This window comes from Hemicordylus capensis, chromosome 1 (genome assembly GCF_027244095.1).
Source record: "Hemicordylus capensis ecotype Gifberg chromosome 1, rHemCap1.1.pri, whole genome shotgun sequence".
Lineage (NCBI taxonomy): Eukaryota > Metazoa > Chordata > Lepidosauria > Squamata > Cordylidae > Hemicordylus > Hemicordylus capensis.
In genome coordinates, this window is record NC_069657.1 from 146286379 (window position 1) to 146430557 (window position 144179).

The window sequence follows — 144179 nt, forward strand, 5'->3', positions numbered from 1 at the left end:
AAGTGTCTTCTTTATGATCCCCACCACACATTGAGGTCATCTGGAGAGGTCCATCTCTAGGACCACCAATGCGTTGGTGGCAACTCAGAACCGGGCCTTCTCTGCAGCTACTCCTGGGCACTTCCAGCAGAAATTCATACCTTGGGCTTATAGTTGGCCTTTAAGAGAGCCTTGAAAACTTATTTGTTTGGCCTGGCCTTCCAAGGTTTTTAAAATTGTTCTTAAATGTTTTTAACTGGTTTTATACTGTTTTAAAATTTCTTTTTATATTAAGCAGATTGTTTTAAATGGTTGTTTGTTTGCTTTTGCTTTTGGTAGTTGTACACTGCACAGAGCCCTTGGATGGATAGGGCGGTATAGAAATGTAATAAATAAAAGCGGCTACCAGCTGTGAGTAGTCTTTGGCTGTATTAGCTGGCTGGCTCTCTCTTGAATGTATGCATTCTGAAAAATGAACATGCGCACACTAGAGATCTCCAGCCACTGGCACAGCCAGAGAGACCCCCATCACTGATACTGGATGTCCGCTGCCTGCTATTGCACTTTCATAGCAGCCAGTCTTCCCCACATGCGCACTCTCTCTGCTACCCAGCAACTAACTTCTGTGTTTTATCTGCTCCCAAAATGGACGAGGCAAAACACTAGGGGTGAGTGAACCGCTTGGGTTGAGCCTGACTCAACTTGGCTGATCTGAGTTTGAACCAAACCAGGCCCAGTTTGAACTGAGCTGACTCAGAGCTCTACTGGTAAAGGGGAATATGGTGAGGAATCCTCTTTACCAGTAAAGGGGTAGGGGGGCTTGCCTGGATAAGGATAGAGCGGGCGGGCGGGGAATAAGTAATTACTTACAAGTGCCAGCCACTGTGGTCGCGGGGCGGGTGCAGCTCCCCGCCCCAACCCCACTGGCCTCCCCCAGAGTAGGCAAGGCTGCCGGAAGCCTAGTTTAGGCCTATATACACACATGGAGGCAATTTTAGAGACCTCTGCACATGTGCAGAGGAAATTTGTGTGGTTACGCAAATGGCCTCTGCGCAGGTGTGGAGGTCACTAAAATGGCCTCCACACATGCGTAGAGGACTGAATCATGCCGAAGAAGGCCTGAACCAGGACACTGCTGGCTCTGCCTACTCTGAGGGAGGTTGGCAGGGGTGGAGGGGAGCCGCTGCTGCCCGCCGTCCCCAAAACCACCGCCAGCACATTTAAGTACTTACTTTCTTTCCTCCCGCCCACTCTTATGACCTTAGGTATGCCCTCCTGCCCCTTTACTGGTAAAGAGGAATCTGCACTGGATTATCCTTTGCCAGTAGAGCTCTGAGCTGGTTCGAACCAGCTCGGTTCGACTGGGAACAACACTGAGCCGGGTCAGCTTGAATTTGGTCTGGATTTCAGCCAAACTGGCCAAACCAGTTTTGTGCACATCCCTACACAAAAGTTTGCCGAAGGATAGAGAGACTGACCAGCCAGTGATGCTGGATGCTGCCTGGAGAACAGAACATTGCCAGGATGAAGAGAGGTGGTGATCAGAGCAAGGCTTCCAGTCCAGCGATGAGTCCAGCAGTTGGGGGTGTGGCCAGTGCCATGGATTGGGCAGCAGCATGGTCTGGCTGATGCAGGGGGCAGGGCTTGCAAGGTACTTGACTTCAAGTGCCACGACTCCTCAAACTGTCCCTAAAGACTTGGCACACCACTTCTGAAAGGTTGCTCACCCCTGCTGAAGATATACAGCAATGACCCTGGCAATCAGATAGAGCTGCAAAGAAGTTTATCTTCACACGCATAGCAACTGTTCAATTTAATAAGCAAGAAAGTTTGAAGTAGGCAACTCTGGAGGTTTATGTAATGGAATGAAGTAGAAGAGCTTTGCTGAGCCATAAAGCCTGCCTACTTCTTTTATTTTAAAAACTATCTTACCTAGTGTCAATCACCCTCACTCCTCTTAAGGGCGATTTAAATTCCAATGGCACTTTGTCCTCTGAAACATGCAAGTGGTAGACAATATATCCCTCATATGTAGCAGTCTTTTCTGAGAAGTAATCACATTCACAGCTGACCATTAAGTATATTGTTATTTCAAATTAAATTACCTATGCTGATTTTCATCCATCAATTCATATTATGACAGAGTCTGGCATCACCTTAAACGCTAAAACAAACAATAACATTCTTTATTTGTTAAACATTAAAACAATTAAATTCATAGTGTTAATAAATCATTTATTGCTGCATATACCTCTGTGAGCCAGAGCACACTTTTAATGAAAGAGAATTATCAGCTGATAGAAGTAGTGTGTTGTGGGGGCAGAGGCACCATTATTTATTATTATAGCACTTAGCACTTACATTTTATATACCGCTCTATAGCTGAAGCTCTCTAAGCGGTTTACAATGATTTAGCATATTGCCCCCAACATTCTGGGTACTCATTTTACCGACCTCGGAAGGATGGAAGGCTGAGTCAACCTTGAGCCCCTGGTCAGGATTGAACTTGCAACCTTCTGGTTACAGGGCGGCAGTTTATTTATTTATTACATTTATAAACCGCCCCATCCAAAGGCTCTGGGTACAACAACTTTAAAAAGACATAAAAACACACAATTCAAAACACAGTGCTAAAAACAATAAAAAACAATTCACAAACAATTAAAACCATTTAAAATACTTTAAACATTTAGCCAATTAGGCATGAACCTGGGGGCCCAGGTCCATGTGCCCACTCCACTAGAGGGCCCCATAATTTTCCCCAAGGGAAAAGAGGGTCCCTTTTCCAGAATGGCTTGATATAGAGTTGTGAAATTGGGAACATATGTAGTCCAAAATGGCAAGACTGTGTATTTTTATTTCAAGGAAATTGGATGATCCTGTGATTTTTGATGATTTTCCCCCTACTGCAGTAAAGCTGCCCGAAAGAGTTATTTCTATCCATAGAGTTCTTCACATCTAGTGAAAGTGGAATTAACTTTCACATCTGAATAAACAAAACTTTTTTAAAAATCACAAATGCATTATGCTCAAGTTGGTTTGTGATCCAAAAGGACTGCATGAGAAATGTGAAGCAGGGGCATATGTTGTGGTTTTGATTCCCCCCCTCCCCACCTTACGAATGCACTACATATCGAAGTTGGTTTTGTGGGTTTGTGGTGAGTGATCAAAAAGATGTATGGATCCTTTGAGCATTGTGTAGTCCTTCTCCCCCCTCCCCCACCCCAATGCATTCTGGCCCATACCCAGAGGCGTAACTATAGGGGGGGCAGGGGGGGCATGTGCCCCGGGCGCCATCTTTCCTGGTCACGTGGGGGGCGCCGCCATGACAAAAAAATTTTTTTTGTTAATACAAATGTTTCCTGCTCAGTGCAGCAGCGCTGCAGCAGTCAAGGGAGCGCGTCGGCGCCCCCTCCCCCATGAGCAGTCCCTTCCGCGCCGCCCGCGCCCCTCCCCATTGCTTTGCTGGCGCCTGGCGGCCAGTCAGTGGCCTGGCTTGGCGGCAGCGGGCGCTTGTGAGGAAAAACCTAAGTATAATGTAGTATGGGGGGGGGGGCGTGGGGGGGGGCACCATTTCAATGCTTGCCCCGGGCGCCGTTTTCCCTAGTTACGCCTCTGCCCATACCTGTGGGTTTGTGGTGAAATGTATATATACCGAAAGGATGCTTATTTCCCAGAGGGATAGAGGCATAAGCTCATTAGGTCCAGGATCCAAAATTACCTAGCTGCACCTCTGTGTTAGTGTTATTACAAAAAGTCAGACTAAAAGGCCCAGCAATGCAAGAGATCTCCAGTCAAAAGAGACTGGGCCAATCACTGGCTGTGTCACGTCCCAATGTTACAAAAAACACTGATCCAGTCAGGGTGGCTGTGGCCCAACTGCTTATGCATTGGCAAAGAAAAGGAACAGGGTGCAGAAAAATTAAAGTGGGGAAACGATTTTCTGTAGTGAGTTCGCTGCTCCGAGGGCATCATCGTGTCTGATGATGATGTCAAATCTACAAATAAATTCCAACTCCGCAGCTATTCGGGAGTCTACTTTTGGAACCTGTCTCTACAGCATTTGTCCCTCATTTATTCAATAGCATATAATTCGGTTACATATAAGTCAATGATACTCAGGCTCTTGATTATCACTGCATACACCTCCCAGCCCAGCCCAGTCAGCCCCCCCACCCCGCAACCCCCTCCCCACCAATAAGCGTGTGTCCCTCATTCTGGAACTTGTGTCCCTCATTCTGGCAATGAAATGTTGGCAACCCTACTCCACTGGTTTCTGCGTGTTACCGCATTTAATGCATGGTTCCCATCCATTTGTTTTCTTGAGAAGATGAGACCGTTCGGTTTGGCTTACATAAGTGGCAAGAAAGTATTTTTCAACTGCTAAAAGAATAACTCAGCACGACAGCCATACTACAGGAGGGAAGCAAAGTAAAGAGCTTTAATCCCTCCTCCTCTTTCGCCTCCCGTCCACGTGTCCTCTCCTGAGACTGCTGGGAATCAGAGGCCTTCCTCTTTGCTAGGGACTGCGGCTCCCGTAATACCATGCGGCACCAGGGCGCAAGCGCAGTCTCTGTTCTCAGGAGCCCGACGCTTCCCCGAAGCCGCCGGGAATTGTAGTTCAGATCGGCGTTCTCTCGCTGCTGCCCTGCGCGGGGGAAGACTCCACCCCCCAGAATGCTTCCTCCTACGACGAGAGGGTAGACGTACGAGAGCGAGTGGACGGTGTGGGGTCAGTCGTCACGTGCAGTACGAGGTGCGTGTGCCGTTGATGCTGGAGGAGGAGACGACGAAGACGACGCCGACGGCTGGCCTGGCTGCGCGGGGGCTGTTGTTGTCGCTCTCCGCGGCTCGGCCCGCAGCAGCGCCTGCCAGGGAAGTCCCGGAGCAGCTTGGCCGGGCGGCGGCGGCGGCGGCAGCATCGGCAGCATGAGCGACAACGATGACATCGAAGTAGAGAGCGACGTGAGTCTCTCGCTGGTCCCTCCCCAGCCCCGCCATTTCCTCTCCAGCCTCCCCTCGCTCTGCCCGCCCGGCCTGGCCCGCTCGCTCGCTCGCTCTCCACCCCCCCTCCCCCGGCCTTCCCTCTTGATCCGTCGGTCAGTCGGGCGGGGCTGAGCGGCGCTGACAGTAACGCGTGTGTCTCTGTGTCTCTCTCTGTCTCTCTTGTTGCAGGAAGAGCAGCCGAGGTTTCAGTCTGCGGTACGTCTCTCTGCCTTTCGTTCGCTTAAACAACCCACCCCCACCCTGCCTGCCTGCCCTCTCCCACCCCACCCCGGCCCCTCAGGCAGAGAGAGCGGCCCAGCAGCAGCCCCAACACTAAGCAGGAGGGGGGGGGAGGCGACGAGAGGGCGGGGAGGGTCTGTCTGGTAATGGCCCCGCCTGAGTCTAGCCTGAAAGGGGAGGGAGAGAGGCGGGTGGGGGGCAGAGAGAGAGACGCTTGTTTTTTTGGGGGGGCGGGTGGAGGCCGAAGAGGGTGTTTGGAGGAAACTGCTCTAGGCCTCGCGAAACTCCCCTGGCTGGGGAGGGAGGCTCGAGGCAAGTTGCATGGGGCTGCTGGGCAAGGCTGAAGCCAAGGGGGAGGGCGGGGAGAGACGGACACTTGGTGTGCCAGGCCAGAACTTTGTATGGGGTGTGAAGGGGGGGACAGAGATGAGGACCCCCGCAGCTTCTCCTTGGAGCTCCCTCCCACAGCCCAGGTGGGTGTTGGAATCATGGTGGGCTGGGCACCAAAGAGCGGGCTGCCTACGGTGACCCGTGAGCGGTAGTTCTTGTTCACCGGGTGAAGGGAGCATACGAGGACACTACAGGCTGCGGGCCACACACTGATGGTTAGGTGGGAGGGCTGCAGTCAGGACCAGAAGCCAGATACTTGGGTTTCCTTAGGAGTGCGTAGCCACAGTTCCTGTTTTTGAGGGTTTCCTGCTTGTGGTTTTGAGGGTTTTTTTGAGGGTTTCCTGCTGAATGCTGCAGGCTGCCCCAGAGGGCTGTGGAGGACCCCCCTTCTGCTGCTGCCGCCAGAGGATTTAATGAGCAAGAAGCTGGGAATTCTCTTATTTTGGTGTTTAATCTCCTTAAGGGATTATAGTGGAAATGCTGGCCTCCGCTGAAAACTTCCACAAAGCAGCTTACTTTAGCTCTTGTTCACTCCTTTAATTTTTTTCCACTTGGATTTGCTCCCTAGCATCTCCAGCCATTTATAGTTTCAGCAAATTGAAATGTGAAGGGCCAAAGAGTACTTATTCTTGAAACTACTGTAATATATAATTTTCTTTGTGATAATGCAGAATGGCCCCTTAAACTACACGGTATCTCTCCCTCGCCCCCCCCCGCCCCTGGTGGGGTTTACCTGCTGAAAAGTTTCTTGTAATGAAACACAGAAAAGGTATTTTCTCCCTGTGGCCTTTTGTTGTGTTTATGGATGCTGCAGTGTCATAATTGTACTGCTTATCCCTAGGCATTAGTAAATGGTGGCACGTGCCCATAACCTAGATAGGCATTTTAATATGCAATTTTCCTTATTGAGAGTCTTCAGATAAAACTGAATGTAGTGATGGTTGATGGGTGGACAGCATGGATTAGAACAGGACTGCGCAACTTTGGTCCTCCAGGTATTGTTGGACTACAGCTCTCATCTTTGCTAACTGTTGGCCACTGTGGCTAGGGATTATGGGAGTTGTAGTCCAACATCTGGAGGGTCAAAGGTTGTGCAGTCCTGGTTTAGGAAATAGGGTAGATTGACTTTAAAATGTCCAGAAAAAAATAAACTTAAATTAAGTTTCCCATTTTGAAATTCACATTTTTATTGACCAAGCATGCATGTTAACTGTTTCCTATATTAACTCAAACACATATATTTGCAACTAAGAGCTTTTTGTACAACTTAGGAGCATATTCCAAAAGCTTTGGTCATGCAGCCCACATGTACTACAGAATTGTATGCATTATTTGTATCCTGCTTTTGCACTTCAAAGCTGCTTACTAATTTAATAAATAGAACAGTAGCGGGGAAATGCTTGACTAACAAGCAGAAGGTTGCCGGTTCGAATGCCCGCTGGTACTATATCGGGCAGCAGCGATATAGGAAGATGTTGAAAGGCATCATCTCATACTACGCGGGAGGAGGCAATGGTAAAATCCCTTCTGTGTTCTACCAAAAAAAACCACCACAGGGCTCTGTGGGCGCCAGGAGTCGAAATTGAATTGACAGCACACTTTACCTTTACTTTAAGATCAAATAATTTAGAATCAATACAAAACAGTAAAACAGCACTACTAAAAAAACCAGATGTGTATAACAACTGAACAGCGGATTATCAGAACAGTGGATTATTTTCTTTAAAAAGAAACTCAGAATTATAAATCAAACACTTGCTAATCACTGAGAACGGATCTCATTGGATCTCCACAGTGAAGGTGTTTCGTAATCTTTGTGCTACCACTGAAAAGGCCCTGTTGCTTGTGCCCATCCACTTGATCCCCTGAAAGGCAGGACAGAGAGCAAGGCCTTGGATGCTGACTTAAGTGCTGGGCTGTCTTATATGGGATTCTGGGACTCTTCTTCCAGACTGCTTAGGGTTTGAAAGCCAAACATCAGCACTTTAAACTGAGCCCAGAAATGAATAGGCAACTAAGACTGAAGAGCTCAGATAACTGGAAGGCATAAAAAGTGCATGTTTTCCCAAAAGAATGCTGTGTGATCCTTGTAGTACACAGGATGGCCTGCCTGAGATGATTTGCTAATCCATGGGTCCATTATGAAGACTGTAGTAATAAAAGACACAATAAGCCATGTGTTTTAATCTTTGGTCTCAGAAGTTGGATGTTTCCCCCTCTTTAACTTAGAAATAGTTTTTAGCTATGTATGTTAATACATGAATGTGATTTAGTTTTAAGACTTTATAAGCACAGACTTTAACATATTTGTATTAAATTAGGATTTCATTTTAAATGAGGCTCTCTTTAAAAGCTGACATTTAACATGATTTTATTTAAACCTGGTTTTCAAACTTATTTTTAAATCATAACTTTTTACCAACCCTAAAAAAACCCAGTCGATTGCTATTGGTATGTGCCTGTTTTGAATTTTCAAGTTATCTATCTTCATGGTCTTAAGAATATAAAAAATTAACTTGGTAGTTTAACCAATGTTAAAGGTGTATATGTTTATAAGAGGCCTTTCACTCTTATGGCATTAACCCAGGAAAACGTCCTTTAGGTAAATAAAGTTTTCCTGAAATATGCAGCCACTAAAACTGATTCTACTAGAGAGAAGCAAAGTGCAAAATGCTTTCCATTTTTCCCCTGTAGGTGATCAGTAACCATAGGCTTACAAATAGGCATGTGCCCGAAACCTTTTGGAGGCCATTCTAAAGGTCTCCGAAACGTTTCTGCACGGGGGGGGGGGTGTTTCAGCATCGGCGGGGGTAGTACTTTAAGGGCGGGGGAAGGTGTACTCACCCCTCCCGCTGCATTTCCCCCGCCGGTGCTCTGTTATTTTTAAGCCCCTCGGAGCGGCAGCGTTCCTCCCTGCCGCCCCGTTTCCCTCATTGGCTGGAAGTAGCGAGCACGTGTGTGCCCATTGTGCACGTGCACGGCAGACGGGCGCATGCACGCCTGGTACTTCCGGCCGATGGGGGAAACGGGGCGGCAGGGAGGAACGCTGCCACTCCGAGGGGCTTAAAAATAACAGAGCACCGGCGGGGGAAATGCAGCGGGAGGGGTGAGTACACCTTCCCCCGCCCTTAAAGTACTACCCCCGCCGGTGCCAAAGATATTTGTGCACATCCCTACTTACAAAGGGATTTAAACTGCTGCCATTTTCTTTAAAATATGACTGGATTCAAGTTTTCAGCCAATGGCTGGCAAAGCTGGCTGACCAAAGTTGAATGCACTAGAAAATAAACATTATGTGTTTAAAGTGGGGTGTGAGTGGCTGTCTTAAATTTTATTGATAAAAAGGAAAGAGGGTTTGGGTTTTTTTTGCAAACATACAGCATTTGCACAGCACTTTGCACTTATATATTTACAGCATTCAAAGCATTTTGCAGACATTGTGTCAGTAATCTTTACAAGAGAATATTTTCATTTGTTTACTAGTGTTACTGGCCGATATCCAGATTAATGTTTCATGTGCTAAATAATGTTTTATTATCATGGGGAGGGGTGAATGTTTTATTATCACTGTAACGGGAGGGGTGAATTTTGCTCATCCCTGTGCCTCCCAAAAATGTGACCTCAAGGGCTTAAGAGAGTAGAATTCATATTTTCTGTGAAATTCTGTTGCATAGAGAGCCTCAGAAGGAAGAGATAATTGGTGAAAACTGCCACTCCACTAGGGTTGCCATATTCTGGCTTTCCAAATCTGAGTACCTACATTTGCATATTAAATTGGCTTGAGGTAATGGCTTGAAAATTGGCTTGAAAATAGTTTTTGAGCAGAATAGTGACTGCACATTTTGCTCCATAACTCAAACAAGGACTAGAGCTTAGCTTTCATTTTTTATTTTTTAAATAAAAGCTGAAATCTGGAGTAATCTGGGTGGGCTAAGCAATCTGGGTGCGATGCTTAAAATCTGGGTGAAACCCAGTATTTCAGGGGGCATGCAACTCTACACTCCACCCTTCGCTTATATGAAACCTTATTTGGCATGTGCAACTCTAGCTTGATGTCAACCATGATCTTTCCCCCTATACATTCAGTTAATTTCCATCTTTAGTAGTGTAAAGAATTGAATCAATTTAAAAGATATTTTAAATCCTTTTAAAGTGCTTTTGGGCAGCATCTGACCTGTTGTGCTCTGTCAGCGGAAGTAAGAAGCTTCTATTAATGGAGCAATGATCCCTGAAGTTCTGGAGGACACTACTCCTTGTGTTTCTAGGATAACCATAGTTACTATGGGCTGTTCAGAGGAAAACTTCTTGCTGTTCAGCAATGGAACAAATGGAGATATCTTTGAGTGTAAGAATAGCTGCTGTAGTGGGAATATTCTCAGGATAAAGTGTCTTGTCTTGGGACTAAGGTTGATCTTACTGGGCTAAGTGGGTCCACTGCTTATTCTATTTCATACTCATTGTGTGTGTGTGTGTGTGTGTGTGAGAGAGAGAGAGAGAGAGAGAGAGAGAGAGAGAGAGAAAATGTTCAAAGAGGTGACAAGCAGTTTAAGAGGGTGTTATTCTTGTATAGCATGTGTCTAGAAACAAAAATCTTCTCAAGCTTTCATTGGTAGGAATTGATTGGTTTTTTAATTTCAAGCTTTTCCATTTTTGTGAGTGTAGGGCCTTTTGAAAAGTGAAGTGTGGCTGAACAGTATCATGGATATACCAAACGGTTTGATTTCTGTGATGAGCAAGCATTGTAACAAAATGTATTCTAATATACACACTATATTTTTAATATTGATGTTGTAATAACATTTAGAAATAACTTAAAATCAAACACTGCATATTTATTTGTGATGCCTAGTTGGATTGGGCGATGCTAGGTTCAAAGGCTTGCTTGTGTGTTGATTTGATAAATGTTAGTATGTTAAGGAAGAGTGCTTCTTATTTTAATTTTTTTAATGAGCAAGATTCAAGGATCATGTCTACCTTCTCATGTACAACTTAGGCAGTGTTATCAAAAGAATGAGCATATTTTCAGTGCCTCCGTATTTGCTTGAGTGCCATAGATTTCAAGAAAATATTGGACTACGTTTGGGGATACTGTGAAGACAGGGAGTCTTGCCTTAGGAAACTATGAAGTCTCAGCTCTGTATATATTTTTTGCATATGAGTTTTTGAATTAGTGACTGATGCATTGAGAATGTAATGGAAAGGGGAAAGTACTACAGTATATGCCTTCATTTCCACCATGATTCAAGGTATATTAGATTTGTTACACTTCATTGGATGTCTGTAAGAGTCACTTCCTTAAGAATTATGACTCTGGACCGAAAGAAACCAGAAAGCTGTGAAGTTATCAACTGCCCATTACTAGGTGATAAGTGCACCTTTTCAGCTGCCAAAGACTTAGCCATCATTAAACCTACAGAGTGCAATATTATGGCCAGATTCAAAGGGAAGGGGCCCATTGCAGTGTTCAGCCCATTATTGCTTAGCTGCTGCTAAACTGTAAAACTCCAAATCTGTCTGCCTAATTGCCTGTTTCAATTAAAGATGAGATCTCTGTTTAAATGAGATCGCACTCTACTGACTGATTTCTGGCAAGCTATAAAACCAGCATTAGATTATCAGAACTAGCTGCCATAGGTTCTCTTCTAGTTTGTATATGCCCATGTACATTACACAGGATTCTGTCTGCTGGAAGTCTCTGTTGGGGTAGAGCTATATTAATCCCCCCCTCCTTCATCCCCTTTTTCCTTGCCAGGAGCTGAGATTTTCCTGGACAGTCAAATGGTTTAGAAAGTAGCTGATGAGGTAGTAATGGAGAGTAGCATGGCAGTGGGCCACCTTGCTCTGATGAATGGAGGCCAGTGTTTTCATGCTATCCTTATTCAACATTTAGCATGGCTTGTGCCAACCAGAACTCATTGGATTAGATCTGGCAGTCTTTTCTGAATGCAATTCACTTGCTTTGAATCCTTGCCAGTAGTAAGTTACAGCAGGGCCAGGTGCTATATCCACTGCTGGCTGGGTTTGTTCTTAAAAAGCGACTGAGAGAACAGGACATTTTAACATAACTCAACCAAAGATATCTCTGTTGTCTTTGCTGTAGTGTTATAGCAGGCTGCTCTGGGTAGAAGAAGGTAACTCACCTGTGCTATGTTGGTTCATATTTTCCTCAGAATTCCCAAAGCAGCCAACAAAAGGGGATGTTCTATTCAATGGTCAAAGCTTCTTGTGGTTGGTCTTTTAATTCTGGCAGTAATAGAGTGTCTAAGTAGAGCAGTTTGTGGGTGGGTTGAGGTAAGGAAGCAGCAAAATTTCCTCATCAAATGGCACTGTGTTCCTCACTATTCTAGGGTTCAGTAAAAATGATTTGTTTCTGAATGAACATACTGTGGATATCCATTTGGAGCATTTCAGTACTTCCATCACTGGCATCAAGAAGTAGCAGCACTAATGAAAAGGCCCAAAGAACAATGGGCAACCAGACATTTCCCCTCTGTGACGGAAACCATGGGGCCTGCTGGTTTGTAATTCTGGAGGTTGAGACTTGTTGCCTTTCCAGCTAACTTGCAGCCAGTATTTTACTCCCCTTCTCTTTTTTAGGCCCCTGTGAATCTCCTCCCCGCTTGCCACTACATTGGTACCAAGTCCTGTCATAAGCACATACATGACCAAATACTGCAGGGATTATGCTTGTTGACAGATCTTAGATGACAGGGAGCCATGGCACCTAGGCTAGAGTATTCAGAGGTAGAGTTGTTTAATACAATCTTTATTTGTCCCAGGCAGCCCTATTTCTTTTCCAGGTATGTTACTTATAAAGGGGATTAAGATAAGCTTATCCCTCCCCCCTCAAATCACTGAGATCCATTATCTGGCTCCTACATTTTGGGGCTGGCTCCTAGATCCTGAGAAGTTGTCAACACTTGTATTAGCAATGGTTATAACTACTGTGATCTACGGGGAAAGTTGCTGTGGCTAGACTCTGGTGGTAAGAAAATGGTCGTTTATATACAGTTATTTGCTTACATTAGCTTTTAAAATGTTCTATAAATAAAGCCAGGGTGCTATCAAGATTATATCATTAAGTTGCATCTTCTGGCATTTTACCAGTATAGATCAGAGGTTTCCATTTTAGGCTAGTCTGTTTTTCTTGAAAGTGAAAGGAATATTAATTCCTTTCACACTACTAACAGCATTTATAGTTTCTCATTTAATGTTTTCCTTTTTGACATGGTCTTCACTCCCAGTTGTAGTAATATTGTGAGTTAGTACATGGTGAATTTTGGTGAGTTAGTACATGGTGAGTTAGTACATGGGGTTTTGTTCTTACTCAGGAAGATTTCTTCTAGGTGGGAATATGATTGGGGTTTTTTCTGAACAAGCTTCTAGACCTCTGCTGCAGGCCAATTCTTGGCTTCAGATTTTGGGTTAATATGAGTGTGAGGTCTGGAAAGCTTTGCTGTTCATTACAACTTGTGATCTCCTTTCTTGTTGCACAAGTTCTGATCTCTAGAAAATTAGTATCTCTCAAGCCCTGTTCAGGTATTGTGTTGTACAAGTGTACAGATATATAACATGCATACTTGTACACGTTTTTAAACTTGCATTCATTTAAAAAGTGAACTTGTTTTCAGGCCTCTCAAATGCATGGTACAGATGGGAATGTGCTACTGTATCTGTGTTCAAAACAACATGTGAAAACTGTACCTGTGTGTACTGTGTACAAGTGTTCAGCATAATGTCTGAATAGGGCGATTGTTTCACCTGCTTCTTTTGGTTTGTTTCTCTTTCCTCCCCAGCTCATAAGTTGGATCTGTCAGGCTTCTCCATTTGGTCTGAGGCACTCTTCCTTCACTGCCACAAAGCCCTGGAGTCTTTCAGTGGCCTGTAAAGGAGGACTGCCCTGCCAGTTTAAATGGAATAGTTACAGAAAAACTGCCTTGGATTTGGGGCTCAGCCACACCCAGAATGCTTGTTTACATCTAGTAGACAAACTCTGCAGCAGAAGTTGGGTGTGGGATCACTGCTAAACCTGTGTGACTGGAGGCTACCTTGACATATTGCAGGTGGGGTTTCATTAATCATAATTTGATTTCAGTGATGCCATCCAATTTGTCTTTAAATGGGAATGAGAGGGAAGCAATAAGTCTGGATGGCATAAGCTGTTCTAAATATATAATGTTAAACCCAAGCTTTTCCTGAGGTGCATTATCTTTATCATTCCTCATAATTAGAGAGGGATTAATGGTTAATTATAGATTTTTCTGACACCATATTTTTCTCCTAAACAAAAGTTGTGGGTAATAAATTATATATTAGATAGAATTTCATGTTCTGCACCATCTTTGGCTTTAACTGACAAGGATCTGGGTTCACATTAAATGGTCTTATGAAGAGTAGGGATGTGCACGAACTGGTTCGCAGGCCATGTTGGAGGCCTGCGAACCAGTTCACTTGTCTGGCGGTCCGATGAACTGCCGGCGGATGTGTGTGTGTTGCTTTAAGGGCGGGAGGGGGTTGTACTTACCCCTCTCACCGCTTTCCCCCCTCTGGCTCTCCAGTTTTCGGCAGAATCTTCCGGGCGGCAGCATTCTTCCCTGCCCCCTTTCTGTTGGCCAAATCCAGAAGTAACACGCACGCATGTGCCCACTGCGTGCGTCATGCACATCACTTTGACGTGCGCACGCGTGGCGGTGATGTGCTCATGTGCCTGTGTTACTTTTGTATTTGGCCAACAACAAGGGGGCAGGGGCGGCAGGGAGGAACGCTGCTGCCCGGAAGATTTTGCTGAAAACTGGAGCGCCAGAGGGGGGAAAGCGGCGGGAGGGGTAAGTACACCCCCCCCCTTAAAGCAACAACACCACCCTCGGCATCAGACTGCGCCTCCGCGGTCTGTGCACATCACTAACGAAGATACCCTTTGCATAGCAAGGATTGGTTGTTACAAAGTATTGAATATCTGAGCTGATGTGTGATAAGTGGACACGATAAGACAGAGGAATAAACTAGTTGATCTTGCATATTCCAAGGGATATGATGCTTGGAATGATTTTTCTCCCAGGAGTCCTCTTAACAATTTTTGGAACTCTTGTGTTCGTAGTCACATTCTTTGTCATTCATAAATTAAGATTAGAATTAACCATTCTGGTTATCTGTGGAGCTCCAGCCTAAAAAGAATCCAGATGTTCATCCATCAGGTCAGCTGCTTCTAGTTGAGTGACATAATTTTGGATTTAGAAATGCATCCAGTCTTAGCTGGGTGCTGTGGCTAAACAAAATACTCACAGCTTCTCTAGGATTATATGGCTAAAAGCTGTTGTGTTGAACATGACCACATTCCAAATGTGTCTTGGAATGTTTTGGTGATTTCTGTTGTGGCCCTTCTCTGTAGTACAGTCCCAGAACTCTGATATTGGGAAGGGTCCAGCTAACTCTCGGCATATTCAAAATACTAGGAGCTCTATTGAGGATGCAGACTCCATCATCCATTTGTTGATCAGATAGGCCAATGGAAATGCTGCAGGGCAAAAGCTCAGCCATCTCTTAACTAAATATTTGTTTTGCATGCTTAAATTGTTCTGGACTTAAATAACCTTGGATGCTTCTATTGCTGGTCCTTCTTGTTTCTTCTCCTCTCTTAGCAGAGGTTTGAATCTGGAGACTCTTCCTTTTCACTGTTGTATCCTCATCCAGGAATGCAGTGAACCCACATGCCCTGTTGCCCACTGTGACAGAGAGGTCTAATACTTGTTTTCTGTCTTCTCTGTCTAGGCTGACAAACGTGCTCACCACAATGCACTGGAGCGCAAACGTAGGGACCACATCAAAGACAGTTTCCACAGCCTGCGGGATTCTGTGCCGTCGCTTCAGGGAGAGAAGGTGAGTTTATTGAAAGAAGTGATGCGCTTCTACTGAATGCTGCCCACTGACTCTGAAGCAGTTGCTTCCTAGTTTCATCTTGTATTGAGTTATGGGACTAGAAAGAGGCAGTGCCAAATCCGCTTGGGGTGGGGGGGCAATTCGGCAAGGGTCCCAAATAGTCCACTGAAAGAGAGATTCCTGCTACTTCAAACATTTGGTGTTAGTCTACTGTAAAATAAAAGTTAATTATCACCCTGACAAGTAACTTCTGAGATTGGTTGTGTGTCAAAGTAAGTCTCTCTTGAGTCTTCCCAGTTCTTTCATGAGTTTGCCTCTGGTCCTTAACTGCTTGTGGGACTACTTCTGTCATGTTGCTTCAGTTAAATCTCATGTGGCCCGGCGGGTCTGATGGGAGGGTCCATTTCTTTTCATGAACAAGACCCTCTGTCACTTTATGCAGAGGTTCTGGATGTCTTTCTGTCACATACACACTGTGACATCTAGCTAGTCCTTTTTTCTTGTTAAGCTTTTTCTTTGAGTCCTGAGTTTGCCTGACCGTATACTTGCTGCCACCATTCTTACTGTGTCACAAAAACAAATGGCTCCAGATTCACTTGTAGCTTTGCGGTTGCTACTGTATCTTCCAGTGACCTTCGGTACCACTTTTTTCCAAGATTATCACTTTTGTATCTCTCTCTGTTGCAGTGTGATTTTTTGGTAGATTGGTGTGACTTAAGGCACACATTTAAAAACAAATAACCAAATTTGTATTCTTTATCACTAATAAAGATAGATTCTCTCAATAAATTGTTGAGAGTCTTTATCACGAATATGAATTTACTGTTGATATCTGTATAGACACTTGCTTATTGCTATATATTCTGAAAATTACTAAGTAATTGAGGTGACTATCATTATAGAATAAAACAGAACGGGGAGAAAACACACACACACACACACACACAGTCCTAATTTCCCAGTATTATCAAAGAGAGAAATATAAAACAATTTTTAAGTAAATCTATATTAACATACTGTTCAGAGAGCATGCATGCATGCACACTTGTGTGTGCATGTGTGCGAACACACATACACACGCCACCTCTTCTTTGTCTCTGTCCCAAAAAGTTCTGCTGTTCTCTACTTGCCCCACTCTTTTCTTTTCCTTCCTTCCTTCCTTCCTTCCTTCCTTCCTTCCTTCCTTCCTTCCTTCCTTCCTTCCTAATGGAACTGTGGTGATCACTTTGGGCCATTTCATAGGACCATTTTGCTTGTGATCAGGAGTTTTGGTTTTCTCTTTTGCCCAGTTCAAAGCATGCTCGTGATGAATGGGGGGTGGTTTTCATTATTTGCCACAAGCAGATTCTGCGAAGTCTGCGTTTGAAAGGTTTATGGTGACATGCAGAACTGTAGTTTAGGCTTTTGGCAGGAGGCAGTGAAAATGCAACCACCTGCAAGCTGCCCTAGACTTTGATTGTTTGAAGAGCAAGATATCAAATATTTAAAACAAAGTAAATAGGTTGAGTTGTTATGTGCATTAGCCCTAACTCTGTAGAGAACGTGTGACAGCTTACTTCCCCACCTTTCTTCTCTAGACTCTAATGTAATAATACAAGCAGGTAACTTGCAGCTTTCCATAGGGCTAAAGTGGCTGTTCTGAAAAGGAATGAGGAAATGGTGTCCTGCTAATCATCAGTGGTTGGAAGGCCTACAGAGTTGTCCGCAGAAGCTCAGTACAAGGTACTTAGCTTGATAGGCAGCATTTTTCATGTGTAGTCACACCTGATGACTTTGTCCTAGACATCGTAAAGCCACACCCATTTGTTACTCATGTCATGCAGGCAAAGAGTTCAGGACTAAGGCCTGACACTTAGGTAGCTAAAATATCTAGCTTGGTTTTCTGCTTTTTAGGCTTCCCTTTCTAGTGCAAGCTACTGAATATTTCACACTTTGGAAATTCAGGCCTCTTCTAGGAAGGCTCCTGGAAACATTTCTGCATGATGTAGTCCAATCCGGTGCCTCTCTGAATAATGACCTAATATTTCCCATTATGTTGAAAACTGGGAATGATATTTGATTTTGTAAACATGCCAAATTTAGTTGGAAGTGTGCACGCCTGTATGCGTGTGCACATGCACCCACGTTGTCTAACTGCTTCACAGTCTTGTCTCTATTTGCCAGGTCAACATTGGCAATCTGGAATTTAGGTCCAGATGGGTGGTGGGGCTTTTAAAACCATTTTTTCACTACACTTCTGGGCAGTTTTAATAGGAGTTGAAGTGCTGATAGTGTCCCTGGAAGTTGTCGTAGTCGTCTTAAACTTTAGAATACAGCAGGAAATTATGCTGTGTCATATTGTAGGGTCACTTCCTGCTTCATTCTAGAGCACCAAAAAAGGGAGGGGGGGGGAGATGGTGACCCACAGCAGTGAAACACTAAAAAGAGAGAAGCCTCATCACTATTAACCCACTAAAGCAAGTGAGTAAAATTATTTGTGGATGGCTACATTTGGTGAGTTTAATTTCACACTCATAGTTTGTATTAGGGTTGTCAGCTGATTTAAAAAAATCTTATTCAGTTAATTACTTGCACATGAGTAAAAATGATACATCAGAAGCTAAAAAAAAACGCTACTGCTGTATGTATCAATAGTAGGCCTAGAAAGCTGCCTTATGTCAAGTCAGACCATTGGTCCATCTATGTTAGTATTGACAGTGACTCTCCAGGACCCGAGACAAAGGTCTTTTCTAGCCCTACTTGAAGATGCCAGGGATTGAACCTGGGGCTTTGTGCATGCACAGTATGTGCTTAACATCTAAGCTGTGGCCCCTCCCCTAAAGGTTTATCTTATCAAAATCATTTACAGCCCTAGTTATTGCTGTGAGACACACCTGGATGCACACTCAGTGCACATCCACATTCTAATGCAACTAGTTGTACATAAATATTTTTCCAGAGAACTACTAGAGTGATGTTAGGAGAGTAGTAGTTTGCCAAAGTAACATTAACAGGGTGCCTTGGGAAAATAATTATTTCTCTAGCACTCTAAACTGATAGCCTGCCCTACTCCAAAGCTCTCAAAGAGGCAAGTTCTTAAAAGCAAGCAAGCAAACATGCAATTTCTTTAAAAAAAATGCAAACCTGAATATACTCAGCCATCTGCCAGATTAGATTCAATCTCCTGAATCAGTCCCCAAAACCAGTCTTAATGGTGCTGAACATTCAGCTTAAACTCTGTTTCTGGAGGGAAGGCATTTTATTACTGTGGGGCAGCTAGCTGGTAAAAATGTGTCATTGCTATAAAAGCTTGCCTCCAAGATACCAAGGATAATCAAATAAGATGGCAGAAGACTTTATCTCCTATTTTTGCATTTGTAACATTTATACTAACATTTGTGCTTTTCATGTTGGTGTATATAGCCATCAGAGTTCTAACAGTAGTTGACTAGAGAGAACATGGGGAATGAGTACAGGAAGCATGTTTTCCAAATGTGGAGAAGTAAATCATGCATTGAAATTGAAATTTGGGTTCTGTAGTACTTGCAGATCACTAAGCAGCAGCAGCATCTTTGCAAATAAAATAAGTAATTAGGATAGGCTGTAAATTGCAGACATTTCATGTTGTTGGACAATAAAGTGGTGAGGAGTACCAGCCTGATACATGTGGGCAGTGGAGGAAGTATGCTTCCTGGCTCTCATAAAGTGAGATAGCAAATTTGCTATTGATTGTTGTTGTTTGTGACTTAGGTTGGGCAAGAGGATGTCTCCTCTAACTAAACTGCATTCTGAAAAGAATGCTGCAGCTGTTATTTGGAGAAAAAGAAATAGGCACTATCCAGCCAAAATCAAGCACTTCAAGTCTGGTTGATGTCAATGGGAGTGTTAAGTGTGTGATCAGCTTTTCTATTAGAATCAGTAGTCCATATAATGTTAATTTAGGCCAGATTATACCCAGTGTCAGGATGTCATGGCATTGAGACCAGAAAACTTTCCTGACCCTTCTTCTATCCTGCAAGCTCCAGCACTTCCAAGAAACCAGTACAGTGGGATATGGGCTGCCAGTGGAGGGTGGGATAAGTGGGACACACACACCCCAGCAAAAGTGCTCTTCCACTCTGACACATACCAGTCAGTCTGGGGAGACAGGTCACTAAAAATTATGGTCCAGTTTTGGTACAGGTTCATTGGTTTTTCTTTTCTTTTTAATTATCTGCTTCATTTCCAATTCAGACAGTTTTAAAAAGTGGTTAGATGCATTTCATTTAAAATAATGCCAGATTCTTTTACTTGCAACTTAACTCTAAAAATAATATTAAATAATACAATAATTATCTAATGGGGGAATTTTTTTTTAAATTAAAGGAATTTATAAACAAAATACATACAACAGGATAAAGAACAGGAAAATAAAACATTTAATCATACATTTGGAAGCTGAGCACCTGATTATTGAACCACATTTTGAACTGATGACTACTTTTTGTGTTTAAGGGTTCTGTTAAAGTTCAAGGCAGCCAAGAAACTTTAGGTTTGGGTTCAGCCCCAGTTCACTGAAAAAGTCTCTTAAAACTATTGCTGTATTTTTCTGGTTCAGGTTTGGTTTGGCTCTGCAGAATATTTTTTTTTATGTACAGGAAAAAATTGCTGAAATAGTTGAAGGTAAACATAGACTCACATACATAACTTAATTTGTAGTTTTAATAGTATGTTTTAGAGTTTTTAAAATTGTTTTCATTGTATTAATGTTATCTGGATCGTGATCCATTGCATTCATAATGGAATGGGTTCTGCGCCTGCGCAGGGACTAACTAGCTCCTCGAGACGCCCACTCTGCCCTGCACGTGCGTCATGCAAGCGTCTATACCTCGGTATTGACTCCTCGGTTCAACTGAAATAACTAAAAGAAAGAATTTAGGATTGACCTATCGGACTATTGACCTCCGGACTTCTTTTGACTACCCTTGCTTGACAATTTAACTACTAAGAATAAAAACGGACTTTGAAGAAAGCAGTGAGGAGTTTTTGACCGGACGCTGTGGATGTTCACCCCATCCGCACCTAAAGATGGAGACTTAGACAACATTCAAGAGATATGTGGGATGCCACACTAAACTGCCATCTACAGACCATTATGACTCGTGCTTGTTGTGTCTTGGTGAACAACACAATACAGCATCTTGTAAAATCTATTTGTTCTCCAAACAAACACTGAAAAATAGAGCCCTATGCCTACGAGTGGCGCTATATGACGAGGCGCTGTGGCTGCCGACACCGAGATCAAGCCACTCTTCAGCATCAGGGGTTACCTCGATACCAAGCTCGATGTCGAGCGTCCACAGAGCTGTAAAAGAGCAGTATAAAACCGTGGTGTCGGAGCCTGTCTTCAGAAAGCTGAAAGAGGTATCGTTGAAGACTCACAGGCATAAGGAGAAAAAGCAGAGACGCGACTTAGAGGAGGAGAGCACTTTGCTGCCCTCAAAGAGGCACCACAGTAAAGCAGAACATTGTTGCAGACAATGATATAGGAGTGTAGTTCGGCATAGCAGTTGGAGAACTCCTTATCAACGTCGAGTCCTGCGCAGAAGGGATCGATGCCGAAGACATCAATGTTGATGTCCACACCGAAGGGCTCGACATTGATGTTTGTTGTTTAATTATAATTTGCGAAGTAGAATAGGTAGAGAGGAACAATGTACACTTGGTGCTCAGAACTGGTCATGGTAAACAAGATTTCCTTATGTGTACAGTTGATGGTGATAGTCCATATCGCATGGTGTGAGTGAGGAGCTAGGGTTTGCATCTTCCTGGGGGAAATGTAGACTATAGCAAATATCCATTTATTTTGGGAAACGAAATATAGTTGAATTTAAAACACAGCTGTATTGATTTCTATAGAACTAGCAGTTTAGCATACAACATAATCCAGCTGAATTGGCAATATAGAACATTTTAATGTTTCTTGATAAATCCATTCACAACTGAGAAATAAGCTTCATGGTTCCTGTATAGTCTCACATGAGTTCTGTGCTTGTGTAGAACAGACACTTAGACAATCTAGAGTTCCAGCCAAGAAACTAGTGCTTATTTCTGTATTCCCCAAACGCACCCAGAGAAAAGTGTTTGCATATTTTGTATGCCTTGAGATGTAGGGTGAATGTCTTTCCCAGACTGGTACTGTACTTATCTGAATCCAAGACTATGTTCCTCCCCAGTTTTTTGATATTAGAAATCAGAGGGTCATCTTAAATTGAGTCCTCTTCCTTTTGGCTATATAGTGCTCATCTTAAATTCAGAGTCTTGTATTCAGGTAAATTTGATATTTACATTTTTGTGTTTTCTTAATGCTTTAACTAGAAATGTATTCTCAATTTTTTTCCTTTGGTTTTTATAAGAAAAACTGGAATATCTTGAAAATACACAGTGTAAATGGCCACAAATACACAGTGTAAGTGGCCATTAAGTATAAAAATGCATATTGATTTTATCCATAATTTACCTTTTTATCTACCGACCGTCAATGTAGTTTTGAATCTTCTGCCTTGGATAAGTGCCACTTGAAAATGAAACTTCCACTTAGCTCTGTGTAATCATTCCTGCTTTCTGTGTAATTGACAGTTCTGCTTATAGAAGATAACCTAATCTTGTTTGAGACTAGGGCTAATTTATTTTCTTTTCTTTTCCCAGGGATGTTTAAAAAGCAGATTTTTACAGGGGTGGGTGGGGTGTGCCTTGCCTGCCTTGCCCCTTCTGTTGAAGGAAGAACATAGCTACTAGTTCAAACAATGCAGTCAATACCTGCAGCCAGAACTGTCTCTCCATAAACTGCTTTTTCCTGCTTGTTGAGGTCTGAGCTCTGTGTACTTCAGTAAGAACTGTGGCACCTGTAACAAACATCTCCTTCAAAATAAAAACACATGTTTATTCTGCCAAGCCCAGCAAAACAAACCGTTCCAACCAGTTTGGATTCTCCTCCTCCTCCTCCTCCAGCAGGGCAGGTTTGTCTCCACTCCACCACCAGTAAGGTTATCTGCACTCCAGGACTGGCCTGGAGTCTCCAGGAATTGATCCCCAATCTCCAGGTGGCTATTGAAAGCAATCAGTATCTTAATGGTTCAGGATTGTGGGGTGGGGGTGGAGGAATCTCCAGGAATAGCTTCAGTGAGAGGCAACCCTAACCACCACATGGGGTGAAGAGCTTGTTCACAGCAATGCCTCCAGTCTGTCCACTGCCTCCTTCCTTTCCAGCTTCCCAAGCACTAATTCCAATACAAGTATTACAAAGAAATTCATGTAAACATGTAGATCACAATAGATGCAAAAACATTCCAAAAGACACTTTTCGAACAGGATTGTTTTGTAAAAACAGGTAAGCGATTGCTCTATCACACAGCTTGACACTGCTTTTAAATTCACTGAGCAGTCCTGTGTAGTCCTAGTTGAGTGAAAAATGTAAGCCTAGGGAAGCAAAGAGCTGTGATAGAAAATTGCCTCATTGATTTAGTTGTTTGCATTATTTGAGACTTTATAGTCAGGGATCATTAAGCTCAGGTGCTTATGACTTTAATGGGACTAGTTTGCATTTAGTTATATCTCTGAAGAAAATTGTTTTTCCCCCCTTGGTTGCTAAAATTTGGTTGGGAGATTCTCTGCTTTATTGAAGGCATTAATGGAAACACAAAAGGACTTTCTTGCTGAGTTGCAGGTATGGGGAATGACCAGCATACTTCCCTCTGGAAGTTTCCGCGATTTCTCTGTTAGCCACTACAGCCAAATGTCATTACTTCAGTTGTTTCTGTATGAATCAGGAACTGAGTACAGCTGCTGGAGGTAGGAAACAGTTAAAGAGCACACCCTGAATTGTATAACCCCTCAGTCTCTAGAGCGGAGCTCTTTATAGGTCTCATAGATTCTAGGTTCGGCCTTCCTTGTGTAGCAAAATCAGCTCCCTGATCCTCCTGCAGAAATTAGTATTGACCAAGCTGCCTTTGTGAACTAGGACTTTATCTGGTGTTTTTTTTCCTACTATTGCAACAGGCATCCCGGGCCCAAATCCTAGATAAAGCCACAGAGTACATCCAGTACATGCGCCGGAAAAACCATACACACCAGCAGGACATTGATGACCTAAAGCGCCAGAACGCCCTGCTGGAGCAGCAAGGTGAGTATACCTGATCTGAGGTACTCCAAATGCTGTGTCCTAGGTTTAGATGCTGTGCCACCAGGCAGCAAAGCCCTCTGCTGTATTTCTCTCTCCCTCTCAGGTGCCCAATGATCAGGGTGTGGGGGAACCTGTTCAGTTTCTTTCTACATCAACTCTCCATCAAGCTGTGGTTGAGGTGTCAGGTTGAATCTAGTTCTTCCAAACAGGCTGGGTGAGGGGCGTCTAAGATTCACGTTGGGCTGCACAGGTTCTATGATGATGATGATGATTAGAGTTCAGGGTGGCTTCCCTAAGTGTCCTGCCATCCAGACAGTCCAGCCTGTTTAATGTCAGTGGTAGGACTGCATCATGTGTCTTCAGACCATTCTCTCAACTGTGTTCAGGGTAGATACTGTCACACAGTCTTCGAAAATATTTCTGTTTCTCTCTTAATTGTGCATAATAGTTCAGACCTTTTCATTCACCCTCAGAACAGTCCTGGGACATAACTCCTATCATTATACTTGAGGGTGTGTGAGACTGAGATGGTGATTTGCAAAAAAACAGTGGTCATGACAGTGGTCAATGGACAGCCAGGATTTGAACCTCATCTCCCAAGTCAGAGTCATCCAGTCTATCTACAGAGCCCCAGTGCTGCTTGAGTTGTCTCATTACTTTTGCACATGGAGCCTAACTGGCCAGTGCCTGCTTTCTGCTACTTCCAGTAGTGCAGGGGTTCTCCAACTTGAGTCCCGATGTTGTTGGACTACAATTCCCATTTGGCCGCAATGGCCAATAACCATTGTGGCTGGAGTTGATGCGAGTTGTAATCCAACAACATCTGGGGACTGAAGCATGAGTATAAGAACCCCTGCATAGTATAGTCATAAGATTGTGTTTCCATTTGAATTCCAGTGGATCTCATGACAGCATCATCTCAGACTCTAATGTGCAGGGGTGAGGTGGGGTCTTTATTGTAGTGAGTCTGGGGGTACCTAAAGCATACCTATTTGGGTGCTTTGAAGCTATGTGGAGAAGGAGCTGGTTTTTCTTCTTCTAGGGGTTTGTCTATGCTCCAGAAAGAAAAGGAAACTTGGAAACAATGGAAATACATTGCTTATTGATTTAAGTTTGAACTTTATTTACCATTTTGAAGAACATTGTCAAAATCAACAGGTGGTAGTATTCTGTGGTTGTCATGGCCCAGTCTTGATCAGCTTGTGACCTATCTAACCATTGCCACCAGGTAGATTTCTTTACTGCTCTGGCTGAGTCTGCCATCCAGATTTTTAAACCTCTGTCTCCAAACTTACACAAGCTAGAGTGGTAAAGGCAAATGAGCAATTTTAACAAATAAAAGTAGGAAGAAACATATCCTTCTAGCCTAGCACTAAACTTAGGCCCTTACAAAAACCTCACCAGAGAGTTTCTGGATCCTTGATGTGATACCATTTTATTCGCACAACTGTGATATTTGCATGTGCAGTAGACCGATTGGGAAGATTTCTAAGTTCTGTGTGACGCTCCTGACGCCACCCACCATATGAGTGTTCTAGTTAGGAGAGGCGATTGGAGTGTTGCCTCCTTAGTTCCTTTCCAACCACCACCGAGTAAGGATGCATCAGAAGGTAGTTCGGTTATGCTTGGATTTGAAGGTTTGCTGCCTCAAATCAACTCGAAAGGGGTAAAACACTCACTTTTAACTATGGAAATACCTGTTTGATGACAGAAAAAGTCCTTTAAGAGGTGTGGGAAGTGCTAAGCCATTTTCCCCTCCTCGGGACAAATATTCACTTTGCCTCCTCTGTTTGGGAGAGGAGCACAAGACTGATCTCTGTAAGATTTGTCAGAAATTTTCCAAACAAGGAAAATAGCCTTCCAGTAGGCACCTTTCAGTCTTGTAGTAAATTTTAGATCCAGCATTAGAGATGAGAGCTACAAGCTGCCACACCTTACAGCTCTTTTATGTCTTATTTCCAGTTGGAAAATCGGGAGGAAAAAAATAAAATTACTTGAATGTTGAATCCATCAGCATTTTGTCAAGGAAAAAGAGAGGTTATCATTTATTCTTTAGGTTTAGGAAGTATACATAGACCTGAATACTATGGCACAAAAACCAGCAGGGGTGTGGGGGAGGAGAATTTTGATAGAGAGCTCGAAAACAAACTTCCCTATAATGGAAAGAACTGATCATTCAAAGGATGGATTAAATTTTTCATAATTTATTTTCCTCTAAAACTTCCAACTTCCCATATCAATTCTTGGAGAAAAACAAAGTGTTACCTACATTTTCTAGATAACCCCCCACACACACACACACACACACACTTTGGCCTTAACATCTCTAGAAGTACCATTCTCATTAGTCAAGTGTTAAAGAGCCAGCATGGTGTAGTGGTTAGAGTGCTGGACTAGGACCGGGGAGACCTGAGTTCAAATCCCCATTCGGCCATGATACTAGCTGGGTGACTCTGGGCCAGTCACTTCTCTCTCAGCCTAACCTTCTTCACAGGGTTGTTGTGGAAGAGAAACTCAAGTATGTAGTACACCGCTCTGGGCTCCTTGAAGGAAGAACGGGATATAAATGTAATAATAATAATAATAATTAAAAAATGTGGGCCTGCTTCTTATCGGTTAACCTCTGTATCATGTCTGCTTTCCCCCTGTCCATTTGCCTGCTTTTGGTTTTTCATTGTAGTTCGTGCACTGGAGAAGGCAAGATCAAGTGCTCAGCTGCAAGCCAACTATTCCTCTTCAGACAACAGCCTGTACACCAACCCCAAGGGCAGCACCATCTCCGCCTTTGATGGAGGCTCCGATTCCAGTTCAGAGTCTGAGCTGGAAGAACCTCAGAGTCGGAAGAAGCTTCGTATGGAGGCCAGCTAGAAGAGGTCTCATTCCCGCTGCGATTAGACACTTGCTGGCTGCTTAAGGACTTTCCTTTCTTCTTTAGTAGAGGCTCTCGGACTGCAGCTCCCCCTGTTCCTTGTCCCTTTCTGGCCCTTGTTGAGTTAGCCCAACCCCTGGCTTGGCGGCTTGTCCTCTGGAAGACACCAGCCATAGCATGGAGCAGGATGCATCTCTGTCTTGTCCTACCCTATGGCTGCAAGTTTCTAGTGCCAGGAATGCCCAGGTCCCCGTGACGAACTCGTGAATCTATGATTGCCTGGGCGGTGTGGGGACAATGATGGTTCCATTCTTCCACTAGAGCCACACCAGTCTCACTGTTGCATTACTCAAAACATGTCTGTGACAACAAAGCCAACTTCCCCTGAAGAATCCCGAGGGAAAGGGATGCGCAGAGGGCACGTGTGTCTCTTCTTGCCTGAAGTGATGATGCAGAATTCAGGTTAAGGCAGGGAGATGGATTTTGTTTTTGTATCTTGGCAAGTAATTAATTGGTATTTATTTCCTCCTATGGAAACTCAGTCTGGTAAGATTCCTCCTCCTCCTCCTCCTCCTGCAGATATTGGTGATGCAAAGCTACAAATGTGTACCATGCTCAGTTCTTCCCTCTTCCGAATTTTTCAGAAATAGAGCCAGCTTTTTAAAATGTAAATACACCACAAGCTTTGTTACCTGGTACTAATAACTGCATCCAAGCGTGGACCTCCTGCCCTCTGGCAAATGAGCCAGTTTTTACCCATGTGAGTTGAAGGGGCACAGGCTATATGTGAGTAAAAGCCTCTGTATGTGTGCGTGGTGCACACACGTGCATGGGCGTGCGCATATGTGTGTGTGTGCGTGTGTGTGACCTTATATTTTTGTCTTCTTCCCACTCTTGTTTGTGACGTTTTCTGAATTTAGTGTAATACAAGTGTAGCTTGGTCTCTGTCCAGGTGTGAGTCTATTCCATGGAACTGAAGTATGTTGTACATACTGCCCAAGAATTGTCTTGCAAGTTAAGGCTTCCCTTTACTATAAGACTATAAATAAAAAAAATATTTTATCCTTGTGAGTGGTACTAGTGACTTTTTGGGATTGCAGGGGATATGCTTGTTAGAAGTGACACTTGCACTTTCCATGAATTAAGGATGACAATATGTCAGGAACTTGAAAACTAAAAGGTCAATCCATAATATATTTGGGGAAATGGGCTTTGGATTCTCATCACAAGGCTATAAAAAGCATTTTCTTATTTGGACTCCAGATTTCATCTCACGTGCCTGCCCAACAAGCTTGGCTTGTATCCTTGGAGAAGGACTCCTGTTATATTAAATTGTTTTACACAGTTTTCAGAGATGGATGATGGACAATGTAAAGGGCCAGAAGTCGATGGGGGCTTGGAGAGAGAAGCCCTCAAGATGGGCTTCTCTCCTGCTTTGTGACCAAACTTGAATCTCTGGAATCTGTTGGTTGCTAACTTGGAGGGCAGCTACTCTCCTTTGGGGCTAAAGCCCACTTGGTCAAATGCATTCAGATGGGGACAGTGTTGCCATCCTCTGTAGATGCCATATCCTTGATGCCATGAACAGATCCAAAGCAGATGGACTACTTAAAAGCTGTTGTGCAGCCCTGATCAACCACCCCTGAAGCGCCATCACTGCTCCTCTTGGTATTGCTTTTGAAAGGCTATCTAGAGTAGTCGTGCTTTCTTTCTCCTGCTTTGTTACCACAGTATTCCTTGTAAGTATGGGTAATTTGCCCTGGAAATATTTTATACTGAAGCATGGTGTGTAACTATATAAAATACTGTACGTGTAAAGGCCCAAATTGTCGGTGTCTTGCATGTGTAGTTTCATGCCAGTGCTTCCTGTTGGGCTAGTGCCAGTCTGAACACCTTACTGAAAACAAGCTTTCAACTGCCAGTAGCTGAAATGTTGACAGGCAGGAAGAGCTTTAGCTAATTTTAAGAGATACTGTCCAAACTCAGCCTTATTCTAGATCTGGTATTTTGCTGCAAGGCGTAGACAGTTCTGAATCCAATGCAAAGGGTTTCTGTGTTTTCAACAGGTGGCTAATTTCTTTCTTGTGTAGTATACTATCTTTGTAAATCTACAGAGCAAGAGTGTGTAACTGGTAGTCTATAGCAGTATATAAATGTAGTAGTAGATTTTCTACTGCTCTTATATTAGACCTGCTGCTGCCTGTAATCATTGGTCCAAGCTAGTACCTAGTCTAGGTTAAAGTAAAGCTGAAATTCTAGCTCATTTAATTTCATCAGAGGTCAATTTATGCTCCTAGCCTATATTCTGTTATGTTCATGGTACCTAATCCTGCACGTACCATCATGAGCACAAAGCAGTGACTGTAGAACTGTTGATTCTGCTGTCAAGTAACTTGTTTGGGTACTTCAGAGAAAAGGGTGGGGATACTTGAGAGGTGGAGAAAGAAACACAAAGCACCTCACTGCTCCACCTGCATCAGAGAACAGCTACCTGGCCATCTAATGTATCTAAGGATTTGTGTGGATACTGCAGGGGTGACATAGATGGCTGGCTCAATGAGCTGCACAGGCTTCTCTTGACATAGAATGGGCACATGAATCTTGGTAGAGTGAGCTGTTGCATCAGTGTCCTCTGCTAAGGTGACCAGGTGGAAAGCAAACCAGGGCTTATGTACTGCTAATAGAAGAGGGAAACTTGGTAGCTGTAGTTTGCCATGTGGTTGTGAGATTTCTCTATGCAACACTTAAAGGTAAAGGAGCCTTGTCCTCAGTTGCATTTGCTCACTTTATATATTCCTGCTCCAACATGCCATGTATCTGTAGTGCTCTTCCTTGAGTAGGCACCTTGTTCATACCATAACAGTAAGGTGTTGGTTAAAACAGATGGCTAAAACTAGTGGTGTGTCACTGATGTGGCAGCTTCCTAGTTTTGATTCTGATGAGGATTGCAGCAGATGCTGGCCCTGGGCTTGCCCCCATTTCCTTCCTTGGGGTTGCAGAACTGAAAACCACAACCTCCCCATGTGCAGGATGGAGGTGATCACTCCAGTGTCTTGCTCAAGTTTGGACCAATGCAAGCTTTGCAAAAGGTACACAGGATCTTCTTAGTTAGTGCAGCTCTGAAACCACAGAACTGGCACATGTCATTACTCAAGCCTTGCAAACCAGATGGTGAAGGAATGCCACTACCTATGCACAGCCCTAATAAGAGTGCACAGAGGGAGGGGTGAGAGTGAGACATCTGTCAGAATCATAGGCAGGAAAATTGATCCAGGAAGCATTTCCTCTTGCTCGGCTCATTGGCCGATGGAAATTCTTGTGTAAGAATACAGCCGTGTGACACCAGCATGAACCTCCTGCAATCACAACAGATGAGCAAGAACAGAGTATTGCAGTCCTTTGCTGGGCTTCCGGATCCTTCACAACAATCCAGTTTTATTCCCTCCCTTGAGAAGGAAAAGTAAAACTTCACCCACCCTTAACATACATATACCACTGTGCTGTAAAACGTAGTGTTTCTTAAAGCAGCCTCATCTTCTTTTGAAGGTGAACAGAAGTGAAATGGTATTTGAGACTGAGTTGATTTAAGGAATTACATGTGTATTTAGTAGTGCAACTTTTAAACATGATTTTAAACCAAACCTAAAAATATGCTCAGCCTAAAACTTATTAAATAAGGTTCTCACACAGTAGCTTAGATTCAAGGACTGCAGAGACCAGTCTATAACTAGTAGAGGTCCATCTAAGACTGCACCACTTCCAACTGCAGGTGAGACAATCACATTTTGAAAAATGCTCCTCATATGACAAAATGTAGAAAGCTACAAGTTTTTAGGGGAAACGTGATCAGTTTGCAATCTGCAGTATTACCATCTCAGGAAAGCTCTATGATGGGATTTTGCTGAGCATATATTATTTATTTATTTAACATTTTTATATGGCCCAAAACTTACATCTCTGGGTGGTTTACAAGAAGATAAAAACAATTAAAAATTTTAAAACAATATTCTAAAAACAACATTAAAACAATTAAAACAATATCAGTTAAAAGCCTGGGTGGACAGAAGCATATCTAATGACTTTTTAAAAGCTGTCAGAGGTGGGGAGGCTCATATAGACCAGCCTAAGAGAGTGACTAGTGCAGTTTGGTCTCGCACAGGGCTCCATGTATGCCTGTTGAGGCCATCTTCTCCACCCATTCCAAACATAGCAATTCCCTTTCCCATTTTCAGTTTTGGAAACCAGACAGAAGCTAACAAGGCTCTGCTCTTGCCCCCCTTTTAACCAAAGCTATATGTGGCACCAAAGCTGTGAGCTGGGTAATCATGCATATTTTACAGCAACCCTTGAACGATGTGAGGCAGCTGTGGTTAAATAGGCCAGAAGCTCCTGCTTTCATAAGCAACCTCAAGGTGTGGTGGTAGAATTAGCCCATGAACCAGGCCCACAAAATTTGGTCACTGGTACCATCTTTGAGGACAACTTTAAAAAAAGACAGCTACCCTAGAGATGGAAAACAGGCAATAATGTTGTTGCGCTTACAGCTTTGTGTGCTGTTATCCCTACCCCAAAACTATTAGGGTCAAATTGCAGTCATTTTTGCACAGAGGAAAGGGATAGGAATAGGGTCAGGCAAACAATAAACTAATTATACTCTCTCCCTGGGGTAATCTGGAGTACATGCCTGCCCATTTCCATTCCTCTGACATGGATGAAATTGTACAGGAATTCTTGTTATGTTTTTAAAAGCTTTTAAAACACCATTGCACACTTGGTCACTGCAGGCCTAACAGTCAGGACAAGAAAAGCATGATGATACACTGAAAGCTGGAAGTACTGCAATGCTGTCACCCATTTTCCATCTCTAGGGGTACACACCTTCTCAAATACCAAAATTATTCATCCCCCCGCAAGATGGTACCAACCACCCCAGCTGGCCCATGTACCCGATGGCAGGTATTAATATACAGTGAGTTTTCTGTGCATTGTCCACTTATTGACAACTCTGACTTGACCATCCTTTCCAGCTTAGGCCAGGATAAAACCTGTGGCAGTGCTCCTGCCAGCAAGTTGTGTATAGCCTTGTAAACAAATCATTTTAACTACCAACAGCTATAAGGATCCTGAACATAACAACCAACGTTCAATAGACAACACAGCAGCCAGCTCAGTGTATCTAACGTAAACATGTATGTTGCGTATACAACTGGCTCCCATCTGCTGCCTGCCTTTAATTCCAGAAACCTCTCAATAGGCAGCATATGCTGTTCTCTGTTAGAAATTGGGGGCTCCATTCTCTAGCAGTTCTCATGGGCTCTTCAGTGTGCACTGTGCTTTTGCTACCCCATGCAAATAGTTTCTCCTACAAGGTCATGGGTTGGCAAATATAGCCCTCGTTGTTGAACTACAACTCCCATCATTCCCAGCCCCTGGGGATGATGGGAGTTGTAGTTTAACAGCTGGAGGGCTGTGCTTGCTCACTTCTGCACAGGGTACTGGTCTGCTCTTCTGCAGCGCCACCTAAAAACGTAGCAGCCCTGCTGGATCGGCCCAAGGTCTATCTAGTCCAGCACTCTCTCACACAGTGGCCTAGCAGACGCCTCTGGGAAGCCCACAGACAAGAGGTGAGGGCCTTCTCTCTCTTGTGCTGTTGCTCCCCTGCAACTAGTATTTAGAGACATCTTGCCTTTGAGGCTGGAGGTGGCCTGAAGCTATCAGACTAGTAGCCATTGGAAGACCTGTCCTCTGTGAATTTATCTAAGTCACTTTTAAAGCCATCCAAGCTAATGGCCATCAACACATCTGATGGCAGAGAATTAAAAATTTCTCTATCCACTCTCTACTCCAGGCATAATCTTATACACCTCTTATCATGTCTCCCTATAGTTGCCTCCTTTCCAAATTTAAAGCTCCACATGCTGTAGCCTTACCTCATAAGGAACGTGCTCCAAGTCCCTATCATCTTGGTTGCCCTCTTTTGCACCTTTTCCATTTCTACAATGTCTTCAAGATACAGTGACGAGAACAGATGCAGGACAGACCAAATGGTCTGCACCATAGATGTGTATAAAGGCATTATAATATTAGTATTTTTATTTAAATACATTGAACTGCATTTGCCACTTTTCACACCCACTCACCCAGTTTGGCAAGATCCTTTTTGGAGCAGGTCTCAATCTATTTTGGATTTCACTACCCTAAATGGTTTAGCATCCTTCTCTGCAAACCTGGCCACTTCACTACTTACCCCCAACTTCTAGATCATTTATGAACAAGTTAAAGAACATTGCTCTCAGGGGGACCAGGGGGATCAAAGGGGGACCATACTTCTTACTTCCCTCTATTGTGAAAAATGTCCATTTATTCCTACCCTGTCCGTCAACCAGTTACCAATTTACCCATGAACCTGTCCCCTTATCCCATGTCTACTAAGTTGACTCAAGAGCCTTTGGTGGGGAACTTTGCCAAAAAACCTTTTGGAAGTCCAAGTATATTTTGTCAGCTAAATCACCTTTATCCACATGCTTGCTGACACTCTCAAAAAACCTCCAAAAGGTTAGTGAGGCTAGACTTTCCCTTGCAGAAGTTATGCTGGCTCTCTTTTGGCAAGTTATTCGATATGTTTAACAATTTTGTCCTAAAGTATGCTTTCCATCAATTTAACTGGCAAGAAGTTAAGCTAACTGACCTGTAGTTTCCTGGATTCCTTTTTAAAAACCGGAGTTACATTAGCTACTACTATCCTGTCCTCTGGTACACAGCCTGATTGAAGGGACACAAGAACAGCCCTGCTGGATCAGGCCCAAGGCCCATCATCCTGTTTCACACAGTGGCCCACCAGATGCCACTGGAAGCCTACAGGCAGGAGTTGAGGGCATGCCATCTCTCCTGCTGTTATTCCCCTGCAACTGGTACTTAGAGGCATCCTGCCTTTGAGACTGGAGGTGGCCTATAGCCCTCAGGCTAGTAGCCGTTGATAGACCTCTCCTCCATGAAGTTATCCAAACCCCTCTTAAAGCCATCCAGGTTGTTGGCTGTCCCCACATCTTGAGGCAGAGAATTCCACCAGCTGATTATGCAGTGTGAGAAAAAATACCTCCATTTGTGGTCCTAAATTTCCTGGCGATCAATTTCATGGGATAACCCCTAGTTCTAGTGTTATGTGAGAGGGAGAAGAATTTTTCTCTATCCACTTTCTCCACACCAGTGGCGTATCCGGGGGAAACGGCGCCCAGGGCAAGCGCCCTGAAATGGTGCCCCCCGGCCCCCACATACCTGGGCCGGTGCCGGCGCCCCCCAGGCAGCAGATCACCGGTGGTGGCGGCAATTTGGTGGCGGCGTGCGGCGGTGATGTGGCGGGCCGCAGCAGCGGCGATGTGGCGGGCTGCCTGCCGAGTGGCGGCTGCAGCGGGTCGCCCACTGCGGCGGTGGCTGGTGTGGTGGCTGGCCTGGTGGCGATGGGATGGCCTCCTCAGTGTAGCAGCCGAGCGGCGGTGCGGAGTGCAGGCAGCGACACCGAGCCTGCCTTCTGGCCCGGCGTCGCTTCTGCGCAGGCGCGCCAGGCGTGCCTGCGCAGAGGCGACGCCCGGCCAGAAGGCAGGCTCAGCGTTGCTGCCTGCACTCCGTGCTGCTGCTCGGCCGCTACAGCTACACTGAGGAGGCCATCTCATCGCCACCAGGCCAGCCACCGCCGCGCTCGGCGTGGCAGGCGACCCGCCACCGCCACTCAGTGGGCGACCCGCCGCCGAATTGCCGCCCGCATGCCCGCCGCCACTCTCGGCGGGCGATCCAAGGGGGGCGGCGGTGGGGGGGAGCCACTCTTTGGCACCCCCCATGTGACCCGCTGGGGTGGCGCCCGGGGCACATGCCCCCTCTGCCCCCCCTATAGTTACACCCCTGCTCCACACCATGCATAATTTTATAGACCTCTATCAAGTCTCCCTGCAGTCATCTTTTGTCTAAACTAAATAGCCCCAGGGGTTCTACCTTGCCTCATAAGAAAGGTGCTCTAGGCCCCTGATCATCTTGGTTGCCATCTTCTGCACCTTTTCAAATTCTACAATGTCTTTTTAAGATGTGGTGACCAGAATTGTATGCAGTATTCCAGGAGTGGCTGCACCATCATTTTGTATAAGGGCATTATAATATTAGTTTTATTTTCAATCCCCTTCATAATAATCCCCAGCATGGAACTAGCCTTTTTCACAGCTGCTGCACATTGAGTCAACACTATCAACAAGCTGTCCACCACGACCCCAAGATCCCTCTCCTGGTCAGTCACCGACAGCTCAGATCCCATCAATGTATACTCGAAACTGGGGGGGTTTCATCCCAATGTGCATCACTTTACACTTGCCAACACTGAACCGCATTTGCCATTTTGTCACCCACTCACCCATTTTGGAGAGATCCTTTTTGAGCTCCTCACAATCTATTTTGGATTTCACTACCCAAAAGAGTTTGGTCTCATCTGCAAATTTGGCCACCTCGCTGCTTACCCCTACTTCTAGATCATTTATGAATCAATTAAAAAGCACCGGACCCAGTACAGATCCCTGGGGAACCCCACTTCTTACTTCCCTCCATTGTGAAAATTCTCCATTTATACCTACCCTCTGTTTCCTGTCCTTCAACCAATTAGCAATCCACACATGTATTGTCCCCTTATCCCATGATTGCTAAGTTTCCTCAGGAGTCTTTGATGAGGAACTTTGTCAAAATCTTTTTGTAAGTCCAGGTATACTATGTCAACTGAATCACTTTTATCCACACACTTGTTGACACTCTCAAATAACTCCAAAAGGTTGGTGAGGCAAGATTTACCTTCCCAGAAGCTATGCTGGTTCTCTCCCAGCAGGGCCTGTTCTTCTATGTGCTTCACGATTTTATCCTTGAGGACGCTTTCCATCAATTTGCCTGGAACAGATGTTAAGCTAATTGGCCTGTAATTTCCCAGATTGCCCCTGGATCCCTTTTTGAAAATTGGTGTTACATTGGATACTTTCCAGTCCTTTGGTACAGAGCCTGATTGCAGGAATAAGTTATATATTTTAGCAAGGAGGTCGGCAATTTCACATTTGAGTTCCTTGAGGACTCTTGGATGGATGCCATCCAGCCCTGGTGATTTGCTAGTTTTCAGTTTTTCCAGACAGTTTAGATTATCATCTCTTGTCACTTCTATCTGACTCAGTTCTTTAGCCTCCATTCCGAAAAAGCCTGTTTCAGGAACAGGTATATGCTCAGTATCCTCTGCCATGAAGACTGACACAAAGAACTCATTTAGCTTCTCTGCAACCTCCATATCCTCCTTAATAATCCTTTTCACGCCCTCATTGTCTATTGGTCCAACCACCTCCCTGGCAGGTTTCCTGCTTCTGGTGTATTTAATGAAGTTTTTGTTATTCCCCTTCATGCTTTTAGCTAAATATTCCTCAAACTCTCTTTTCGCCTCCCTTATTGTCACCTTGCATTTCTTTTGCCAGAGTTTGTGTTCCTTTCTGTTTTCTTCATTTGGACAGGCCTTCCAATTTTGGAAGGAAGTCGTCTTCCCTTTTATGGCTTTCTTGATGGTACCTGTTAGCCATGCTGGCATCCTCCTAGACTTAGTGGTACTTTTCCTCCTTTGGGGTATACAATCTAAATGGGCTTCTAGTATTGTGTTTTTGAGTAAACTCCATGCATTCTGGAGTGAAGTGACTCTCCTGATTTTCCCTTTCAGCTTTCTTTTCACCATACTCCTCATTTTGGAGAAGTTTCCTCTTCTGAAATTCAAAGTCTCTGTGTTAGACTTCCTTGGTGATTCTCTGCCTGCATGTATGCTGAATTTGATGGGTCAATGACACTGACATCACGCACCAGGTTCTGGGTGCCACTCAGGCTTAAGTCCCATGGTCACCTTCTCTCTGGTTGGTTCCGTGACTAACTGTTCTATGGCACAGTCATTCAGCGTATCTAGTAATTTGTCCTCTTTTTCATTACCTGACAGTGAATTTACCCAGTCTATGTGTGGGTTATTGAAGTCACCCATTATTACTGCCCTGCCTCTCCTTGATGCCTCCCTGATTTCCTCCTGCAACTCCCAGTCACTGTCAGCATTTTGATCCGGAGGGCGATAGCACGTCCCCAGTAGCACGTTCCCTTTCACGCCTTGTATTGTTACGCACAGGGTTTCTGTAGAGGACTCCAGTCCACCTAGGTTTTCTACCTTGTTAGATTCTATCCTTTCTTTAACATACATTGCTACTCCACCTCCAAGGTGCCCCACCATCTCCTTTCCATAGAGTTTATATCCAGTGATAAGTGTCCCACTGGTTCCCACTGTTCCACCATGTGTCTGTTATGCCCACTATATCTATTTCTGCGTAAGCAAGCAAGCACTCCAGCTCACCCTTCTTGGCTCGGAGGGTGCTGCCATTGGCATATAAACACCTGTATACTGAATCTTTTACCTGGTCTGTGGTATCTTTCTTTTGACTCTTTGACCAACTGGCACAGCCTTCTGTCTGCTCTTTATGTGATTCTGCTCTGTCCCCCTTCTGTTATCTGAATCCTTTGCACCCTTGTACTTTCAAGGATGGCATTTGCCAAACTGCATACTGCCCAGCTCCTGTCGGCTATTCCCCAGGCGTCATTTGAAAATGCAACCTTCTTTATTTCAAGCGCCAGCAGTCTGGTTCCATCCTGATTCAAGTGCAGCCAATCCCCTTTTTTACAGGCCTTGCTTGCCCCAAAATATATCCCAGTGCCTAACAAATCTAAACCCCTCCTCCTGGCACCAACGTCTCATCCACACATTGAAACCTCTCCGTCCTGCCTGTCTCACTGTACCTGCACGTGGAACAGGTAGCACTTCTGAGAATGCTACCTTGGGGTTCCTGGACTCCTGCACAACTGAGAAAGGCTGCTTAGCTTCGACCCACTGGGGAACAGTGACCATAGTGTGATCCAATTCAGCTTACATGTGAGTGGAGCATTACCAAGAGGAGTCCAACACAGATGTGTTGGACTTCAGAAGAAGAAACCTCAAACATGAGAGTTAAGAGAGCTGAAATTTTGTGGAGGCTAAATAAATGCTTGTTGCTGCAGGAAGCACACGGTGCACCCTTGGTAACGCACACTCAACCTGTATATTTACTGTCCAAATGAACAGGCAATGATAAAATCACAAGTCCCTCCTCAGAGGCACCTGTAAAACAGAAGATTAAAACAATTCATTAAGCACAATCCATTTTAATATAACTATCCCTGATGACCAAAAAATCACAACACCCCTAGGCAGCAGGAAAGTACTGGTTAAAAGCCAAAGGCAGCATCTTTAAATAAGATAAATGTGTGCCTTCAAACTGGTTGTAAAGCAGAACTGCATCTAAGTTTTTGTTTTCTTTACAACTTCTGCTTGAAGAAGAGTTTTGAGATGTATAAGGGGACATACTTGCCTCTCTGTAGCAGCTGACACTGGCAGAACATATCCCTTAGTGAGAGAGTAGTGAGCATTGTCCATCCTGTGTGGCCCTATCTTCCAGAAGAAGCAAGGAGGAGGATTTTGTCTGCTCTGGCTGGCTGGTCTCCATGCCTCTGAACAAGGGGAGGAACACAGCACACTAGAAAGCGGCCATATATAGCTCAGCAGAGCACATGCCTTGCATGCAGAGTCAATCCCTGGCATCTCCAGGTAAAGAGACTGGTAGCGGGTGATAGGAAAGACCCTGATGAGCTGCTGCTAGTCGGAGTAGATCTTAAGAGACTAGATGGACCAGTGGTGAGTCTCACCGTAAGGCAGGTTCATATGTTCACACCGAGCCAGTGCAGATAAGCAATTCTCAAGAGTGTTCTTAGGGGAGGGCCCAGGAAATTGACATTCCACCCTTGTGTCCTTATGCCACTCCTAAACAGATGTAGTACTTGGAAAAATAGGCCCCATGGTTTGATGTAGAACCTACCTGGCCAGCAAGTGTACTTAACGATTGTGGCAGGCACTGCAGCATCCCTTTCCCTGGCTATTCAAGGTGCAGGTGTGGGGAAGCAAGTGAGGCTAGCTTGTTGCTCAGCTGAATATCCCAGCCTGAGAAACAACACATGGACAGAGGCTAGAGCAGTGTGGTTGGGCAGCATCTCTCACACCGAAGCTATTCTTGTCCCCACACAGTGGTGGTCTAAGCTAGGCATGCCTATTGCAAATAATTTTTTGTGCAGAATTTCTCTGAGTGCCCAACACACAAGGGCTTGGGCAGGAAGCTACCGTTTCTCTGCTAGATTACACTGCACAGTTCAGTAGGCACAGCCTAGGTTCCAGGGCAACAGTACCAAGAAAGAGCAACTGCTTGAAAATCTAATATTAAGTTTCCAACACGAAAGCTTTACTTTGGGAAGTAAGGCTACAATTGTATTGTACAATTGCAGCAGTTTTATGGTAGGATGAAATACCAGCTGGAGAATAAGATTAGTTAATACTTCTATTCCAATCTTCCTCCAGAGTTCAGTTGACATATTGGGCAGCATCCAAAGTGCACCTATCATGGGCCCAAAGTGTGCCAACAAAAGGCATCGATTATACCCGCACCTCCCTAGTTTCTTAGTCTCATTGCCCCGCAAACTGTTGCTGTGGGTTAGCGGCCTTTGGCAACAGCACACAATGCAATGCAGAGTGCTATTAATGGTGGTGGTGGTGGTATATATAGACAGCACGAGGGGAGGCATTGCTCTTCTTCTAGTTGCCTGATCTTCCTCCAGCTGCAGCCCTCCACATCACATCCCGCACCACTGCCAAAAGTCTCCCAATCCTCAGCAACCGCTTTGTAGGAGGTCAAGGACATTCATTGGGGAAGGTGCCTTGCACTTCCCCAAGTGTATCAGTGATACACTTTAAATGCTACCCATGGTTTTCAGGCAGTGCCCGGGATTAGATCTGTTTAGCTTCAGCAGAAGAACCGTTGTGTGCCATTCAACAGGTAGACCATTGTGGCAGAGGACAATAGGAGTTGTGGTGCAACACCACCTAGGGACCCAAGGCTGGGAACTCCTGCTCTAGAAGAAGGTGCCATTAAGCTGATCTTGAGACAGCAGCAGATGGTTACTACATCCAAAGGCCAAAAGGGCCTTTCCTGGAGCTGGGGTCCATGCAGCATGTTGAAGCAGGCCAAGAAGTGTTTGGGAGTCCCAGATGTTGACTACAACTCCCATAATCCCCAAGCAAAGGCTCTTGCATCTGGGGATGCTGGAAGTTGTAGTCAACATCATCAGGGAATCCCTGTTAGAGGGAACACTGTGGGTGAACTTTCCCAGCAAGCACCTAACCAGCACTTCTGCAAATCTTCCAAAACAGACAAGGCAAAGCTGATACTGGAAGGGGCTCTGCTCCATGTGATGACAATGAGGGAGACTTGGCTGTCATGCATGCGTGACAGGGTCTTCTCAGTTATTGCCCCAGACTTTGGAATGCTCTCCCAGTGGGCATTCACTCCTCAATCTCCAAAACAGTTTTTAGAAAATAAGTGAAATCATGGCTTTTTACCCAAGCGTTTATAGGAGTGTTTTTGTTGCTGCTGCTCTGTATGTTATGGTTATATTGTGTGGATTTTAAAACGTTTTAATTAGATTTGTATTCTATATTTCAATTTAATATTTTTATTATGTAACTTTTATAGTCTTATTGTTTTAAATTGGTTTGCCTTGGGATCATTTTAATGAAAAGCGGTATATAAATTTGATAAATAAATATATGTGCAGAAAACATATAGTACATTCTCCTGGGATTCTACCACAGAGAATTATTATTATTATTTTGCATTTATATCCCGCTCTTCCTCCAAGGAGCCCAGAGCGGTGTACTACATACTTAAGTTTCTCCTCACAACAACAACCTTGTGAAGTAGACTAGGCTGAGAGAGAAGTGACTGGCCCAGAGTCACCCAGCTAGCATCATGGCTGAATGGGGATTTGAACTCGGGTCTCCCCGGTCCTAGTCCAGCACTCTAACCACTATACCACGTGAGGATCATGTGGTTGAGTTTTTCTTTATAAGGGAAAGGTTTTGTGTTTGTTTGTTTTTAAAAAACGAGTGGTGTATTCTTCCACCTGCATTATGAAGTGGTATAGTCCCAAGAGCACAGTAATTGATTTTCCAGTGTATAGAACAGACCAAGGGATCTTCCTAGCAGCCTTATGGATTAAACTTGCACTAAAGCCCATCTGAATTCAATTGTTTTATGAACAGAGTCAAGTCTAAACAAGTAATAAGAAAGGAATTAGTTTATTTTTTTTAATAAAACACACAAACATCATTACATAGTCAATCCACCCCTGGGCAGACTAGTACCAATTGGGGGGGAGGGGAAGAGAAGAGAGCTTTGCACAGGATTCTGTCTGCCTTTGCTCAATGCAGAAAGAGGGCTCCCAGCAACACTGGACATAGAGAGGAAAGAGCTTCACACAAGGGGCTGTGCAAGAACACTCCCTGTGATGTGCTCCAGCAGCCAGGACACAACAAGGAATGGACACATTATTCTCTGCTTGTCTTTTCTGACCTGTTGATTTTCAACACTCTTCGGTTTATAAGCTGGGGTCCCATCTCCTGGCTAGCAGTATTTTGAATACCTCGGGGAGTGCTTATGGACAAAACGAATATTGCCTATAAAGGATATGGGTCAGATCTTCCCCTCTGGCCAGGCCAGTATGCAGCCAATTAGGAAGCTGCCTTCTGAAGATGCTTAGCACAGTGCAAATGAAACAACAGAGCTGGTAGGCCAGATGCTAAAGATATTAACATGCTGCATCACTTTAAAACCAAAACTGCCCCTGCTTGCAGGGTGGGAGGGTTTCCCACACTAGTGAGCAGTCCAACCATACACCTCTGCACAGCCAATCTGCTGCTAGGTACTGAACACCGATCATTTTTGGTATGGCTATCAGAGCGCACTCTCTCTCTCTCGCTCGAAACACACACACACACACACACACACACACACAGCCAGCCCAGTCTGCAAAATCAAAAGTTAACTCCATAGGTGGGCTCCACAACAGTCAAGACGACTTGCAGCGTAGTGTGCCACGTGGCAGGGCAACCACACACCACTCAGAATCTCCAACAACAGCCGCCCCTTAGTTAGCAACTATCTCCTCTCTGCTCGGAACAGGTTTTTTCAGGAAGTGCATCACAGCTTGCACCACTTTGTCAGGGGAGATGTTGTAGACAGGATGTGTAGGCCGCTGTTTGAGAGAGGAGGAAACAAAAAGGGGCTTTAAAGCCAGGACAGCATAAACTCTACCCACCTTCTTTTTCTCTACAGCAAGAAAAGTCAAATCTGGCAACCCAAGTTATGCAAACCAACCTAATCTGTATACATATTTCATTCTTGATAGATGTGAGGATGTGCACACAGCTGTGCAGACCCCTGAAGCACAGCCTTCCGACTGTGAGACATCTTGCTCAACTCCACCTCCTAGTGGCCGATATTTTACTAAGCATTTATCTGCAGGTTTTCAGGCTTATGTTTGTTAACATAAGGGCTAGGAACTTGCTGCTTTGTTTTTTAAATTAAAAAGGTAAGAGTTCTTAGGACTCTCAATGATATGCTCCTTACAAAATCCCATGCGTGTGTGTCTTGTAACTGTAGAAAAGAGGAATGGATACAGTCCTGGGTAAATCAAGCAAGCTTCTTCTTGGAAATCACACACAAGTCAGGGCCAATGGCTGGGTGTGGCATCCTCAGACAGCTGCCATGACCCACCCGCCCCTCCTAGAAAGCCCCTCCACTGCTGCTCACCACCACTTGCTTGCTTGCCCGCCCGCCCGTTGGAGCAGCAGCGGCTGCCGCAGCCACTTGCTCGCTTCCCTCTCTCTGTGGCCAACCGCGAGGATTGTTGTTCCTCCTCCCACCCACCACCTGCTGCTCCCCAGCCAGGTGAGTAAGCAGAGAGTGCCAAGGAGGGAGCAACTGAGGGTAAGCCAAGCCCTCCCACCGGAAAACCTGGAGCCAGCCTTGCGCAAGCCTCTCTGAACTCTGTAGAGGAAGAGTGAAGCAGAAAGCAGCGTACCTAAAAAAACACAACTAATAAAGACCCGAGTTGGCACTGGGGCAATCTAACAGGGAAAAGCAATTTGCTCCTCTCAAAGGAAGATTTCCCTATAAGATGAATAAAGAGCACGTGAAGAAAAGGACAGTCTCTTGTACCTGGTGTACACTGCACAGTATGGGCTTCCAATGATTCACAGAAACATAAGAAGCTGCCTCATACTGAACCAGGCCATTGCGCGGACACTGACTGGCAGCAGCTCTCCCAGGTTTCAGGCACGAGTCTTTCCCAGCCCTAGCTGGAGATGCTGCCAGAGAGTCAACTAGGGACTTTCTCCATGCAAAGCAGATGCCCTGCCACTGAGCTGTGGCCCCATCTCCTAAAGGGAAGGTCTGACAGCAGAGAATGCTCACATGTGGTCACCCATCCAAATGCAAACCAAAGCAGTCCCTGCTTAGCAGAGGGGGCAATTCATGCTTGTCTTCACAAGAGCGGCTTAATCCCCAACTATGATTTCCCAAAACACGCATTTCAAGCACAGAGGATTGCAGGAAAGGGTTTGAACATGGACAGCTTCGACGGTTGGAAGTCTAGGAACCAAGCTTGGTGCTTCCAGTATCCAGAAGACAAGGCACAAAAGTTCTACCCAGATCTGGTCTGCTAGAGGGCCAGGCCTATACTGAAGGGAAAACACACGGCACCTCACACAGGCATAGCTTACCAGGCGATTCTCTGGTACTCCTAGCACGACTTCATGGAGAAGGTCTCCGCTGCCAAAATGCTGTGCTATCGAGAGCCCACTCAGGCAGTAGCAGGTATGGTAAAAGTCCCGTGACCTGGAGGCAGAAACATGGCCAGCACTGAGGCAAACCAAAAACAGTGCTCTTCCACTCAGAGATGTACTCCTCTCATGACAGGGCTGCCCACATCCCTACAAGCTGAGCATCCCTCCCCCCCGCCCCGCCCCACTATCCTGAGAATTCTCCACTTACCTGTCCATACCAGAGATGTGCAAAGTGTAACTGAGGACTGGAATTGGGAAGCTAAGAGCACCTCCAAAGCACAGTGCCACCCAGAAGGGCCCCAGCCTTCCACCCATGCTTGAAGCTGGGCAGGCTGACAGAGATCACCCCAGCACAGCAGGACTATGCTCCTGAGGTGTCCCACCTCTCCCAAGTGTGGTGCTCAAGAGCAAAGGGGTGTGTGTGTGTGTGTGTGTGTGTGTGTGTGTGTGTGTGTGTAAGTGAGGGGCGGGTGGGGAAATAATCCCAATAGTCACACAAGGTGCCCCTGCCTCCCTCCCCAGGTCAGAATGTGTAGTGGTTAGAGTGCCAGACTAAGACTGGGGAGACCTGGGTTCAACCCCCCACTCAGTCATAAAGCTCCCTGGATGACCTTGAGCCAGTCACTTTCCCCAAGCCTAACCTACCTCACAGAGGAGTTGTGATCAGATGTAGAAGAACCATCCTTGGGGGAAGGATGGGACAGCAGTGTAGTCAAGCAAGGGAGGGGGGCGGGGGCTCTTCCAAGACTGCCTGAAGTGCCATTGGAGATCATCCTCCACCAACTCAAAGCCCAGGAACAGGGCAGGGCAACTCATGCTTGCCAGAAGGGAGTGGGACATTCACTGCGGCAAAGCTATCTGGGGACCTTTGTGCGTAATGAATCGCCCACCCCAAAACAAGCAGGATATATTATGCAAACAAAGAACATAGAAGGAAATTGGCAGAGGTCACACAGAAGACCGTTTTTCTTGACACTGTATTTGGGAGACTCTCTGCTGCAGAATTTTTACTTTCCTTTCCAGCAGAGTGTACAATGACCCCCCAGTTTAGGTCCTGGTTCCAGTCCCCCAGGGTCTAGGACCCTCTTTGCCCGTTTGTGAAATTCTATAACCATAATCCTTATTACCCATTCCCAAAAACTCTCCTGACTTCCACTAATCCACTTGAACAATTATCTGCTCCCTTATGAACCTGCGCAGAACTTAAGAGAGAGGTTAGAGGTTCTTCTCCAGATGCTCCCACCTTCAGACATTAGACAAATGGCAAGCAGGAAGAGGGCCTTTTCAGTGACCGTGCCCTAATTAATGAACACCTTCCCTAGGTATACTTGGCTAGTTCTACCTTTTATTAAGACTCTTCTACTTTTCTTTTTTAAGCCTACAAGGCTTTCATGGGTGATTGGCAATTCCTGTTTCCACCATCTTGCTTTCTCTGCTTATATTATTGTAGACTGCTTTTGCTGCTGTGAGTTATTTTATTGTGCTTTTATTGTTATTTTGTGTTGAATCTCTTGAAAACAGCATTGACTCTTAGATTTTCATAGGAAAGAATTATAAACACATTTTACATAATAAAATTATTTCCATTTATACTTAATTTGGTCTGAGCACAGACTCTGGAGATTACGACAGCCTTTGCTATAGCTCCTCTGGTGTTATAGTGCTTGTAAATGTGACCCCATTCAGGGCTGTTCTTGTTGCCCACTGAGCCACCAGAAAAGGGCGCTTGGTTAGGATAACATTTGCTGCACTTCCAGAACGACCCAGCACAGTACAAGGAAGGTACTTACTTGCCCGGTTTGTCCAGCAGGCCCCCTGCAGGACACTGGCAGCATAGCAAGATGTACTCTTGCAGCGCTTGCTGGTCAAACATCCAATGTGTCATACTGAGGGCAGAGTCACCTAAGAGGAACAAAGCCCCAGTGAGTGTCTCTGAGGAAAAACAGCCAAGAATTGCACCAGCATAGGGTTTCCATATTCCAGCTTTCCAAATCCGGGTGCCTAATTTGCATATTATGTAAATTGGCTTGAAAATAGTTTTTGAGCAGAATAGTGACTGCATGTTTTGCTCCATAACCCTGCTTCTACAAAGGGCTAGAGCTTAGCTTTAAAAGAAAAGAAAAGAAAAAGAAAGCTGAAATCTGGGAGAATCTGGGTGGGCTAAGCAATCTGGGTGAGATGCTTAAAATCTGGGTGCAACCCGGAATTTCAGGGGGCATGGCAACTCTACACCAGCACAGCCTGCCAAATTGAACACACAGTGAGGAAGACTCTATCCCAACTCAGGTCTCCAGGAATCTGCTGCTAGAGCATCTCCTGCCAACCCTCCCTCACCCGCTTGCAGAAAAGAGCTGCCGCCGCCACTGCCCACTCGTCATCCGTGTCCTCTTAACCACCTTGCTCTTTCACTGTCAGGCAATCCTTCCCTTGCTCTTTAATCTAGTGGGGGGAAGCACGTTTGCTAGAACAATGATCAGCAGGCAAGCGGGCTCTCTCCTTGTGGGGCAGAGACAGAGGGCAAGCAGCAGACGCCGGGAGGCAGCATCGTCTACAGGCAAGTGGAGGTTCCTACTTGCAATACAGTCAATGAAAACCAAATAACAGCATCAGTCCAGTCCAGAATCCCATCTCTGAAACCCACTTCCTTCCAAGCACTACTTCTAAGTCTGGTTACTGGTTCCTAAGTGCCCAGTGTTAGCATGACAGGGATACATGGCCTGGTGTGCCAATGCCACATCTGTAAGAACCAGCGAGTCGTGTGCAAACCCCTGCATGGGTAAGGTTTTGCTTTTTCTTTAAACACCCACACACCCCTACCTTTAAACTGGGTCTCTGACACTGGCCAGATCCAGGAATTTTTGGAAGTTTGAGCGTCACAGGGTACCAACAAAGTATCCTGTAGTCTATAGCTAAGGAAGTTATGAGGGACATTCTTTACATTTGGATATCTGTAGCATCTCATCAAGTAACATGTGCTGTTTTTCATAGGCAAGTACTCTGGTCTAATATGAAGCTACATGGTTACTTCTGTTAGCAGAGAGAGCCACAGACCAACTGTACATTCTGCTAAGATATGTGTTTGCAAGCCATTGTTCCCACATGTGGAGAACACATCAAAAGGTGTGTGGTGCACTCCTACAATGCACACTTCTCTCTCAAATCTTTGCCTTCACATCCACTCAACTCATCGTCTCACTTGCCCAACCCTCCTCCTCCTCACTTACTCTCCTCCCACAGCTCTCCCCTCGACAAAAGAGCCTGTCAAAGTGAGGGTTGTGGATAGACTTCCCTCAGGCCCCTAGGGAATATCTTATCAGGAGCAGCACACACATGCTAGACCGAGGCCCACAGGAATCACTGGTTGAAGCCTCAGCAACCAGAAGGCCCTGCTGCTCCATGGAGCCACTGGGCAAAAAGAGTATCTGCCAAACAGCAACTGCATGTCAAGCTTTTACGATGCAACTGCTGTCCGGGTCCTCTGGCCCATTGGCTCCAGCCCAGTGGTCCCTCCAATTTTTTTCACCTGTGTGCGGAATGAGAGGCGATATGCGCCTTCTGAATGTGCCACTTGAAACGTGAGTGGGATCTAAAATAAACTGAGTGGACATCCAAAAACTTGTGAGTGTGCACGCGCACATGCTTAGAGGGAACAGTGCTCCAGCCATGTCCCAGGTTCTCAAAACACACCTGACATGTGGGCGCTCTTATTCACTAGCTCTATGGCAAGGAGTCTTTGTGAGTCAACAGCTGAAAGTGGGAGGGAAGTTGAGTGCAGATGGGGGAGGGAAGGGGGAAGCAGTGAGCGGTGATGGAGCCAGAGGCAACTGGGGAGGAGCTAAGACTTGAGGGAGGAGTGTGCATGGTAAGAGTGCAAGTGTGTGCATGCACGCATGCGCATGCACACCCCCACCCACTATGAATTTTTCATGGCTACCCCATATTCTCTTGTTCTGAAATTTACATGTTAATTTCATTGAATGCCCTCTTGTTCTGCTATACAGATGAAAGGATAATTATTATTACAACAGTTATTAATTTCCATGAGTTCAAAGTCCAAAATCTGCAATTAAAAAACACCCCTCCTGTGCCTCTACATCTTGTGTGCACACTCAGCTCCACAAGCAAGCCTGCATATCTGCCAGCACACCTGAGAAGGACAGCTTCATGCTATTCAGACTCACCCTTGGCATGCAGTGCTCGATGTACGAGAGGCAGCAAGCCAGCCTGCCAGAAGGAGTAGCAGCCATCTACCAGCTTGTTGCAGCGGCCTTGAAACCCTCCTTCAAAACGCATCTGCCGGCTTGTAACCCAGTGCTGACAGGGAGAGAAAGCAACCAGCACTAATGTTCAATGCACTCTCAGCAGCCACAACACAGTGGATTCACAGACAGGTGCAGCTTCCTGGCACATGTCCTCGAGTGTCTGGATATGCTAAATAGGGTTGCAACAGCAAAGACCAGTGTACCCAGGTTGCCATATACAGTGTGAAGGGGTTCTTAGCAATCAAACTGATGGAGGAAGCAAAACACTGGTAAAGGAGAATGAGACTGGTAAATCAAGATATGTATTAAGTGCTAATGCACTACAAAATATTCCCCTCAGAGGGTGGGGTTGCTCTAAGAAGAGCTTCTGCGTGCTTGCATGCAGAAGGTTCCAAGTTCCCTCCCTGGCATCTCCAAAATGGGCCTGAGAGACACTCCTGCCTGCAGCCTTAGAGAAGCCGCTGTCAATCTGTGTAGACAATACTGAGCTAGATGGAGCAATGGTATGACTCAGTATAAAGCTGTTTCCTATGTTCCTATGGCAGAATAGCTGATTGATAATGATTTAACAAATCAAGAATAAAAGGATGGACACCTGGAAGAATACCAGAAAATGATAGGCTTGTGCACTACCAGAAATATTGGATCAATTCCGATCCGACAACGATACACACATACCGGGGGAGGCAGATATGACCTCCCCTACAATATCAGTATCAAGTTAGCACTGACCTGATACTTTACCAATAAACCTAATTGGAAGCTGGCTTGGAGAGAAAATCTCTCCAAGCTGGATGCACAGCTGTAGAATTATGCTAGCTTTGTGATAGTAGTGATGCATAAAGTACTTGGCTAACTTGCAAGTTTATAAAGATCCAGAAATAAGAAACAATAGATTAATTTGTAACAATGAAATACTTGGCTGAATCGCAAGCTTATAATGATCTATGCACAATATACTAATTTGTAATAGCTCATTTCTGTAACCCTATAAGCCATGTGATCTTGACAAATTAAGAAACTTAGGTAGTGCTTACAAACAGTATGTATGGAGGAATGCATGAGTGAGCAACATCAAGTGTGCCCCAGCCCCACTCCCTCTCGAACACAAACAATGTTGGGAAAGACGCCAAAGGCCTGAAGAATCGGTGAAAACCGGGGAGAACTGCCAAAGACATTGTAAAGGAGAAAGAACTGGGAATAGAACAAAAAGATATGATGAGTACGTCTTGTGATCACGTAAATGGAAGTGGACTGCAGATGTACCAGCCGGAGTGGAAACATCCCTTTTATAAGTCAGGCAGGAAAGCAGAAGATCCCTGAGAAGCATCACCACCCAGAGTGAGGCCTCCACGCTTCTTCCAACACCCCTTTCAAAGACTGATCATCTTTGGAGTGGGGCTGGTAAGTATGAGAGTGAGTGAGTGAGTGAGTGAGTGAGTGTGTGTGTGTGTGAGAATTAGGAGCTAGCTTGCTGTCTAACTGACTATAATAAACATGAATCATTGATTGACTAAAACCAGCTGGTGTCTGTGTCCGTTTTCCTGGGGCTACCTTGTTGTTGGGCCGTGCAGTGCTAGAGGACTTAGAGTAAATAGAGGGTCCCACACAGCACCCCCGAAAAAAGGCGAGTGCCAAGTTAACCTCCCAGGAAGCACCCAATGGACCAGTGGATGCTTTCTAGTGGGTTACCTTGGTCCCACCCCCAATTTTGGAGGAGCAGTGATTAAAGTCCAGGCAGGAGCTAGGCTCTCCAAGCTGTTGGGCTTGTTTTGTTCTGATATTACTATCGGAAGAATTTCCGATAGGACTGCAGGGATTTTAGTTGGAATTCCAACTATCAGGGCTCCCTGCTGCTGTATCAGAAATTGTTCCTATAATGCCCAATAGTGGGCATATAGGTCCAACATTCCTATTGGACCAATACAATTGCACAGCCCTTGAATAACAACATCTTTTCTAAAAACAAAAATTTATCTTTTCCGTATTCTCAGAAATTCAATGGTCCTTACCGAATAAAATATTCTCACACAGTTATGGGCAAAGTAAGGTTTTCTAATCAATGTTCATAACTGTAAGTAACTCCACTGGATCAGAGTAATAAGGGTATGATTTTGTACATATGATGCAAATGTACAGATACAAGGTTTAGGCAATGCTAGGAGTAAAAAGGAATTTTAAAACATATGGTATAATTTATGGGCTTTTTTTTACATTTCTGTGACGGCTCATAGCCAATATGAAAATAAAACTGAACATTACTAAATAAGCGGAGGTAAAGGGCAGCAGTGGGAGATGGCAATGGCAAACCCCTCCTGTATTCTATCAAATGAGAGCTGGTCTTGTGGTAGCAAGCATGACTTGTCCCCATAGCTAAGCAGGGTCTGCCCTGGTTGCATATGAATGGGAGACTTGAGGTGTGAGCACTGCAAGATATTTCCCTCAGGGGATGAAGCCGTTCTGGGAAGAGCAGAAGGTTTCAGGTTCCCTCCCTGGCAGCTTCTCCAAGATAGGGCTGAGAGAGATTCCTGCCTGCAACCTTGGAGAAGCCGCTGCCAGTCTGTGAAGACAATACTGAGCTAGATAGACCAATGGTCTGACTCAGTATATGGCAGTTTCCTATGTTCCTATGTAAAGACAACCATAGGGCTCTGTGGTCGCCAGGAGTCAACCCCAACTCAAGGGCACACTTTACCTTTAAAGGAAGAAAGGATGGTGCTAAAGGGCATCCCAATCCAATCACTGAAAATCTAGTTGGCTCCTAAGGTATGCTAACACTTCCAGCACTGAGAGAGTGAGAACAATCCCTTCTAGAATTGTAGCATAGACATCTCATAGCAGCAGCACACAGAGAAGGCTGGCAGCTACTTACCAGCAGGCTTTTCAGATTCAATACGTCTTCACGGTTCAAAATGACTAGCGCTGCCAGTCCACAGAAAGTGTATCCTCCATGTGCCTCCATGCCAGGGACGCCGCCGATCCCACCCTCCCAGTTCTGACATCTAATTCAAAAATAAAACACAGCATGGAGTCGGGGGGTGGGGAGCACGATGTGTCATTTCTTGTCTGCAAGATAGCAACATGACAAATAGTTTGCTCATCCACTCAAGGGAAAAGCTGGCAGCGTTCCACAGTCTTAAGCCAGCAGCAGGAGGCGGCCCAGGTTTCCCAAGGCAACCCCCAAAGCAACAGTTCTCTTACCTTGCTATCCACTCTGCTGTCCCCTCGAAAAGAGTCGGTGTGAGAATGTTGGTAAGCGAAGCCACTGATGCCGCACAATAGGCGCTCCTGAGATGGAAGGAGAGGATTGTAAATTCTGTAGATGGCTAAAGGATGCAGACTGGTGTGCTGTGGTGGGATACCAGGAACACATAATCTGCAATTCAGTCATCATCAAATGATTTGTCCATAATTCAGAAATATCATAGTGCAGTACCCTACTTTGACTTATGTGAGAAATACTTGAATGTTTCCAGCATACCTGACGTCCACTTCTCCACCTATGTGCATAATGAAGGAGCCATCAGGCTGCTTCAGCGAATACAGATACTCCAGAAGTTTATCTCTGAAAACCAAAATAAAAAAACATTAGGAAGAGTCACGTGTATTCTGGGGGTGGGGAGAGAAGAGGCAGGCGGCGAGAGAAACTGCACTGGGATGTTGAAACCATCAACCAAGAAAAGTTAAAAGGGGCTTCAGGGCCATTTCACTAACCCTTACAATCCTAAATATGGTTAATTTGGGAAGTGATTCCATTGCCCAGTCATTCTTATAAGGTGAGAAGTTTCATTTCTCTCCTCTACATATTCATGAATGCATCTCCCTTTCTTTGCTTCTGTAAGCAATGCAAACTGCATCTTTTTAGCATCATGCAAGGAGGGTAATCTTTTCTTAGCTGGATGTTCTATGTTACATCGTTATTTTATTCTTTAGATAAGTAATTGTTTTGGTGGCAGAGCCGCCTTGCACATAGGAGAAGGCAGGGTATAAATACATTTCCTGGAACCCAAGACTACGGCGTCTTGTCCCTCCCTCACTTCTGCATCACATGATGCAAAGGAGGACAGAAACAGCACCCCGGTGGCTGTACGCTGGCAAAATACAAGCCCAAGAGACTCTGCCAGCTGGTCTTCAAGCATTCGTGCAGCTCCTCTTCTGACCCTGGGGTGCAAGAGAGGCAGTGTACTCAGATTTAGCAGGGAAAGGGGGCTAGTTCTGTGTCGTTTACTAGAAACAGGAAACCAAGGAGAGCAAAGTTAAATGATACCTCTGAACACTGGCAAAGAGCATGGCCCTCCACACAAGTGTAGGGATGCAGAACCTAGGCAAGCTACTGAGCACGCCACTTTATCCTCCGATACCTGCAGGGAGGCGTCTGGCAAACCAGAGACTAAATCCTCTGCGGAGGCATCACATGCTCTTGACATCAAAAGTGCCATCGTGACCCACAAGGGCTTGACCACTTGGCATCTTCAACCAAGCCACTGCAAGAACAGTCAGAGGAAGCTGCACATGATTGTACTGAAGGCAGTGGGGTGGGTGTGGATGTCAAGCAGCACATTATGGCAAAGGCTGTGAGGGAAAAGGGCTTCCTGCCAGTTTACCAGCTGTCCTCCCCTCCTTAGCAAACAAGGAGGCTGAAAACTGTCACTGAACTGTCAGGGATGCTTTAGGTGTCCAATGACTTCTCAGAGTGGGGCCAGAGGGGAGGAGGTTCACTGTGATGACCTGTGGGGGTCCTACTCTAGGATTTTACCTGTTGATAACACTGTATGCTTCTTCGGTGCCAATGATGCAGAGAGCATTGACAGCTGCATATGTAGGAGCAAGATGTGGGTGCTGGCCCGGCCCCCCTCCAAACCCTCCTCTGGGGCTCTGGCAGCGGCTGAGAAATTGGCACACACTGGGCACAGAGGAAGACAAAGTTCAGTTTAAGCAAGCAGCAAATGCTAATTTGTCCTTACTACTACTTCTTCCACCTACACACACACACAAGCAGCTCTTGCTCAGGGTCTTTCCAGGTGCCTTCCGCCCCATCCCCGCAAACCCAGAGTTGACAAGTGACACACCCCAGTGGCCCTACTGCCATGTAATACATGGGGAGAGATAATCTGAAGTGAACACATTGTTTGCACTCTAAAATTATTGGGTTGAATCCAGAGAAGAACTCCATGCTTGCAACAGGCTCTCCCACTTGCACCCTAGCAGCAGCTTCTTGTGGGGTTCAGAGGAATCTCTGAAACTGTGAGGAACACAGGATGGGGGCAGTGTTCCCTCTAAGACATGTGCATGCACTCACAGTTTTTTTGATGTCCATTGAGTTAATTTTAGATCCTGCTCAGGTTGAATCAGGAAGGTCCCACTCTGAATGCACATACTGCCGCCCAGGACATACCTCATTCCACACACAGATGAAAAATATTAGAGAGAACACTGGATGGGGGGTCTGAAGCTGTGGTGGGAATGAAACTGGGGTGGGTGGGGGCTTGCACTCATGCAAGGGATCTTTTCGATCCCAACAATTCTTTTTGTTGAAAGATCCTCTCTCACCATTGCTGCTTACTTGAACCTTGATAGTAAGCATTTTTACAAAAACTGATAAAGAGAGCCTTCTGCTCTCTATCCTGGGGTGTGTGTGGAGGGGGGGGAGCCTTCCTTCTTCTGTTATTATTTATCTACTATACCACACTATTTGTGGTTTCCTATCCCAATATATACCAGGGCTCATGTACAGAGGAACGCCAGCAAACTGGCTCTATCCACCCCCAAACTGGCTCTATCCACCCCCAGCACAGTACCTCTAGTGACTGTTGCTGGTGTCTATCTTACGTTTCTTTTTAGAATGTGAGCCCTTTGGGGACAGGGAGCCATCTTATTTGTTTATTATTTCTCTGTGTAAACTGCCCTGAGCCATTTTTGGAAGGGCGGTATAGAAATCGAATGAATGAATGAAAATGCAGGATCTGCACAATCCCCACTTTCTCTCTGCGCACAGATTCCTGGAGGAACCCTTGGCAATGCCACGGGAAGAGAAACTAGAGACTGGGTGGCAGTCCACTAGCAGGGCAGGTGTTTTGGCCTGGCTCTCTTCCCTTCCCCTGCAGCCACAGGCACCGCAGCCCACAAGGGTCCCTTGCTGAGGGTCCCTGGACCTTTGGCAACAGATTTTGGGGGAGCTCAGGGGGCTGCTGAAGGAGGCAGCAATAGTTGCATGGATTCTACATCCTGTGGAGTGTTGATCTATATGCCAATGTCTGCTATACACACCCTCTTCCATGCTGCCTCCCAGTCTATTTTGGGGCAATTTAGAAGTTGCCAACATGGGAGGGGTGGGGGCTTTCTTTATGATCAAACAATGATTTGTTTCCCTGCCCCTTCCTAAACTGAAAATCCTGACAAAAGATCTATCAAGAAAGCTCTCCACATTGGTGGTGGCTGATATGACAATATCATTAGGGGATATAAACTAGCACACACTGTTGTTACAATTTTTATTAAATGAATCGGTTTTATTGATTGAAATGTAATGACTCTGTATGGATGCTCAATGATTTAGGTTCTAAGAACAGGGATTAATTTGGGGTATATTATAATTATCTATTGGAATTTCTTACTTTTTGTTTGTTTTCATTTTTAATTATTTCTTAAGTTGTAAAATCATTAATAAAAACAAAGTTACAAAAGAGAACACCAGGAGGAGATGTTTCCAGACCATCTCCAACAATCGCCCATTGAAGTGCAACCATTCCACAGCCAGCTGGGGTCAGAGAAAGTTCAAGGCCACTCAGAACTCTGTAAGTGGTGGCAATCTTTCAAGTCAGTACCCAAAGTTTTAACTTTTTAACAGCAGCTCACAGACATAACAGGACCAAATTACAAGGATTTCTAAAAAGACAACTGGGGATATGGCAGTTTTAAATAACATTATCAGATCTGGCTGGTTGTTGCCAGAATGCATGCCACCACCCAGACCACATTTCTACAACAGAAGTGTTTTCTTAGTAGAAAAACCTATAGTGTGTGAACTGGTCCTAAGCATCTGTACTTCCTGCTGACAAACAAGCCACCTCCTTTGCTTTTGTTCTTAGAACAGGATTACTCCTGTCAGCCTGGACCTATTGCAAAGCCTGTTCTCTTTTTGCTCTAAATACCTGCATGTGATAAAGAACATCCTTTGGGATTACAAGCCTGCCATGCCACAGCTTCCTTTTGTGGTTCCTCTTGGGCAAGACTGCCTGTTGCACTCCAGCAGCCCCATATAGGCCTCTCCCTAGCTTACAAATGCAACCAAGGCTGCCTAGTTCCTCCCTCTTTTTTACAAACTGCAGAACTCCTAGAAATTTGCAAACTTATTTGTTTCAGACAGAAAACATTCTGTTTATCTGTTCTCCTCACCATCTCCCTCATTGTGCACATTGGTTTTCTGTCCCTCAGGGAATGGGTCTCTTTTCTCTAGAGGCCAACGCTGATCTCCTTCCGACTACCACCAGGACCTATGCTGATCACGAGATGCACCAAGAGCTTCCATCCAAGAAGGAACTATTAAGCGGTCATTGTTGGAGCACGATGAAAGAGACAATACGCTGTTGTGTTTTGTTTTTAAATTCTTATGCATTATGCAGGGACACTGGGAAGTTAGCCCAGAGAGCCACACACTGTGCATAGATAATGAAGACTTCTGGGAGTTAATTTCTACTGTAATTTACATGTTAGAACATGGAGCAGGAAGTTATTTCATGTCACACTTCACACCAATCAATCTCACATGAACTTTGAGTTCTGATTTTGCCTCCAGTTTTCCAGACAGGAAACTAAGTAGTTCGTTAGCAAAACAGAGAACTGCAAAGGACACAGAATCCAAGTTATTTTTGGTTTCTGAGCCCGCAACAGATGCTGCCTGCATAATTTTCCAAATGTGTCTCAACCACCCCAAAGGCTGGGAGCTTTTAAAAACCAAATGCTGAGATTCCCAGAGGAGTCCCACTCTGCCCTCATATTTCAGATTCTGTATTTCGCAATGCATGGAACATGTAGTTGTGTGTGTTGCAACAGAGTGCATAACAAAGTGCAGAAGAAAGCTTACTCAGAAGCTACAGATTCTGGGATGGGTTCCTCTAGCAGCTCCAGACTGTGCAGGATCCAGTAGCACAGCCATGGACGACTGGCATCTAGACACTACAAAGAGAAAAAAGCAGCAGCTGTTCAAACCCATGACTGATGCAACCAGCAGTGCTGCATTTGTTACACTGTAGCTGCAGGAAGAGGGGGGGAACCTTCATTATGGAGAAGATTAATCAGCACAGGACTATTGAGCATAAGAATAGCTCTGCTGGATCAGGCACAAGGTCCATCCAGTTTCTTCACAGCCTCTGAGAAGCCCACAGACAAGAGGTGAGGGCATGCCCTCTCTCCTGATGTTGCTCCCCTGCAACTGGTATTCAGATGCATCTTGTCTCTGAAGCTGGAAGTGGCTAGTAGCCACTGACAGACTTGTCCGTGAATTTGTCTAAGCCCCTTTTAAAGCCAACCAAGCAAGTGGCCATCACCACATCCTGTGGCAGAAAATTCCATAGATTAATTTATGTGCTGTGTGAAAGAGTACTTCCTTTCGTTGGTCCAAAATTTCCTGGCCTTCAGTTTAATGGGATGAGCCCTGAAAAAAGGAGATTCATGGGTGTTTCATGGGATGACCCCTGGAAAGTAAACAATACGTCAGGTAGTGTGCTTGTGAAGGGGACTTCTGTTCTACTGTAAAAATAACTTCACTATTTTGCAGACCTGGCTAACATCCAGGATTTTTTTTTTTAAAAAAAAATGTTTACCACTACCCGGGCAAAGCAAAAGACAGAATTCACAAATCAGCAGCATGTTATACCCCAGAGGAGTCAGAACTATAACCAAAACGGCTATAAGAGAAATGGATTTAACAAGACAATATACTTGTTTCTACTGCCTATAAAAGTGCCCTTTGGCCATACAGCAACTGACATCAAGACTAGCAACATGCTGGGGAAGAGTGTTTTCTGTTGTGCAGAGGGAGAGGGGTGGTTTTTGCCTATCTCCCCTGCAGCCATCTGTAACTCCCAAAAATAGGTCTAAGGGTCTCCTAACCCCCAGGGAACTATTTTCAGGAGGCAAAGGTGGTTGTTGAAGGGGAAACTGCCAACAGTCACCCCTCCCTCCTGCACAATACAAAATACTGTTCTGCCAGAGCATCCCAAGTATAGATGTCAGCCAGTAAATGCAAGTCCCTTGAGACTTCAAGACAAAAAATGCTGAAAGCTGGGAAACAAGCAAGAGAAACTATTAATTAGGGATGTGCAACCCCCCGAACCGGTCCCGCCCCCCCGCCGCTCTTCCCCCTCCGGTGCTGTGTTATTTTCCAAAGTTTCTGGGGCGGCAGCGTTCCTCCCTGCCGCCCCTGCCCCCGTCGTTAGCCCGCAAGAGCCGATGTAAAGAGCACGCATGCGCCCGTTCCGGTGCGCGCACGCACCTGCCGATGCGCACACTCCACATACGTCACACTTCGACATGACACGTATGCGGAGCGCACACGTGGCGGCGACAGGTGCACGCGCACACTGAAACGGGCGCATGCGTGCTCTTTACATCGGCTCTTGCGGGCTAACGACGGGGGCAGGGGCGGCAGGGAGGAACGCTGCCGCCCCAGAAACTTTGGAAAATAACACAGCGCCGGAGGGGGAAGAGCGGCGGCGGGGGGGGGGGAGTACTACCCCCCGCCCTTAAAGCTACAGGCCCCCTCCGTGCCGAACCTCCGGACTGGCTCGGAACCGGACCGGTTCGGAGGCCTCCAGCATGGCCTCCGAACTGGTTCGGGCACATCCCTACTATTAATGTAATTCTCTTTTTGCATCTATGATTGGAAACTGGTAAGCAGCAGTCAGAAAATAAGGGAGAAAACATTACACATTCCTTCAACCTATAGGAATTACCTCATAGGCATCTGTCAGTTGTCTCAGACCTCTCTTAAGGTAGTGGAAGTGCTTCTCCCGCTGTAAAACAAACCTGAAGGATAGACCAAAATGTATACCATTTACCAAAGCTTCATGAAGTCATTTTGGCGATGTACAGAATGCTTTTGATTAAACTAATTCAGAGAGGGGGGAAATGTTAACTGTGCAACATACATTCAGCTGCACACCTGCCTTGTCATAAAAGAAATGATTTGCTGGATCATACCAAGGGCCCATCAAATCCAGCATTCTGGTCAGAATCCAAATGCCTGCTTGGGGTCACAGGAGGGCCCTGCTCTAGCCCAGTGAAATCAATGACTTTATTTTTTTTGAAGTGGATTCCAATGCCACATCACAAACTATTTTTGAACTCTCCTTTGAGTTTCAAAATCAGTTCGCTATACAGAAACGTGGGTGAGGGTGACTGGATGAGGAATGTGGCGGGGGCAAAGGTTTAAAGTTACTCCCCATCACAGTCCTGATTGGAACCCCCCAGTTAGTACTATTTACATTAGAAAAATCAAACACACAGGCCCAAATTATGCAATAGGAATATTGTCTGGTTTGGTCCTTAAGCAGCCTTTCTATTTTCAACTACGGTAGCTACTTGCAACTCCCTTAGGGGCCCTAATTCTGGCTTTACAACCAGGTTGTACGATGCTTTATGATCTGTTCTAGTATCTTTCCTGCATCAAATTCTAGCATATCTGAATCAGAATGTAAAAGATTCTAGCACAAAGTAGAAGGAAGGTCAGACTTGCAGGGTAGATTGATTTAAATCAGTTGTTTAAATCGCCAAGGGGAAGAGAGCTAATTTAAAATAACCGATTTAAAGTTTTAAGAGTATAGATACTTCCTAAATGAGTGTATACTAATCGGTTTCTAAACCATAAAAACAGTCATTTAAACCAAACAGAATAAAACAACCTCAGAGGGTACACTATAATTTTGCCATCTAGGTGCCCTGCTCTGCCCCCTCTCACCACACACACACACACACACACACACCCCTCAACCAGAAGCAAGGGCTGGTAGGGGCTGATCAATATTGTCCAGGGGTCAGAAGGTTGTTTGATAGGTTGAGTCATATATATTTACAAATCAGAGCAGGGGTTCCCAACCATGGTTACCCAGATGATGATGGACTACAATTTCCATCATCCATTGTAGCACATCATCATCTGGGGTCCCATGGTTGGGAACCCCTGAATTAGAGTACTGATTCTGAGCAAGTTGCAGAGATCAACTAGTTACTAGTTATAAAGCAGGAGTAAAAAGTCACCAAGATGGATCAGTAGATGCCACTTAATCTACAAGTGGTTTCAAAGGGGCATTTCTCTTTATTTATTAATTATTATTTATTATTAAAACTTTTATACCGCCCTTCCCAAAGGCTCAGGACGGTTCACATCCCTTTTATAAGAGCAATCGTCCCTATTCAACCCCCGCACAGCATCCCTCCAGTGGCTGTTGCCTACACAGTGTTTTTCTTTGGATTGTGAGCCCTTTGGGACAGAGACCACCTTCTTATTCTTCTATGCAAACCACTTTGAGAACTTTTTTTTTGGTTGAAAAGCAGGATATAAATAATGTTTCTATTTGAATGTTGACCTCTTTTTAACAGCACATTTGCTGTACCCCTTTGTGGAAGATTTCAAGCCTGCTTTTGAGATTTTGAGTTGGGAAATTTGTGGAGACAGTGCACTGTGCCACTGAAGATGGCCTAGTGAAAGCTGAAATGTGTTTGGCTAGATTTCTACTTCTTGATTTTCAAGTCTCTTAGTTTTGAGTGGTGGAACTACTTGATTTTCAGCCCTTCTTGTTTTGAAGACTGCATTATTGTGCAAACATTTTGTTTTACCATTGTCTATATATCCATTTATGTTTACGATTATAATTGTAAATATACATTAGTACATTAATATGTCATTTTTACATTTGCAATAAATTGTGTATGTTGATTGTTACTACTTTGGGAGTATGTTTTTGTCCTTATGGAGTTGCAAAAAGAGCAGCCCGAAAGCTTGTCAAACTACGCCTCGTTCCAGGTGGCACTGGACAGCAACCCTACCAAGACGAGAGAGGTGAGCCTGAAAAGCAGGCCACAGGGCACATCGCACTGCCAAAGGTTAAAACCATGAAGCGTCCAAATTAGCACTCAAAAAAACCTGAAAGCTGAAGACTCTCCTAACAGTTTGTTCTTAAACTGAAGCTGGAGGAAAGGTTGTGTGGATACAATAACTTACTGTGAATCATGATGGTTTGTCTTGTAAGCATCGAAGACCTCTTGGACTATGTCCTCCACTTTTGTCTACAGCACGTCAATTTCAAGGGGGAAAGGAGAGAAACAGAAAACATGAAGTGGGTGAAGGGGGAGCCAACACATACATTAGTGTCAGAATGCAAGAACCTCTAATCCACCCAAAGCACGACACGACACGGCACTGCACTGCAATCGCCATCAGAGCACCAGGGTAAAGGGGGTCAGAGACAAGAGGGTGGCTGCTGTTCCAGTTCGGGGGGGTGGGGTTCAACAAAGACCACGGATCTTACCAGATACTAAATAACTCATAACTTTAGGACCTTCTGTCTCATCAGACCTTCAGGGCAGCTGACCATGCTCCTCGTTTGATGCTGCAGCAAGCCACACAGGAAGAGTACCTGGGAAAGGGCCGTACAGCTATACCCCCAATCCACAGGACATCCCTACCAACCAAGACTCCACAGCCAATGTTCTCTCTAATCATTTTCATCTGTGTGTGGAATGCGTTTTGTTCTGGGCGGCAGTATCAAGGCAGTGTGCGCACACATGCACTCGGAGTTGGGATCTTCCTGATTAAACCTGAGCGGGATCTAAAATTAACTGAGCGGACATCAAAAAACATGTGAGCATACACACATGCACGCCTTATTGGGAACACTGCCCACAGCCTATGCTGATCCTCCAGTGGATGATCTCTCTCAGCTGTGTGCACTGCCATGGCATCAGTAAGGATTGCAACATCCTTCCGCTTCTAGGGTGCCATGGAAGTAAGACAGGTACTGAACCAGCAGCACCCACGTGCAAGTATGTTGAAACCCTTACCAATACAGATGACCATGGTCTGGAGCCCAAATGGGGAGAGACAGGTGTTTGGGTTGGCTGTGGAGAACTATTGCCGTATGCATTTTTACTTAGCCACCAAGCTCCAGGCCTAGTTTATTATTATTATTATTGCTTGTTTACACAGTCAGACAGGTGTTATTGACTGGTTTGTTTTATCCAGACATCGAGTCCTTCCCAAGGACCTGGGGTGGCTGAATTTTATTGTCAGTTGTTATAGATATCGTCGCAGAATATAGGCTGTTTCCAGTAAAGCTGCTTTTTGTAATTGGCTGATGGTGATTATTATTATTATTATTACATTTATATCCCGCTCTTCCTCCAAGGAGCCCAGAGCGGTGTACTACATACTTAAGTTTCTCCTCACAACAACAACTCTGTAAAGTAGGCTAGGCTGAGAGAGAAGTGACTGGCCCAGAGTCACCCAGCTAGTCTCATGGCTGAATGGGGGTTTGAACTCAGGTCTCCCCGGTCCTAAGACCTGTTCAGTGCTCAAATTAGAGATGGGCCAGAGGGGGTCTGTCCCACCCCGCTAAGCTTTTGCAGCAGCCTCCAGCTAATGTTTTTAGAAGGCCAAGGAAGGTAGGAGATGAATAAGACGAGGAGACTCAGGGGCTTGTGGATTTCATGTCAGTTCTTCAATTACACTGGCTACCAATTTGTTTCTGGTCACGGTTCAGTGTGCTTGTTTTAACCTTTAAAAGGCAGAATTGCTGCTCTGATCCCCCCCACCTTCTAAGGTAAGCAAGACCTTCTCAGCCAGAGCTTCCCACCTCAATGTGTTCACCGCAGTCCTAAAATCTGTACTGTTACCCTCATCTTTTAATGGGGGAGGGTGCTCTTAGCCCTCCCGCCACGTTTCCCCCACCAGTGCTGCACTTTAAAGGAGTATGGTGGGGCGGCAGCGCACCTCCCTGCTGCCCCGTGGCCTCATCATCAGACTGGAAGCGCCAGACACGCAAGCGAGCGAGAGCAACATGCGTGCATGCCCATCGTGTATGTGCCCGCGTGTCGGGTACTTCTGGTAACTTCCAGTCCGACAAGGCAACGTGGCAGCAGGGAGGCTTTTAAAGTGCAGTGCCTTTTAAAGTGCAGTGCGAGTGGGGGAAATGCGGTGGGAGAGGTAGCACCCTTCCCCACCCTTAAAGGTACCCCCCCCCACACACACAAACCTTTGAACTGGCCGAACCGAACTGCTGGTTGCTCAAACCTGTTCGGAAGCCCATAAAATTGCCTCCGAACAGGTTTGTGCACATCCCTAGAGCCAATACTTATATGATGCATATGAGAGCCACCTTGTGAATCTATTTTTTATTAGGAGACAGGATATATTTTTAAAATTAAATAATTTAAATTCTCCCCCCATACAAACAATCCAGGCACTACTCCAACACCCAGCAGGAGAAAAAGAAAGAGCAGGGGTGGGGGTGGGAGAACAGCAATGAAGCATGGATTGGAGAGAGTGGAACATAGGAAGCTGCCTTATATTGAGTCAGACCACTGGTTCATCTAGTTCAGCACTGTCTACACAATCTGGCAGCAGTTTCTCCAAGGTTGCAGGCAAAAGTCTCTCAGACCTATCTTGGAGACACCAGGGAGGGAACTTGGAACCTTCTGCATGCAAGCATGAAGATACTCTTTCCAGAGCGGCCCCATCCCCCGAGGGGGAATCTCTTAGTACTCACATGTAGCCTCCCATTCAAATGCAAACCAGGGTGGACCCTGCTTAGCAAAGAGGACATTTCATGCTTGCTACCACAAGACCAGCTCTCCTCCCAGAAGCCCAATTGGGAGGGGGAGCCAAAGGCCCAAGGAGGCATCTCCATGTGGCTGGCTGGCACAGATATGCAGGGTGCATAAGCCAGCCCCAAGTGCCCAGCAATAGAACAGGGAAACACACAAAGCTCTCTGGCTAGCTAGTGAAGCATGCATCTTTTGGAGCTCTTAGGATGAAGCCCGACAGTCAGGTTTACATTCACATCCTCATTCTGTAATTCCGCTTAATTGAAGGAACAACAAAGCTTCAATTGACACAATCCTGCTCTCCTCTCTAGTATTTTCTCACCATAGCAGATTTGAAAAGTGCTCCCTTCTCCATTAAAGGTCAGATTCCAGAGAGAGATAATGAGCGGAGACTCCTCAGAGATGTCTCTGGCCTCTAGCAACGAAGCTCAAACCCAACCAGTAATCATGTCAACTGGCTGACAACTGTAATTTTAGCCACTTGGGTCGTAACATCAGGAGGCAGCAGGAGCAACTAAAATCATCAGCAGGTCATGGAATCCCTGACAGTTACTCAAATGCACTGGATTTCTAATACAATGAGCTATCTGCCAGCCATGTGCACTTTGCATTTGGCATACTGCTCTGCAGAGCCTTAGGAAAAGCACTTGGCTTCCTCCCAATTCCAGAGCTTCTCTTATGAGAATGGCCCAATGAAAGTGTGCTGGATGCAAGGGGTGGAGAGGGGAGGAGAGCAGGAGGGGAATGAATCCATCAGCTGAGCAGCAGTATACCGGCATTAGGGGCCTGCCAGGGTGGCTGCACAAGGTAAAAGACAGCCTCGACAGCATTGCGCAGCAGAGCAGCTGCGCAACAACTTAAAGCAGCATCTCTGCAGTTGTGCAGTACTATGTCTACTGTTTCCAGTTCAAGTAGCATTGTGCAACTTCATGTAAAGGCAGCCCTGGCAGCATTGCACAACAGCCCTGTTGCACAACACCACTGGAGCTCCTCTCACGTTGCGCAGTAGCTCAAGCAAGACCTTAATGCTGACATACCACTGTGTGGCATGTCAGACACTGTCCAGCCAGCTAGGTTTACAAGAATGGAGCATGCCCATGATTAACAGGAATCATCCAATAGTGTTCTTCCACTGGTTATAATTAATACCCCTAATGCTTGGGCAGTTATTTCCACAGCTAATGTGGAAAATATATCCAGTGCTCTAACACTTTCCATTTCAAACATGAGTCAGCTTATACCAAGTTAGATCAGCTGTCCACCTAGCCAGCAAGCCCACATGTCGGACAGAAGCCTTTCCTGTCCCTGCTTAATACCAGGAATTGGCCTTGTATTGGGGGCTTGTACATGCCATGGACATGTTGTACCACTAAGCTATAGACCCCTTCATTTTCAGGCCTATAATGGAAATGTCTTCCACAGGGAACAAACTACTATATCACCACTAGTGTTCCCTCTAACAGGGATTCCCAGATGATGCTGACAACAACTCCCAGAATCCCTAAGCAAAAGCCATTGCAGCTGGGGATTCTAGGAGTTGTGGTCAACAACATCTGGGAATCCCTGTTCGAGGGAACACTGCTCACAACCAGGTTAAAGAAACTTTTCAGCGGGAACCCTGAGACATTACTAGAACGTTGTGGAACAATTTAACACTGCTTTACTCCACAAGGTAAATCAGACAACCCAATTGGAAGAAAACCAGCCTCTCATTTATTGAGTCCAGAGGGGTAGCCAAGCAAAAACAAAAAAACCCCAAAAACGTCTTTTGGTACCAACAGATTTACTGTGGTATAAGCTTTCATAAACTAGATGAAGTGGGCTCTAGTCCACAAAAGTTCACACCACTATAGGTCTGTTCTTTAAGGTGCACAAGACTCCCTTTTTTGGTACTCCTTTATTAACACTAGCCAACCCCGCACTGAACACCTGTGCGCTCTTTGGGGCCAGCGGTTACCTCTTCCCCCCCACCTTCTGCCCCAGTCTCTGCTTCCTGACCACGGCCGGCCTGTGCTGGGCCCAGCCACCTCTCCTCCCCACTGCCACTTCTGCCCCCCCTTTCTTTCCCCCCTCCTGGGCCTTGCCTCCACCTGCCAACCACCTCTGGCCTCCACAGCCGGGCCCACCGCCAGGATGACCAATCCTCCTGGGTGCTACTCAGCCAATCAGGCGCCTCCGTCGCCCAGCCAATCAGCTGGGCGCTGGGATGCACATTCCAAGGCACACCCAGGAGAATTAAATATACAGATAAGCAGGAAATCAAAGTCTATGAACCAGTTATTTTACGAGAAGGCAAGCAACAGGCAAACATTAACACAGTAACCTGAGAACAACATGTATAAGAAAGCTGCTGAGAGTAATTTCTGTACTGCTTTTCATTAAACTAATCCCAAAGCGGTTTACAGTATAATTAAAACAATGCAAAATTAAAAGTACAAATATTTAAAAATTTTTTTTTTTAAAAAAATCTCTATTTAAAAGCCTATGTAAAACAGTAACACAAAAGAGCAAAAACAGTTGTCATATAAAAAGCCTGGGTGGAGAGCTACTTTTTTACTTTTCTCAAAACTGTGATGTAGACTGAGGAGCGGATGCTAGCTGGAAATGCATTCCAAAGCCTGTGAGCAATAAATGATGAGCAGGCCCTGTCCCGTATGCTCAACAGCTGAGCCTCCCTAACCATAAGCACGCAGAGCAGAGCCCCCTCCAATGTTCTTGTCAAGTGGGCAGAAACCCTTGGGAGCAGGTGGTCCTTCTGATATCCAGGGCCCAAACTGTTAATTGCTTTAAAGGTCAAAACCATCACCTTGAATTGGACTCTGAAACAAATTGGTAGCTAGGGCAGCTCTTTCAGAAAGGGTGAAATATAATCCCAACAGACAGCTACAGATAAAATCCTAGCTATCACATTTTGCACTAGCTGTGGTTTCCAAATATTCTTCAAGGGCAGCCCCATGTAGAAAGTGTTTCAGTAATCCAGCCATGACTTAACTGTGGCCAGATCTGCCTTCTCGAGAAAGGGAAGCAGCTGGCCCAATAGCCAAAGTTTTGTTATACACTGGGAAAAGCAGAAAAATTAAAGATGTAGCCATGGCTGGCCTTCATTTTCACCTACAGCAAAAACCAAACACGTTGCAGATCATATGCAGAAGTGTCAGGGGCTAGCAGTCTCTGAAGAGTTATCCTCTAGAGCAGGCTTCCCCAACCTGTGGCCCTCCAGATGCTGCTGAACTACAGTTCCCATCATCCCAGCCACAATAAGTCATAGCTGGGGGTGATGGGAATTGTAGTTCGGCAACATCTGGAGGGTTGCAGGTTGGGGAAGCCTGCTCTAGAGTCTTGTTAACTTATTCACCACCAGAGGCCTCCTCCTACCCACACAGCCAAACCATTCTCTCACTGAGCCCAGGATTATGTGGTCCTAATCAGTGGTCCCTCTAATTTTTTTCATCTGTGTGCGGAATGAGTTTTGTTCTGGGCAGCAGTATCAAGACAGTGTGTGCACACCTGCATTCAGAATGGGGCCTTCCTGATTCAACCTGAGCGGGATCTAAACTGAATTAAGCAGACATCCAAGAACTTGTGAGCACGCACACGTGCACACACCTTAGAGGGAACAGTGGTCCTAATGGCCTATTGCAGCTCACCCACCTGTGCCTTAGACCCAAGACCTGGAGCTTACCGAGCTTCTTGCATTCAATACTTTCCCCTACTTCTGCCACCGCCAAGTGCTTGCTATCCAGCTCTTCCTTGTGTCTCTATTGCTTCCTTTCGACTTTTACCTCTTGCTGTTCATGAGCAATAAGAGCACAGATACCAAGAAATGGAAATGCTGCTCCATCACCTCCTACTATAAAGTGCTACCTCCTGCAGAATGCGGACTTCAGCAACTATTTAAGGGTCAAACGAGACATTGCTAAAAGCATGTGATTGGGACTAATGCACTTGTTTTTTCTTCAGTGAAGAGCAATCAGATTAGGATCTCCCAGGGATACTATTTGCCCTGGCAAAAGATGGTCCTATTGATAGGAATGTATGGTTTTCTACCAGGGGAAAAAGAGCAGCCATAAGGCTAATCTTCCTCCCATTCCATGTTAGAGTGCTCCCTCTGACAGGGATTCCCAGTTGTTGCTGCCTACAACTCCTAGAATCCCCACGCAAAAGCCATTGCAGCTAGGGATTCTGGGAATTGTAGTCAACAACATCTGGGAATCCCTGTTAGAGGGAACACTGCATGGGACCCAATCCAGCTGCTACTTTACTGAATAAAAACCAAGCCCACTAGCCCCAAGCACATGGTTAAAATAATATCTAGGTTGACCCGAAGACCACACCATTATAACAGTGGCCCTGAAATGCGGCACATAATGCTCCCCTTCTAGGAATACCAAGAGTGTCCAAGGATCAAATATTTCTCAACCACTATGAAATATTTTAAATGTGTGAATCGCTGACAGCCAACCAAACCAGTAACTGATTACAGTGTGGATCTTGACAGTTTTTGTAGAGAGGAGAAGGTTACAAGTTGTCAAAGGCAGGAATATATGCTTAGCCATTACGAGTTATCGTCTCCAATCATGACATAACAATCACTTCACCACCCTTCCAAATGCTTTTCATTTGGACCTTTAAGAAATGGCTAGAGAAGTCTGGAAAAGGCTTGCTGTCTAGCCCTCTTTCTGTAGGGATTTTGAAGCTTTGCCTCATTTAGAATTTTTCTCAGTTTGTACTCTACTACCCTTAGCCAAAGGCAGGTTTATGGAGCCCAATGAGACTATGCTTCTCCAGGTGCAGGAAAGAGTTGGGTGGGTATCACAGGTGCTGCAGAAGCTCACAGACACCTTCCCATTTTTCTAGTTCCTATAACAAACTCTCTCTAGCCTTCAACCTTTCATGTCATGATGCTTCGGATAATACACTGGCTCAGCCCCACTGAGTCTGACAGAGAGAGAGAATACATGGCAGACTAATCTTAGAAAGATGGCATTATACTCTTATTGACTGTGCTGTAGCAGTGCTTTAGAAGACCCTTGCCTGTTTTTTAAATAACTTCGCTCTCATCTGTTTAATGAAGATGCTGCAAGGGCCTCAAGAAAAAGCACAGAATACTTTCTGTTCATGTTGTTGTGGTTAGTGTTAATAATAAGACTAGTTGTTTCTTTAAACCAAGTATCTCCAGCTGATAACCTGCAGACTAGACTGGATTGGTCTCCAAAGCAATTTTATCTGGCTCTTGGGGACTCAAACATATATCAAGGTAAAGTGTTTCACCGGGAAAGGGAAATGTGTTCAAGTTATAACACACATGTAAATGTATATACTGCTGCGCAATGCTATGCCTGAGTGCATGGACTCCTCTGTGAAGTGTTCAGTGACAGATGTTGCAAAAAAAAGAATTTACTTGCAAAAATTGTACAATTTTGACAACTTGCCTTGAAATTCCTATAAAGAACCATAGAACTACTAAGTATGCATATACATACATGCTGGAGGCATTAAAGCTGCCAAAAAAGAGGTATCCAAATTTAAACTAGACTGAAAAGTGAACCAGTATGCTTATTACACTTTGTCTCAGTTACTGGTGCAGCACTGTTTGTATCATTTAACACTTTTATTGCTGTTAACAGCACCTGTTTTATTATAGAGTCTGTCCACCCACAAGGAGGTTTGCAAGTGCAGTGATATACACTTTAGGTTCCCAAATCACTGTCTGAATGGCCCTCAAGAATACAGAGATCAGCCATCCCTTCTGTAGATGATGTAAACAACAAAATCAGCTTCAATTCTGTACTAATATCCAATTCCATATGCATGTTCAGAAAACTCAGTTCTGCAGTGAGAAGATTAGAAATTAACACAGTGGGTGGGTGTATGTGTGCAGTAGCCAAAAGCTGATGGGTTCGTAGAGAGATTTATCAGGAGATGCAGAGTTCTCTCCAGGCCACTTCAAGCCTCCTTCTGAATTCTCCATAATCACATTCGGTTTGTAATTTGCTATTGTCAACTTATCTTGTTAGTCTAAAAACATAAATATATATGAACCAGGTACGGACATATATTTTAATGTAGTAACATCTGTTGGTGTACAAGCAGGCAAGCATTAAAGTCACAGTGTTATACATAAATCTTCACCATACAAAAATGTATGTACAAAAAGCATACTTGCCAACACAACCCTGTTTTCCCATACAGGTTAATTAATTAATTAATCTATCTATCTATCATTTTTTTACACCGCCCAAAACTTACATCTCTGGGCTGTTTACAACAAAATTGAGAAAAAAGGGAAAACAGGTACATGTTGGCAGGTATGAAAAAGTAGGATCAATCATATCTAACTAAAAATATTAATAACTGGAAATAGGCAAGGGTGTGGCTGGCCGGGATAAGAAAGGGTGCACTCCTGCTGAAGGCATCCTGAATCCCCATCCCCATCCATCCAGAGATTTTCATGCACAGCAGCACACACATAACTGCCCACAAGAACCCGAAAATATTCATCCAACTTACAGATAGTGATGGACAGGCCCAGAAAACAGACTAAGTTCAGAAGTGGGGTCTGAATTTATCAAGGTCAGGAAAACTAACATAGATAAAATATTCTTCCCCCATTTCCCCCGTAATAGTTCTCTTAACAGATACCTGACTTAGACCCATTTAACTCCAATCAGGAAATGGAAAGTGGGCAACTTTGGAAAGACAGAATTGGTAAGGGCATATTGGTGGCTGGAGGTGTGCAAGGTACCCGAAGAGTCTTTAGAAAAGGCCCAGCATAATCGGTCATGAACTTCCATAGGCAACAGCCCACTTCCTCACCCCGTCCTTTCGCTTGCCATCTATCCAGCCTGATGAATAGTTTTGTGGGGCTCGAAAGCTCGCTGTTTTTATTAGAAACCCAGAAATATTACCTAGCGTGGATTTTTGGTCAGATGGACCAACACGGCCAACTACAATTTTGTTGGCCACTTGAAGTGGACGACAATGGCACATATGCGCTGTAGTCTAGTCAACAGATTTAACGAGCTTGCCAGAGAAACCGAGCACACACGGCACCCCACTTCTCTAGCTGGCCAACAAGGTACTACCAAGCAGCACCAGAGCGACACAATGCGCCCGGGCATCGCTCTCCGCGCAGGCAAATCGACTGGACCCCCAGAAGGCACGGCACGCGCGCCCACGCACTGCACGCCGGGAGTTGTAGTCCCGCTGCAAGAGAAGCAGGGGCGGTTCCCCGCGCCTCACCTGCTCAACCGAGGTGAGGGTCTCAACCCCGTCCTCCTCTAGCCTCTCCCGACCGGGTTCCATGCCACCGCCACGGCGGTGGTGATGGTGGTGGTGGCGGCGTCTGTCGGCGCCAGGGTGGGTAGAGGCAGCAGCCGCCATGATCCCAGACTAAAGAGTCGTTCACTCCGTGCAACGGGAGCTGCCCATCCGAGGAGCACAGTGCTAAAGCCCGGCTACGGCAGCTTGTTGGGGACATATAACGACGCCGTGCTCCAGCTTTGCTAAAATCTGCTTTACGGGGCTGGTGGCGGCGTCGGTGACTCACTACCGCCCTCACGTGGCGTCTATTTTAACCAGCTGTCTATGGTTAAGTAAGGCCTCAAGGGGGAAGGTGGGATAAGGCAAGCAACAAGTCGACCCTCTGACCCCCTGGCGGAAAGCCTTCGCGCTGTCTCTCTGGCGCAATGCGCCTTGCTTTGCACGGTAGAGGAAAGAGTAAGGCTTCCCCAGCCCAGAACTTCGCTACAAATTTGTTCATGCTCAACGAAGTTTTTTTTTCCCCTTCCACAAATTAACTTTGTTGCTTTTTAGCGCGTTTTTGCTCGGACGTGAATGCGCTGAGCAGACTATATTTTCTGGCATTCTCTATTCAGCCTGCACTGAGATGCAGTTCTCTTCCCCCCATGATGTGGGCAGGTGGTGTGTGGGAAGGAAGAGAGACTCTCACGGTTCGAAATGGAGCAATCTTGCTTTACGGCTATGCTTTTCCTTCATCTTGTTCGCAGACTCATTGCAAGCAAGCTTAGGCGGAGGCCAGGCTGTCTGTGGACTGAAGGGAATTTCCCTCCGTATAGGAAACGCTTCTTTGATGGAGGAGAAGAGGGAGTTTTGTTTAAAACAAGGGAAAATTCCCAGCTGGCAGTTTCAATGGAGTTGTAGTTCTGCATCGGATTCTGTTGCTGCAAACCATATTCTGAGTGAAGGTTACTTTCCTCTCACAGTTCTGCTTTCTTCCATGGGTATATCTTCATTGATCTGCATGCAGAAGAGAAACAGTTCCCACATGCCGTGGTTCTCATTGACTTCTTTTTTTGTACTCATGTAACTATTTTCTAGTAGGGTAGAAAGTAGCCAATTAGTTGTCTGTAACCCCTTCTCCCCACCCACCCCATTGTTCCCACCTCCCCACAGTGCTTATCAATTCATGGACCTGTGCAGAAAGAGGGAAGTTGACTCAAGCTTACTTCTGACTTATTAAGCTTCTGTTGCATACCCCATTTCCCCAGATTAAGAATTTTTATTAGGCACTATGTGATTTACAACTTGGCCATTTCCGTCCCCCAAGTATCCCCCTCCTCTCCCACCTTACCTGCCCCGGGTCAGCCTCCCCTCCCCAAACCCACATTCTACCTCTCATGCCAGCTGACATACTCCCCTTCTGCCGAACCTTCTCTGACTCCCATGGAGCTTGCAATGAAGTAGGGCTGTTGTCTGAGCACAACTGCGCTGGTTAGAGCTGCCTCTGTTTTCCAAGCAGCAGCAGAATTTAGATGTGCTTTTTAGTGGACATTGTTGCTGCTCAATAAATATAAAGATAAAGAAGCTGAATTTCCCCAGGAAATTCCAGTGCTTGTGCGGGAAAGGGTTGTATCCTAGGTCCATATCGTATCCTCAGGTACCATGGCAGTCTGTGTCCACTTTGATTTCTCCCTAACAATCAAGCACAGTCAGAACTAGAACCAGAACAAAGTAATTATGTTTGTACTCCTGCAGCTTGTTGGTCACAAGGAGCTGATTCTTTGTATATTTTATCAGTACTAGTGTGCATGCCGTGTTGCTTGACCCAGAAAGGTAAATGTCTGCCTGTGTAAAGGGAACAGTGTAGAGAACGCTTCCTTTTTCAGGAGTGGAAATGAGGGCACTGCCATAGAGAACTGCCATAGCAACCAATGTGAATACTGACAGACTCGGAGAAGAAACACACCTCTATATTATTAATTCTAGAGATTCATATACAGATTTTCAAAAAAGGATCCAGAAGGGATCTGGGAAATTAAAGGCCACTTAAGTGGTGGAGCAGGGAAATGCTTGACTAACAAGCAGAAGGTTGCCGGTTCAAATCCCTGCTAGTGGAAACACCTATATTGGGCATCAGTGATATAGGAAGATGCTGAAAGGCATCATCTCATACTGCACGGGAGGAGGCAATGGTAAACCCCTCCTGTATTCTACTAAAGACAACCACAGGGCTCTGTGGGGGCCAGGAGTAGAAATTGACTTGGCAGCACACTACCTTTAGTTAACTTCAGTGCCAAGTAAATTGATGAAAAAAAGGTTACCTAAGGACAAAACTGTTAAACATATAGAAGAACGAGCCCTGCTGACGGAGAACCAGCATGGCATTTGCAAGGGCCTCACTAACCTTTTGGAGTTCTTTGAGAGTGAACAGGCATGTGGATAAAGGTGATCCAGTTGACATAGAGGCTGTTCACACGCGCATGCAAAACCAGGCTAAGGGAGCCCAGCGTGGTTTTGCACGCTTGTGTGAGGCACCGGGTTTGCGGCTGATCCTGGTGGCTGCACGGCAGCAAACCCACCTACTGAGCCACCCAGTTAAACGAAATTAAGGGAGCGAGTGCTCCCTTAACCTCATTTTTTTAAGCATGTGAATAGCCACGGCACAATCGGGGGAGGGGGGATCCCAGTAATGTACCATGTATTCATGCGGTACATTATTGGGGCTCTGGGGGCAGGGTGATGCACAGCAACGTGTCTTGGCATCCCAGCACCCTGATCCTGGGAACTGCTGCGGGAGTTGCTGCTTGTCTGGGTGGGCAATCTGCCCGCCCAGGGACTTCAAGCTGATTGCTTGCAGGGGAGGTACGTTAAACTCTCCTTCCCTGCAGACCGCCTACAAGCTCTTCTCAAGGATCATGAGGAGAGCTCTACTGTATACTTGGACTTCCAAAAAGCTTTTGACAAAGTTCCCCACCAAAGGCTCTTGAGTAAACTTAGCAGTCATGGGATAAGGGGACAAGTGCATGTGTGGATTGGTAACTGGTTGGAGAACAGGGTAGGAATAAATGGACAGTTTTCACAATGGAGAGAAGTAAAAAGTAGAGACCCCCAGAGATCTGTACTGGGACCACTGCTCTTTAACTTGTTCATAGATTATCTAGAAGCTGGGATAAGCAGCGAAGTGGCCAAATTTGCAGATGACACTAAACCCCAACTTCACATATATGTTGATGGGATCTGAGCTGTCGGTGACTGACCAGGAGAGAGATCTTGGTGGATAGCTCATTGAAAGTGTCAACTCAGTTAGTACAAGGCAGTGGTGAAAAAGGCAAATTCTATGCCAGGGATCATTAGGAAGGGGATTGAAAATAAAAATGCTAATGTTATAATGCCCTTATACAAATCTGTGATGCGGGCACATCTGGAGTACTGCATACAGTTCTGGTCACCATATCTTAAGGAAAAGGTGCAAAAGAGGGCAACCAAGATGATCAGGGGCCTGGAGAACCTTCATTATGAGGCAAGTCTATAGCATCTGGGACTCTTTTGTTTGGAAAAGACGTGACTAAGGAGAGACATAATAGAGGTGCATAAAATTATACACAGAATAAAGAGAGTGGACAGAGATAAATGTTTCTCCATCTCTCACAACACTTGAACCAGGAGTCATCCCATGGAACTGAAGGTTGGGAAATTTAGGACTGACAAGAGGAAGTACTTTTTCACACAACACATAATCTATGGAATTCTTTGCCATGGGATGTGGTGATGGCCACTAGTTTGGATGGCTTTAAAAGGGGCTTCAGCAAATGCATGGAGGACAAGTCTTTCAATGGCTACTAGTCTGGAGGCTGGAGGTTACCTCCAGCCTCAGAGGCACGATGCCTCTCTATACCATTTTCAGGGGAGCAAGAGAAAGGGCATGCCCTCGCCTCTTGCCCGTGGGCTCCCCAGAGGCTTCAGGTGGGCCACTGTGTGAAAACAGGATGCTGGACTAGACCCAGCAGCGTTGTTCTTATGTTCTTATGAAGGTGGGTCCCATTGTTTCCAGGTGGCTCTGTGACGAATGGGAAAAAGTGTTCATTTTGCTGTCCTATAGCAAATGTGATGTATAGACTTGATAAAAGATTAGAGCTCTTCTGCAACGCTCCGTCAAACATGCAGATAGCAGCCTTGATCCTTCGCCTTGGAATACTGTGCTCAGCTGGCCCACTTCGGGAGCAACACAATGATCAGCTCAGGGAGGGATGAGTTTGGCTGTAAAATAGGGTTATTCCGAACCCGCTTGAAGTCAGTGATCAATCACTACTGCTAACACCAGACTTGATTAGCAGAATACAGGGTACTTTAATACAAAAAGTATATTATAATAATTAATAACCAACAACTTTGTTTGTTAGCCACCCCTAACAGATTGTTTTCTGGGCGGCTCACAACACAGCATTAAAACATCAAGTAAAAACACACAACATGTGAAATCACAACACACTGAAACAAAAACAAATAAACCAAAAAAAGTACAATATAAAACAATTTAATTTTTTTATTTTAAAAAATCAGTTTTTAAAACCCAACATGCTCTTAAGAATTTACTTAGAAGTAAATACCACTGAGTTAAATTGGGCTTACTCCCTAGTAAACATGTCAAGAACTGCTACCTAAAGCAGTGTGTGGTGTGTGTGTGTGTAGGGCTGTCTATAAAATATGTCATAGGTTTTAAGGCCTTCACTACTCTCTCTTTACTACAGCTTCGCTATCCTCTTTTCATCCCTTGATGTATGACTAGAGGTAGTCCCATCCTGCAATGCACAGAAAATAAAGTGCAATATGCAAAGTACAGAGTATATGTTCAGTTTAAGAATTGGTATCTCCTGCTTTCTGTTCCGTATTTGCCACATTCACAAATGGCACAAGTAGTAGAAGATGTGTGTCAAGGAACTGCCATGCTAACCCAAAACCTCTGTGCTCCTGAGGCAGTGCCAAATGCTGCCTTTTGTGAATGCACCCTTCTCCCCTCTTTCCCTTTTTTTTCAGGTGGCAGTGATAGCCATTGCTGTTTGACTTCATGCATTCACATGCACACATACTTTCCCTCCTTTGTCGGGGCAATAGCCACCACCATGCAACACATCTATGTCCTCCTCCTCCTCTCTTGTGATTATGAAAAGGGGGAAGAAGTGGAAAGGGAGATGATGAAAGGGTAGTAGAGTAGTGGAGATGCTCTTTCTGCCCTTTCTCTAGAGTAATGGAGATGCTGTGCCACTGCTTGGCAGAGTTGCTCTGATGGTGATGGTGGGGTGACTGAAGGAGGCAGGCAAAACAGCAGGTAAATCTTGCCGCCCCTCTGACACCCCAATAATCTGCCACTTAAAGTGACTGCCTCATCTTGCCTCATGGAAGGACTGTCCCTGGTAAGAAAATATGCTCTTTACTGTCATTTGTGACAGTCCTGTAGTTTTTCCCCAGTGAGACGTGCTGCCAAGTAAAAGTGCTAGTAGCCTTCAGTTTAATTCCAAACTGCATTTTACCTCTTATTTAATCCACAGTTAGGTGGATTTTTCAGTGAAGTATAATTACATTCCTTTTTTAAAAGACTGTGATCCCTTTGGAGACAGGGAGATTTTATTTAATTTATTTTATTTATTTATATCTATGCAAACCACTTTGAAACTTTTGTTGAAAAGCGGTATATGAATATTCATCGTATTTGTATTCCTTCCTGCCCCACACTTCTTTCACCAGTCCTGAGTCCTGTTAACATATTCCAATTGTGTCTAACCTGTGCCACCAGGAAACAGGACTGGAATTGGTTTGTAGTGACACAGACATTGTTCTTTAACCCACATCTAAGTGTACCACCTTCTTAGACATAAACAAAAGATGCTGTTGCCTATGAAAGCTCATAGCATAATGCACACCAGTTGGTCTTTAAGGTGCCACAGCTTTTTCTCTCTTTTGGGGATCTTCAGTAATTCCTCTCAGCATCTCACACACACACACACACACACACACACACACACACACACACACACACCCAACGTCCCCCCACCCCCAGTTTGCCTGTTAAATATGGGAGTTAATCTTGAATCCAGAGTCCTCTGTGGGGAGGGGGTAAATACAAGTATAACCTGTATTTAACCTCTGTCTTTTAAGGCATTGTCTTAAATTCAGAGTCGCTTTCTAGTTGGGTAAATACAGTATTAAAATATGGCATATATTTCATCATACAGTTCACTACTGTTTTTTAAAAATGACACGATAGATGTCAGCATAATTCTTGGTTCTGGGAAGCAGCCATTTCTGTAGCATGCTGTATTGGAGTGTGTACCAGCACCGAGTTGTGGATTACTGACAGAGAGGTGATTCTTACGATCAGTGGAAAGCGGTCTAAGGGAGCTTAGCCCACTTTCCACAGACTGTGGGAACCACCGGGCTTGCAGGCGAGCCCGGTTTCCCCTAAGCGGGTAACCCATTTAAATACCCCTCCCCTTAGCCCAGGTTAGCGGAGCGAGCAATCCGCTAACCCTGGTTTTCTGATCGTGTATTGCCGCAGCATGGCTCCGCGCTGCAGCAACACACAAGAAGATCCCCTTCTCCCCACAGAACCCCCTCCGGCGGGTCTCACTGATTGTTAGACTCACCTCAGAATGTAGGATTGTTACATCTCAAAACATGGACATCAACCATATGCATCGAACTGTTCTTTAGCATTCATAACACTGAAACTCATATTTAGGAACATAGGAACCTGCCTTATTCCAAGTCAGACCATTGGTCCATCTAGCTCAGTATTGTCTCCACAGACAATACTGTGGAGTCTGTCTGTCTCAATTGTCTCCACAGACAGGCTGCAGCTCTCCGAGGTTTCAGACAAGAGTCTTTCCTAGCCCTACTTGGAGAGGCTGGGGGTTGAAATTGGGAGATGCTCTAACAGTTCCATCTCTTACTTAACGTACATAGTTAACATAAGAAGAGTTCTGCTATATCAGACTGAGGTCCATCTAGTCCAGCATCCTGCTTTTAGCAAAGGACAACCAGTCTTTATTTAAAATATTTATATCCCATCTTTTCAACGATCTCAAGGCAATTTACAACAATCAGTTAAAAATTATTATTATATTATTGTTATTACAAAAACTGATCTCTCGCTATTCAACAAAAAAGTTCTCAAAGTGGTTTACATAACCAATAAATAAGATGGTTGTCTGTCCCAAAGGAACTCACAATCTAAAACTAAACATAAGCTAGAGGTAAACAGCAACCACCACCACCAGAGGGATGCTGTGCTGGGGATGGATAGGCACAATTGCTCTTCCCCTGCTAAATATAAGAGAATCTCCACTTGAAAAGGTGCCTCTCTGCAGTTAACAGAGGTTCTATCAAAACAATGCAATATAGTAGCTAAAAGAGCGTACAGTCATTCCTCAATAATCGCTAGGGTTCCGTTCTGGCAAACTTTGCCATTAGGGGAACCACGACTGCAAAAAGACCTAAAAATAAAGGGAAAAAATATCCCTCCAATTGCTAAAAATCACAAAAAATACTGTAGTATCACCAAGTCACCAAGAAGAATGAGCAGATCGAACCTCTGGATATTTTTTGACCCACCCACCCACCCCCGCAAAAAATCACTCAAAGGCATCTTAAATTGGCAAGTGACAGCCAATTCAGCAAGGGTTAGGAAGAGTCACCAAGAGGAATGAGCAGTTCAAACTTCTGAACCCCACTTCAGATCACGGAAACCCCTCCAAAATAACTTTAAAAAAACCATGGATACTCAGGTCGCAGCTGGCAAGACCTGTCATGGTTTCCCATTTGCATATTGTGCAAGGATTTCCAGGGAAGCCATTCGCAATTACCAACTTGCACATAAAGTGGGGGAGGGGGTTAAGAGAGGTTAAAACCAGCTTCCAGATAACTCTGGGAAGCTGCCAACAGGGCATGAAAGCAATAGCCCTCTCCCATTGTCCCCCAGCACCTACTACAAAGGCATTCATTCATTCATTCATTCATTCATTCATTCATTCATTCATTCTCTCTCTCTCTCTCTCTCCACCCACATATATATAATGCTTCAGGGCTCAATATATGATACTTCAGGGCTCAGTCATGGCATTCAGAAGTCATGAGTTGATCTCTGGTGGTTGTTTCTTTTCCTGGCTCAGATTATTATTGTTGATTTAAAATGCTTCTCCGCACCTGCTTTGAATTGGCTTCAAGGAGCCTAACAAACATTTAAAAATGCAGCTCTGAGATAGAACAAAAACATATTAAAAAGAAACTAAACTGAAAATGAAACAAAAATTGGTGGTGGTGGTGGTGAACACAGGAACAGAACGAAACAGCAGATTAAGCGCAACAAAACAAATCCTCATGTACCACCAATCTTCAAATGCCTGTTTATACAAAGCTGAATTAACTTGGCACCAAAAATCAGTCAATCAAGGAGCCAGGTGAGCAACCCAAGGAAGACATTTCCAAAACCAGGGTGGGTGCCAGTGGTCCCGCAATTTTTTCCCATCTCTGTGCAGAATCAGTTTTGTTCTGGGCAACAGTATCAAGGCACATGCATCAGAGTGGGGTCTTCCTGATTCAACCTGAGTGGGATCTAAAATCAACTGAGCAGACATCCAAAAATTTGTGAGCATGCGTACTCCTTAGAGGGATCAGTGGTGGGTGCCATCACAGAAAAGGCCCCATCTCTGGTAGCCAGCCACATAACCTGTGGAGGTGGGGCATCCTGAGCAGGGCCACAGATGACAGCTTTAGCAAATGGGCAGGTTCATGTGGGAGGATGCAGTTCTCCAGATACCCAAGTCTAAACCATTCAATCTCTGCAACTGGTCTATGTTAACATAAGGAATGCTGGGCTTAATAATGAGGACAATACAGATGCTGGGCTTAATAATGAGGACAAGTCTTATCATAAATAACTTGTACATTACCTAAGATTCTGATCCTAAGCACATTGACAAATTAAGTCTCATTGAACTCGGTGAGATATCCTTCTCAGTTAACATGCTTAAGTTATTATTTCCCCCAAACTAAGAGATATCTCCAAAGGAAGGGGATTAGGACTTTTAAGTGGACAAATGATGTAGAAATTAAGTTAAATTTTGTACACTGACTAGAGATGCACATATGACATATCAGGGGGTATAAAAATAGCAATAGCAATAGCAATAGCACTTACATTTATATACCGCTCTATAGCCGGAGCTCTCTAAGCGGTTTACAATGATTTAGCATATTGCCCCCAACATTCTGGGTACTCATTTTACTGACCTCGGAAGGATGGAAGGCTGAGTCAACCTTGAGCCCCTGGTCAGGATCGAACTTGTAACCTTCTGGTTACAGGGCGGCAGTTTTTACCACTGCGCCACCAGGGGCTCATAAAAATATGATAAATACATAAAAACAGAAACCACTAGGAGTCAAAACTAGTCAAAACTACTAGCAGTCAAGAAGTTTCACATTTTCTCATCCATGTGAAAGTTTTGTTCTCCAGTTCCAAACACGGTGTGAGGGTTGCAGTGGTTAGTAGTGGGGACAATGCCCTCTGTCCCCACCACTGAGTAACCACTACAGAGTAACCATGCTCAGAGAGACACTCGCCATGATCATTTTCCATATTCAAGAGCTGAGCCTCTAAGTTCTGAAATCAGCCTTTGGCAAATCCCTACTGAATAAAAGCTTTGGTTTTGTTATCCTTAAGGGCAAAAAAAGCGGGGGGGGGGGGAGGAGATACAGCAGGCAGCACCAGAGCACAGTTCTCTTGAATGAAACTTAATTGCTGTGTTCTTGGATTTCCAATCTGTTTTATGCTGGTTTTGGTGCTCCTGGTTTTGTTTTGTTTTTTAAAATAATTCTTATTGATTGTATTATTGCTCTTTTTAAAATTATGCTTGCTGTCTTGAAAGTCTTTCAGCTTATAACATAGAATCTGGAATCCCTGTAGTATCACCACCACCACATTTCCAGGAAAAAGAAAAGCTGGGGCTGCATTCTGCCAGGAAACACACTCTCTGGCCTTACATGTAAATCAGTTAAGACTAAACTGCTTCTGAGCAGATACGGAGTGCATTTACCTCATTATGAATAACTGCAGGGGGGGGGGAGTCAGTCCCCATGTTCTGGGACAAAGGATGTGGAGATGTGGGGGGCGGGGGAACTGCCACCGCCCACTCCGCGGCCTTCTTCAAAGAGGCACGAGGGGGGAGAGCAAACTGTGCTCAAGCTGTTGCCCAGCCAGCCAGTATACCCCACCCCTCTCTCAGGGACCCACCAGAGTGAGACATTTGTCCGGGGTCGGATTTCTCTGTAGTTATTCATGATAGTGACAGAATTTCACTCAGCAACAGTTCCTTTAATCTTACATATGCTTCAAAGAGCAGAGGAGCCCTGGCGCTGGAAATGGCTAGAGCGCAGCCGCGAAACCCTGACCGTAAACAGCGCATACAAGACCGCGGCTGCTCTTGGCCCGCTTGCCTTCATTCATTCAAGCGGGCCGCCTTCTCACATTCTCCACCCCTTCTGCAGATTGCCGGGCACGTGGTCCACAGGCAGCGCGCTCGCTGGACGGCGCAATTTTGCCAGCAACAAGGGAAACGAGGCGCGCTGGCTCCATCCGTGTGTCCCAGCTTTGCGCCCCCGCCGCACTCTCCTTGTGCGTTCCTGTGTCCCCCGCACTCTCCAACCGGGAGCAGCAACAACAGCACCACCTTCTACCCCTCCCCTGCCTGCCGCGCCTAGTGAGGAAGTGATTCCCCACAACCACCAGCCTCCCCCGATTTCTCCCGGAAAGTCGGACTGGCGCGCTCCTCTGGCTCTCCCCCCGGCGGCTCATCTGAGCAATCGAAGCGGCAGAGCTGCGAGCTCAGTCGTCTCCTCCCTGCCGCGCCACCAGCGCTTGGTCTCGCTGCAGGGGCTGCCGCCCGGGACTGACGCTCGGACGCCGCCGCCGCCGCCAGCGGAAAGCGCTCAGCTGGGATGGCCGCGAGCGCAGCGCGGGGCTGAAGCCGGAGCGGCCCCGCCATGGCCAAGCAGTACGACGTGCTCTTTCGCCTGCTGCTCATCGGGGACTCGGGCGTGGGCAAGACCTGCCTGCTGTGCCGCTTCACCGACAACGAGTTCCACCCTTCGCACATCTCCACAATCGGTACTGAGCGGGGGAAGTGGGGCGAGGGAGGGGCGGGGGAGGGGGGGGGAGGAAGACCAGGGGATCTGGCAGCCCGGCCTCTCCACCACCTTCATCGGGGACAAAGGCGTAGGAGAGCGCACAAGACCCGGCTCGAGCTAGGGGGAGCCTGGGCTGCTACCCTTTGTGTGTCGTCGGGGGTCCGTCCGACCCGAGGAAAGGAGATCGGATGGGCAGCAGCACCTGGGGCGTTTGGGCTTAGCCGCTGCTCTCCTTCTGCTCTCTTTGTCGAGGGGGTGAGGGCACTGCGTGTAAAGGCACTGCGTCTTTGCCACGGATTCGTGAGCGAATCTACCTGCACAGCTGTTCATAGTAAACCCAGAGGGAGAACCGGGAGGGGCATTCAGATCTGAGGCTCGGAAGCCCCGAAACAGGGCGGGCACCCCCATTAAGAGCCAGGCCATGATGACGAAAGGCTTCCTTCCTCCCCCTCCCGCCCCAGCAAAACCTGCCTCTCCTAGTGCCGTAGCTTCCAGTACCTGTTAGATGCTGCTGCACCAATGCCTGCGGCCCTTTTGCTGGTGTCGCCTCAGTTGTAAGGTGGCAGTTTTAATTCAATAATCCTCCAGTCTCCAGTTACTGTACATGTTGCTGCTGCTGGATGCAGTAATGCCAGCCCAGCTCATCTCAGAGGTGAAAATATCCTAAAACATGAGGTAGGCATCAAACCATGAGTCATATGAAGGGGGAGTAGAGGGAGAAAGCAAGGGGAAGGCCTTTTTAATTTCTGTAATTGGCAGGGGTGGTTTTTGCTAGTTCTAGGGAATAAGGTCTGCTTCTCACATGTTTTAAATACACCTGGCCCATTACTCAGGGTTGTAAACATAGATGGGTCTGCTTCGGAGCATCTGCTCTTGGTGAGTGCATGCATATATCTTGAGACTCTGGAAGGAACTCGGCAGCTACTGTTTAAGCCCATTCTATTTTTAGGCACAGAAATGACTTGTGGGAGCGTGCTCCTGAGCACATAACGGAGCATGTGTAGCATCCCTAAGAGATCCTAAACACTGGCTCCATGAGAGAATGCCTTGCTTTCTTCGCATCCGAGTTGTTTTGAATCCCGCAGACCTTTTTTGAAGCTGGTCAAGGCTCAAAGATGATTAATTGGGGTCTTAGACCAGAATCTGTTTGTAGTGCCAGGCCTTAGCCATGAAACCTATGAACAAAACATATGCACCTTTTAAGCACAAGTGGAGGGTTCCCTGTGAATGACCTCAGTCAAATCGCATGCTTCTGAAATCAGGGACAGGGATTTCAGGTCGGAAGGTTATGCTTTCATGCCTTTTATTTTATTTATTTATTATTATTATTATTATTATTATTATTATTATTATTATTATTATTAACATTTATATCCTGCTCTTCCTCCAAGGAGCCCAGAGCGGTGTACTACATACTTGAGTTTCTCTTTCTTTTTAGAAATTAAACTCTGCAGAAATCACTTGTAAATCTGTTGGAGTCCACTAGATGTGGAAAATGGAGTGTGAGACCTAGTCATGATGATGTGACTGTGCTTCTGCATCGACCTTTAACCCTATCTGCTGAGGGCAAAATGTTGATATTGGGTGGACAGTTTCTATGGAAACCATCAACCCAACCATTGTTCCCTCTGATCTTTTTTCATCTGTGTATGGAATAAGTTTTGTTCTGGGTAGCAATATCAAGGCAGTGTGTGAGTGTGCATGCACATTCGGAGTGGGGGCCTTCCTGATTCAACCTGAGCAGGATCTATAATTAACTGAACAGACATTAAAAAAACATGTGAGCGCATGCATGTGCACATGCCTTAGAGGGAACACTGCACCTAACCATAGCCTTTACCCTACTCTTAGTGCTAGGTATGCATAGCCTATGGCTCGACTAATCACACTGGCTGGCATCTTGACTAAATTTACTGGAGAAAATCCTGTTGAAACGTAGTGTTCTTCTGGAGTAACTCCTGAGTAGTACTACTGAGTCCACTAGATGTGAGTATCAAGATGCCGGTTACTAGTAACTGGGCACTAGGCAGCATTGCTTATGGACATGCCTGTGTTGATGCCCATTCATTTAAAGCAGGAGTGGGAGAAATAATGGTTTTGCTAAATTGATAGTGATGGAAAGCCCTTAAACAGAAATGGTGTGGTGGGTGCACAGGGGAACCTTGTATCCACATTGCCGTGTAGTTGTGCAAACTTTGCCCAACACAATAACACCCTCTGCGGTAAAGGCAAAAAGTACATCTAAAGTAGGATGAGGTTCAGATTGGAGAGTGTCCCCAAACAATCTGATTTAATAATACCAGTGGTCACCATGATGCCATAAGGAAAATGTCAAATCATTGGGAAGTTGGGTCACTGGGTTATGAGTCCTCTAAATTCTTCCAGCCTGTAAACCTCTTAGTGGAACTAGCTGTTTCCTTTCATTGTAACTTTAGTTAAAAATAGAAGTAGTTATCCAATCTACTAAAAAGCACTTTAGGCCAAAGTATAGCAACAACACAGTCAAGGTTCTCTATATGATTTCTGTTGATGGTGTAACTCAGAGGTTCCAAACAGGAGGTACTCGTACCCAGTCGGGTACTTGAAGGGCTCCCAGGGGGTACCTGGAGCCCTCCTGCCTTCTCATGCTGCAACCCATCTGAGGATTGCAAGCTTGAAATAAACATGTCCTCTGTGATGTGTCTGCTGCAGAAGAGGAGGGAGGAGAGTGAAGACTCCTCCTCTGCTGCTGATTGGTTGACTATGTGCTGAAGCTCAGCATAACCCTCCCCTCAGCCCGACTAATGGGTTCCAGAGAATTAGCACTGAGTAAAGTGTGCCATCGAGTTGATGTCGATTCCTGGCAACCACAGAGCCCTGTGGTTGTATTTGGTAGAATACAGGAGGGGTTTAGCATTGCCATCTCCTGTGCAGAATGAGCTGATGCCTTTCAGCATCTTCCTATATTGCTGCTGCCTGATATAGGTGTTTCTCATAGTCTGGGAAACATACCAGTGGGGATTCGAACCGGCAACCTCTGGCTTGCTAATCAAGTCATTTCCCCATTGGGCCACTTCCCATTGAAATTAACAGGCCCATTAACTTCAATAATGCTCTGACTATGAGTAATTTAGTATGGATACGAGCCAGTGACGAGCAGCCTGTCTCCCTAACTGTAACTCTTAAATTTGTGTTTTTATATATGTATGTGTGTTCTTTCTCTCTCTCTCTCTCTCTCTCTCTCTTTCTCTCTCTCTCTCCCCTAAATGTTACAGCTATGAGACAGGCTACTCCAGTATTCCAATGGGAGTACCCTCCCTCCCTCCATGGGGTACCTGAGCTGAAGGTTTGTGACAGAATGGGTACATTTGTTAGAAAAGGTTGGGAACTCCTGGTGTAACTTATCGTATTCGCTTGTCACTTCAGCTTGGAAGATGTGTGGGTATGGGGCTGGCCCTAAGATAATGAGCACCTTTGGTGCACCCCACCCCAGCAGCTAGTTTATCAGTGCTGTCAAGCTGCATGGCTTGTGCAAGTTTAGCTTGGCTCCCCCATTGTTTGTTTGTTTGTTTGTTATTTCTATACCACCCTTCCAAAAATGGCTCAGGGCGGTTAACACAGAGAAATAACAAATAAACAAGATGGCTCCCTGTCCCCAAAGGGCTCACAATCTAATAGAAACATAAGACAGACACCAGTAACGGTCACTGGAGGTACTGTGCTGGGGGTGGATAGGGCCAGCTACTCTCCCCCTGCTAAATAAAGAGAATCACCATGTTTAAAAGGTGCCTCTTTGCCAAGTTAGCAGGGGTGTAGAAGACCTGGGTGACCACCCAGTTTGCCCATCCCCTAATGGCACAACAGGAAATGACTTGCCTAGCAAGCATGAGGTTGCCGGTTCGAATCCCTGCTGGTATCTTTCCCAGACCATGGGAAACACCTATACCGGGCAACAGTGATACAGGAAGATGCTGAAAGGCATCTTCTCATACTGTGCAGGAGGAGGCAATGGTAAACCCCTCCTTTATTCTACCAAAGACAACCATGGGGCTCTGTGGTTGCCAGGAGTCAACACCGACTCAACGGCACTCTTTACCTTTAAGGCTGGCTGGCCCTGTGTGGATACAAAGGGTGGGGGTGCAGGTGCCTGAGTGGTGCAGCATTTTTCTTCAGTCCATTCATCCATGAGTCCAGTAGAGTCATGGCTAAATTGTCGAAAGTTGAGGTGGACCTCCTGTCAAGGATTAGAGCAGTTGCTAACAGAGGAGTGATGGCCTCTGAAATACATATCTGAAATACAGTCTTCCCCTAGTACTCCAGTTTGTCTCGGGCAGACCAGAAACCAGAGCTTTGAAGATCACAGGAATATGTTGAATCTATTAATGGCAAAGTTCACCATTGATCAGTCCTTAAGCTGGATATTTCAGTGTTTATTTTTCAGGCAGAAGCATATTTTCCTATCATGGGCTATTTTAGGAAATGGAACCAAGATGCAGGATGGGATGAAATTATCTTGCTTTTTGTGTTTCCCTTGTTTTAAAATGCATCTGTACTTTGAAAAAAATCTTAAGGAGCACTAGTTTGGAACATTAGTTGTATCAGTCAGTTAACCAAAGAGTTTCATAGACTGAAATCTGGGTGTTCCACCTTTCATAATTTGCATGATGATAGAAACTGTAGCTGCCTTAATATCTAATATTGCATTTTCTGGGATGATCAAACTGGTTCCTGGTATATCTTGGATTGTTTCATGGTGAACCACAGCATCTTCCATAAACTATTGCTACATTTTCTAACAGTGTGCTGAGATGCTTTAGACTCTTTTGTATTAGTTCTGTTCCAGTATTTTTGTCCGGTATGAATGGTTGCTTCATATACTACATTTGTGGTGGTACATATTGCATACTTGCAGTGTGTACCACAACAACTATAACCATTAAACTAGCTATATAGCTCTTCAGCTGATTTATTTATTTATTTATTTATTTATTTATTTATTTATTTATTTATTTATTATATTTATATTTATATCCCGCTCTACTTCTGAGAAGCTCAGAGCAGTGTACATGCTTATTTTTATCCTATGTATGCAGTGGGTGTATATCAGTCAGAGTAAACACAATTTTAAAAAGCAATTCACATGGCCTTTCAAACATCACAGTATTAATCTGTGATCTCTGAAAAGCCAGTATTTCAGAAACTGCATTATTAGCAGGTGTGCAGTGTGTACTTACTAACAGTGCAATGTGGATCTCGAATAGAGCAGTTTCTAGGAATTTCACAATAACTAAGCCAAGGTTTGACAAATCCCAGGCGATAGGTAACCATGCCACCTAGAAATTTAACCATGCCACCTAGACTAGGATATTCAGAAGTAGGATTATTTCATAAAAATTGTATTTGTCTTAGGCAGCCCCCTTTCTGTTCTAAGTATGGTACTTGTAAAGGGAATAAAGAATAGGGGTGTGCACGGAACTGGTTTTGGCAATTTGGTTTGAATTTGAACTGAACTGCAGTGGTCCATGAGCCAGTTTGGTCAAACTGGCTGGCAGTCTGCTCCATTCAGTCAAAGAGGTTCAAACCGGTTTGACTCAGTTCCAGAGACTCTGCTCGTAAAGGGGAATCTGGTGAGGATTCCCCTTTACAAGCAAAAGGGAATCCTTCCTCTAAAAGGATTCTAAGGGTGGCTGGGGGATGGTGGCAGTGGTGAGAGGGCACTTACAGGCTTCAGCAATGGTACATAGGAACACAGGCAGCTGCCATATACTGAGTCAGACCCTTGGTCCATCTAGCTCAGTATTGTCTTCACAGACTGGCAGTGGCTTCTCCAAGGTTGCAGGCAGGAATCTCCCCCAGCCCTATCTTGGAGATGCTGCCAGGGAGGGAACTTGGAACATTCTGCATGCAAGTATACAGATGCTATTCTTAGAGCAGCCTCATCCCCCTAAGGGGTATATCTTACTGTGCTCACATGTGGTCTCCCATTCAAATGCAACCAGGGTGGATTTGAAATGCAACCTGCTTAGCAAAGGAAATGCAACCTGCATAGCAAAGGTGACCATTCATGCTTGCTACCACAAGATTCCACGGATGTGCAGAGGCCAGAACCGGGCCACCACTGGCCCACGCTTCTGCGGGGGGAGTGCCAGCAGGGTTTAGAGGAGCCGCTGCCATACTGCTGCTGAAGCCATTAAGTACCCTTTTGTCGTCGCCCCCCCCATCCACCCTTATATCTCTTTTAGAGGAAGGACTCTGCTACCAGATTCTGCTTTACGATTAGAATCCCTCGATCCGGTCCATATCGGACCAGGCTCAGACAAGCCACATTTTTTTGAGGCTGGTCTGGTTTGAGTTTGGACCAGTCAAACCCGGTTCAACTTGAACCGGTTCTACACACTGCTAATAAAGAGAAGCCCATTTACCCCCTCTTGATAATGTTTGTCACTAAGTCCAGTAAGTTTGTAAAGAGTCCATTGTCTCCTAAATTAACCTAAAATAACCTAATGCTATTTCACTCCTGAAGAATCAGTATGCACGTTTCTATTAAGACACAACTTTGTTTCTGCTTTTTGTGATTTGTTGAAGTGCATACTTCATGATGGGGAGAAAAAGGCTGTCTAATACTACTTTATCATGCCTGAAGTGTGTCCACTCCTATTGGAATGGCAGAAATAGGTAGTTGGAATCCAGGAACCATGTCTCTTTAAAATGGTTTCCAGTGAGAACCACTTTAAACATTAAGAAGTGATGAGAGAGGAACCATGAGTGACTTACACTTCTTATCCTCATGCTTCTGAATCACACCCAAAGGGGTGAGACATGTATATCCCAAGTGGAAATGTGTATGTTCTGCTGATGCAGGGACAAAACATACATCTACCTCTTTTCTTTGTAATTGAAAAGCAATAGCAATAGCAATAGCACTTACATTTATATACCGCTCTATAGCTGGAAGCTCTCTAAGCGGTTTACAGTGATTTAGCATATTGCCCCCCAATACCCTGGGTACTCATTTTACCGACCTCGGAAGGATGGAAGGCTGAGTCAACCTTGAGCCCCTTGGTCAGGATCGAACTTGCAACCTTCTGGTTACAGGGCGGCAGTTTTACCACTGCGCCACCAGGGGCTCAGTGGTAAAACAAGGAGAGTAAGCATGGGTCTTACTCTTACTCATAAAGGACAAGGAGAGTAAGCATGGGTCACTGCTGTTGCTACCTGGTCCATCCAAGACCATCCAAAACGAATCTGAGATCCTTGCATCTACTTTTGGGTCCTCCATTGCTAATCACTGATTTTCTAGGAACTTTCCTTGCTCTTGCTAAAACAAACCAAGATGGCTGCTTGGTCCTATGCACTTTTGTAAAAGGTGGTTCACTCTTCCAGGTTCCATGTGGCTCTTTACTAGCATTGCACATGGGAAGCAATATGTTGCAGAATCTTCCCAGTCTCTTGCTAATATCAGTGGGATCTCTTGCCTAATATCAGTGGGATCTCAAGAAGTCCCACTGATCCTACCTTTTAGATTGTGTGGGCTAAGACTATTGTTGATTTACCACAGAGACTACGGTAAGCCCTCTTCAGACATTATGCTGTACAGACATATGCACATTTTTGTGTGAATGATTGTACATACATTGAAAAGGGAACCTGCATACAGGAACTCTCAAATGCAGGGCGCAAATAGGAAGTGCACTGCTGTACATGCATTGAACATGATGTATGAAGAACTGTGCTTGCATACAGATCTATACATGCATACAGTGTACACAGATTGTACATGCATTGAACATAACATCTGAATAGGGCTGTAGTCAGCTGTAGATGGATGTGTTTCCACCTCAGAACACTTCACTCAACTCTGGTGGTAATTTCTTTCTTAAAAGAGATTTAATTGGTTTAGGAGGATGTGTACTCAGTTTACGGGTGTGCAGCAAAACAAGCTCTTTTGTTCATAATGATGTTCACATTGTTTCTTACCCGGAAATTGTGTCCTAGTAGGAAGGATATGAAATGGTTTTCATTTAGTTGAGTAGGCAGAGAAAAAGATCAGCAGGCTGGTCATTCAGCCCCCACTTCCCTATTCTCCTGAGAAGATAGATTAACAAGGTGACGGAGAGGAGAAGTTACAGGTGTACTGCCTGTCTTGAAAAGCTCGCAGTTCCAGTGTGACCTGCTGCTTTGATACATTCAAACTTAAACCCCCTCAGGTTGACTGCAGCTGGTTTAGCCAAGTAACAGTCCTTAAGAATAGCCACGTAATGGGATCTGTTGCTGGCTTGTGTTTATACTTCCTTCAGAAATGGATTTCCAAAATGGTCTTGTTCTCCCTCACAGTGACTCAGACCCACAGTCCTCATCTGCATCCAGTTAATGAAGTTCTCATTGTAATCACATAAAGCTTAGAGAATACCTCATGGAGTACAAAAAGATCATTTTCAACTTGTTCCTGGTGAGTCGTGTGCCACATTTGAGTCCCCATCAGAAAGTTCTATGACTTCCTAGGGACAAAATATGTTAAAACAGGAAGTGTCTCTTGAGCCCTGTTCAGATAGTGTTCAACACATATGCAATGCATGTGCAGTGTATACATATACAGTTATTTTCACATTATGTCCAATGCACATTCAGCTGTATACTTCCTTTTAGTACCTTGCATTTGATGGGGCTCTGCAGCCAGGTTCACTTTTAAAATGAACACACATACAGTCATTAACACAAAAATATGTAGAGAAACCAGTACTCGCACGCAATGTGATGTCTGATTAGGGCTCTGAAGAATGTGTGCATTGTTTTGTTGGGTCATACCAAAGGTCTAAATAATCCAATGATTGATTGATTGGTTGATTGATTGATTGATTAAGTGCCGTCAAGTTGGTGTCAACTTTTAGCGACCACATAGATAGAGTCTCTCTAGGATGATCTGTCTTCAGCTTGGCCTTTAAGGTCTCTCAGTGGTGCATTCATTGCTGTTGTAATCGAGTCTATCCACCTTGCTCCTGGTAGTCTTCCTCTTCTCTTTCCTTCAACTTTCTCCAGCATTATGGACTTCTCAAGAGAGCTGGATCTTCGCATAATGTGTCTGAAGTATAATAGTTTGAGCCTTGTCATTTGTGCCTCGAGTGAAAATTCTGGATTGATTTGTTCTATGATCCATTTGTTTGTTTTCCAGGCTGTCCATGGTATCCTCAAAAGTCTTCTCCAGCACCAAAGTTCAAAAGCATCAATCCTTTTTTTATCTCGCTTCCTCGAAGTCCAGCTTCTGCATCCATAGAGTGTCACAGGGAAAACCATTGTCCTAATGATTCTAATCTTTGTAGATATAGACATGTCACGACATCTAAATATCCTTTCCAAGGCCTTCATTGCAACCCTACAAAGTGCTAGTCTATGACATATTTCTTGACTGCTGGATCCTTTACCGTTGATGGTTGATCCTAAAAGGCAGAAGCTATCCACCACATCAGTGTCTTCATTGTCAATTCTGAGGCTGGTTGCTGTACCCATTGTCATTCGTTTAGTCTTTTTGACATTTAGTTGTAGTCCCATTTTTTCATTGTGCTCCTTGACTTTCATTGCTAGAGCTTGCAGATCATCTGCATTCTCAGCTGTCAGAGTAGTATCATCAGCCTGTGCAGGTTATTGATGTTTCTTCCTCCAACTTTAAAACCACGCTCATCTTCTTCCAGTCCAGCTTCTCTCAGTAAATGTTCCGTATATAAATTGAATAAAGAGGGAGAAATTATACAGCCTTGTCTTCTATTTATTTATTATTATTTATTATTATTATTATTATTTTATTATCTTACTCCTTTGCCCATCTGGAACCAGTCTGTTTCACCATGTTCTGTCTGGACTGTGGCTTCCTGCCCTGTGTATAGGTTTCTCATGAGAACAATGAGATATTCTGGGATGCCCATTTTCCTAAGGATATTCCACAACTTGACATGGTCGACGCAATCAAAGGCTTATCTGTGGTCCAATAAAGCACAAATTGACTTCTTTCTGGTATTCTTTGGCTTTCTCAATTATCCAGCATGCATCAGCAATGATGTCTCTTGTTACTCAGCCTTTTCTGAAACCAGCTTGAAGATCTGACACTTCCCTTTCCACATAGGGCTCTAATCTGCGTTGGATGATCCTGAGCATTATTTTGCTAGCATGTGAAATTTAGGATATTGTGCAATAGTTTGCGTAATCTGTTAAGTCTCTTATCTTTGGTATGGGCATGTAGACTGACCTCTTCCAATCTGTTGGCCACTGTGTTGTTCTCCAAATTTGGTGGCATAGTTTGGTTAGAGCCTTGACTGATACTACTTCCATCAATTCCTGTAGCCTTTTGACTTGGTAATCACCGGAGTGCTGATCTAATGTCATCTTCCCGTACTTGCAAGTAGGGAATATCTTCTAGAGTATCTTGGATCTTGACGTCCCTGCAGTACAGATTTTGAGTATACTCCTTCCATCTCTGTTTGATCTTCTCTGAGTCAGTTACTATCTGTCCTTTGGCATCCCTTAACATACCAATTCGAGGTTGGAACCTCCCTCTGAGTTAAGAGATCTGGAAAACTTGCCTTGTTTTTTCATGTCTATTTCTATCTTCAAGAGTTTTGCAGATGTCATTGTAATACTGCTCCTTGTCTCTTCTAACGGCTTTTTGAAATTCCCTATTAAGTTCCTTCCTGAGGTCTTTATCTTTCTTGACTTTGGCTTCTCTCCTCTTCTGGGCAATTTCCACCTTCTGTTCTGAAATCCATTTTGCTTTCTTCTGTTTCTTGGTCTTTGGCAGTCTCTTTTCACATCCATCCTTAACAACTTCTTTGATTTCACTCCACAGTTCCTCTGGTTCCCTATCAGTGAGGTTCAGAACTTCAAAGCGGTTCCTGATGTTCTCCTTGAAAATGGTGGGTACATTCTCAATATCATATCGTGGAAGCTGGATAGCTTTGTTTTTCCGCTTTAGCTTGACTTGGAACTTGCACATGAGCAGTTCATGATCTGTTCCACAATGGGCCCCCAGCCATGTTTTTGCTGTTATAACTGAGCTCTTCCACTTCCTTGCACCAATAATGTGATCAATTTGATTTCTGTGTACTCCATCTGGTGGTGTCCATGTGTATAGGGGCCGCTTTAGTTGTTTGAAGAATGTGTTAGCAATGAAGAGATCATTGACTTGGCAGAAATTAATAAGTCGTTCTCCTGCTTTGTTTCTGCTTCCTAGGCCATATAGGCCGACTGTGTTTTCCTCCTTACCTTTTCCAACTTTGACATTCCAGTCTCCTACCACCAGCAGCACATCTTGCTTGTGTGTTCTGTCAATTTCAGGTTGAACTTGAGCATAAAACACATCAACTTCCTCTTCTTCTGCATCAGTTGTTGGGGCATAGACTTGAAGAACTGTCATGTTAAAGGGTTGTCCATGAAATCTAATTGATATTAGTCAGTCACTGACCACATTGTACCCAGGTACTGTCATTGCTATATCCTTCCTGACTATGAAAGCAACACTGTTCCTCCTTTGATTTTCGTGTCTTGAGTAGTAAATGGTATGACTTTCTGACTGAAAGTATCCTATTGCTGTCCATTATAATTCACTGATGCGCAAGATGTCAATCTGTCATTGATTCATTTCATCTTTCATTTTGTCGAGCTTTCCCATATTCATGCTTCTTACGTTCCACATTACCATTGTAATTCTGTCTTTGCAGCTTTAGATTTTCTTTTCCCGCATGGCAACATCTGCTGCTAGACATCCAAAAGGCTTTAGTCTAACAGCATCATAAACACCATCAGTACTCTGAGAGATCCTCAGCTCTTCCTCAGAAGCATGTTGAGTACCATCTGACCTGAGGGGCCCATCATCTGGCATTACATTGACAGTCATTCCATTTTGTCTATCCATGTGGTTTTCTTGGTAAAATACAGGAGTGGTTTACCACTGCTTTCTCCTGTGCAGTATTAAATGATGCCTTTGTTGTCACTGAAGTGATTGTCTGCCTCCAGCACCTTCCTATAGCGCTGCTGCCCAATATAGGTGGCTGCTTGCTTTAGCTGGGCACCTGGGATGACCTTCACGCTTTGAGTGACCCTACTGGGAGTATACCTCCTGGCATACTTCGCTCATCCCTCCCAGGAACTCCCAGCCCCACCATGATGAGGCAGCATAGGAGGACTTGCGGGGGGGGGGGGGGCTAGTCCAGTAGTCCATCTTAAATCATGGCTGGACAGATGATGGTGATAGTCATGATGATGATGATAGTCATTCCCTCATGCGTTAGCAATATCTGGGAGCTGGAGTATACTGTTTTCTATTTTTAGGTATAATGCGTAATAGCCATTGATAGACCTAACCTCTAACATTCCTAAACAGGGATTTTTCAACTCCAGATTTGCTTACCCTTCCTTATATGTCTTTAGCTGCTGCACAGAAGGCCACTTAAAGGCTTCCAGATAAATTTTCCTTAAGCACCCCTATGCAGTGTGCTTTGTACTGCAACCAGAAGGTGGTGAAGTCAACGTATGGCCAGGCAATAGGAGGATGTTGATGTTCTGTCACAGAGATGTTTATCTGCTAAGGTACTCTTTTATATAGGGCCAGTTCTTACATGATTGTGTCTACCACGTGGCAGGCCACTGAACAGATGTGTTGTCTAGAAAGCCATTCACACAACTTGGGGTTTATCTGAAATTTCCATGGCAGCCACTTCCACGGCTGAAAAGGCAAGTACCTGGTCTCTTTGGCAGTGCAAGTAGTTGCAATGCATATTTCAGATAAACACACTTTTCAATATTTTCTGCATTGGTTGTGGTCTTCAGACTTTGTATGGAGAATTAGGGAACTAGGCTGTGGCTTTGTAAGAGAAAAAGATTGCATTCAGAGGAGCTGAAGCTGCACAGGGCTACCTATATTAAATCTCCAACTTCTCTAGTGCTTGTTTGTCTACATTCTTGTTTGCGTAAAGGCTTTGTTTAGATTGATCTTGGATGTGCTCCTACCAAAGTAGGATTCAGTTGTTCTGTTTCTGTGGTAAACATGTCTTAAACCATGCTTGTAAAATGCCACAATGGTTCTGAGCACCCTAGGGTACCTGTGCTGGAATCTCTAAACCTCTGTTGGACTCTCTAAACTTAGGCCCCCCCAGCTGTTTTTGGAGCACAACTCCCATAATCCCCAGCCACAGTGGCCAATAGCCAGAGATTATGGGAGATGTAGGCCAACATTTGCAGGAGGACCAAAGTTGAGTAGCCTTGCTCTAAACCAGGGCTGCTCAACTTCAGCCCTCCTGCAGATGTTGGCCTACAACTCCCATAATCCCTGGCTACTGGCCACTGTGCTGGGGATCATGGGAGTTGTAGTCCAAGAACAGCTGGGGGGCCTATGTTGAGCAGGTCTGCTCTAAACCTTCCTTTTGAAACGTGCATTTCCTGAATCATGCACCATACATCAGGTATACACTACGGCCCACCAAGTGTTTGGTAAGCCCTCATTTCTGCAGTCTGCTTCGGAGCCCACAAATGGACTTATCATGCATCTGATGTATTTGATTAAGGGCTACAAATTTGACAGGCTTGGTGTGAATTGTTCCAGATTCCTCTGGGAGTGACAGTGACGTAGAGGTGATCCTTCCATGAGGTGAAATGAAGCAGTCACTTCAAGCTGTGGATTATTGGGGCACCACCTGGGCAGTAAGCCATCTCCTGCCACTGCTCACAGTGCCTAGTAGGTGTGCCGAAATGGGGTGGGGGGAGGCAGCATTTGGCATCCTGCTTCAAGTATGCTGAGGTCTTGGGCAGCCAAGTACAATGAAGGCATGTCCTGTTGTTCCTCACAATTGTGTATATGTTTGCCCCTCAAGATGCAGAAATGAGCAATTCCAGAGGAACCAGAAGTAAAATAAGATTGCATCATTTTTCCAGGGCAACTTGCAAGTAGACAATCCTATGTGATATGGGGGGGGTGGGGCGGGGGCGGGAGATTGTATCTTTATAAGGAGGGCACCATAGCTCAGTGGAAGAACATGTGGCTTGCATGCATAAGGTTTCCTATCAATCCTTAGGATCTCCAGTTAAAAATTATCTTTGGTAGCAAGACTGGGAAAGCCCTCCACACAAGACCTTGGAGAGTCAAGACCAATCAGAGCTAGATAGACCAATGGTTTGGTTGGGTATAAGGTAGATTCATATATGTTGGATCCCATAGTGTTGGGATCACTAGCACCCTGGGTGCCATGCTCCTCATTTGACTGGCTACATGTGTCTGATACACCATCACTACAGTGCAGATAATTTGTCCAGTCTTGGGGTTGGGAAAGGAACATAGGAAGCTGCCATATACTGAGTCAAACCATAGGTCCATCTAGCTCAGTATTGTCTACACAGGCAGCTGCTTCTCCAAGGTTGCAGGCAGGTATCTCTCTTGGCCCAGTTTGTATGGTTATGTGCAAAAAGACAAGAGCATCTCTTCTAAACAGCAATGGGACAAATTGTGGAAATGGACGTCGGACGTAACCCCCCCCCCCGATTACCTGATGTGCCTTGAAATCCCCCACCCCTGAGTTACAGTACTACCTGCGTATATTTCATAACCTTGTGGGTTTCCAAATCCTTGTGTGTAAATCTTTGTAGATATATCATGTACAAACAAACAACCACTTTGTATATAATTGTGCTTTGGCAACGTACTGTATGCTATGGTAGTTTGTTGGTTCAATTAAAAAAAAATCTTGTCCTATAAAAAAAATCTTGTCCTATCTTGGAGATGCCAGGGAGGGAAATTGGAGCCTAGATGCTCTTCCCAGAGTGACTCCATCCCCTAAGGGGAATATCTTACAGTGCTCACACATGTAGTCTCCCATTCATCTGCAACCAGGGCAGACCCTGCTTAGCTAAGGGGACAAGTCATGCTTGCTACCACAAGACCAGCTCTCCTCTTTCCTTAGCACTTTCTGTACATCTCACTGTGAAGTCAGAGCCAGCTTTGATCAATCTTTTAGAGTACTTATCATAGACAAATGAAGTAGCAAATGAAAGCACAGAATGTGTAGGCATTCGGGGGCTGGGTGTGTGTGGAGAATGTGACTTTGGGCAGTTAGTTGCCAAAGCCATAAACATCTCAACTGTCAGTGAGGGGTGGCAGGGGCAAGCTCTGGTTAACATAGGCTATAGTTTTAGAAACTTCCAAAGCTATTAACTGTGAGAGCTCCAAATTCAGTTGACTGAAAAACATTTTCCTTGCCATTGACTCAGCTGTGGAGATGTTGTGGCATGTTTATGAAATCTCAACTTCTAAAAACTCTGCCTAGTGACTGGTGGGTCTGTATGCTCTTGATGAGAAGGTTTTCTGCTGAGAACAGAGTAGGCACCACTGTTGCGTTGTTAATCTAGTGTTAGATCGTATGTGTGAATGTTGTTTGCATATGAACCGTAAATCACGTGGATGTGTGAGAAGTGTGATTGGGTGTTTGTGCAAGAGAGTGAAGGGGAAATAGATACAGAGAAGGTATTATTGCACATAAAAATGCATGCCTTTATATGGGTCTCCACTACTCCCAGAGTCTAGACAGTGCAGACCCTAATTAGACACAGCAGAATGTATTTGGCAATACTAGGGTTTATAACTTCATGTTTTTGTTTTGTTTCGTCTCAGGAGTTGATTTTAAAATGAAGACCATAGAAGTAGATGGAATTAAGGTCAGAATACAGATCTGGTAAGTGATCCAAATATTATGATGTCGAGCCAGTGTGGATTCTTAGATAGAAAGCTGGACTCTGGATCTGGAAGGCCAGTTAGGAGTTCTTTGCCATGGATTCATTGTGTGGCCTTGGACAAGAAAGTTTCCCCAATCTGTAAAATGGGAATGATAATGACCTAACTCATTGGGTAATAGAAAGGTGAGCACATACAACTGTTAAACACTCTGTAAGTTAAAGCTGCTTTGTAAATGAACAATTGAAGTTGGGGGAGCTGACTGTGAGGTTCCACAAAGAGGTTCCACAAAGAGGTTCAATGGAATTGGGGGAAGAGGCCATTCCAGTTCCTGGGTGATGGACCAGATGTTACACTATCTAACCTATTCTCGGGCGCTTGAATGGGGATAGAAGCTATTTTTCTATCCAAGAAAAGAGTTTTTTCTCTTTTTAAGAGTTTTATTTTCTGGACCATATTAGGGGATTTTCCAAATAAAAATGTAAAAACTTGTATCTTCCCTTTGAAACTATGCTTAAGTTTAGTGCCTGCCCAGGAACAATAGTGCTTTATCCTGTCCCCATGTAGCAGAGTGGCATTAACTCAGGGAGATTGCCACAGTGGTGGTGTTAAATAGATGTAGTATGTCACACCTTTCATCACAGGGTGGGTGTGACAGTCAGATGTCAAAGAGTTGTTGTTGTTGGTGGTTTTTGTTTTGTTTTGTTTAAAGTAAGACTCCTAGAAAATGGGGAACTGATGCCTCACTGCTTATTTATATGAAATCAACTGTTTTTCTGGGAAGACCCCAGATAGGTCTGCGTTCACAGGTGCAAATCTAAATTTGTCCATTAGGGGGCAGCCAAATAACATACAACCTCCAGAGCTAAAGAGCTCCTCAATGTGTTCTTGAGGACATCTGCAGGGAAATCACCTTGCAACAATATTTGTGACAATTGACCATTTGTGGGTCAAAAAGCAGGTTGTTTGTAAAGTAACAAGGCAGTCATACTCTGTGTTGACTTAGCTGCAGTTTAGCACGGCTGTTTGGGCTTTTCTTCTGCATTTATCAACATGTATTCAGCACCCCTGGGAATCCCCCACCCCCACTTATTTTGTCTTGGCTTTTTTGCTGCTCCCCACTGTCTTCTGACATTGCTGCATAGCTGAGTGTATGTTCAGAAATATGCTTTGCATCTTCCAGGGGCAGAATTGGTATGATTACAGGAACTGGCCATATCTGTTCACTCACTTCACATAATACATTTGTCCATGTGAGTGCATGCCCAAGTACAGTTGGAAGAGCCCATGTGGACAGAAAATAGTCTCCTATAGTCTCCATGTGCTGGACACAACCCAGAGCAACTGACTCTTTTTGTTTTGACTTTTTGTTTTCCTCTCCTCATGTGATGAGCAACACATAGTTTATAGATGATATTGTAAAGCTACCTACCACTGCTCTATAATCAGGCATGTATGTATTTGGCAGATTGACACTAAACTCTGTTTTTTGCTTCTGAATGTTGGCGGATGCCAGAATATCTGCGTTTATACCCACCCCGCCCCCCTCATTTATAGCAGGATTCTGGTCCTCGTGATTGTGAATCAAAGCTAAGTTTGGAAATAAGTGACCAGAGTTTCCAGAAGGCTTAGAATCCAGAGGTATCAGGGTACAGCTTTAGCTCATTTCTTATATTTATATTATACTTTTTAGCCATGGGGGTCAGAGCACCATGCAAAGCTCTCTCCTACCCTTTTACCCAGGTCTCCCCAGTGCTAGGGAGACTAGTAATGGCTTGGGTCCAGGCTCTTTAAGAGAGCATCTCCTTTGTCATGAACCCTGCCACCTTTTACAGTCTTCAGGAGAGGTCCAGTTACGATTGCCACCAGCTTGTCCGGTAGCAACTCAGGACTGGGCTTTCTCTGTGGCTGCCCTGGGGCTTTGGAATATGCTTCCTGCTGAAATAAGAACACCTCCTTCTCTTTGTTTTCAGGAAGACCCTCAGGACTCTCCTGTTCTCGCAAGCTTTTAATAAGAATTTTAATAATTCATTTTATATTATTTTTATTGTGTTTTATGTATTTTAATCTGTAATTTTTAATCTTAAAATGTGTACATTGCCTAGAGGCAGTATAAAAATATGATAGATAGATAGATACTAGTCCACTACCCTAACTACTACACCACACTGGCTCTTACCATACTGTTGTTATCTCATCCTACTGATTTCCAGGCCTATCCCTCTCTCCATTTCTCCAGAAACTTACTGGTCAGCATCCAGACTAAGAATTCTGTGGGGGGAATGCTTCCACTTGTGCATGGAAGGGAGGGGTGATTTTTGGCCAAAAACAAAACTCGCAGCCACCTGTGCTTCCTGAAAACATGTCCTGAAGGTTGAGGGGACATATTTGCAGGAAGCCTAGTCAGCTACAGAGGGAAGGGGAGATCACTAAAAATCACACATGCAGACTTTTTTTTTTTTTTTGAGAGTGAGCAGAAGCATTCCTATTAGTCTGGATGTCAGCCACTGTTTATAATTTAGAAGCAGAATGAGGAATGTAAAACTAAATGTGTACAGATTAGCTTAGTTTTGAGCACACAATTGAGGTATTCTTGATGCAGAATTTAGGCGTGGATTCGAACAGACTTATGTAGACAGTGTCTTCCAGCTTGCTACCTGCTTGCTGGAATTCCCCTCGGTCTTTAGGAATTTGAATAAGCCTGTAATGGCAGGTTGCTCCTATCCTCCTGACTTTGCTGAACTATCACGCTCTTGGTCCTGAGATCCACACTGTGTCCATATAAGGTTTTGAGCATGAGGTTTCTCTCAGTAAGATCCTTGGGCATGAAGACGCCAAGCCATGGGTTGGGATCTGCTTGAATCTGTGGAAGTCCCCACTCACTGTCATGCTCTCGGTTTCTGTTCCAGGGACACTGCAGGCCAGGAGCGATACCAGACCATCACCAAGCAGTACTACAGACGAGCTCAGGTAAAACCCTTTTCCCCTAGACCAGGAGTGAGGCTGAAATAATGGGGCACCTAGAGAAAGATTTGTTGCCGTTTCCTAGAGTCACCTCAGTATATCTTCTCTGTCCCCACCATCACTGCCAGAAATCCAGACATTTCACTGAAATCCACGGAGATGGCATGGTGAATAGTGGGTTGAGCTGAGTTTAGCTTAATTAATAGAATTAAATAACCAAAATGACTTACATGCCAATAAGACAATACAGCCAATAACCACAAACAGTTAACTGCAACCCATTAAAGCATCAAGGCAGCAAAATGTAGCATCAGGAGGCAGTGAAGCTAAAACTATAGCAGGAAACATTACAATGGCAATTAACTGATTAGAAGCTAGTTTGGATTTTTTTTAAAGTCTTCACTATCCAGCAAAAGATGGGCAAATTGGGAGCCTGATTCTGCCAGCGGGGAGTCATGGCACAATCACTGAGAAGGCCCTATATCTTGTACCTGCTGGCCTGATCTTGCATGTGGGTAGGATAGAGAGCAGGGACTGTGGGCAGGTTCATATGGGTGTAGGTGATTTCTGGAGTAATCTGGTCTTGAAGCTGTGTAGACCTTTTATGGACAGTACCAGCATTTTAAATCAATCTCGGAAGCAAATGAGCCGCCGATGCAGACGGAATAAGATCAGAGATACGTTCGAGATGGGTCAGGGAGTCTCCATTATGATGTTAATTCCTACTTTGGGATCCAGAGTTGTGGGTCAGCATAGGGGGACTAAGGGAGAGGGTCCCACAACCATTAAGCCTCTTCAGCTGAGTCTGGTGGCAGTGAGCCAATGGACAAGCATCAGGGGCGGCAGCTGCCCAGTCTAACAATAGCCAGCCTGTTTATTGTGCAGGAACTAGCCCTCTGATTCAGAGAACCAGTCACCTACAAATGTGTGGGCAAAAAGAGTCTTATTCAGAGATGATGGCACAGATGGATTGCGTGCCACCTGGCTACTGCTTGCAGGCTGGATTTGGTCTGTGACTCATCTGTTCACTGCCATGAGGTTCCCGGCACCATAGCCATGATAGGCTTCATGTCCCAACGGTCTAATATTGTTTGTAGAATCAAAGCCAAGAGAGCCTGCCCTGTTGTTTCTGCAGGGAACCTAGACTGCTTAGCCAACTCTCTAGGGGGAATCGGGCATTTTTGTTAAATAGCTCCATTATCTAGCTCAGTGGCAGCCTGTTCTGTGGCAAACCTTGAGGCACAACTGCAATAAAACAAGGTCAGTTTGGTTTATTGGTGGTATCTAAAGGCTACATATATGATGGTTTCAATCAGTTTGGCCTACAGAATTGGCATTCTCTGCTTCTAAGAGCTTGTTGTAGTCAACACGTACCAAGGTGAGACTGACGTCCATATAACACATCTATATCTCATTCTATCCCCGATGCTTTGAGCAGATTACATACACCACCTTCTCAGATTCACAAACACAGACAGATTCAAAGACATGTACTTTCTGATGTGTTAATGGACAGGAGGTGAAACAATGATCCTCAAATGCCCAGCTCTTCTAATCCCTCAGCCTCATTCCCAGAGGAAGGTGTGTATAGGACATCTGAGAGGAAAAGTTCTCCACTTTTTGTTGTTCTTTTATCTGGTACCTGCCTTTCCCTCGCTCCATTAATTCTGTTTTCTTGCTGGTTCTTTTCCCAGGGGATATTCTTGGTGTATGACATTAGCAGCGAGCGTTCATACCAGCACATAATGAAATGGGCCAGTGATGTGGATGAGGTAAGCAGGAATCTCCTTGCTGCTTTCTCTTTTTCTGGGGAACATCTGCTCAAGCATAAGAGATGATGACATGACAAAATGGATGTTTCTCTCCTTCTCAGAGGGGCATGGTGTTCTCTCACTTTGCCACTCAGCTTTGGAAACTGTGTTCACGCAGAAAAATTCATGCCTAATTAAGTGTTTGGTATTTTTAGACAGATTAAAATAACTGGGAAATTCCAAGGGCAGTCTGGGTATCTTTGAAGCATGTATGTATACTGTTCTGGGGTATCTGTATTATTGTTTCCAATGAGTGGACTAACTCCTGCATAAATGGTCCCAGTATTGATGAGAGATTGCTAGAAGACTACTTAGAGACAAGCAGAATTGTCAGTAAATATTCGGTGAGTTATCCACGATAAGTGCATCATCAGAATAAGCCCTTTGTGGGTAGCTTTGTGCCCATGTGTTGTGACGAGTCTCCTCTCCCTCTGGAAGGTTAACAGGAAGTGAACCCCTGTCCTGACTGACAGGCTGGTGACCTCCAGGGCTCAACCTATCAGTCCACCAGGTGGGTGGGACATGAGAGCTACAGGGAGAATTCTGGGAAGAAGAAAGGAAGTCTGTGCTGGGAGTGCAGAGGACATGCAGCAATGGAGTTTGCTGCAGCCAGACGACTAGATATTTGAAAGTTAGGATTGCAGGGGGCTTGATTCTCATCATAAGTTTGGTGAGTTCAAGGGCAGAAAGCCAGGGCTTTTGGTTTCGGAATTTAGTACAGGAAAAGAGTGTTTAGTCATACTTCGCATCAGGAATTTTTATTTCTTTGTGTGTGTTGCTTTGCATATTCCTAAATATCTGTTCTTTGCAACAGAGTAACTAAGGTTTCAATGTGTGCCACCCTAGAACTGCCTGGGAGTTTTTGAAGTATTCTTGTAACCAACTAAGTATTTCTAAGTGTTTCTAAAAAGCTAAAAGCCTCAGACAGAACCAGCCTGTAGTAATTGAATAATAGTCCCCCCCACCCCACCCCTGTTCATTTTACAAAGATCCCCTGGTTTGGTTATTAACCCAACAGGTGGAAGGGGGGATTTCTCTGGTGCAGAAAACGTCTCAGATAGAACTTGGCCAATTAATAATTAACTCCCACGTGCAAGCAAAATGCACAGGAGGGAAAGGTTTTTCTTTATTCTTGTTTGTTAGCAAGGGGGAGTATATTTTTGGTATTTGCCAAATACCCAGTTACAGAGAGACTCTGGACTAAAGCACTCTAGTCCAACAATCAGACCTTGGAAAGCCTTAGAGTGCTTGGTGGCAGTGAGATTAACCTACCAGAATATTTTCTTTTCCTTTCTGGCTTTTGGAAAGTTAAGGATTTTTAATCGTCCATAGGCAGCTTCTCTGTGGAAGCATTTCCACACTGTGGAAATGACTCGTCGCTGATAAGAGTCATTCCTGAGCTAGGTGACTGAGAAGGCTGCTAAGATCCATTTCAAACTGGCTTTTGGGCGGGCTATGTGGTGGAGACTGCCTTGGTTGGCCTGATGGATGATCTCCAATTGAGAATTGACAGAGAGAGTGGGACTCTGTTGGTCCTTTTGGATCTCTTGGCAGCTTTCGATATTATTGACCATAGTATCCTTCTGGAACGTCTGAGAGGATTGGAGGTGGGAGGCACTGCTTTGCAGTGATTCTGCTCTTACCTCATGGGCAGATTCCAGATGGTGTCTCTTGGAGACTGTTGTTCTTCAAAATCTGAACTTTCGTGTGGTGTCCCTCAGGGCTCCATATTGTCTCCGATGTTGTTTAACATCTACATGAAACCGTTGGGAGAGATCATCAGGAGATTTGGTGCAGGGTGTTATCAATATGCTGATGACACCCAAATCTATTTCCCCATGTCAACATCATCAGGAGAAGGCATAAGCTCTCTAAATGCCTGCCTGGAGGCAGTAATGGGCTGGAAGAGGGATAACAAACTGAGGCTGAATCCAGATTAGACAGAGGTACTTATTGTGCGGGGCCGAAAGTTGGGAGACAATTTAGATGTGCCAGTTCTGGATGGGGTCACGCTCCCCCGGAAGGAACAGGTATACAGTCTGGGGGTGCTTCTGGATCCAAGCCTCTCCCTGGTGTCCCAGGTTGAGGCAGTGGCCGGGGTGCTTTTTATCAGCTTTGGCTGATATGCCAGCTGCATCTGTTTCTTGAGATGAATGACCTCAAAATGATGGTACACTTCCTGGTAACCTCTAGGCTGGATTACTGCAATGTGGGGGTGCCTTTGTACGTAGTCCGGAAACTGCAGTTGGTCCAGAATGCAGCAGCCAGGTTGGTCTCTGGGTCATCTAGAAGAGACCATATTACTCCTGTGTTGAAGGAACTACACTGGCTGCCGATACGTTTCTAGGCAAAATACAAGGTGCTGGGCATTACCTATAAAACCCTAAACAGCTTAGGCTCTGGGTATTTAAGAGAACTTCTTCGCCATGAGCCCCACGCCTGTTAAGATCATCTGGAGAGGTTCGTCTGCGGTTGCCGCCAACTCGTCTGGTGGCTACTTGGGAATGTGCCTTCTCCGTTGCTGCCCCTGGACTTTGGAATGCGCTCCCTGTTGAAACAAGAGCCTACCCATCTCTAGGAAATTTTTAAAAAGCACTGAAGACACATGTATTCACCCAGGCTTTTAATTAGCTGTATATTTTTAATATTGGGTTTTTAGTGTTTTTAATGTTTTAAATGATTTTAATTGTAAACCGCCCAGAGATGCAAGTTTGGGGTAGTATAGAAATATTTTAAATAAATAAGAGCTGGTTAAAACCGGTTCAGCCAGTTTATTCATTAACTGACCTGAGACAGGAAAGGAAATTTTCCACTACCCACAATCTGCAACACCATGGATCGTGCCAGAAGCTTCCCTTAAGATAAGGGGAATTTGTGTAGGTATTCTACTTGGTAACTCTCTTTTTACACTCTGCCACAACTGGGATTAAAGTCATCTTTTGCTTCTGTGCTTAAAGGGGAGATGGGTGGGAGATGGGCTGGTCTGCCTGCACTTTGGAGGGGCCCTGCTCTGCAACTCAACAACTTAGACTCTGCTGGTTCTGGTAGATCCAGAATGCTGTTGATTCATCATAGGGGGTCCACGCAGACTGTTCTCACCCTGGGCCCCATAAAAGCTAGACAGCTCTGGGAGATGGTTTGTGTTGAACCCAGAGGATCAGCTCATCAAACACACTGTGTTTGACTGGCTTTCTAGAGGCATGGTAGTATTCAGTGGTGATGATCTGTGGTTGCCCCGTTCCCTGCACGACAGGCCTTTGGTGACTTATTGCTGCCAAGACAGATTGTGTAAAATGGGGAGTGTTGGAAAATAGTACCACTTTTCTTGTTATGTTTCAGTGGTGGAAGAAACTCTTGTGGAAATTTTACTTCCTATGCAGCAGCTGTTGATTTGACAGGGACACTGACCCATCTGGAAGTGGGCCAGTCCTAAGTCTGAACAATGCCCTGTGGCTCAGCTCTCCTGCAGATGCTTGATTATTTCTGTGCAGATTGAGGAAGGCTAAAACCTCTCCCCCTTACCTCTAGTATGCTCCAGATGGCGTCCAGAAGATCCTCATTGGGAATAAAGCCGATGAAGAAGAGAAGAGGCAAGTAGGCAGAGAGCAAGGCCTTCAGGTAAATGTCCTGGATTGGCCCCAGTCCTCCTCCATAGAGGCCTTGTCTTCAGCAACTACGGATGAGGTGGTAGACCTGTCTCTTAGTAGTACCACTTCAGACTGCAGGTGGGGGCTTGCAGGGCTGAATGGTCCTACACACATATGTGTGCATGCATAGGCCCAGGCCCTCTTCCATAGAGTCCTAGCCCTTAGCCGCTGCAGATGAGATGAAGGGTTTTTTGATATGCCAGTTATCTGTGTGAAGGGGACTTGTAAAAATTATTCCTATAGAGCAGAGATTCTCAACCTTGGGTCCCCAGATGTTACAGGACTTCAACTCCAATAATCTCCAGCCTCAATAGCCTTGGGTTGGGGATTATGGGAGTTGAAGTCCATCAACATCTGGGGACCCAAGGTTGAGAACCTCTGCTATAGAGGGACATTCAGTCACGTGATCCTCCACCTGCAGTCCAAAGGGATACAGCTGAGGAACAGGCTGTTGTTGGTGAAAACTAGGCCAGAGTTGAGTCTCAGAAGAAAGATGGAGGAAGGCAGTTACTGTTTGTCACGGTTCAGAATGGGGTCTGGAAATGGGTCTCTTTCCTGCACACACAAGTACTGTGTTCCATTGTGGCTGAGTCTTTTTTTTTTTTTTTTAAATAAAAGATGGGGTTGAAGTCTTCATCTAGACCTCAGGCCACCAGGCTTCCAACCCTTCACTAGTGAAGAGAAATGCAAGAGGGAAAAGAGAATGTTGTAATAATTTCTTAAAGTGAGACAGAGAAAAAATCCTCTGGATATTTAGAGGAAACGTGTCCCATACATATGGAACTCCCGATGTATTGCTTGGCTTTGTTTTGTTTTGTGTTTTGTTTCTGTCCTATTCCTAGGTGGGTGTTTGTTTGTCTGTCTGTCTGTTGGCATTTTCTCAGCCTTCCTCTATTTTACTGTCTCCCAGCTGATTCAAAATTTCTCCCTTTTGTCTTATTAATTTTTTAAAACACTGTAAACCTGCAGGGGCAAGGATTTGGGTGTTTTATTTCTGTACAGCACCTACCACACATGAGGCGATCTTATAATAAAAGATTAGGATGCTGATCTCGGATCCTCAGGTTGCCTGAGGCACAGTCCCCAGGACTCTCCCCCTTATGAAAGGACACACGCTCAGACAAGCATGCTAATAGGAGCCAGCGTGGTGTAGTGGTTAGAGTGCTGGACTAGGACCGGGGAGACCCGAGTTCAAATCCCCATTCAGCCATGAGACTTGCTGGGTGACTCTGGGCCAGTCACTTCTCTCTCAGCCTAACCTACTTCACAGGGTTGTTGTGAGGAGAAATGTATGTATGTAGTACACCGCTCTGGGCTCCTTGGAGGAAGAGCAGGATATAAAATGTTAAAAAACAACAACTGAGAGCCAGCGTGGTATAGTGGCTAGAGTGCTGGACTAGGACCGGGGAGACCCGAGTTCAAATCCCCATTCAGCCATGATACTAGCTGGGTGACTCTGGGCCAGTCACTTCTCTCTCAGCCTAACCTACTTCACAGGGTTGTTGTGAGGAGAAACTCAAGTATGTAGTACACCACTCTGGGCTCCTTGGAGGAAAAGCGGAATATAAATGTAGTCGTCGTCGTCGTCGTCGTCATAATAGATTCACATAAATATTGCTTTATTGAATGCATTTCCTTGCAGCAGAAGACCATGATGAATTTTTCACATTTTTATTCTGGTTTTGAATACACAAGTGGATTTTCAGGATTCACAGCCTTCCAGTACTTAAGTAATTAGGTATACTAGTGGGCCTGGGCACAGAGCATCTGTGCCTCTACTTGGGGTCTGCCCGGGCCCACCGCCGCAGCTCTGGCCGGGCCCACCGCCGCCTCGCCCGGCTTCCCCCGCCGCCTTCTCCAGCCGGGCCCGCCACCTCCTCCGGCTTCCCCCGGGCTCCGGCTTCCCCCACCGCCTCCTCCCAGCCGGGCCCGCTGCCACCACCCGCGGCTCTGGCCGGGCCCGCCGCCTGCCCGGGCCTGCCACCGCCTCACCCAGCTTCCCCCGCTGCCTCCTCGCCTTGCCCGGCCAGGCCTGGCACCTCAGCTCCTCGGCCTGTCCCCGTCGCTGCCAGGCCGGGCCCACCAGCGGCCATGGCCGCCGCCGCCGTTCTCCTGGGTGTGCCGCCAGGACCAATCAGGCACCCCCGCAGCCCAGCCAATCAGCTGGGCTGCCGGTACGCATTTTTCCTGGGCACACCCAGGAGAATTATATATAGAGATAATGCTGGCAGTGCTCAAATTATTGGGCCATGCAGTGCAGGCCTGCCTCCCTTACTTTCCTGTTGTTTTTAGAAGTCTGCAGAGGCCCATGATTTAACTAAAATTGGAGAGCTTGTGGATTTCATTAATGCGCCCCACCACCTTCCCTTTTCACCTGAGGCATCCTTGCAACTATTCCTCACACCCAGTCATTACAACCATATTCCTAGATTCTGGACTCCTATCAAGCTGCTGACCTGACTTCAGCTGCACAGTATGTCTTCTTATGGTCAAGTCATCAACATGTCAGCACTTATTGTGAAATATAACCCAGGCTAACTTTAAATGCAGATCCATGTACAAAAGGGGAAATCAGCTTTGCTCCAGATAAGAGTCAGAGGAGTATTAGTGTTAACTGCTAATGTGGGGAGACTGAACCTTTTGGGGAAAGTGTTGTCCCATCACTCCCTAGCCTGCTTTATACAGCTGTCTCTTCTAGATTTGCAGGTGGAGTGGAAAGAAGAGGGTAGATTTTAAAATCTGAAAGGCAGATTTTAAAGAACTGGAGGAAAATTTTGGCAGTTAATTGTGCTTGTGTATAAACCTGCAAGAACTTGTCTTCTAGCTGGCTAAGGAGTATGGCATGGATTTCTATGAAACAAGTGCCTGCACCAACCAGAACATCAAGGAGGTAAGAATCTCAGATATATTTCCCTAAGATACAGATGAGCCTGCGTATCCTGACTGACATACTGTGCCATGTTCCATCTGCCTTGCAACGGAAGGTACGCACAGTTGTGAAAGAGCACTCTTCGGCAAGAACTACACAAATGCAGTCACATGATGGGTGGCCATTATTTCCAATTGTGCTCAGTTCCTGTGCCTTGTGCAAGAGTGCTCTTGCACAACTGCATGCATGCTCCGTTAAAAGGCAGACAGAACCTTGCACAGTATCAATCATCTTTATTACGGTCCAAGACCAGCACAAAACAGAATAGTAGAGCGTATTCATAATAATAAAAGCAATTTATGGAACCATAAAACTATACTACTTTAAAGTTACTACTCGAATACTATAAAACTATATTATAATACTATAGAGCTGCTACCCTTAGAAAAGAGGGTAGCTGTGAGGATATTAGACAGCTGTGTTAAAAAAAAATATCAGCATATAAAATGTGAAATATATAAAATGCAAAAAGCAGTGACTAAAATGGTGTATATGAAATAAGACATCTAAGGAAAAGACATCTAGAAAAGATAAATTAGCCAGCAGTTTAAAGCTATGCAGAGCTGATGCAAGTCAACGTTGCACAGTATGTTAGCCACTGTTCTTTAATAATCATAATCTAGACTCTGTAATATGGATCAATGTATGCAACTCTGCATAAATTTATTAATTCTGCATGGCTTCTACTGGCCAGGGGAGATGGCAAAGAGTGACACAGAGACAACAGTCCTATTTCCTTGGTCAGTCATCCTGCTCAGTTTGTCTTTGGAGAGTTCATCAGTGTTGGCCACCTCTGCCTACTTGCAATGTGGGCAGCTGTATAGTCTAGAAAAATGAAAGTTGGAATTCTGATTTTCCTGATCCACAGCTGTTGGGATAGAGGCAGGAAGGTGTCTAAAGGAATCCACATGATGGGCTCCAGAGATTGTGACACAAAGGCCAATACCCCAACTCCTCCTCTGCTCACACTCTGTTTGAGAAATTCCTTTTTAGGTTTCTGAAATCATGGTCGGGAGTAGGATTAAAGCCTCTCTCACCCCCCCCCCCACCCCCTGCCATGGTCTTGATTCCATAGGGGCCTGATTCAACTGCTATCTCCTAAAGTAAATCAAAACACTCCAGGACCAGTGATGCATTTAATGGAATGTCATTTGGCCCTTAGCTAATTTCTAAATAGTCCCCTGCCTGTAGTGGGGGGGAAATGTCCATTGTCAAGGCAAGGAAGCAATAGTGGGAAGTTGCTGCTTTTATTATTCCAAGGTTCTATTTATCTGAACAGTCATATTTATATACCACCCCATATAAAATCTTTGGGCAGTTTACAGTGCCACAGATGTCTCAGTCAGGGATGTGTAAGTAGTAGGGCTAGTGGAATAGAGCACTAGTTTGAACTGGAGCCTGCCTCAGGTACTCGAGATGGGGCCCTGATTCAATTTGGTGCTCTTGGTGGCCAGGCTGATTTTATTCAGCTTGATTCAGAGGAGGAGTGGAGCTTGTCTTATGGTAGTAAGCATGACTTGTCCCCTTAGCTGAGCAGGGTCTACCCTGCTTGCGTATGAATGGGAGACTACATGTACAAGCACTGTAAGATATTCCCCTTAGGGGATGGGGGCCGCTCTGGGAAGAGCATCTAGGTTCCAAGTTCCCTCCCTGGCATCTCCAAGATAGGGCTGAGAGAGATTCTTGCCTGCAACCTTGGAGAAGCCACTGCCTGTCTGTGTAGACAATACTGAACTAGATGGACCAATGGTCTGACTCAGTATATGGCAGCATCCTATGTTCCTTTGTTCCTAAAGGGGTCACTTTGAATGAGGGACCAGACGTCAGCTGGCCCAGGCCATGTTTGAACCCTCTACCTGAACCCACACTCTCCTGGGAGGGCACTCTAGAGAGACATTCTCTTTATTTTGCTCCTGGTGGTTATTCTGACTTTCAAAGACTCCTGGAAGAGAGAAGTAGAGGGGTGTGAGTGTGTGTGTGTGTTCCCCCACCTCCACAAGTCTTGGGAGAAACATGAGCACACTTGGGAACTGTAGTCTTTTCAGGGTCTAAATCAGACTGCAGTTTGAATCAGGCTGCTAACGCTATCTCTTTGTCTGTCTTGCCTTTTGCAGTCTTTCACTCGTCTGACAGAGCTGGTTCTTCAGGCCCACAAAAAGGAGCTGGACGGGCTCCGCATGTATGCAGCTGATGAACTGAACCTGGTTGAGCTGGAGGAGGAGACAAGCAAGCCAGCGGGCACAGAGCACTCTCCCAAGACCTGCTGGTGCTGAAGGCCTTCCAGTGCTCTCTTTCCCCCTCACGGTGCAGGTAGAAAGGCTGCCACCTAGAGAGGGCTGGCTTGCTGTGCTCCATCCTTCTGATCTTCAGTTGCCTGCCTGCCTGCCATCTGCCCTGCTGGGTCCTCTTTGGATTTCCTGGTGTCTCTCCTTGATTGGTGATTTCTGTTGTCCCCAAACTCCCTGGATCCAAAGCTCTTCAGATGGCTCACAATATGCAGAGCATCACCCTGCCATCTTCACGGAAGAGCTGTGGCTGGCAATCACAATGGAGGTCTGTTGCAGCCTCCAGATGCTCTGTCACCTTGCCCTTTCATTGGGCAGGGGAGCCATTTGCCTGGACAGGGCTAAGCCTGTCCCTCTGAGAACAGGGCTCTCAAGGAAGAGCACAGTCCCACTGTTCTCCAGGCAGACCATTTGCTAACACACCCTCTACAGGTGGCTTGTTAGTTAGTATCTCCCTGCCCCCATACTTTGCCTTGCCATTTCAGTATCTGCCCTAATGTCTGTGCAGGTTTGTGCAGGGTTCTGGCCAGCCCTGATCTATTAGGGGTGGGTCTTTACAGTTAGGGCTTTAAGGCTGTCTTGGAGGCAGTAACAGTGTCTTGTTCTCCAGTTGCCTGGAGTTTTCTGTCAAAACTCTCATCTAGATATCTTGCCAAAAATGGACTTATTCCAAAGTGCACAGTGGCCCCACATGCCCCTAATAAATATAAGAATGATGAGCAACAGGAGTCTAGCCCCATTGTGAAGGCTGTATGTTGAAATTGTGGGCTTTCAGGTAGAGCCATTTTATCACATATAGGGAAGGCAAGATTTTGCTTCTTACTAGCCAGACTGGACTCCATTCTAGAACTCCTTAGAGTCCTATATTGGATGGCCAGCAGGAAAGACCCTTGCCTTTAGGTTCCTAAGCCCTTTTAGGGAGTCTTCCCTTGGTCCCTCTTAAGTAGCTTGGAGGTACAAGGACATCGGGTGCCCACTTGGGTTATAGCTCTGTACCATGGAGGCAGAGAGCCCACCCTATCAACATGGTACATGCTCTTTCCTGGCTTTGGGAGCAAGTCCTGACATTGAAACAGGCATCATAACCTGAACATGAGACCTTCTCTCATTTTTTTGCTCTCCAGATCTGTCCGGAAAGAAGTGGCTCCAGATCATTTTATGGGCTCCCTTTAGAATTTTCTCTGCAGGTTTTTGCAACTCAGCCCAAGTGGATCCCAAGCAGGTGGGGAGGGGTGGTGGTGTCTCTTTCTTGTTTTTTGCCATGTGCTGCTAACATGGCACAGAGAAAACTAAAACCAGCCTGGCAGCATGCATGTTGCACTGGCCATCCCCCTCTCGCCTGGCTGTTGACTTGCTTGACGAGGGAGGCCTAACAAGCTCAGCAGCATGCCCTGGTGTTCGAATCTATATGCCTGCCTGCTCCAGGGTAGCTGCTCCCTGTGTGCCAACACCTTGGAGATGCTAAGACTCCCCTCCTCTCTCTTGTACACGTGCCAGAAATGGGCCGTGGTGTTACTCACCTTGAAAGGATGGCTGGCAACCACAGGCCCTTTGAGTGGGAAATGGTGGCACTACAGAAATCCTTTGGCATAGCGAGGCTGCACTTGGCAGGGGGCTTAGAAGTGAGCAGTTTGATAGAAATCCCCGCCATGTGTGGTGAACTACCTTTTTAGCCACAAGCTAATGCAAGATGGTAGGCTGATCTATATTCCTTTGCCTTTTTCCTCCTCCTGAAAAGCCTCACTTTCTCCTGAGGCTCTTTAGAGCTGGATGAAAACTGTTTTCCTCAAGGAAGGAGGGGAAGGGGAATAGCATATCATCAAAACAGGGGAATCACCTTCAGTAAAAATGATGCCGGTTGTGTTGTGGCACCAGATCCAGGTGTTTGTTCCTGAGAGCACGGTGCCTTGCAGTTCAGAAAAGTCTCCCTGTCGATAAGTCTCCTTTTAGGTCTCTGCCAGTCTTACCTCTTTCCTCATCCTGAGTGGGTTGGAATTAGTTTCAAGCTACTGAAATGTATACAAACAGGGATGTTCTACACAGAGTGCCTGCTGCTGGCAGGAGGGTTCTTGTGGCCACAATCGCCTTGCCTTGGGTATTGCACAACTGAAGTCCCAATTTCAGGGTCCATGAAGAAGGCATAACTCAGTTGACCACAGACAACCACTTTCTGCCAGAAATAGTGCCTAGCTAGGGACACTTAGACGCTAGCTAGAGACCCATGTAGCTATTAACCTGTTAGAGCTTTTTTGCAGTGGGACCCAAGGTCTGTTATTGTCAGAGAGCAACATAGGCACATGGAAGATACATATTTGGGATAAACTGGGAAACTTTGACTTGAGGAGAGAGGCAGAGGCTGAAGGAAGTAGGGTGGGAGATAGCAAGAGGAGTTGTTCCCCTGGATTTTTCATGCAGCCCAAATACTGCTGTGTTGATTCTTGGGAGCCTTGCTAGTTTTCCCTGGCTTCAGTCTGCCTTGTTTTTAGGAAGGGTGAATCAGGACTGAGGGTCCGTTCAGTTAGAGGTGGAATAAGTCTGCACCCACATCAGGGAGGCTTGTCCTAAAGTGCAGGACTGTCATGCCAGATGCTTGTGAGCAATTTGGATAGCCTGTTTGCCATGTGCTCAGTGCATTGTTGGTGGGTGAGTGGGTGGGGGAAACAATAAGAAAGAAACTAGCATGTGCAGAGTGGCTATGTGAATTGACCACTGAGTCTTTATAGTCTTAAGTCTCTCATGCACAGTGGTACATAAAACCCTGTTGCTTGAGCTGCCCTCAAGAAGTCTGCCTGGTAGAATCAAGGAGAGGGTTGCCACTCTATCACAGAAGGGAGATGAGGCCACTGGAAATTGCCAGAGCCACCAGGATTCCAGCCTCTGCAAGCCTATATGACAGGTGTATAAAAGTATGGGTTCTGGGAGGGCCCATGGATATGTGCCCCATAACTATGTCCTGCCTGTTGCAATCCAGCATTATGTTGGTGCCGCTTGCTCCACCTAGTAGGATCTCTAAACATAAGCTGTTTCCCTACCAATATAATAGAAGCTGAGCTACTGATGCCGTTACCAACGCACAAAATAGATTCTAATGCATCTTCACAGCAGATGCAACAAGAGAGGGAGCAGAGGAGCTATTTTTGCCGATCTGTGGAACAAACTGGAGTAGTTCTTACCTAGACCCAGCAGTGACTGTTTCAGGGCTGTGGGTACTTAGTAGCTGATGAAGCCTCTAGCTCACCACACTCAGCAAGATGAACCATCTTAATGGTGTCTAGGGAATTGCATGCTGGGTTGTAAGGCAACACTTGCAGCAGAGAGTACCTCCCTTAATCAATGCCAATTTTCTCTGTGCAGATTGAAGTGGTGCTCTCTAGAGGCCACAAAGTGCTCCTTGATTTCAGGCCAGTGCTTGGGAGAGAAAATGAGGAGGATTCTAGGAATCGAGTACTAGACAGTGTTCTGAGACTCCCTCTGTCCTGTAAGTCCATGGGTCATAGCAACTTGTCTGTCTGTAGCAGAAACTGTTGCACATAACTTGTCATGAGATCCAGCCAAACTTACAACTTCTGAATCCTCTGCTGTGTCTGTAATTTGTGATCTTTGCACTCTGACTGGGTTTCCTTGTATGACCTGTAACTGTAATTCATTATTTTAAACAAAAATCTTTACAAAATAAAGATTCTCAAAGTGGTTAGTGGCTGCTGTGTTATTTCCTTGCTGGAATGGGTAACCCAGCCCTTGAAAGCAGGTACTCCACACTGCTGAGATTAGAACATCACTTGGGGCAACTGGGAACAGACAATCAACCAGCAAAACCCTTGCTTGTCTGCTCAGAAAACTGAGTTTGTGAAAACCTAGTTCATTCAGAATGGATACACTGCAGTATTTAATTTATGCTGCAAATGAATTTCTTGTGCCACTGAACCATAACAGCAAGCCAGGTGGAAAGTGGATATAGCTGGGTACATGCCTCAGTGCAACCAGTTTTGTCCAGCAGAATGGTGCCAGGCAAGGATTAGCAATACCCACATGTTAACACCTATAATGGCACGGTCCTGGGGTTACTGTTTGACTTGTCTGCATATTTTATTTATTTATTTATTTAATAAATATTTGTATACTGCCCAAAACGCAAGCCTCTGGATGGTTTACAACAAAATAAAAACAAATAAAAACGTTAAAACATTACAACAATTTAAAATTTAAAAGGTTAAAACTATTAAAAATCAAACAATTAAAACAGTATCTAATCAAAAGCCTGGATGAACAAATGTGTCTTGACTGCCTCTTTATAGCACTTAGCAATAGCACTTACATTTATATACCGCTTTATAGCCGGAAATCTCTAAGCGGTTTTACAATGATTTAGCATATTGCCCCCAACATTTTGGGTACTCATTTTACCGACCTTGGAAGGCTGAGTCTTTAAAAGTCGTAAGAGATGAGGAAGCTCTTATTTCAGCAGGAAGTGTGTTCCAAAGCCTCAGGGCAGCAACAGAGAAGGCCGGTCCCTGAGTAGCGACCACACAAGCTGGTAGCAAGTGGAGATGAACCTCTCCTGATGATTTCAATGGGCAGGATGAACATAAGAACAGCCCTGCTGGATCAGGCCCAAGGCTCATCTAGTCCAGCACCCTGTTTCACACAGTGGCCCACCAGATGCTGCTGGAAGCCTACAGGCAGGTGTTGCGGGCATGCCCTCTTTCCTGCTGTTACTCCCCTGCAACTGGTACTCAGAGGCATCCTGGAGGTGGCCTATAGCCCTCAGACTAGTAGCCGTTGATAGACCTCTCCTCCATGAAGTTATCCAAACCCCTCTTAAAGCCATCCAGGTTGTTGGCTGTCACCACATCGTGTGGCAGAGAATTCCACCAGTTGATTATGCGTTGTGTGAAAAAGTACTTCCATTTGTTAGTCCTAGATTTCCTGGCAATCAATTTAATGGATGACCCCTGGTTCTAGTGAGAGGGAGAAGAATTTCTCTCTATCCACTTTCTCCACACCATGCATGATTTTATAGACCTCTATCATGTCTCCCCCACAGTTATCTTTTTTCTAAACTAAATAGCCCCAGATGTAGCCTTGCCTCATTAAAAAAAAAAAAAAAGGGTGCTCTAGGCCCCTGATCATCTTGATTGCCCTCTTCTGCACCTTTTCCAGTTCTACAATGTCCTTTTTTAGATGTGGTGACCAGAACTGTATGCAGTACTCCAGGTGTGGCCGCACCATTGTTTTGTATAAGGGCATTATAATATTAGCAGTTTTATTTTCAATCCCCTTCCTAATGATCCCTAGCATGGAACTGGCCTTTTTCACAGCTGCTGCACATTGAGTTGACACTTTCAATGAGCTGTCCACCACGACCTCAAGATCCTTCTCCTGGTCAGTCACCGACAGCTCAGATCCCATCAGCATATACTTGAAATTGGGGTTTTTTGTCCCAATGTGCATCACTTGACACTTGCCAACATTGAAGCACATTTGCCATTTTGTCGCCCACTCACCCAGTTTGAAGAGATCCTTTTGGAGCTCCTCACCACCGTTCCCTTTAACAAGGATTCCCAGATGTTGTTCACTACAATCCCCAGGTGCAGTGGCCTTTGGCTGGGGATTCTGGGAGTTGTAGTCAACAACATCTGGGAATCCCTATTAGAGGGAACCCTGCTCCTCACAATCTGTTTTGGATTTCACTACCTGAAAGAGTTTGGTATCATCTGCAAATCTGGCCACCTCGCTGCTTACCCCTACTTCTAGATCATTTATGAATCAATTAAAAAGCACTGGTCCCAGTACAGATCCCTGGGGGACCCCACTTCTTACTCTCTCCATTGTGAAAACACCATTTATACCTACCCCGTTTCCTGTCCTTCAACCAATTAGCAATCCACATATTTACATGTGTGGTTCATAGCGAAGAAGACGTTCTATTGAACACCCAGGGCCCAAAGGTTTAGGGCCCTGGGTATACATTTGCACTGTTGGTAAGGCATATCAAATACCCCCTTTCAGAATGACAAAACTTGGACATGGCCAATACTACAAGCTATCTATTATATTTGCATCAATTTACTTAGGGTACATTCTCATGATCCGGCCTAGCAGAAAAGTGGGAATCCTAGATCCAAGTGGCATGTGCACTCCTGATTTTGTGTCTTGGAAATGTAGGGCTTGCAATTGTACTCAGCCCACAATAACCTCAGAGGAACCATCTCAGATCAAATCCTAGATTGATGATCTAAGGTCAATGTGGGCTGGGTGTGCCTGCAAGCACAGTACTGGCCATGTTCAAGTTGTGTCATTCTGAAAGTGGGTATTTGATATACCTTACCAGCAGTTCAAACGTATATGCAGACAAGTCTAACATTAACCCGAGGACTCTGTCATTACAGGTGGTGTTGTGGGTATTGCTAATCCTTGCCTGGCACCATTCTGCTGGACAAAACTGGTTGCACTGGTGCATGTATCTGCTATTCCACCTTGCTGTTATGGTTCAGTGGCACAAGAAGAAACAACCCCATTTACAATGTGAATTAAACACAGCTGAGTATCCGTTCTGAATGAGAGTGGATTTCTCACCAGCCTGGATCATCGTGAGAATGCACACACAGAGTTCTTCAGCATGGATGCTGCAGACCAGATCTGTAGTGTTAAACTCAATGTACCATTATGTTGGGTTATAATAAATGGTCCTGACAAGTCCTGAGACTACATTCCAATCAGGGAGAGGAAGGGAAGTAGATAAGTGCAGGCTCTGCCTCCTCTCCCTTATGCATGACTGACTATAACCTAGTATGCATCACTGCTCAGCCTGTTAAAGGCAGAGAGGTTCTTAAGGGAGAATGAGAGCCACACCCAATGCACAGAATGCTAACATTTTGGAATTGGAACAGCCCTTGGAGGTCTTCTGGTCCAGCCCATGTCTGTTCCTCATGCTTTGCACATACTGGACCAATATTGGCTGTGTAATCCACATGGTCTACATATTTATTTATTTAAAATATTTATATCCCGCCCCTCCAGTACACTACTGCTCAGGGAGGCTCACAACAATAAAGAGATACAGTATACAATAAAAGTAATAAAATTAAACAAATTGAGTAAACAAATTAAAAGTTAGGTTAGAAGCCATCAGTATTAAGTTCAAATTAAAGTTATTTTAAAAGCTACAAACTGAGAATTATAAAAACTAAAGAACCTAACAGATATAACCAAAGATGGATGGAACATTAAAAATCCTCCTTAAAAAGGTGCATGTTTAGTTGTTTTTTAAATACACTGAGGGAGTTCCAAAGCCGAGGGACCACAACCGAAAAGGCCCTGTCTCAAGTCCCCGCTGACCAAATCTCTGTTAGTGGCAGGGCCATGAGCAGGGCCTGAGACAATGAATGGAGGGCCCAGGCAGATTCCTATGTGGAATTCTCTGCCACAAGGTGTGGTGACAGCCAACAACCTGGATGGCTTTAAGAGGGGTTTGGATAACTTCATGGAGGAGAGGTTGATCATCGGCTGCTAGTTGGAGGGCTATAAGCCACCTGCCTCAAAGGCAGGATGCCTCTGAGTACCAGTTGCAGGAGAGTAACAGCAGGAAAGAGGGCATGCCCGCAACACCTGCCTGTAGGCTTCCAGCAGCATCTGGTGGGTCACTGTGTGAAACAGGGTGCTGGACTAGATGAGCCTTGGACCGGATCCAGCAGGGCTGTTCTTATATGGGCGAATGCCGTCCGACAGGTACTCTGGCCCCAAGCCGTGTAGAGCTTTAAAGGTCAAGAACACACTGTGATACTGCAGGCAAAAGGGGTTTGCCCAGTTGAGATTCCTCCCCATGCTCCCAGTCTAGCACCACCTTCTTCTCCTTCTAGGAGAGTGAAGGTATGAGTTAGACTACCCCTGCAATAGCTTGGGTGTACCAAAGATAAATGTGAGCTGGCCCTATGGAATAAAATTTCTGAAACCTGTACTGTCTTGTGACTTCTTGGAAATACTAGATACAGGCAAAGCATTCTGGATATGCAATACAGAGACCTGTTTCATACAAGCAATTGCTGATGTAGCTACTCGGAAGCAGCCAATATGACAAACTGAATGGTTCTTAAGACCAAACACAAAACTGTCTGGTTTTTGGAATGCCTTGGCCAGGCACTGGAGGAACTTCCAATAAGACAAGTCCTCTGTTCCATTTTCTTCCTTTGAAAATGATCTCTGATTGCTGTACTCTGGTTACATGCCCTACCTTCCTCCACTTGAGCTGACTGGCAATCTGATCGTGCTATTAATAATTTAAGAGGCACCTCTTGTGCCAGGAGAAGCAGAATTCTCATTAGAGGTTTTCATTCTCTAGTTGGGTTAGAAAAAGCATGTGCATTGTGGCACTGGGAGGTAATATTTCTTTTCCTTTTAATAATATTATGGTATGATTCTCATATTGGAGCAGGACTTGCTAATTAAAAAAAACTGAGGAAGATTTGCAGCTGTTCTGCACTGGCAAACCTAAGGAAACATGAATATAAAATGTGCATAGAAAACACATGGAAACTCTCTTTCCTTGCATAACAAGGTGGCAACCAGTGGGATTGAAAGACTGTACACATTAAACTAGCTATGAAAACATCTTTTAACATTGAGTTTAATAACTTATTGCAGAACAATATATCAACAGGGGTCTGTATTTTTGGTGTCCTATGTAGTGGGTAATCTGTACATTCATTTGAACACTTAAAACAAAATTTACTATTATGTGAAGCAGCCCCTTGCTCTAAGAGGAAATAATCAGCATTCATAAGAGAAGTAGTACACACTAGGACTGATAGATCAATTAATATAGAAGCTAGTCTGGCACCAGTCTATTCTCTCATAGGAGACCAATTTGCTGTCAATGGCAATAGCTCTTTTTGCCACAGATGTTCACAAAGAATCTGCAGTAGTAGTTGTGCTATCTTTGGAAATGCAGGTTATTCATCATCATTAGTGTCTGAATAAGGAGAGGGTGGCGATTAACTGTATCATCTGCTGCAGGGAGGTTGACACATGCAACTGTTATCAGGATCCTTTTATAGACATCTGCAACAGACTGTATCAAATGAGCTATCTCACCAGTATATCAGTGTATTCCACAGAAGTAGCTCATGATCTTCTATGTAGCTTTAGAGAGGAACTCTCACACCCAGCTCCATCCTTGCTTTCAATCCCACCAACAGCCAGAATCCCACCAGATGTTCAGTTTTGCAACCTGGTATTATCCCACTTTCAATCTATGCCCTGTAACAGCAACTTTCCCTCTGCTGCCCCTCACTCTCCACAGCTGACTGCACTACCTCAACAAGTTGTTCTAGTAAGAACTAATCAGCCTATTTTCCTTGCACTGCTTCTACATCTGGACTAAATCTGGTGCAAATCGAGGTCCACAAGTTAAATCTCTTGCGTCTCAAAAGTTTATGTGTCCACCATCTTGGATCAGGGTGGATGTCATAATTACAAACTGTACCATGAGGTGTTGCTGTGTGTCATTCACTACAGCTTTTCCAAATTTGATTCAAATCAGTTAGACAGTCCTCAAGCTAGTGCACTTGTGCCTCAAAAGTTTATGCACCTGCCATCTTGGGTCGGGGTGGGTGACATCATCACAAACTACACCATTGGGACATCCTTATGTGTCCATTCAGCTGTGGCAAATTTAGTTCAAATGGGTTAGACTGTCCACAAGTTAGTGCACTTGTGCCTCCAAAGTTTATGCGTCCATCATCTTGAATTGAGGTGGATGACATCATCACAATTGTCGGCATTTAGGTGTCCCTATGTGTCCCCACAGCTGCAGCAAATGTGGTTCAAATTGGTTGAATGGTTCACAGGTTAGCCCACTTGTGCCTCAAAGGTTTATGTGTCTGCCATCTTGAACCAGCGTGGATGATATCATCACAAGCTATGCCATTGAGCTGTCCGTGTGCGTCACTCACAACAGCTGTACCCAATTTGGTTCAAATAGCTTAGGCACTCCACAAATTAGCTCGCTTGCACCTCAGATGTTCATGAGGCCACCATCTTGAATGGGAATGAATGACATCAACACACACCACACCCTTTGGTCATCCCTATGTGTCCCTACATCTGCAGCAAATTTGGTTCAAATCGGTTAGGCGATTCACCCCACTTGCACCTCAAATATTTATGCATCCGCTATCTTGGATCGGGGTGGATGACATCATCACAAACTACACATTGAGGTATCCCAAACTACACTGAGGTATTACGAACTACATTGAGGTATTTTATATTATATGTGTAGGTATTAATACCTACACATTGAGGTATTACAAACTACATTGAGGTATCCCTATGTGTCACTCACTGCAACTGTACCTAATTTGGTTTAAAATGGTCAGACGGTCCTCAAATTAGCTTGCTTGCACCTCAGATGTTCACGCAGCCGCCATCCGCCATCATTTTCAGGAAGGAATCCTGAAATTATCTTCAAATTTCAGTTTCTCTTTGAGAAGAAATAATTACATCTCACACACCTCACCCTGAACTTCCCAGGTGCTTCAGATCTATATTCTGGGAGTGCTCGTTCTAAAAAATCAGATCCCAATTCATTAGATGTAAAATAGCATTTCCCTTCCCTTTTCCCCAAATCGTGGGAAGTGTAGGGCAGCTTGTAAAGGGTCAGTTAAGATATGGGTCAGCAACTGGTAGCTCCTAGTCCAATTGGGTCCACTGAGGGGTGCCATTTCCCTCCACCCACCCCCCCACTGGCCAATCGCAGAAGCAAAAGATAAATTGGTGTAACTGGATCTCAGTAGTGCTGATGTGACATTTTGAAGAAGTTTCCAGCAGTATTTCTACATATATTAAAAGTTGGGACACACAGGATTGCAGGAGCTTCTTCTATGACTCAAAAAAGTCCATCCTGAGATTTTTAGTTAAGGAGTAGCCACTGCAACCTTTGGTGTGTCCCTGCTTTCGACATTACATTGTCCATACATTAGTAGTTAGTTATGGAGGAAGGTTAGCGGGATGTAGTGATGTCTTGTTTATTTTATTTATTTATTTTATTTTTATATTTATATCCCGCTCTTCCTCTAAGGAGCGAATCTATTATGATTACTACTACATTTATATTCCGCTTTTCCTCCATGAAGCCCAGAGCGGTGTACTACATACTTGAGTTTCTCCTCACAACAACCCTGTGAAGTAGGTTAGGCTGAGAGAGAAGTGACAGGCCCAGAGTCACCCAGCTAGTAGTATCATGGCTGAATGGGGATTTGAACTCGGGTTTCCCCGGTCCTAGTCCAGCACTCTAACCACTACACCACGCTGGCTTGTCCCCTTGCAGTGGTGACTACAATTTAAGTTGTCTTAATACCAGTGGCACGTTGAGTGCTGGATAAAGCATAATAATGATGACAATCTAATCTTCTCTTATAAATGTCAAGGGAAGAGCTTATAGACCTTGTTTTGTTTTCTGGTCCAACCATGCTTTCATTCTTATGAGTGATTTTTCCAGCTATCCAGCCTCAATCTATTTTTACCTTCTTCGAAGGGAACATTTCCCCTCTCTAACATATGCTTTTGGAGCTGCTTAATTTGCTAATTTTTTCTGGCATGGACATTAACCTTGGTATTTAAAAAATCTGAACTCTGTTATATTTTCTTTTCTGGCAATTAGTTTTCCTTGTCAATATAACTCGGTGAAAGAGATGTTTCATTTCTGAACCATTTGAGAATTATCCCACAAAATAACCTTTTCCCCCACTGGAAAAAGTTAAAATGTAAATCCGAAATAATGAAAAACTACCATGAAGGAGTTGCTAGCCTTTTCCTAAAGGTCACTTCCCAAACCTTTAAAGTCAGGTGAGTGCAATGCTAATCAATCTTGTGTCTAACTGCTCAGAAGTCCATTCACAATGGTTGCACAATGAAAACAATGCCCAGGGAAATTGTAGAATTCAGCTATAATTAGTCATGCTAAAGTCCCTTTGAAATCAGTGGGGGTGTAGGTTAGTTGCAACTAGCTTCTTAATGAAGCTTGTCTTATTCATTCATATTTGTACACCATCCCAAACTTCCATCTATGAGTGGTTTACAGCAACATAAAGAAATTAAAACAGAAAGCAAACCTTCATACAGTTTAAAACCACAAGTCCAATAAATGTGTCTTTAGAGACTTTTAATAAAGTTGTCAGAGATGGAGAGGCTCTTATTTCAGCAGGGACAGTTTTCCAGAGTCTCAGGATGGCAACAGAGAAGGTTTATCCCTGTGTAGCCACCAGATTCGCTGGTGGCAACTGCAGATGAACCTCTCTGGATTATCTCAATGGGCAACGGGACTCATCATGAAGAAGACATTCTCTTAAATACCATGGGCTCAACCTGTTTAGGACTTATAGGTTTTAACCAGCAACTTGGATTTTGCCCAGAAACCTATTGGTAGCCACTGTAGTAATATTGTCTCTTTAAGATGACCCCAAGACCAACCTGGCTGCTGCATTCTGTACCAATTTGCAGTTTCTGGACTACCTACATAGGCAACCCCACATAGAGTGCAATGCAGTAGTCAAGTCTGGAGGTTACCAGTGTATGTACCACCATTTTAAGGTTGTTTATCTCAAGAAAGAGACGCAGCTGGTATATCAGCTGAAGCGGATAGAAGGCACTTCTAGCCACTGCCTCAACCTGGGACACCAGGGAGAGGTTTGGATCCAGAAGCACTCCCAGACTATGCACCTGTTCCTACTAGGGAAATGTGACCCCATCCAGAATCAGCAGATCAAAATTGTGTCTTGAGTTTCGACCCCACACAATAAGTACCTCTGTCTTATTTGGATTCAGTCTCAATTTGTTATCCCTCATCCAGCCCATCACTGACTACAGGCAGGCATTTAGGGAGGTTATGCCTTCTCCTAATGATGTTGACATGGAGAAATAGATTTGGGTGCTATCAGCATACTGATAACACCCTGCACCAAATCTCCCGATGATCTCTCCCAGCAGTTTCATGTAGATGTTAAAAAGCAGTGGAGACAGTATGGAGCCCTAGGGGATGCCATATAAAAGTTCAAGTTTTGAACAACGTCTCAAAGCAGCACCATCTGGAATCTGCCCAAGAGGTAGGAGCAGAACCTCTGCAAAGCAATGCCTCTCACTCCCAACCCCTCCAGAAGGATACTATGGTCAATAGTATCAAAAGCTGTGATTATGCATCCAACTTTAACCCAGATGGTGGTCTGTCCATGACAGGAGTCCCCACCCACAGAAGAAAACTACCCTAATGAAAGGAAATGGCCAATTACCTAAGGGAACAAGGCATTCAACGTGAATACACAATGCCTTACACCCCACAACAGAATGCTGTAGCAGAAAGAAAGAATAGTTCCCTATTAGAGATGACAAGGTGCATGTTTCATGATTGGCAAGCAAATTTTGGGGAGAAGCAATCATGACTGCCAATTACCTACAGAACAGACTGCCAACCAAAGCAACAGATGCAACACCTTTTGAATTATGGCATGGAAACAAACCCAACTTAGGACATAGAGTGTTTGGATCAAAAGCATATACATACAGTATATTCCTAAAGGGAAAATAAATAAATTGAACTGCAGATGTGAAGAAGGAATACTCTCTGGATATATACTAGAAGGAAAAGATTTCAGAATGCTGGATGTGGCCAGTGGAACAGTGAGAATATGCAATGTAGTCTATTTTGATGGGGGTGGTGGGTGGTGGAAAGGCCTATCACAAGTGAAGTGCCAAAAATTGGACCAGAGATCCAGATGGAAAAAGGAACCAAAAGTAGAAGAAATTCCCATAATCAAAGAACCAGAAGCAGAAGGGGAAACCAAAGTTGAGCCAGAAGTGAGATGTTCACAAAGACCCAACAAAGGGGTTCCACCCAGGAGACTCTCCTACACGGCAAGAAAGGAAGAGACCCAGGAATCCTGTACATGTACACTGAAAGACTGCCAACATGTGAAGCTAAAAACTGGAGAAAAGCTGCAGGAAAGAGATACAGAATATCTACACAAAAATAAAACTTAGACACTTGTGGAACTACCTGCTAGAAGAAAGTAGGGTGCAAATGGGTCCAAAACCAAGTACAATGCAGAAGGAGATGTCGAGGGCTACAAAGCCAGATTAGTAGCCAAGGGATACTCTCAAAAGTATGGTGAAAACTATAATGAAACATCTGCACCTGTCATGAAGCATACTTCAGTGCTAGAGCAGCAAGATGGGAGTAATAGATCAGTGCACAAGATGGTGGAAGAGGTGTTGAAGATGCAGCTCCTGATGGCATTGGCTCTTAGCACCAGCAACCCTATTGACCACTAGGGGCATTAGGGATAGAGATAGCCAGTAAGGGCATTCCTTCTCTGACCATGCTTTTTCTACTCTACTTCCCCTTTCCCTGAGAGACAGACTTCCTTCTTATCCCCTTCCCCACCTCCTGTATGTAGCTAGCAATGAGGCATGAAGGGTCTTATCTATCTCCCTGATGGATTTCCCAAATAAATTACTTTATATGGAACTTTGACTCCATATTTCCAGACCAAATTAATTAGCAGTACTCTCTTACCTGTGTACTTCTGCTGTGCACAGGCAGATGTAGCTGGGGTAGATGTAGAAATCAGCCCTCCTGAGCTTTCTAACAACTTTCCCCTCAGTCCTCTCCAATGTATAACAAAGATGTGCTATAATAACTGAAGGAATAAAACACTTTGAATGTTTTCCCCACTCACTTCCTCTGTGACTCTCATTGACTGAAAACAGGATTTATTATTCGCTCTATATGCCAGGGCTAAAATATCTTTAGGCATCCTGCTTAATGCCTTCTTGTAAGTGTATCTGTACTGGGATCTCCAGGAAGGTTTGCACAATGGAATCTCCAAGACTGAGGCTGAGATTAGGCCCAGCATTAGGGATGTGTGAATCAGTTTGAATCAAACCGGGTTTGATTTGACCCAGCCCCACAAAAGAGGCAGCTGGTCTTAGTTTGAACCAAACCAGTTCAGCCCAGATCAAATAGCTTGATTGCCCTGCTTGTAAAGGGGAATCCGGTAAGAATTCCCCTTTACAAGCAAAAGGGAGGGGGGATTCCCTATCTAAAAATGGGTTGGGGGTGGGCAAGAGGGCACCTTACCGGGTCTCGTGGTGGCAGCAGCCCTTCTTGGCCCCCCTGCCATGTGGCCCGCAGTGTGTGTGGCAGCACTGGCAAGGCCAACAGGGGCTGCCACAGGGGAGACACCGTGAAAGCAAGTAAGGTGCCCTTCTGCTCACCCCCAGCCCATTTTTAGATAGGGACCCCCCCGGGGCCCTTTGTTTTTAAAGGGGAATCCTTACCAGATTCCCCTTTACAAGCAGGGCAACTGAACTGGGTTGAGCCATTGTTGTTTTTTATCACTTATATCCCACTCTTCCTCTGAGGAGCTCAGAGTGTTGTTTGATAGCTCAAACCAAACCAGCTCGTGGACCGAGAACCTCGGTTCAAGTTCGGTTCAATCTCATCGAATTGCCCATTCCGGTTCCATGCACACCCCTACCCATCACAGCAATGCCGTGACCTCCATTAAGGACTTGAGCGCATCTACAATAGCAATAAGCCATTGTCATTTCCATTCTTGCCCTCCCAGATGACTCCTAGTGCAAGTGCCTTTGTCTTAAGCAGGATGAATTATTGAGAGCTGCCTGAGTATCACAGTGGCTTGGATATCCTTCCTGAGCGAGCAGCCCGCAATGGAACAACATGCTGTTCTGACCTGCTGCTTTGTTCCAAATCAGTAAAGAGCTAGATCAGTAACAGGCCATGGCTCCGCTTTCTACACATCATCACACCAGAAAGCACAGCCTTTGGGTTCAGCCAGTCACGTGAGCACACAAAGAAGCATTTTAAGCAAGGAACTGTATCGCCAAGGTGCTCACTGCTGCTGTGCTAGTGCTGTTCTCGGTCCCTGCAGCAGCCATGACTCCCATCGCCAAATCCTTCTATGACCTCAGTGCTACTGACCTCCAAGGGGAGAAAGTGGATTTCAACAACTTCAGGGGGAGAGTAGTTTTGATAGAGAACGTGGCTTCCCTCTGAGGCACAACAGTGAGGGACTACACCCAGATGAACCAGCTGCAGAGCAAATATCCTCGACGGCTGGTTGTGCTGGGTTTCCCTTGCAACCAGTTTGGCTACCAGGTAAGTTGCCTTGACTCATCCTCTCTTTAGACAGCCTTCTTGGCAATACAGTATATTGCTCTGTCTCATTCCTTTCCCTGCAACTAATTCTCTCCAACACATTACTGCTGCTTTCCTTCTTCCATCCTAAAACCGCTAGAAACTGAGGATGCTACACACACTTGGACATTATTTGGGAGCCTGGGAATGCGGCCCCAATTAATTTAGTAAGACTTGCTTCTGTGTAGACATGCAACAGGAAGATCAGGCTGCATGTATATTCCTATAGGAAGTCCAGCAGACCCCTTGCTGGAACTTGACATATCAAATTATTTTTATTGTCCCACAAGAGTCTCAAAACAGAGCAGCAAAGTGCCATAGGAACCAATTCAAATACAGAATAATGCAGTTGCTGCATGAACACTTGTTCTTGCTCTGTTATTTAAGAGCTGTGCATGTGTGCACCTTGTGTGTGTGTATATTTATAAAACGTGACTTTATTAATGCAGTTGAAGTGCCATTTAAAATGCCCAAGTTAACCAAATGTCCTTAGAATGATGATAACCCTCAGCACTAGACATTTTAGCATCAGGAAGAGAGAAAGCTTGGACTGGCAGGGTTGCCAGTGTTTGGCCTGAAAGGATGCTCCTGCACTTACTGTAAGACAATAAGAAATACACCAGGTGTGAACTCTTTCATTGCGACAACACTTTGAATAGGAACAGCTTTTGCTTGTTGCTTTTAAGTACATAACAGTCCTCTTTGAGGCAGCAATTAGCAATCCCATGAGATATTTCGACAGATTGAAGACTGGTAATTTAGTAATGGCAATCCTATGCTGCGACTAAATGGGTAGTGGCTGTAACTGCTGAGTGATTCTGAACATTTGAATTCAGTGTGCTATTTTTAAAAAAAATATATATTATTTATTTATCATATTTATATACTGCCTGATATGTATATCTCTAGACAGTGTACATAATCCAAATTACAACATAATTAAAACACTTGCACAGAAAACAATTCACATAATAAAATAAAACAATTTCACAGAGTAAAACAAAGTTTAAAATTAGTTTAAAATTAGTTTTAATTAAAAGCCTGAGAAAACAGGTGTGTCTTATCTTTTAAAAAGCCATCAGAGATGGAGAAGCTCTTATTTTAACAGGGAGCATATTCCAAAGCCCCAGGGCAGCCACAGAGAAGGCCTGGCCCCGAGTTGCCACCAAACGAACTGTGGCAACCGTAACCAGACCTCCCCAGATGATCTTAATAAGGGTCAGGGTTTATGACAAAGGAGGCACGCTTAAGTACCTTTGGCCTAAGCTGTTCTGGGCTTTATAGGTAATAACCAGCATTTTGTAGCTGATAAGAGGATGCTGCATTTCATCATTTAGCACACAGGTTCTCTAAAGGAGAATACATGAAGTGGGAAAGCAATTAATTGTAGAATCTGCTTGAATGGGACTGAAACCCTTTGGAAGTTTGGTCCAAGTCACCCTCTTTGAGCTATGCTGGAACTACTACAGTTATTCAGAAGAAAACTTCTATGATCCACATTACTTGGGAATTTGATCCAGTAGCCATTTTCCAGGTACTAAGCTTGTCCTCCATCCATATGAATAATATCTCTGTTGCCAGTTTTGGTCAGATGCAATGGAAGACAATTCCCTCCATATTTGTGCTGGGATAAGCCTTGCTACACTAGTGCTATTGTGTTTGTTCTGAAAACATTATGTTTGCTATCAGTAATAGAATAAATCCAAAAAGTGGCTCTGCAATTAATGTGCTATCAGTCTAAGGAGCTCAATTTTTTCAGAAATGGGGAGGATTTGCAGTACTCTCTATTATTATTATTCACTATTAAACTAATCGATGGCCCCAAAATGGACACTTCTAGCCCTGATAAGAATCATAGAGCTTTGAAGAACCCACAGTAATTGCCAGTCTTCTCCCACAAGGTACAATCCTCCACACAGCACAGCTTCCTCCGATTATTCCGGGGGGGGCGGCTTTCTTCACCCATTATTCAAAATGAAGGCACTGCATTGGAAAGACTATTCTGTATAAACACATTTATCAAATTACTGTCTTGAAATCATTAAGGTTCCTTGTTTGTATATCTGCTCAAGGAAGCCGATTCCAGAATTTTGCACACCTTCTAGTCAGAAGCCTTATTCTGTTCTGCATTAATAGTATAGGCATGGTGGACTAATGCATTTAAGCCCAGGGTGGGCTCCTGTGCCCTCCTAGATGGATAATCCTTGCAACTGGGTCACATGTGAATAGACCTTTTAATTCAGTAAGGAATCTGAGTCACATTCTAATGTTCCAATGCATCCTATATGCCAAGAGAAACTGAGTAGTCCTGTGCTGCAGCTCCATCACTACATCAGTGAAGAGAGAAGGCTCCCAATATTCTATCGAGATTCTCCACATAATTTCACCAGAGGCTCCTGTACACTCCCTAGCACAGATCCTCTTCAGACAGCGTGCCAGCAGAAGAACATAAGAAGAGGCCTGCTGGATCAGATCAAAAAGTCAAAGTCCAGCATTGGGTTTCCCACAACAGCCAACCAGATACCTCTGGAAAGCCCACAAGCAGGGCATGAAAGTAATAGCCCTTGCTTGATGTTACCACTGAATACCAGTTGCTGAGGAGGGATTACTGATTCTGAACATGGGACTTGCACACAGCCATCATGTCTGGTAGCCAGTAAAAAATTTCTCCATGAACTGAAGATTTACTGTGCAAAACTGCATTCTAGGAACCCTGCTCAAGACAGTAGCGAATCCTCTTTTAAAGTCATCAAAGCTTGTAACCATCACCACATTCTATTACAGTTAATGACACACAATAATTACAAATACGAATACGACAAATATTTATATACAACTTTTCAACCAAAGTTCCCAAAGTGGTTTACATACATACATTCATTATTGATTGATTGATTGATTGATTGGCTGCCTGTCCCCAAAGGGCTCACAGTCTTAAAAAGAAATATAAGAAAGACACTAGCAACAGCCACTGGAGGGATGCTGTGCTGGGGTTGGATAGGGCCAGTTGCTCTCCCCCTGCTCAATAAAGAGAATCACCATTTTAAAAAGGTGCCTCTTTGCTCAGTTAGCAGGGGGTTAGTTGTATGTCCTTAAAACATTTATATGCCACCTTTCAATAAAAGGTTTCCAAGACTGCTTACAATTAAAAAGGTTACCATTACACACACAAAAATGCAAAATAACCACAACTAGTATCTAAAAACTAAAACTTAACAAGCCTGTGAGAATAAAGAAGTCACCATCTAGCACTGAAAAGGTAAATAGATAACACTAGTATACATGGTATCAAGAAGAACATTCCCCATCTGTCCTATGTCTCCTGCCAATCAATTTAAGTGGATGACTTCAAGTCCTAATATTGTGAGGGGGGGGGAATCTGCCACCTCTATCATAGAGGCTTTCCCAGAGCATTCCCAGAGAATGTAGGAAGGAGTTGGTTTGTGTGGCTTGTTTCTATTTAAAATCGGAATATTTTCTGCATTTTTTGCTGTTTTGCGGGGCTTTTTGCTGCTTGGAGGGCAGTGCTGGGCAATAGGAGAAGACAAGGACATCCTGGAGAGCATGGGTAACTTGAACTCCTTAGTACTTGATTTGGATTGTCCAGCACTCAGCAAAAACAAGAATATAGACAACTTCTTAATGTGAGAAAGTTGGGAAAATTCATAGTCAGCAAATGAAAGAAGACGACTATAATATTGTTAAAGTGCTTGGAAGGGGAGCATTTAGAAAAGTAAAACTGGTTCGCCACAAGACAACACAGAAGGTGTATGCAATGAAACTTCTAAGTAAATCTGATATGCTCAAAAGAGCAGATATCGCCTTTTTTTCGGGAAGAAAGAAATATAATGGCCTTTGCCAACAGTCCATGGGTAGTTCAGCTTTTTAGTGCCTTTCACGATGACCAATACCTCTACATGGTAATGGAATACATGCCAGGTGGAGATCTTGACAACCTTATGAACAAATACAATGTGCCTGAAAAGTGGGCCAAATTTTACACCGCCGAAGTTGTCCTTGCTCTTGATACAATTCATTCCTTGGGCTTGATACACAGAGTTGTGAAACCTGGCAACATACTGATGGATAAGAATGACATCTGAAGCTTGGAGATTTTGGTGCTTGTATGAAAATGGATGAAACAGGGATGGTACATTGTGATAAAGCTGTTGGAACACCAGACTACATGTCACCGCAAGTATTAAAGTCGTAAAGTGGTGATGGCTATTATGGAAGGGAATGCGACTGGTGGTCTGTGAGAGTTTTCCTCTTTGAGATGCTGGTTGGAGACACTCCATTTTATGATGATTCAATAGAAGAAACATTCAGTAAAATAACTGATCATAAGAACTCATTGAATTTCCCGGGTGATGTAGAATTTTCTAAGGATGCAAAGGACCTCATCTGTGCCTTTTTAACAGACAGGGAAGTGCGTCTCGAGAGGAACGGCATAGAAGAAATTAAATTCCATCTTTTCTTTAAGAACGATCAATGGAATTGGGAAAACATTCGAGAGACTGCTGCACCAGTTGTACCTCAGCTGAGTAGTAAAATAGATAGCAGCAATTTTGATGACATTGCAGAAGATAAAGATGTTGAAACTTCTTCTGCCCCCAAATAATATGTTGGAAACCAGTTGCCGTTTGTAGGATTTACCTACATTAGAGACAACCTGTTGCTAAGTGACTTTCCTGAGCTCTGTAGGGAAGCAGAACCCTGTAAGAACCACGTGGCAAGGGAAAATGAGGCAAAGGAAAATGAGACATTGTACCAGGGGCGTAACAAGGCTGGAGTGGGCCCAGAGACAAAATTTTAAAATGGGCCCCTTGCTGATACACACACACAGACACTTCACAATATATAGCCATGTGACTTGCCTCTGGGGGGGCCCTCAAGGCGTGGGGGCCCCCAGACAGCCGCCTCCCCTTGCCTAATAGTAGTTACGCCCCTGCATTGTACAAAACACAAGTTTGGGAATTTAAAGAAGAGAGTGAAGAAAAGACCAAACTTTCAGTCTCCCGGATAATATCAGAGCTCTCCATGATCTGTTGGCCTTCCGCAAGGCATGTAAGACTGAAATGTTCCGCCGGTTGTTCGGTCGCTGAGATAGCTGGTCGTAGAGTGATCTTGTAATCCATGGTTACTATGTCATGTGGAATGAGTATTGTGTTGGGTTGTGGTTTATGAGGCTATGTAAGATGTATTCTATAGAATTGTGTTGCTATATATGTTATTGTTTGTAAGCCGCCCTGAGTCCTATGGGAGTAGGGCGACATATAAATCTAAATAAATAAATTGGCTGAGAGAAAGATAATGGAAGATCGGGGAGCATAATTATTCACTAGGGCAAGAATCATCCATTCCAGGCCTTAACCTCAAAGCTATTTTAGCTGATCTCTGGCACCCCAAATTTTGGGTTGCTGACATATTTGTCCACAATTTCACTCATAAGGGGGAAAATATGTTTTTAAATAGACTAAGAGAAAATCCACACTTCAAATGCAATATCTGTTTGGGATTTTGTATATAGTGTACATTTATGCATGTGCATACATTTGGTTCCACCTAGCAGCAAATGCTTCATAGTTATAAAGTACTTGCTGCTAGGTGGCCCCAAATTGATGATGGCCCCAAATTGATGATAGGACCAACTAACTACTTGTAAAGGATCAATATGTGCAGATCACTGTCTGAATGAACAGAGTAGCCCTATACAGAGGTTGGGCATTCTTATACTAGGGCAAGGACTGTCAATTGACAGACCCAGAACTACAACCAATGCTTTATAAACTATTGACACAGTAATAAAGAGGAGGGCTTGTGTGTGCAGGAAAGTGAGCAAATTCTGGACTTCAATATCCCTGCCATCAAAACTTTCAAGACCTTTCAAGACCTTCCAGGAATAATGTGATCTTCCTTTCTGTCAGCAAAGCTCCTTCACCCCCAGGTTCCTGTTCTAAACAGACTAGTAAAACTTATCTGAGTGTATCAAGCATCTGGTTTAAAAGACATCTAGTCATAAGAACAGCTCTGTTAACTAGACGATAGAAATAGGACCACTGGCTAAACCTAGTTGGTCAGATTTTAATAAGAAAACAACAAAAGGAGTGTGGAGGGCAGGGCCGGACTGAGGCCACTGAATGTATGTGGGGAGGGCGCAGTGTTTTGAGCAGAATAGGTAATTAAGGGTGAGAGTTGGGGCGCAGGGGCGCCGTGCAGGTGGGGCGCACCAGGAATATGCCGTTGCCCTGTGGGTCAATCCGAGCCCGGTGGAGGGTCCCATCTCCTGTGAGCTTCATCTCCTGCAGGAAAGACACTTCTGCATAAGTCAGATCAGCCACGTATTTTAGGATAGTGCAAAACATGGTGAGTTTGCTACACTGGTGCCTATTAGAAGACTGTGAATGCAGACTGAGAATTATTTTCTGTACAGGGCTTTCAGTTTCTCACCATGCTTTGTGCTTCTCCCCAACAGGAAAACTGCACGAATGAAGAGATTGTCAACAGCTTGAAATATGTGCGGCCTGGTTCTGGATTTGAACCCAACTTCACTCTTTGCCAGAAGTGTGAAGTGAATGGCAAGCACACCCACTCTGTCTTTGCCTACCTGAAGGACAAACTTCCTTACCCAGATGACAACCCCTCCTGCCTCATGATGGAACCCAAGTTCATCATATGGAGCCCAGTGTACCGCAACGACATCTCCTGGAACTTTGAAAAGTTCCTGGTGGGACCTGAAGGAGAGCCTTTCAAGCGCTATAGCCCCAGATTCCTCACCACCAGCATTGAGCCTGACATCCAGCGCCTCCTGAAGCTTGCCAAATAAGAATTACCGGTGGTGGGGGAGATATTCCTGAGATTATTCAAACAGCCTTCACATAACAAGGCAGCTCCAAAAACTGGCCAGAAATTCACTAGGCTACCATCATGAACAACTCCAACTGCTCACCTAAGAAATACCTATGCCCAGTTCCCTTCTCCTCCCTTTTTAGCTGCGTGTATGAGGTGCTTCATTCTAACTTCTTATAGGACCAACATCAGCTTCTTATAGGACCAACTAACTTCTTATAGGACCAACATCAGACTTTTACAGAGTGACGGTGCCCCCGCTAAACCTCAATGGAGGGAGCCTGAAAGATGTAAAGGTGCTGATTCCCTGGCCTTTGCTTACCCGGCAGTTTTTGTTTTATGAGATAAATAAAAGAGTGGAAGATTCCCCTCTCTTTCTTTTTTCTTATCACACAACCAGCTGGTAATGCCCACCCTGAAAATGTTGGCTTCTGTTTCTTGAACTAGTACTGAAAAAACCAAACCTCAGCTCTTTCCCATTTCTGGCCTTGGAATCATTAATATGACCTTTTATTTGCAATAATACCAGATAAATTTCCTTCTGGATTCCTGAGCACACAAGAGCAGGAGGAATAACTGAGAACAATTTATTAATCTATGTATCCTTCTCCATTCCAAGCAACCCCCCCCCAAAACAGTAACTCTACTAAGTTAAAGCATCAGCTATTTATAAAAATATTGTATCAAATTACAAGTGGTGGGGTGGGATATGGGGCAGGAAAACAGCACAGAATTAAAGGATACAATAAAAAGTGTTTATTTCCGCACCATAGTCCCAATCCAGATTGAACCCTGTTGATGCTATTTAAAAGGGAAGAAAAAATTTGAATGCTAAATGTGTCATGTCTAGATTGGATCTGTACAGATACTTCTAGTATATCAGTAAAATTGAAGCTTCCAAATTATCTTAAAACTGAAGCTTCCAAATTATCTTAAAGCGAAGCTTCATGCAGAGCGCTTTACAAATGAGAGTATCTAGCTGTGAGATTACATTTATCACTGCTAACATTAACACAATACATGAAAAAGAACATGCTTGTTGTATGAACAGAAAGCAATTTTTCTGTGTTAGCATCTCAGCTGATAGCTGAAAGACCTTTTAATTTAAAAATACAAATAAGAATCAACCCCTTTCTAATGTACTACATTAATTCTAGACATTACAAAGTATATTGTAATTACACTTTGTACTGCTGATAACAAAAACTCTCTCTCCTCAAGTAGAAGCTCCCTGTCAAATTTCTATTTGAATCCATCCAGTAGTTTCAACCTCTGTGTCCAAGGAGGCAAAAATGGAGTCTACCTCAACTGAAAGCACACCACCACCCTTACACTACAGCAGGTAAAAACAAGAATACAGAGATGTTTCCTTTGTACTAGTTCCAAAGAGTAAGAATCAGGGCAGTATTTCCTTTATTTTTTACAAACTGTATACTGCCTTTTGTCCTAGGACCCCAAGGCAATGAACAAACCACTCTAAAACAATCATAAAAACATAATAAAAATACAAATCTAACCAAACAGCTATAAAATTTAGATTACTTCTACTGGACTAGCTTATTTTGGAATATTGCAAGCTTCTGAGACATGCATAAATGTAAGAATTGCACTGAATTTTCTTTCCTCCTAGAAGCTGGCTCAGTAATATGTATGTGTATGCTTTGCTTTTAGGAACAGAATCCAGAAGAATAGCCCTGTTAGCCTGTAGCAAGAAGGATAAAAATCCATGGCACCTGAATAGCTACTTAATGTGGCATGAGCTTGTGTAGGGAGTAAAAGCTTTATCAGATTTTTAACGGTTTCTGTAAAAGGTTCATAAAAAGAATCTACCAAAAAGCTACTGAATCTCTCACATGTTGTTTTCTACTGACCCATGCTCTGAAAGTTTGGCATTTCTAACAGAATTATATATCTAACAGTTATGTGGCAATCATTCTGAAAGTAAAACATTTATCAAACACACACACACACACACACACACACACACACACACAGAGAGTAAACTGGCAACAATGGAAGAGTGGCATCAATGCCATTTCCCTTCCTTGTTGAATAACTCTAGGGAACAGCTCTGAAACTATGTACTTAGATATAAACTGCCATAGCCACTGGAAAATACATTAAGCTGGGATGAACAGGACAGTTGCTATCCCCATCCTACTTTCAGAGAATCACCATTTAAAAGCTGCCCCTTTACATCCAGCATTTTTGTTAAAATTAGAATTTAACAAATTAACAAAGATTTCGACAGTACAGGGTCAAGAAAAGATCAGTTTTGACATCTCCTACATTACAAAGCCTTGCTCCCCTGGTTTGTCTATCCCAATCAACACTCCATTACAAATTGCAACCAGTTTTGAAAAATAACATTTAAAATATAAATAAAAGGAAATGAAAAAGATTAATGTTCAATTACATAATTTAGAAAAGGTGGACCAATTACACTAAACTTTCATGTATCCCTCATGTAATATACAATTTGCTCTTTAATGGATAAGTCTAAAAAGTCTGCAACTCAATTTCACAGAGCATGAGCTCCAACACTGTAAAATAATACTTTGCTATAAGTGATACTCTGCCAATCCAGAATATGGCAAGTTTGAGGAAATTCTAGATTGCAGAGGTGTTTCCCAGAATAAGGTGATTAAATGAGAGTTCTATCATGAATCCTAGAATAGATTTCTTTCTCTCTCTCCTTTCCAAATGGATTCAATATCATATACTTATGATAGTTTATGAAGCATCATATATCAGGCATCTACTTGTTAGAAGTAGTGTTTTTTATTAATCTCATCATGTTTTTTATTAATCTCCTCCGCGGAATTGGTCATGGCTGCTGTGAGGGCGGGGCTTGCCATGTACAGCCTGCCATGGACCACCTAAGCCTTTTATATAGATAGATAGAAGATAGATAGATTAGGTCAAATGGCCATGAAATGGAAGAGATGTAGTCTGGCGACAATTCTATGTAAAGCTTAAATGTACATAAGATAAGCATGGCCAATAACAAATCTTCTGTGTCTTAACACATGTAATGTGACAGGATTTTTATTTATTTGGTAAGCTTAAGTAGGTCAACAGAAGAAAAGGACAATTACTTAACAGTAGCCTTGTATTTGAATAATGTAACACTGTATCCCAAATCTTGAACCCAATTAGTTCTTAAACAGTCGATATCGGGCTTAAAGCTATCTGAAATGGTTTTAAGACTATATCTGGCCTTAAGAGAGAGGGAGAATCTTTAAGAGATTTAGTATTTTTGAAATTCAGACACACTAGCATGTCAGGCCAAACTTCTGGAATAAGTTTCCAGAATTTTATCTCATTATTTTATCTCATTATACTGGAATTGTGCTTAAACCAGGCAGCACACAAATTTGCTGCTAATATGCAAAGGAATAATGTTCACCATTAGCGACAAGGAGCTGAAATAAGGTTACAATTCTAGTTAGTCCGCTTTCCCTCACCAGATTTCTTTACAGGTGCTACAGAAATTAGGGTTTTCCCCTATTAATACTGACTGAAATGAAACCGAGTTACAGTATCCAACCAGGTCTTTCTAAGAGATTTGATAGTGGGAACTATATATAGTTGGATTATTTAAGTGATAAAAATCTAATGTTGCCCAGCTATGCAAGGAAGTAATAAAATGTCTCATTTTATCCTAGCACTTAGTGCTAGTGTACAAATCAATACAGCTTTTTTCTAGACCACAGTAAATCATAGTCACTTAATACAAGTGGCAGAAACCTCCCAAAATTCAGAGAAAGATATAGACAAATTGAGATTCTAGGGTTCACACTCTTTACTACTCCAAGAACAAGATCTTAGTTACACCTAATTCTTCCTGCCAGACTGATTTGGTTACTGCCAGACTGATTTGTCTCAGGTAAGCCCTTGAATTGCTGCTATTTTTTCTTCTACTCTTTGCCTATTCTTCACACCACAACTCTTTAAAACCTGCTTTACTGTATCATCATATTCTTATACATTCCCTCCTCTCTCCTCAAATATAGTGTATCCAAACTCCTTTAGATCAGAGAGGACAGTTTAGTCCATTTTTAATTTAGAGTAGATCAACATAATACAAATGGAAACAATCCAGATTGGGATTTCAGGGCCAAGTAAAAAGCATTCAGGTTTGAAAAGCTGGGGTGCTTTCATGAATTCTGCAGGCAGATGAAATGTCTGCAGTTCTGTTTATCATCCCCTCTTCATCTGACAGTGGCAGACTGCAGCATTCTCTGCTGCTGGCATTCTGTCCAACCAGCAAGTGAGGGCTGGATACACAGATAAAACAGTAGATAAAGTGCTGAATCACTCCCCAAGCTGTTTAGGAAAACACGAGGGGCAGTAATTACAACACCGAAAAGTGACATTGCTGTATGAATATGAACAAGGGAAACTATGTATGTCTAGCTGAAATGCTTTTTCTGTACTAGCCTGAGACCAGCAGGACCTTCATTAAAAAGCCAGAGCAGCTGAGCCACATGATCATTTTTACAGTTACATCTTACTCCACTGCAGTTACCCTGTGCTTTCAGTCAGCAGTCCTTCTCCCAATCACTGCACACACTCCCACCTTACTCAACAAACCCATATTTCAGAGTCAGAAGAGCCTATGACAGCCCCAGAAGTAGGTCTTGCACTGTCTTTTCAGCAGAGACATGGTACAGAAGTTTAAGTTAGACTCCAAAAAGCAAAAAGAACAACCACATAATGTACGGATGCCTCAGAACATCTGAAAAACTATCTCAGTTTTTCTATATGAATTTTTTATTGCAGGTAGACATCTATATTAGTATGCTGTAAGTGAGCAAGGCCAGCTTTTGCAAACTGGGTCAGCTCTTCAATGCAACGTGACTCCCATTAAAAGCATGGCTCACTCTTAATGGGGTTATGTTGCTAGAGGATTGAAGATTCCAACTTCTTCCTGATCCTGCCACTGTCTAACGGTATCACCTTGGGATAGTCAGAGTGGTCTGAATGCTGTAAAAGAAGAATAAAGACATAAAGCACCCTGGGACCCAAGAGCAAGGTATGGAAGAGCTGTACTAAACATAATAAGCCTCAGGTCTTTGAAGGCTTCTTTCTTTCAATGAACTCTTGAATAAATTTCTTACTTCCCATGAACTTACTTCCTATGAGCATGACAGCTTCTGGAGTCTTCAGAGCATCAAGGCCCATTTAGCACATCTACTCCACTATATTTAGTAACAAGCCCTTCAGCAGGGATGGCAAGAAAAAGGAGAGGCCCTCCTCTACCATATTTTTGATTTGATGCCATACTGAACTGTTTTCCCTGAAGTGATCGAATGGAAGAAGAAACACATATGTCTAATGGACTGAGGCAGGAGATCAGATACTAATAGGGCCCTTTTTAGCGTTTTTAAAAAACTAACCCATCAATCTCATTACAGTCTCCATTTTGTCAGGCCTTCCAGGAATTAAAATCAATACGCACGTTTAAGCTGACAGGCCCAAGATATTAACACTAAGCAGCAAGGGTTTCCTTTGGCCAGGGAAAGCAGTGTTCAGTTCTTCCAAAGGAGTTGCTGGCTATATAGCAACAACTGATATATTTAAGTCCTATTGATCTCAATGGCAGAGAAGCATACACTGAACTCTCTCCTAATAAAATAAGAGACAGATTACAAAGCAATGCTATGCATGATTACTTGGAAGTAAAGCACTGCTCAACAAGGTTTATTGTTTAGGATGGTAGCCTTAAAATGGCTTCAACATGGCTGTGTAACACCAACATGATGGCTAAGGTAAACTTCAGTCATACTACAAACTACCGGCATAAACTTCAAATTCTCCAGCAAGTCCAAGTCATTTAGGGGTTTAGATAACCACCATGGGTTTAGATAAAGGCTGGGTTCAAAAAATGCCAAACCAGTGATTCAGCCAAGCTGCCGCAGCCTTGAACACACATGTGAACTCTACTTCCAGTATAGGGAATGATATGCTGAGATTGGGTGCAATATATGAACCTATCAATCCCAGTGTATTCTACCTCACTTGTGGGATGGAACAAGACATCTGTAACTGGGATTTGAAGTGAGTGGCAGATGTCCAGTACCATGCCACAAGTAAGGTAGAATATGGTGAGACTGGTGGGTTCATAGGTCACTCCCTATCTCAGCATATAATTCCCAAGACCAGAATAGGCCTTGCATGTGTGCCTGGGGTTGCAGTAGCTTGGCCAAACCATTGTTCTGCATTATGTGTGAACCTGGCCAAAATATTAACTAAGAATCATTGTGCTGGTTCAAAGATTCATACTGTCAAGCATTCTGTTTCCATAAGCAGCCATCTAGAAGCTTCTAGAACAGGGGAAGGCAATCTTGGCTCTCCAGTTTGTTGAACTACAACTCCCATCATCCTCAACCACAATTTGAGCCAAGGTTGCCTACCCCTGCTCTAGAATGCCACAAGCAGGAAATAAGGTGATGGCCTCCTCTTGTCTACCAGCATTTGGTAATCAGAGGCAGACTGTCTCTGAACATGAAAGCTCCACTAAACGCCAAGGTATTAGCCGCTGATAGGACTATTCTTTTTTCTTATAGCCAAACTAGCAAGACAACATAAAGATTGATCTGTGCTCATGATTAAACAGCTCTGCAACTGTTTCACCTCATATCACAGCAAATGGTGGTTGTTCCAATAGTGGGGTTGATGAGAATATAACTTGAGTGCCTAACAGAAAATGTGGCCCCGGGTATACAAATCAATGATGCTTTTGCATTGTCATGATTGCAGAGCAAGCAACAATCAATTTAATACATATTTTACCACAGTAGTTTGTATGTGGAAAGTGGTTTTTAGAATGCTACCCAAGCAAGAACAGAAACCAGTATGGAATTAGCTGATACAATTCCCTCCAAAGGTGTGATGAAATTGCTGTCATTCCATAGAATGAGACATGGTTAAACTCCAAGATCTGAGAACAAGTTAGAGCCAGTTACCCCTCCCATTTTCAGAAGCACGATCTGAAGTTTGTGCTATGGTGCTTTAAGGACACGTTTAGAATGGTTCAGTTGATGCGTGGTTAGGACTCTGCATTCCATTCCTGAAGGGTGCAATTTCACATTTCACTTGGTCTCCTATCAGATGTCCCCTCTTTCTAATTTCACCCACCCTAAATGACACCCTAACCAATGCCAAACAGCACTGGTCACATATCTAACCATGATGGCTATAGGCGACCTCCATGGAGAGGCCTCCAAATACCGATTGCAGAGGAGCAGTAGCAGAAGAGGGAGCATGCTTTCATCTCCTGCTTGTGTGGCTTCCCAAGGCATCTGGTGGGCCACTTGTGTGAAACAGAGTGCTGGATAGGCATGGGCCCGGACTGGTCCGGAGGCCATTGTAAAGGCCTCCAGACTGGACCTGACCTGGGCGGTCCAGTTCAGGTGTGTGTGGGGGGTGCCTTTAAGAGCGGGGGGAGGGTTTACTTACCCCTCCCACCGCTTTCCTGCTCTGGCGCCGTAATTTCAGTAGTAATTGGGGTGGCAGGATACCTCCCTGCCGCCCCTTCCCCGCTGTCGCTATGAAAAACTCTCAGGAGTCCTTTGCGCGCGCACGTCACAGAGACGTGAAGCGCACGCATGATGTGCGTGCGCGCAAAGGACTCCTTGGAGTTTTTCATAGCAACAGCGGGGAAGGGGTGGCAGGGAGGTATCCTGCCACCCCAATTACTACTGAAATTACGGCGCCAGAGCGGGAAAGCGGTGGGAGGGATAAGTAAACCCTCCCCCCGCTCTTAAAGCCACCCCCCACCCCAGTGCCAGACCGCAGTTTGGTGGTTCCGTGCACACCCCTAGTGCTGGACTAGATAGGCCTTAGGTATGATCCTGCAACACTGTTCTTATATCATACACCAGTACTCTGACTGAGCTATAGAAGGCTACTGAGAAAAAAGTCCTGGCTTAGAATTTAAATTATGCAGTCAAACCTCCATCATACTTGCTTCAATTTATCAAATATACATGTTGATCAAGACCCTGCCTGGAGCTTAAGAGGAAAAGATCTGGGCAGTTAATGCTCACCAATTTTCTTTCTTGCTAAGGATGAATTTCATTAGCTTTAGGCTGCTGTATCATTTGTGCAAAGGCAACTTCAAAGCAACATAGCTGTTCTCCTTTGTTTCTTCCAACAAAGCTGTCCAAGGATATGTCCTAATAACTTGGCCTTTGAGCTACCATAGAGGTAATTAGTTCTTCTGACTTGCTTGTATGCCACTGGCACGTTCAGGGAGATATATATGACTCTCTTGGATGGATGAATGGATGGATGGACAGGTACACAATTTTTAATCTAAAGATCTTGGAAGTGGATAGCATCACATGGCTCTCAACACAGACTAGACATATTTTTTTTTTTAAAAAATGTCTATTTAATGACTTGCTGTAACTGGATACAAATCAACACAATAGCACTTTTTTAAAGACTTCAGAATAATGGAGTCATCAGATGAGGGTCATCAGGCAAGACACTGATGGAATCTTCTGCTCTGCCACAGAGCATGCAGAGCATGGTGTATTCCTGGAAGAAGAGAAAAAAATAATATTTACTTTGGAGGGATGAGATAAGACACTTGCTTTATTTGCTGCTTAGACAAATTAACTGTATGTCATACAGGTCCAATTCTCAACCAGGGCATCAACAGGATCACCGGCAAAGCCAACACTGAATCTCTCCAAGCTTCTTGGAATCTTACTGGATCCAATAACCTCTTTGGGTGGACCATTCTAACAGGCTCCTCACCCCTGCGGAGGTGGGAAGTGGTTGTAAGTCCAACCTTAACCAGATGGTGGTCCATCCATGGCAGTGGGGAAACTACAGGAGTCCCCACCCAGGGAACACCACCCTGATCAGAGTAAAATACCAAATCAAGCGTGTGACCTGCAATATGCATCGGTCCAGAGACAACTTGGAATAGGCCCATAGTTGTCATGGCAGCTATGAACTCCTGAGCTACACCAGACAGATTGGTCCAGAAATGAACACTGAAGTCCCCCAGCACCAAGAGTCTGGGAGACTCCATCTCAAGTTCCGTGACCAAGTCCGTGAGCTCAGTAAGGGATTCCGCTGGGCAGTGGGGCGATCGGTACACCAACAGAAGTCCCAATCTATCCCAAACTCAAGTACACACATTCAATATGGTCCAATACCCTAACAGGGACCCTGGTAAGGGAGATTTTATCCTTATAGACCACAGACACTCCACCTCCCCGCCCACGTCCCTCACCTGCTCCTCTACAGAATATCCTGGAGGGAGAAGCTGGAACCAAAGTGGACCAACCAAATTTCGGTAATACATACCAGGTCGGCCCCTTCATCCATGATCAAATCATGGATGAGTTCAGGTTTATTTTGGACCAACCTGGCACTACAGAGGAACAGTGTAAGGCTAAGTGGGTTGTTATGCTATGGTTTATCACCAGTTTATCACCAAGGCAAACACACTGACAGAACATGTGCATGATCCTCATTCTTTCGAACACATCAAATTTATTATGGGAACTACCCTGTTTTACAGTCACCAAAACCAGACTTTTAATTGATTGACACTGGTTTCTCTACCATCAACAAACCAGATTTGGGCAGCAAAATGATTACTGGCAAGTGAAGACACTTAGTAGACATGATCTTTTGCTGCACTTATCACCTTTTCTACAGCTCTTTTAAATACTGCTTTACAATGTCCATCTCATTTACAACACAGTGAGGCAGGTTAGACTGACAGTGTGACTTGCCCAAGGTCACCCAGGGAGCTTCATCCCTGCAGGGGAACGGCTGAACCAGGGCTGCACAGAGAAATCAACATCCTAGCCACATCCTAGCCATATTATTAAAAGGCAATAAGACCATATTAGTCAGCTCTACAGTGATGTCCAGAGCAGATCAACCCCTATAGATCAACACCACAATTTATAACATAGTTTAGTCAAAATATTTGTGACTATGGCTTTCAGAAATTTAGTTTAGCTCTAATATCCACTGAGCTGTTTTAGCAAACATCTTCCACACATTAAAGGCACAGAGGGACATGTAATGTTTTTAATTATTAGCCACTCACATTTTAAAGTGTATTGTGTGTCCAAACTGAGGTCTCTTTTCCTGTTTAGAAGTGTGAAAGCACTCTATCTCCCCCTGTTGTTAACAAAAAAGCAACTGAAACTATGAACCATTTTCTACACTGGTATCAGAATTTGGCTAACAAGATTGTTCATCTTCTAAAAGCATACTTACTTAGAAGTTATATGGAAATCAATGCAACTCAATTCCAATCAATGCAACTCAATTCTAAGTAAATGCACTATGAAGCAAAAGGTAATAATTTTTGTTGGCTTATCTATTACTAATCTGAGAGCTGATACTGCCACTGTTCCAATTCTGAAGCGCCTAAAGCTTTGTATAGTATTCAGTTCAGATAGTGCATAGGAGTCAGACATGTAGATGTCAACTTTGCATTGCTTCATTGTTACTGATTAATACTTTCTCACACCTTAAAATGCAAACTATTTTCCAATCCTTTATGCTTACAAAACCTATTAAAAGATAAAAGCACCAAGGCTGGGAATCTGTAACTTGCCCAAGGTCATCCAGAGAGTCTGTAATTAAGAAGAAATCTTGTGTACCTCCAATGTTCTAGCTCTCATGGAATGATTTAATGAAAACTTAAATCATCTTGTTTGATATGGATTTCATGATGTTCAGAGTTAATTAATCTGTCTAATTAGGAAAAGAGGCACCTTTTAAAGGGGTGGCTCTGTTGTATAAGGGTGAGAGCAACGGTCCCTATTCAGTCCAGCATACTGTTCCTCCAAGGGAGGCTGTTGCTGGTGTTTCCCTTGTGCTTCTTTTTAGATTGTGAGCCCTTTCCTTTTCATTCCTTTTGCTATGTAAAACTTTTTATTGAAGGGCTATATATGCATATTCTTTTTAAAAATAAACAAATGAAATACTATTTTAAAACATACATATGCCCTTTATACTCTTAACAGTGACCTGCAC

The 144179-nt window shown here is 44.6% G+C and overlaps 5 protein-coding genes across 10 annotated transcripts in view; 3 read left to right on the forward strand and 2 right to left on the reverse strand.

Moving 5' to 3' along the window:
• The first annotated feature begins 4599 nt into the window (after positions 1–4599).
• MAX (MYC associated factor X) lies at positions 4600–27547 on the forward strand. Of its 4 annotated transcripts, none has more exons than XM_053287275.1 (5): positions 4600–4944; positions 5155–5181; positions 15364–15470; positions 23481–23611; positions 26292–27547. In XM_053287275.1, exons 1-5 carry the CDS (start codon positions 4909–4911, stop codon positions 26477–26479), a joined length of 489 nt encoding a protein of 162 aa, XP_053143250.1. In that variant the 5' UTR covers positions 4600–4908; the 3' UTR covers positions 26480–27547. The 4 variants fall into 4 exon arrangements, with proteins under 4 accessions (XP_053143250.1, XP_053143251.1, XP_053143252.1 ...); XM_053287276.1 differs by having other exon boundaries at positions 4604–4944; positions 15364–15471; positions 23488–23611; XM_053287277.1 differs by lacking the exon at positions 5155–5181 and having other exon boundaries at positions 4611–4944.
• A 13165-nt stretch (positions 27548–40712) lies between these two features.
• On the reverse strand, positions 40713–69907 carry FNTB (farnesyltransferase, CAAX box, beta). The gene is made up of 12 exons (XM_053287264.1): positions 69600–69907; positions 59758–59822; positions 57491–57563; positions 55621–55712; positions 52294–52440; positions 51019–51102; positions 50739–50825; positions 50410–50539; positions 47457–47589; positions 45066–45177; positions 43213–43327; positions 40713–41684 (listed from the first exon to the last, which is right to left on the reverse strand). The coding sequence occupies exons 1-12, from the start codon at positions 69738–69740 to the stop codon at positions 41577–41579; spliced, it is 1287 nt and encodes a 428-aa protein (XP_053143239.1). The 5' UTR covers positions 69741–69907; the 3' UTR covers positions 40713–41576.
• A 10172-nt stretch (positions 69908–80079) lies between these two features.
• RAB15 (RAB15, member RAS oncogene family) lies at positions 80080–113786 on the forward strand. Its single transcript, XM_053287272.1, has 7 exons — positions 80080–80757; positions 96400–96460; positions 99369–99429; positions 101118–101195; positions 104763–104852; positions 107706–107771; positions 109925–113786. Exons 1-7 carry the CDS (start codon positions 80634–80636, stop codon positions 110081–110083), a joined length of 639 nt encoding a protein of 212 aa, XP_053143247.1. The 5' UTR covers positions 80080–80633; the 3' UTR covers positions 110084–113786.
• A 12243-nt stretch (positions 113787–126029) lies between these two features.
• Positions 126030–133520, forward strand: GPX2 (glutathione peroxidase 2). Its single transcript, XM_053287283.1, has 2 exons — positions 126030–126266; positions 132781–133520. The coding sequence occupies exons 1-2, from the start codon at positions 126045–126047 to the stop codon at positions 133129–133131; spliced, it is 573 nt and encodes a 190-aa protein (XP_053143258.1). The 5' UTR covers positions 126030–126044; the 3' UTR covers positions 133132–133520.
• Positions 133521–141531: 8011 nt separating this feature from the next.
• The window catches only part of CHURC1 (churchill domain containing 1), a 7401-nt gene continuing 4753 nt past the window's right edge, over positions 141532–144179 (reverse strand). For 2 of the 3 annotated variants that reach the window (XM_053287282.1, XM_053287281.1), the window contains one exon: positions 141532–141704. In XM_053287282.1, the coding sequence (XP_053143257.1) occupies positions 141643–141704 (62 nt within the window). In that variant the 3' untranslated portion in view covers positions 141532–141642. Of the gene's footprint in view, positions 141705–143241; positions 143316–144179 lie in introns of all 3 variants that reach the window. The other variant, XM_053287280.1, reaches the window with a different exon arrangement.

Bases quoted from the DNA above. Each gene is read 5' to 3' on its own strand.
- FNTB (XM_053287264.1), bottom strand. From the start codon at position 69,740: ATGGCGGCTGCTGCCTCTACCCACCCTGGCGCCGACAGACGCCGCCAC. The intron at 57,564-59,757 runs GTAAGTTATTGT...TCTATCCTTCAG, and splicing joins ACAAACCATCATGATTCACA to GTTTGTTTTACAGCGGGAGA. The intron at 51,103-52,293 runs GTAAAATCCTAG...TTTGGTTTTCAG, and splicing joins GCATACAGTGTTATCAACAG to AGATAAACTTCTGGAGTATC.
- RAB15 (XM_053287272.1), top strand. From the start codon at position 80,634: ATGGCCAAGCAGTACGACGTGCTCTTTCGCCTGCTGCTCATCGGGGAC. The intron at 104,853-107,705 runs GTAAATGTCCTG...CTTGTCTTCTAG, and splicing joins GCAGAGAGCAAGGCCTTCAG to CTGGCTAAGGAGTATGGCAT. The intron at 107,772-109,924 runs GTAAGAATCTCA...TGCCTTTTGCAG, and splicing joins CCAACCAGAACATCAAGGAG to TCTTTCACTCGTCTGACAGA.
- MAX (XM_053287275.1), top strand. From the start codon at position 4,909: ATGAGCGACAACGATGACATCGAAGTAGAGAGCGAC. The intron at 4,945-5,154 runs GTGAGTCTCTCG...CTCTTGTTGCAG, and splicing joins ACATCGAAGTAGAGAGCGAC to GAAGAGCAGCCGAGGTTTCA. The intron at 5,182-15,363 runs GTACGTCTCTCT...TTCTCTGTCTAG, and splicing joins AGCCGAGGTTTCAGTCTGCG to GCTGACAAACGTGCTCACCA.